We start from the raw sequence: 115,155 nt of genomic DNA on the forward strand, positions 1-115,155 counted from the left end.
GGAAATCTCAAGCCTTCACTGGATGGGTTTCTGATTCTCCTCTTTCCCATGAATTAATGTCGTGTTCAGGCTGTAATATTCCTTGGAAAAACAAGGAAAAACCACTGCTCTCAAATACCCAGCTATTTAAAGCACCTAAAATAGCTCTGCACAATAATTCTGTAAAAAGAACTGATGCAAACCCGCAGACAAGAAACCAAACTGAAACCAACCCCTCTGGGTGACCCTGGAAGCAGCAGGATCTGGGGATTTTTCTGGGTTGCTTTTGTAAATCAGCACTGATTTATTCAGGCACAAAAGATTCAGACTGTTGGGGAAGATGTGATTTACAAATTCAGCGTCCAGTGAGGATCTGAATGTTTCCTTACACATGGATATGCATCCCTGTGAAGGGAGATTTGATAATGCTGCCTAATGGGACTTTATTGCATTTTCAGACGTTTTCCCACCGGGTTATTGAAATTCTTGCTCCTGTAAGAAGAGAGGGCTCACGAGGAAATCTGCAGTTTGCAGAAATTGCTCTTTCCCACCTCCTTAGGACAGGGTGAGGAAGGATATTTATCCAGCTGAAAGCAGAAGGAAAATCAGGAAGGCAGAGCATGGCCTTGCTGACTGGAATGTTGTTTCCTCCACCGATCCCAAAGCACAATTAACAACGGCTGCCTACAAATATGGATTTTTTTTTTCCCTGTGTGAAACTCAGTGGACAGGTTCACCACTCATTTGTATGCAGAACTCTGATGTGCCAGGGACACCTGCCAGTCTCCAGCAACTTTAGGCAAAGATGAAACCATTTTCTAATTAGGCATGGGAGTTAATGGCAGCTGAAATGACCATTTTAAATACAGCAGGCCCTAAACAATGACTTCTCAGGATGCTGCCTGCCTCAGAGCATTTCCTTTGTAATCTTCTCAGCCTCTCCACTCTCCTGGATGATTTATGGTGTCTGGGGGCTCCTTGGCAGTACTTTCTGTGCTGATAAAGAGGAAAACCTTGACTGTATCTGAAATTGTCAACAAATGCTTTCAAATTTCCTCAGAGTTCTTGCATTTGTCCTTCATATTTCCAGAGTTAAAGAAATGCTCCAGCCTGAAACTGCCCTTTCCTACAGAATAATGCCCGTGAGCATCTGATTATTGAGCCCCATGGAGTTTCCCCACAATCAAAGTGTGCTTAATTCCACTGGCCTCACCCCGCAATTCCCAACTGGATTCCCCACCTCGTGGTGACAGCCCAATTAATTCTGCTGCCATCATTAATGAGAGGCTGATTATTTGAGAAACATGCCTTGCAAGAGTGAGTTTCACAGGCTAAAAGGGACATTACAACTTTAACAGAAGGAGACATCAAAAAGCGTTTGCCCACAGCAAGGAATTCAACAATTGTGTTTAAATTTAATATACCATGTGATAAAGAGTTGAGCTGGAGTCAAAGTCTGTCACTGGCTCTCACACAATATTATTTATGGCTCTATATAGGCCCAGCTCCATGACTTTAGCAGGCAGAAACCTTAATACCTTGTGACACAACTGGGCTGAGCCATCTAATATCACCCACAAATCCCTGAAAAACAAATACTCCTTCAAATAATTATGCTGTTCCAACATATTAACTTCCCAGGCAGTGATGAAATGTCCTGTTTTAGGGAAGACCACTGAAAAGTCTTGTCTGTATCGTGGGCTTTAAATCAAAAACCTTTAATATTAGGATCACACTCTGCACTGAATAAATGTCAGAGAAATAAACTTGACGGAACAATATATTTTTCATGCTCTAAAATGAATTTTAAAAAGGACCTAGAACAGGAAACTACAAAGTCTTTAACCTCCAGGGGAAAAAAAAATCAAATACCACCCAGGTCACTAATAATCTAATGTCAACTGTTTCCATAAAAAATGGGCAATGATAAATAATCAAAGCATTTAGTGGGAGCTGTGGGGATCTGGGTTATTCTCAGCTGTTCTGTGTTATTCTCTGTGCATGCTGATTAGAATTTTAAAGAAAAGGTAATGTTTCCCCATGGTTTATAACCCAGAGCATGAAATCTCTCACTTTATTTTCCAGATCCTTCCAGATCCTGATCTCCCTCAGTCTGTCTGCCACATTATCTCCTTGAGAAGGAAAAGGCCTCAGAGCAGGCAATTCAAGGTAAATCTCTGGGCTGGAGGGGTGTAGGACACAAGGCAGGTTGGGCTGATCTAAACTGCACAGAATTCCCTAATTCCATAATTCCAGATTCCTGCCTCCGTGAGCTCCTGGCACTGAGCTGACTCCCACCTCCTGCAGTGGGATAATTGCCTTTCCACTCACACACCCCTCTGATCACTGCTCTCATTTGTATGGGCAGAAAAGGTAAAAGAAATGTTTATTCCATATAAATTATTTTAATTTCTTGCAGCAAACTACAAGAAAAGGGCCAGCCCCGAGCAGCCCACTCATCAAACAACTGAATCTTAAAACTTGAACAATGTGTAGGCAGAGCTGTTTATTCCACTCTGCTTCACACTCCACTGCATCGATGCTTTTATTACTCTCCTGCATCCATCTCATGCTGGCCAATCCTTCTTTATATTAAATGTGGGGATCAGCACAGAGTTCTCTGCTCCAAGAGACACAAGATCAGCTTTGCTGCGCTTCATCAAATGTGAGAGAAGACAAAATCCCTGTCCTTTGGCCAGGCAGTCCAAACTCAGCACGAGGATAGAATCCCAGTGCAGACAACACACTCTGCATCTCAGGACTGAAGAATCAGCTTCTCTTGCCAAAAAAGACTTCACTGAAACAAAAAAATAAAAGTGCTACTAGCTAACCTGAAATAGCAATTTTAAAGCAAGATCCCAGGATACAGAAGGGTTGCTTTTATCGTGATGTAACCTATGGTAATTGTACCTGAAAACATGGGAAGATTTCATGCCCTGGAATACTTTTGGCATCTTATTTCCACGAAAGTGTCACATCCAAGGCCATCTGCATTCATCTTCTTGGATGTAATACACTGCCCTAAAGGTTAAAAAAAAAAAAAAAAAAAAAAAAAAGTAGTTTAAAAATCCCCTGGTGTTTCTCTTGGCCTTTCTGTCCTTACGGCAAAGCAGAGCTGTAGCTGACCCGCAGCACGCGCTGTTTTTAACAGCAGCCGGTTATTTTAGCGGGTCACACCTGCGGCCAGCCCTTTAGCGGTGTTTTTGCGATGTATTGCCCCGATCCCCGTGGGGATTAATCGAAACACGGCTCCCTCGGCTCCCTCACACAGCCTTTCCAGCACTTCGCAGAACGCTGGACCCGCTCCAGCTCCTCAGCGTCCCCTTCAAAGGGAGCGGGCTACACCCGGGACTCGGTGTGGGGCACGACCGGGACTCGGTGTGGGGACACGACCGGGACTCGATGTGGGACACGACCGGGACTCGATGTGGGGCACGACCGGGACTCGGTGTGGGACACGACCGGGACTCGGTGTGGGGCACGACCGGGACTCGGTGTGGGGACACGACCGGGACTCGATGTGGGACACGACCGGGACTCGATGTGGGGCACGACCGGGACTCGGTGTGGGACACGACCGGGACTCGGTGTGGGACACGACCGGGACTCGGTGCGGGGCACGACCGGGACTCGGTGCGGGGCACGACCGGGACTCGGTGCGGGGCACGACCGGGACTCGGTGCGGGGCACGACCGGGACTCGGTGTGGGGCACGACCGGGACTCGGTACGAAGCACGCCACCGATCCCGTATACCCGGGCCCATGTCGGGGCCGGATTTTCCGCCGGAGCCGCGGCCGGCCCGGGCTCCCCGCCCCGCTCCGCCCTCAGCGCCCGGGGCCGCCCCTTCCCTGCCGGGGAAGCCGGGCCGGGGTAAGGAGAGAGTTCCAGAGGCCGGGAGGAGGAAAAAAGCGGCTTTTAGAGCCCGTCCCTGAGGGCCGAGAGGAGGGAGGGAAGGGCAGAGCAGCTCCCGGAGCCCGTGAGGGCGGACACGGGCCTGGCTGCGGATCACCGGGCTCGGAGCTGCTGGAGCGGGGCCGGGGCTGGAGCCCTCAGAGCCCGTTCCAGAGCCCGAAGGGGCTCCAGGAGAGCTGGAGAGGGGCTGGGGACAAGGGATGGAGGGACAGGGCACAGGGAATGGCTTCCCACTGCCACAGGGCAGGGCTGGATGGGAGACTGGGCGGGAATTGTTCCCTGGGAGGGCGGGCAGGCCCTGGCACAGGGTGCCCAGAGCAGCTGTGGCTGCCCCTGGATCCCTGGCAGTGCCCAAGGCCAGGCTGGACACTGGGGCTGGGAGCAGCCTGGGACAGTGGGAGGATTTTTCCCACTCTCTCATCTAACTATACTTTCTTGCCCTTTCAACTCATTCCCCCTTGTTCCATCACTACCTGCTGTTGTAAATACTCTTACCTCATCTTTCCCGTAAGTTCCTTTTAGATGCTAGAAAGGGGAAAATTTGCATTTAATTTGTTAAATGAAGAATTTTATCCAAGCGTCACTGTAATCACTGCAGATTTGAAAGGAATGCTGCTCAGATTTCACAGCTAATGTTCAGTGCTAATTGGTACTGTACATTTATCCCGTGGATCTGAACGTGTGCTGCTCTCATCCGTGCTTTGGCTTGATCACAACTGAGCTGTGATTTTACCCACCTGTTGTGCTGGTTAAATCTGGTGTGATGTGACTGTGACACAATCTATATCCCACACTGCTGTGAGTAAGCCTGTGAAACTGGCCTTGTTTTTGTTTTTATTTGCAGTGCTGCCCCATGGCCACTGCCCCAGCAGAGAGCTCCGGGAGCCATGGCAAGGGGCTGGAGATGAGCCACAGTCACAGCAGCTCTGCTTTGGACTACTCAGGAGACACCTTTGAGTCCTTCAGTGAGGAGGAGGAGGAGGAGAGCGAAGCTCCTGGATCCTGGTGTTCCACAGAGGATTTGGAGGGGGCAGCTGTGTCAGAGGCGTTGGAAATCTCAGCATCACTGGCAGGCCAAAGTCCTGCAGGTATGCTGAGCTCTCCCTGGCTGAGGCCTGTGTTTCACAGCTTCAAAAAGTGCAGGGGGGACTTGAATCAGCAGAAATAAATGTGAAAATTGCATACAGTGTCCTTGCTGTGCAAAGGGCCCACCAGATCCACGCTTCGGACAGCTCCATGGGAAGGACTTGGCCATGGAAGTCATTCCCTAGTGTAATCTTGTGATGCTGAAATTCTGTTGGCACCTTAAAAAACAATTCTCCAAGCTGCTTTTTACTGTGCACGAAAAGTAACTAGGCCATAAAACATTTTTTCCGTGGGCTAGTTCCAGGATTTGAAATAATGGAGAGGGCTGGGTAGGACCTTAAAGCTGCATGAGATGAGGGATGAAGCAGAAGCTGAAATCTGTGGCCTCATCTGTGCATTGCTGTGGCTCAGGGTTCCTCCTCCCTCAGCAGGGAGAGCTGGCACATTCAAGTGGAGGATTATTTGCCTCCCACTTTGCTTTCCTCACAATATGTGTTCAAAGTTGCCTTTTTTCCTTGCAGAGGAGGAGTCTGAAGCAGTGGACCCAGCTGTGGAAAGAGCTGCCATAGGAAAATGGATTGATGCCATGGGAAAATGGATTGATCTGAAAAATAAAGACACGGGGGTTAGGCCAGACAAACCTGTCATCAGAGCTCCTGCTGGTGAGTTGGGTAACTTCAGCAGTGCTTATAATTGTTTCTTTTGGAAGGAGGTGTAAACTTGACTTAAATTTTACACACAGGCTATTAAATTAAGACAGCTAATTAACCTGGCTTAAGCAGCCAAGTAATTTAGTACAAAGTTTCTCTTCTGTGCTTTCTTGGAGAGGAGTTTGTCTCCCATATGACACATGGCTGACATTATCCTGATGTTGCATCACCATGAAAACCTGGAAAAGTACATTAAAAATGTCCCCACATTTGACATTTAATTGTTTAATGTAATTGTTTAATTTAATTCAGGTTTTTTTCTCTCCAGCTGTAGAGGTACTAGGAAATTTGGGCGTTTTTCCTTCCAAAATAAACATGACTTCAGAATTTATTGTGTGAAATGTTTTCCCCCCCTTGCTGATCAACAGAATTGATAATTGAATTGTTTGCCCTGTTTTAGTTCCTTTCCCAAGCTGAGGGAGGCAGTAGGGCACCAATTTTGGCAGGAACAATGGAGCAGCTTTACCCAAATGATGATGGAGTGTAGGGAGGAGGAGGAGAAGGGGAAGGAGGAAGGAAGGATCCATTTCCATGCACTGGTTATGCAAGGAACTGTGAGAGCAGATGGTGGGATGCAAGCCCTGCTCAAGTCTGTCAAAAAGTGGGTCAGAGGTGCTATTTTTAATTAAGAAAAAAGAGCAAGAAAGCTGTAATTGAGCAAAAAATAATGGGAGCAGACGGGGAATCTTCCTCAATCTGCACGCTGATGGGAAGCGAGCAAACTTGGAGTTTTGTGGGTCACTGTGAGACTGATCAACCACGAGATCCTCCTGCCTGGGCACTTCATGGCATGGGATTGGTGTAGCAGCATCCTCAAAGCACCCCTCCATCCTAAAAAAGCAGCAGCTCAGGTCACTTCCAGGCTGTTGGGAATTGCAGAGCTCCTTCCCCACCGCGGTGAGTCAGTGCTGGGGGTTCCTGACTCATCCCCGCATTTCTCTCTTCCTGCAGTCCAGGGAAGGCAGCTTGTGTGGAGCAGCTCATCTGCAGCAGGGAGGCTCCTCCAGGAGAGTCTTCCTAAAATACATCAGAGCCCTGTGACTGGTTCCTGGAGGCACTGAAAGGGACCTGACAGAGTTCAGAGGCACTGAATGAAAGATAAACCACAGCTGAAGGTTGAGGATGTTTTCCATCTCCACAGGGTTTTCCCTTGAGAGTTGCACACAGAGGATTTTATTCATAGAATCACTTGCAGATCCTTGTAGTTGTGCACCAGAGAATGCTCTGCCTTTGGCTGATGGGTGTTGGTGGCAGGGAGAGTCAGAGTGGTCACTGAGGCTGGAGCAGCAAGCTCTGTTCCTCGGCCTTGAGCTGATGGATGCAGAGCTGGTTTGTCTTTGCTTGTCCTGTCACTGGTCCCTGTGGCAGCCTCAGGTTCATTGATGCTTCCAATGGTCCATGTGAAGAGCACAAAATAGGGTTCATGCTTTTCTTTGATGCAAACACAGTACCCAGCCATGAAATCCCCAAATTAATCATAATTAGCCATGCCCTGCATTTTTTATTGCAGAATATTACCATAAAATAAGCACAGCAACTTCTGTCTTCTGATACCTATAAATGCTTCTCTTGGACTTAATCCTTCAGCACTTGGTAGCCCCCAAATCTTGTACTGTTTTAGCAGCCTGGAGATGGTTCTTTTCATGCACCAGATGAGCTCCCCTAGAGGTGGATTGCTGCACAGTGGATTGCTCCTCAGAACACTCAGCTCAGTGAATCGTGTGCACCAAGCACACAGGTACTCTGAGTTAGGGTTTGCTTTATTGCCTCAAGACTTTCCTTCTCATCTTGCAGCATCATTTTTATTTTTCATGGTTTTCTTTGTGGGCTGAAAGGAGAAAAGCACCTCCTGGTCTCAGGAGAAGTGAGAAATTTTCATCAGAGTTGTCTTTGTCCCTCCACCCCACTGTGGTAGCACGAGCTGTTATTAGGCAAAGGCATCACAACACCACTGTAAATTCTCAATTCCACAGGGATTGCTCCACGTTAGTCATCTTTAAAATGTACTCAGGAAACTGCAGTTCTTCAGCTTGGATGGATCTGAAAATTCAGGTGGGGCTCTTTACCCCCCTGGCTGGTGCTGTGCTCACGAGTTGCCTCTCACTTTTGTAACGTGTCTCCATGAAATGCTTTGCCTGTTTATCTCTCTGCGCTGTTACCACTGCACTATTGCTGTAATTGCTCCCTGGCAGGGTGGGCAGGCCCTGGCACAGGTGCCCTAGATCCCTGGCAGTGCCCAAGGCCAGGCTGGATGGGGCTGGGAGCAGCCTGGGACAGTGAGATGTGTCCCAGGGTGGCACTGTGCTTTAAGGTCCTTCCAACCCAGGTGTTTGTGTGACTCTGGGATGATTCACTGTGCTGGAGGAGTTTTACTCATTTTAAATTCCTATTTGTGATGAACAGCCTGACATTTCAGCCTGTTTCTCTCGGTTCTGTGTTACCTGCAGGGGTCTTTCGTATGCTCTTTGCTGGTCAGGCTGTCAGCATGTTCATCTGAACTGTAAAATCAATTTAGGTCATTATGAAGATGTTATCTGGAGCTGCAGAGGTAAAACCTTACTGAAGAGCAGTTATTGATTATTGCCTTTCACAGTTACCTCTTTTTACTTTTTATCTTCTCTAAAATAGAGTATTAGTAGGGAATAATAACAATAAAATGCCAGCCAACTTTCCTATTAAATCAAAGCTAAACATCAAAGGAAAAGGAAACTCATAAAGATTTTCTTCTTTTACTCCCTCCTCGTGGATTTCACATCACACTTAAGGCTGGAGTTGTAGACAGACAGCAAACCCTGCTGAGGTCACTGAGTTCTGACCCCCTCAGCAGGGTTTGGGATGCAGACATGCGGATTAGCTTAGCTGTCCTGGGCTGCTGGAATCACAGCAGCTTCCTGCTGCACTTTGTGGGGCTTCACTTCCCAAACATTCCATGTTTTGTGACCTTCCTGCTGAGTGAGATGGGGCTGGGATTGATGCTGGTGTCACTTGGGCTGCTCTTGTCACCTGCTCTGCCTTACTCCTCTCCAGTGGAGAGAGGGAACGCTGGGTTTGCAGCAACCAAACATCAGGAAAATGTCCTTGTGCAGCAGCCATTGGCACTGGCAGGCATTCCCTGCACTGACCTTAGGAGAAGGAGCATTCCAGCATGTCTGGATCACACATGGAAAAGAGGGAATCTGAGAGAGACACGGAATAAACCCAACCCCCAAAGCAAGTGCTGAGATCCCCTGGGCAGGTGAACCTCCCACACCTGGGGGAAATCTGAATGTCTAAATACTTCAGTCAAAAGACACACTTTTCTCGTCTTTTTTTGGGTTTGTCTCAGTAGAATTCTAGTCCTTGATTCCTCATTTATATTTCTGAAATTCCTGTTAAACAGGAGTTAATGTGAAGAAATAACTCCAGCACTGAGTCGTGCCCTGAGGTTTAAAAATTGCTGTTCCCTTTGCTAGTGTTTCTCCTGAAGTCTGGAGGTGCAGATGAGCAGATGGGTGGGTGTGTGGCAGCACAGGATTTATGCATTATTAGAAGCCAATTCTTAATAAAATTGCACTTGTGGATGTCAGAAGAACCTTAAGTGAGTTACTCAGACTGGTATTAAACTGTCACTAAATGCTCAGTGGACCTTATGTGTTTTACTTCTCCCTCTGAGTACTCAAATGCTTTTGTTCTGGGTTTTTTCCCCACCTCACAATGGTAACTTTTCAGTCTTTTTATTCATTCTGTGTTCAGCATAAATGAACCTGCCAGGAATATTTTATTAGTGTGATTAAACCCAGTAGTGGCACATGATTTCCACTTTTTTACGGGATTCTTGTAAGGAAAACCAGCTAATGACTGAAATGGTGGTTTCCATTCAGATATTTATGATGCTCCCTCAGAATTTTTTGAAATTAAATTTCATTTTAAGGTATTGCTAATTCTTATTTATCTGTCTATTAATTGTCACCATGTCCTTGCTTTTAATCATTTTGATACATCTTCTTAGGAGGATTAAATTGCACAGTGATGCTCAATTCTGAACTGTGGTGATTTGCACTTAAACATATTTTCCATGATGTCCATGGAGCCACAAAATTCCTGCTTTGCTGAGTTTTAATTATGGATTCTCTTATCCATTGGATTTCTGAGGAGATGCTCGATTTCTTTGCAGAATTCCACAGCTCTGTCTTTTGCACTCAGGGGAATTTAGGGCAAGTTTTATATTCCTGTTGTTCAGTATTTCGAGGATTTGTGTTGTGAGACTGGAATGCCAAGTGCCTGTCTGGAAATGAAATTAAATCATTTCCCGATTTAATTTTCCAGAAGAAAACCAGAATGTGGAGGGGTTGTTTAAATGGTCTAATCCAACCAGAATGTGGAGGGGTTGTTTAAATGGTCTAACCCGACCTCCCAGCAGGAATTTGGGGGTGAATCCTTGGAGTTAAACTGGCCACACTTTGGAGTCATCACCTGCCTGACTTTGGGGGAACTCTGGCCATGGAAACCTGGAGAGTTGTGGTGTGTCCACCTCACCCAGCCCCGTCTCGTGCTGATGTCCATGAAATACTGCACTGACTGTGCTCTAAGCCTCTGGAAAATCTCCCCCAAAGCCCTGAGTGAAGTTGTTAATCCATCCTAACCTGCCCAGCTGAAGTCTAATATCTATTTTATTTATTTTCACATGCCACTGGGAAGGATAGGAGAAGCTGAAAGAGGGGATGATATTTTTTAAATAAGATCTTATAAAGAATTTAGGCAATGATTGTTGAAGCTTTAGAGGAAAAGTGTTTTCTAATTGCATTTCCTCCAAAAAAAAAAAAAAAGCCTTTCTGTAGTTTGTGGAATTTATTGGAGTTTCTAGAATTTATTATTCCAGAGTGACTTCAGTGGACACTGCCTCTAATTTTTCTTACAAATTGCTCCTTAGAGTTATTGATGAAGGGCTCTCTTGAAATATTAATTAATTTGGGTTTAGCAAGCTGTAGTTTCAGGTAGTGAGATGCTAAATCTGTATTATTGACAGCCAGTTTATTTAATGTCATAGTGTTTAACTGCTTGCTTTGCTAATCTGTTCATCCTGTGCCATTAACCTTTTGTCTTTTTATTTCCTCCCATCCTTGGAGCCTGTTTTGGAGCCATTTATTGTGCAGGTTCCTACAGCTCCCATCCACATTTGTGTTTAAATTCTGGTTTTGGAGCCTGTTTTAGAGCCATTTATTGTGTAAGTTCCTACAGCTCCCATCCACATTTGTGTTTAAATTCTGCTCTGCTGTTGCTGCAGGCAGGGCCTGACCCTGCGTTTGGGTTTTCCTGGGTGACACGAGGTCACACAGCTAAAGAGCAGCAATTCCCCTTTCCCTGACACAGTCATTGATGCTCTCGTCCTGTTGATTTCTGGCTGGCAGGAATTGCTGAGTTATCCCGTGGAGAACTGGACGCTCTCAGGTCTTTCTGCAGCAGGAGGATCAGTGGGATGCAGCAGGAGCAGGCAGAGAAGTGCAGGAAGCTGCAGTGGGCAGTCCCAGCAAGGCAAACTGAGACAGAAGACTGCTGTGCTGTTCCTGCCCAGCTGATGAACAGGATCCTGCTGGAAAACACCAGGGAGGCTGTGAAACAGGTACTGAGGGAGATTTTTCCTAAATTCTGGGAGAACCACTGGAGAAAAAAGCCAAAATATCAGGATCAAGTTAGGCAGACCTTACTGATGCCAGGCTGGGGCCTCTGGAAGAGGTTTTGGGTTGATATCCCAAGATTTATCTTTCTCATTTCTTAGACATCACTGTAGAACTGTTGCCTGGTGATAAAATCCTGATTTGTGTGATTGAGCAAGGCTGGGATCATAATTCATTTTACAAGAAGGCCTGGATGAGCTGAAGGAAAAAGCCTTTTATTTCTGGTTGTGTTTGCCCCATTTATTTGTCAAATTATTCTGCATTTTATTTGTTGTGAAGTCTGAGTGACTCCGGGATTAGAAGAATTCCAAAGACAAAACCTCCCCATGCCCCCAGCTTTCTTAGGCATTAGGTAATACTGATAAAAGCAGTTCCAATAAAATCCTGCTGACCTCAGTCCCTGCTTAAGAAGCCTCTGTCTCATCTTTACCCAATTCAAATCTCTTTTTTTGTCACCAGCCCACTGTTTTTTTTTTCCCACCACAGGGTGGGTTTTATGCCCCAGCTCCAGCCCTCAGCCCTGCACCTAAATATAACACTTTAAAGTCAGTTCTGGTGTGATAATTATTTCAGGCTTCCTGTCTGTTAAAACGATTTTGACATTTCAGCCATCTGCTTTTTTAATTTCTAATAATGTTAATCCACCTTGCAGATTTTGTGGAATTTTTATTTCCTCTTTATTTCTCTCACATTGTGGGGATACATTCCCTAAGAAAAATAAACTTTATCTGCTCTTCTGCTTGGTTCTGTCTGCAGCTCCAAACAACAACATTTTTATCCAGAGAAGTCAGAGAAAAGGGGACCGAGAGGCCTGGGATGGGGCTTTCTTGGGTTGATTCCCCTGCTTTTGTCACAGTTTAATGTGTTTGTGGAGCCAGATGGAATATGAGTCAATTGAATCAGATAAAACCATTGATATTTCATAAAAGCACAAACCCTGGGATTTGTGTGATGCTGTTAAATAGGCTTAAGATTTCATGGTGGATAAACTAACCTGGGAATCACTGAGCAGCACTGGTTATCTTACAGACACAACTGCAGAGTTTGGGTTGGATTCTGGCTCAGAGCTGCCTGTTTGAACTAACTGCTCCAGAGTTTATTTGCCTCTTAATTTATTTATAAAATGTATAAATATAATGTATAGTCATAACCCCTCTGGTTGGTGTTTAAGGCTTTGCACACAGTCAGCATAGGAGCAGTTATAGATGGTGGAATTGTCACTGAATTATTTTTTCACTGCCTAAAAAGCCAATTTTTGTCTTTAGACAGTACCTCTGTGTATTTTTATTAATTGTTCTCAAAGTTGGCGGGCTCATGGCATCAAAGTTTCCTCTTCCAGGTGACAGAAGCTGAAATCCACGAGGCTTCAACATGTCCTGACTGCCAGCAGAAGAGAGCAGAGCTGGCCCAGGTTGCCTTTCTCAGGCAAAAAAAGACTCTGCTGGAAGGTGCTTTGATCCAAAGGAAATTGGAAGAACAGTTCTACTCCAGAGTAAGCAAATCTTGTTGAAAACCATTTTTGCTACATTTTATAGGTGCTGTAATGGAAGAATCTGTGATTCAGATTCCCCCTGACACATGGCAGTGAGATCAGTGCAAAGCTAAATAGAATTTGGGTCCCTATCATTAATAAAATGCCTGGGACCAAGGTTCTCCTCAAGTCATTTGAGCTGCTTGATTTATGGAAGCTGAAGGTCATTCCCAGGATGTCCTGGAATTGGTTTTGTGTCCCTTTTGATTTTGTCTCCCCAGTTTGTTTTCTGCTGGGCTGTCCAAGCTGAAATGGCAAATTAAATGATGTGATAGGAGGTAACTGCCCATTCTGGGCTTCCTTGCTCACCCTTTGCCTTGGGAATCTTGGAACAGGACACTGCAATGTGTGATGGAGGCTGAGGCCTTGGGACACTGAGATTTCTTCTTGGAATTCCTGTCTCTGTGCCAGTGTCCCCAAGGCTGAAGCTTTGTTGGTAGGAAATGCCTCTGGAGCAGCTGGGTGAGCAAAGAAATGTGCAGAATTCCTTGGGTTCCCTGTGGCTGTTCTTCAGGAGGATCCTCCTGAAGGAAGAGCTCCTCTCTGCCCCCCTGGGAAGTCAGACTGAAGGCAGGAGCCTTCCTGCAGCTCCCAGGTCTCTTCCCATGTTGATGAGCAGGGTGGGTGGGAGTTCCTGCTGCACCACACATTCTTTTCTTCCCTAATAATTCCAGTCTCCAGAGTTCTGACTCTTCCTCACTCCATACCTAAGGTTTAAGAGCTTCAGTCTCAGGTGAGGCCTCACTTTTCCTCACTTTCCCCCCCCCTGCTTTTCCCTGTCCCTCCTTAGGGAAGAATCCTGGTTTTGGGCCATGCTGTTGGACAGAGTTTTTAAACAGAGTCCTTTCAAACCCACCAAAGTGTGTGGATGAGGGCTGCCCACCTGGCTGGGTTTGAGGGACTGGGTGTGTGATCCACGCCAGCAGAAATGGCAGGAATACAATGCTAATAATTCCGTGTTTCCTTTCTGCTTCAGGACATGCTCACACTTCTAGGAGAAGCGCTCAGAAGCTTTCCCAAACCTTCAGAGGATCCCAGGGATCTGTGGCAAAGGCTAAAGGAAATGGAAGGCCTGAGTTAACCATAACTCCAGTGGATGAAGAACTGGGAGAGCCTCCTGTGGGCAGTCACCTCCAGAATTCCAATGATTTTGGATCTGAGCCGCTCTGGCAGTGATGGATTGGGTGCTGCTTTAATATTCCTGCAGGTGGAACCAGATCTGCCTGCCTGGGTGTGAGTCAACCCTTTCTCCTTCCTCAATGCAAATGTTGCAATATACTGTAATCCATCTCCATAGGTTTCTCAAATTCCAGAAGCCATCAGTTTCCATTATTAATCTGGCAAGGCAGAAGTATTGTTTTGCTGTGGGATTGCTGTGGGATTGCAGAGCAGCTCCCAGCTGCTTCCATCCATAAGGAAAATAAATGATTCCGTTTGCCAGGGCAGGGAGGTGTAATTACTGCATTCCAGCTCAGTCTTTGCCCACTGTCTCGTGGTAAATTGAAAGTGAGAGCCTCTGGTGGAGGACAAAAAGCAAAGTTAACTGTAGAAAGCAGTAAAATGAAATGCAGTATTGATAAAAGGGAAATAATGAGGCTGTAACAGAAATTAATCAGCGGGACTGGGGATGCTAATGGGATGAGAAATGATAATAAATTAATCATGAAATCTGTATAGGATAGAGAGAAAAAAAACCAACAGATTAAAGCCAGAATGAGAATTGTAAGAAAATGCTTTGAAATTTGTTGTAATTTTTCAAGATGATGAAGTCACTGTTGTTCAAAGATTGGTTCAGTACACATGCAAATAAAACAGAATTGTGTTGGGAATCCTTGGGTTAGACAGTGAAATCATCCTGTCTGTGGCCTCCAAAGCCTGCTGCTGCTCTGTGGGCACTCTGCAGCCCCTCTGTGATCAGAGCAGGGGCTCAGCCCTTGCTCCAGCCATGGCCTGACTCTCCTCAGCCTCCCATTTCCTGATTTCTCTGCATTCACAGCTCTGTGGAAATCTTGGAGGAATATTCCTATCTATGAACCCACGCTGTATTTTTGTGCCAAAGCAGAGAGGATTAAATGCCCGTTGCATTTTCCACACAAACCTGCTGAAGTGGGCTTTGTATTTCATGTGGTTGTTTCCTTCTCGTGCTCTGTATTGTTTATCAGAGTCCTTGAGGGCTGTTTAGCCTCCTGTTCTCATTTCCCAAAATCCAGTGGAAGACCTGGAGGGAAATGCTGAGATATAAACAGAAGTGTTAACAAAGTTCTGCCTTTTGCTGCTTAAAAATCTGCTCTGAGTGATTGCCCTGGGAGTGGATCCTGAGTAGGTCAAGCCCCAGGTGGGAGCCCAGCCCAGCCCTGAGTTACTCAGTGCTGGTTGTCCTTGCAAACAGCTTTAATAGTCCATCAAAAATATTCCCCTGCAAACATCCCCTTTTGAATTGTCCCTGCAGAGCACCTGGATACTGAATAAACTCTGCTTGTTTCTTCCTGCTGCTCTGAAATCCTTAGAAATGTTTAAATCCCTTCAATCTCCTGCCTTCCAAGCTTTTCATGGATACCCCACCTCTGCTCCTTACTTGTTTTGGTCTGCACTCCCTGGTTCTCTGGGCCTTTGGAATCACAGAATCACCAGGTTGGATGAGACCTTCAAGATCATCAAATCCAACCCAGCCCTAACACCTCAACTAAACCATGGCACTGAGTGCCACATCCAGGCTTTCCTTAAACACACCCAGGGATGGTGACTCCACCACTTCCCCAGGCAGACCATTCCAGTGCTTTATCACTCTTTCTGTAAGGAACTTTATCCTGATATCCAGCCTGTATTTCCCTTGGTGCAGCCTGAGGCTGTGTCCTTTTGTTCTGTCAGTGCTGCCTGCAGAAAGAGACCAACCCCCACCTGAGCACAGCCACCTTTCGGGGAGTTACTGAGTGATAAGGTCACCCCTGAGTCTGCTTTTCTCCAGGCTGAACAACCCCAGCTCCCTCAGCTGTTCCTCACAGGGTTTGTGTTCCCAGCTCCTCACCAGCCTCGTGGCCTCTGGATGTGCTCAAGAGTCCCAATGTCCTTCCTAAACTGAGGGGCCAGAGCTGGACACAGCACTCAGTGTCCATCCTAAACTGAGACACCAGAGCTGGACACAGCACTCAGTGTCCATCCTAAACTGAGGGGCCAGAGCTGGACACAGCACTCAGTGTCCATCCTAAACTGAGACACCAGAGCTGGACACAGCACTCAGTGCCCATCCTAAACCTTGGGGCCAGAGCTGGACACAGCACTCAGTGTCCATCCTAAACTGAGACACCAGAGCTGGACACAGCACTCAGTGTCCATCCTAAACTGAGGGGCCAGAGCTGGACACAGCACTCAGTGTCCTTCCTAAACTGAGACACCAGAGCTGGACACAGCACTCAGTGTCCATCCTAAACTGAGATCCCAGAGCTGGACACAGCACTCAGTGTCCATCCTAAACTGAGACACCAGAGCTGGACACAGCACTCAGTGTCCATCCTAAACTGAGACACCAGAGCTGGACACAGCACTCAGTGTCCATCCTAAACTGAGACACCAGAGCTGGACACAGCACTCAGTGTCCATCCTAAACTGAGACACCAGAGCTGGACACAGCACTCAGTGTCCATCCTAAACTGAGGGGACAGAGCTGGACACAGCACTCAGTGTCCATCCTAAACTGAGGGGTCAGAATTGGACACAGCACTCGAGGTGCTGCCCAACCAGTGCCAAGTCCAGGGGCAGAATGACCTCCCTGCTCCTGCTGGCCACACCATTCCTGATCCAGGAGCCACTGGCCCTCCTGGCCACCAGGGCACCCCCTGGCTCATGACTGCTGACCAGTCCCCCCAGGTCCCTTTCCTCCTGGGCACTGTCCAGCCACACCCTCCCCAGCCTATACGGCTGCAGGGGGTTATTGAAGTCTCTGCAAACCCTGGGAAAGGCACCCAGAATTTCAGGTGGAGCCTTGGAAGGGCTGTCAGGTATACAGGAGGTGATCAGGAACTGAATCCTTTGAAAATGTCTTTTTGTGGCACAGATCTCAGCCCTTGCAGACCCACAAAAAGTGACTTCCACGCTCGTGTTGGTATTTTTGTTTTCAGAACACAGAAGCTTTCTAGAGCTACTGAATTTTCTTTGCAGCCGCTGTCAAGCCTTTCTATAAATCCTGAACTGTGAGTTATTTGGGTTATGTGTCTGACAGTGTTTGTCTGTAGAACAGCATCCTACTCACACACAGTGCCTGCACAGCTCGTTTGTTTGCATAAATGTTACAAACAGAACTCAGGTAACTCCTCAAGAAAATCAAAGCAGATCTTGCTGATGGCTGTTGAATGCATTTTCCTTCTGCTCACTACAGTTGTTTCATTCTTTTATCATGACTCTGAGATCTGAGTGTTTTTCTTTAGCACCTCTTAGAGATATGCAATGGAATGAATGATCCAAGTCCTTAAATAATTTATTTCCTAATCCTGCAGTTTTTGAGGCTGGAGATCCAAAACTCTGCCAGGGAGGATGTGGGAAAGAGGGTGGATGGTGTAGGATCCTTTTTCCTCTTCCAGGAGCTTCTCCATCCAGCAGCAGATTTTTCTTTTGATCCAGAGGAACCTCAAGACTCTGCTCAAGGAATATTGACTCATCTGCTGCCTGGTTTGTGCTTGCTGGGGCATAAAAAGAGCAGGGTGGCTCAAGAGGGATTCCTCGGGAAAAGCAGCTATGGCTGTGAAACAAATCAATCTGCCTCTTCAAAGTGCTCTGCAGCTTTGCCTTTGTGGCTTTTGTGCCGCCCAGAGTTGCATGATTTAATCTTCTGGATGGTTGCTGATGTGGTGGGGTCCATTGCTTTGAACTCTGTGCTAAGAGAGAAGATTTCTCCCATCTCAGTTGTTCCATGCTCTGTGTATGCTGATACTCACTTTTGGGATGTTGGATTTTATAACTGACCCTTTGGAGGAATTTATATCCCTCAAATTATCATTAAAATCAGTTTCCCATGGACTGCAGCACTGTAACTTTCCCTTTCATTTGCTCTAGCTTGATAAAAAAACCACCCTGCATTCCAGGCTCCCTCATTCCACAGTCTCCTTTCCATCCATCTCTTAGGCTCTGGGAATTTGTATCTCTAGGAGGAACTTCCATCTCAATCCCAACAGGCTGCTAGCCCAGCTCTGAGTGGGAATGAAGTTTTAGTGTTATTAACTCCCCTGGATGTGAGCTGCCAACAAAGCTAAACATTCCATATGCCCTGTTCTGGTGGAAGGGGGCCCTGCCTGTGCCCAGGGCATGGCACTGGATGAGCTTTAAGGTCCCTTCCCACCCAAACCATTCCACGGTTCTGGGATATTTGAATCTGGATTTCCAGCTACTGAGGAAATCTCTTGTGCTCCCCTGGTCCAGTGCAGGGTCATAGAAGAGTTTGAGTTGGAAGAGACCTTCCAAAGGCCACCTAACCCACCCTTCCATGGCAGGAGCACCTTCCACTGCTCCAGTGTGACCCAGCTGGCCTTGGACACTTCAGGGATCCGGGGGCAGCCACAGCTTCTCTGGGAATTCTGTTCCAGGACCTCTCCACCCTCAGTGTAGAAACCTGTATCCGATTAAACCAACCCTCCTGCAGGTCAAACCTTGTCCCTTGTCCTGGGGGCACAGGGCCTGCTGAGAGCTGTGCCCCATCTTTCCTGCCGGCCCCCTTCAGGTCCAGGAATGTGTCCCTGCAGCCTTCCCTTCTCCAGATGAACATTCCCAACTCTGTTTGTCCTCACAGGAGAGAGGCTCCAGCCTTCAGGGCATCTCTGTGGCCTCCTTTCATTAATCCTAGACCTTTCTCTGAAGTTACACGAAGATCTGAATTCCAGGCTCCCCTGGGGTGCCTCAGTGCCTCCTCAGAAATTCCCCCCAGGGGGTTGGGGTGTGGTGAGACTCAGGCATTTTTTTAGTTTCAGTTTTTGCCACAGCCAGTTTGATGAGGTTCCAAGAAGAGAAGCTGAACCCATTCATTCACATTGGGAACTTGACAAAAGTTTCAGCTGGTGGCACCAAGGCCAGGGTTTTGCTGATGGAAGGGCTCGTGTTCCCCTGTGGAGCTGGAGCTGCCCCAGCTCTCAGTAAAGCCCTGAGCTGAGTGCAGTCCCCTCAAACCATCCACACATCCTCCAGCAAGAGCTGCAGTGCCCCCAGCTCTGCATTCTTCAAGCCTTTTCCGATCTCCTTGAATTCTTCAATTTTATTACCACTGGATGTGATTTTCAGAGAGTGATTTTTGATTATGCACCGGGTGTGCATATCAGCCCTGCCTGCCCCAGGGCTGCTTTCCTGACTACTCTGGGTTTAAATGATGGCAAAACAGATATCAATCCTAAAAAAACACCACATTTGCATTGTTTTCATGCAACTAATTGTCCCGTTTTTGTTTTTGTTATTGTTTTTTCTCTCCACAACTGATTTTGAAGATCTTTGGCAGCACTGACAACAGCAGGATGTGGATGGGAGATAAGGGGGAGTGGATTCCTTCTGTCAGGGTCCTGCATCTTCCACATTGCCTAAAGAACTGATCAGGGCACTTAAAAAACCAAACCCAAACATTTTCCAGCCTCTGGGCATGGATATTCACTGCTTATTTATTCATTTATTTATTCTGTAATAAAATAGTACTGTTCTCACAGACTAGGCTGTATGATCCATAAATACCCTTGTAAAATAGATTTGTAGCATGTAACAGAACCCTTTAGAATATTCTGTGAAAATTCTTTTTTGTTGTTGTTGTTGATAGCACTTTCAGAACATTTCCATCCTTCATCCTGACATTTTGAAATAGAACATTTTTTGCCTACAGAGGTAAGTTTACAGCATCATCACAGTATTATAGCTTGTTTAAAAATACATACAGCAGTACTGGTAATTGCAAGCAAGCTGTAGACTTGAGCAGGGGGCTGGTGGCAACTTCACATGGTTTCTACTTTATAAAACAATGACATTTATTAATATTACATCCATCACTCGGTTAGAAAAGATGACTTAGATGTGCTACTCACAATAAATCTGTCAGTTCTCTGTGACATCACAGGCTATGGAAATAGAAACACACCATGATAGGGGAGGTTTAAAAAGGATTCGATGCCTAATTTAAAAAAAAAAAAAGGGAGTTAGGCTGTCTCTTCCCTTGGGAATTTGAGTTCCATTAACACTGGATGTCCTTAATCCATTTGTGGGAGTGCCACGAGCACCTCTGAGCACAGCCCTGGTGTGAAGGGAACACTGAAATGTCAGCCCTGGCCCACGGGGAGCTCTTCAGGAGCAGCCTGGGAGCTCCTTCACTCCCCACTCCAGGTGGGTTCCAGCACCTTCAGCCCCTGTTGGGATCCCCTGCTTTGGGATACCCCAAATCTGCCTCTTCACCTTCCACTGGGTTTTCAAAAGAGTGAAAGCAACAGATTGAAAGGTACTTGTTCAGTAAGACACAGAAAATTGTGGTTAGGGTTGGAATGGACCTAAAAACTCATCCCATTCCACCCCTGCCATGGGCAGGGACGCCTTCCATTATCCCAGGGTGATCCAGCCTGGCCTTGGGCACTTCCAGGGATCCAGGGGCAGCCACAGCTTCTCTGGGAACCTGTGCCAGGGCCTGCCCGCCCTCACAGGCACTGCCACAATTTGCCCAGTGAGGATTAAAATGGCAGAAGAGATTAAAAATACATCATTGCATTGGTTTTACTTGGCACAAATGAGACTAAATGTATAAATATATATATATATATATGTATAATAAAGCTGTAGGAAATCTCCAAACTGCTAACAACTCTTAGAAATGAGATAAAACAAAGATGTATTTGCTTGGAAATTTCAAATTTGCAGTTCTCTCATGATTTTCATTTTCAGGTGATTCAAGAGTACTTCATGGTGCATCCTGGTTTTCTCTTTGTTTTATGAAACAAGTCCCGGTGTGCTTTGGCAAGTGCTCTTTTCCTGGTCTCTCTGATACTCCTCTTGTGCCTTCTGCAGTCTTTTCCCTCGGAGCTTCCACTTGTGGAAGCAGTAGGTGATGAGGGATGTCATTACCAGGGAGAAGATGAGGACCAGCACGACGATCAGGGCGATGGTGGATGAGAGGGACCCCTCCAGCTGCTCGCTCTCCGTGTCCCTGGTGGAGTTCATGGAGTTCACCAAAGCAAAGGTCTCATAATCTGCTGAGGCCAAAAGGGCAGCTCCAGGAGCCTCCTTGAACTTGGGCCTCATTGGGGCTGCGGAGCTGCTGTCGGAATTGCTGGAGAAGCAGGACTAGGGCTGCCCTGTCACCGCGGGCAGCCAGCTTTCCCCTCGGCTGCTGCAGGCATAGGGGAGGCTCAGCACCGGCGTTTGGAGCCAGGGGGTGCAGGAACAGCAGCCTGTGGCACAAAGTTCCCAGGACAGGAAAGATTTATCCCAGGTGTTGAGGGCAGGAATGTGTTGCCTTCTTCATCAAGGGGCAGGGAAGGCTCGGCCAGCTGCCACTTTGGGATTCCTTCTTTTCTGCAAGAGATAATTGGAGAAAATCCAATCAGTTTTCCAGTGGTGGCAGAGCTTGTCCTGGGGCTGAAAGCAAAGCAAGTGCTGCAACAAGTGTAACTTTCTATCTGAGGAATTATTTTCAGTGAAAGGTCTTTTTTTCTTCCCCAAAATATTCCCAAGGGAGGGAAATCAAAGGTCTGTTTTGTACATTACCCACATCGACAAAATCAGCTGCAAATGGGAGTTCTCACATTAATGAAGGGGGTTCATTTCCCCTCTTCTGTGTATCTGCTCTTGGACTGGGCTTGGATTTGGGGGTTTAATCCTCTGGAGTTTTAGTTACAGTGGAATAGAGGAAGTTTCCTCACTGATTGCAAATCTGGGATCTGGAGAAAGGTCCTGGATGAAAAACCACCCCGGATTATTGGAGAGGTGAGCTCCCCTGCAGGCACTGAGCTGTAAACTAGCATTTAACCTCCCCACCCTTCCACAGTTCTGATGGACTTTCAAAGACTTTAAAGTCATTTGCCTTTGATATGTGCTGTGTGTGACAAATCCTGAAAAATTCACTTATCTGAGCAGTTCCGAAGTCCAAAGCTGCTCTGCCCTCCCCGTTCCCTCCCTGATCCAAATCCCATTTTGGAGTTAAACGTGAGGAACAAGGTTGCTCTGCTCTTGATTCCTGCTTCCAGCCGGGACAGGAGGATTTGCCCCGGGGTATTTTCCTTTGAGGAGCTGTAAGTATGTTCAGGGCTATTTATTTCAAATAACAGCTTGCTCCAAACCCCCTCCACCCTCCTCCCAAATGCTTGGAGGCCAAAATTAGGTTCCAGAGATCTCGGAGCATCATTGTTTGGAGATGCTCTGTTTGAGAGGATGCAGTTCATCCTCTTTATAGAAATAAAGTTCATCCCACTCAGGCTCACAGAGAACCGAGGGTCTCTTTTCCTAATTAACAGCACATTCTGATTAGTAATAACCACTGTTTATATAGCTGAGCATTCTGTTGGTGCTAAAAGATGTAAATAACAGTTCCTGCCAGTTTGGAACAATATGTTCACAGAGTCGGGGAGAAATGGGGGTTTTCAGGGAAGTTTAGAGCTCAGATTTTGCCGTGGTTGAGGGAGAGCTGATGGGAAGCTCATTTCACGTAAAGGGACCGAGTGCGACGTGGCTCATCTTTGATGAACGTCTACAGGTGGCACTGCCGGCGAGTCGTGCATCAGGAGGGGCTGACAACAGAATAGCTAAGTGCTCCTTGGCCCCGGATTCAACATCTCTCTCAAGTAGCCTGAAGAAAGAAACTGCAATCAAAGCACTTGAGAGGCTGAGAAATGGCCCTCTGATGGATGGAGCAGCCAAGTGTCCACCTCCTGCGGGACTGAGGAGGGGGGATGTCTCGGGCCGGAGGGAAATCTGATCTTGTCATACTTGCCTGAACCTGGATCTCATCTCATCTGTGTCCGCCGCTGTCAGACCCCTGGGGAAGGAGAAAACAAACACAAAGTGACAACGCAGCTGGTTCTGTGCCGTAACTGCCCCATCCGAGCAGGGAAAGGGAATTCCAAAGCCAAACCAGGAACGATTTTCCATCTCCAACCTGCAGAGCTCTGCTTGTGCTTCAGCTGCACTGTGGGGAAGGAAACGGCTTTTCTGGGCAAATCCCCTGCCGGCAACCTCAGGGCTCGGGTGGTGCCTGTGCTGGGGGCTCTGGAGTGACACTGACCAAACCTGTGGGCGACAGCGGTGCCACCGCTGCTCCCGCGGGTGACACAGCAGTGCCACCACTGCTCCTGTGGGTGACAGCGGTGCCACCACTGCCACCGCGGGTGACACAGCAGTGCCACCACTGCTCCCGCGGGTGACAGCAGTGCCACCACTGCCACCGCGGGTGACACAGCAGTGCCACCACTGCTCCCGTGGGTGACACAGCAGTGCCACCACTGCTCCCGCGGGTGACAGCAGTGCCACCACTGCTCCCGCGGGTGACACAGCAGTGCCACCACTGCCCCCGTGGGTGACACACCAGTGCCACCACTGCTCCCGTGGGTGACAGCAGTGCCACCACTGCTCCCGCGGGTGACAGCAGTGCCACCACTGCTCCCGCGGGTGACACAGCAGTGCCACCACTGCTCCTGTGGGTGACACAGCAGTGCCACCACTGCTCCCGCGGGTGACACAGCAGTGCCACCACTGCTCCTGTGGGTGACACAGCAGTGCCACCACTGCTCCCGTGGGTGACAGCAGTGCCACCACTGCTCCCGTGGGTGACACAGCAGTGCCACCACTGCTCCTGTGGGTGACACAGCAGTGCCACCACTGCTCCCGTGGGTGACAGCAGTGCCACCACTGCTCCCGTGGGTGACACAGCAGTGCCACCACTGCCCCCGTGGGTGACAGCGGTGCCACCACTGCTGCCTGAGGGCCAGGACTGCTCTTTGCTGCTGCTCAGGGATGGATTGGGGAAGCAGACTGGAGAGCAAAGGGGGACACACACCCCCGGACCTGCCAGCCACGGCTGGAGGCCTCTCCCGGTGTGTGCCCCGGCAGGAGCAGTGCCAGGGAAGCTGCCAGGGAGAAGCTCTTTCCCGGGAATCCCTGGGTGGGTGTGATGTGAGGGCTGGTGGCACAAGGAGCTGCTCCTGACACAATTCCAGCCTGGAAGGGAGGCAGGCAGGGCCAGCAGTGCTCCAGAGGAGCCGCTCCAGGCTGGGGAAGCCGAGAGGAGCCCGGTGAGATTCAGGCCTCGGAACGATCAGCTCACATCCCATCCGCTGGATCTCACTGGCAGCTCATCCTCAGGAGGACACTTCCCATTAAAATCCCCCCAACCTCTTCCTTTTCCATGCTTTAACTCAGTTCCAGCAGCAGAGAGTAAATGAAGCTGAGATTGTTTGGTGGGGTTTCTGTGAGTCAGAAGCCTTCAGCGGCTTTGGCCTGAGCGTTGCAAACATTGCAATCAGGAGCTCAGGGCTGGGCATGTTTAATTCCCATTAAAATATATTGGAAAGATCCGTGTATTGACAAAAATAATGTGATTTTTCTTTTTAAATCTGGAAATTTGTTAGGATAAACTTCTTGTGCGAGCACATTAGAATATCTGGAGGTCAAATTCATTTTGAAAGCTTTTAATGAAATAAAAGTGTTTTACTCTGGTAGTTACACAAGCTCAGGCTCTTGGTGTAGCACGTCCTTGCCTCGGGGTGGACTTCCCTACCCTAGCTCATGTTCCCTGGTCTTTTTTAGCAAGTTATAAAGTGAAGTACAACTCAGTACAAGATGGGGAGGACAAAATCTGCTCCTTGATTTGTAATATCCTTAGGACAGGCATTGTCTTCCCTTTGTTCTCCAAGTCTGACCTTTGAGGACCTCAGAGAGAAATAGATTTTTGAGGGTTTTTTTACAGTTTTTGAGGGTGGAAAGCGAGAGAGGGCTGGGTGCAATTTATACGAGAGGAACAAAGGAAATGACAGTAAAAAAGCCCAGGGTCTCAAGATGAATTCAGGTTATTGGCATCTGTCAAATACTGAATTACTGAAAAGAGATAAGAATGTTCATCAACAGCTTTTTGATTTCCCTGAGAGCCCTCCCTTTTATGAGGGCCAACCTTGCCTCTGTTTGCCAGGCTTGGTAATAATGATGTTATCAGTGTTACGTTCAAGACAGAAATTATGATTTGCATTGTCTTCCTAAACATAAATAAATTTTAAAAAATCAAAATACTCGGTGGAAGATCAGACTGAAGTTTTATTGGATATGGTTTGGGGCTTTTATATAGTTAGGAGAAGTCTGGTTTTCTTTTCAAAGTGACCGAGTTCAGTGAATGTCTGGAATTTTCAGGTTTGCTGGCAGGATGAAGGGCAGGAATCCCACGTGAGCTGCTGCAGCTGCCTGGCTCCAAAGGGAAGCCGATGGCACATCCCTGACCCTCGGGATGACTCCCACTTCCTGATGGGGCTGATAAAGAACGCCGATAAGGACATCAAAAGAAGCAGTGAGGAAAAGGAACAGCCCTGCTCTTAAAGGAACACAAACGCGGCTTTCCAAAGGAAAGGTGACTGCCCTGAAACCACAAACTGCTCCTCGGGAGCTGATAGAAAAATCTCTTTGATAGCAGGGGAACCTTGGGTCCTGTCTTTGTGTCTCACGTCCTCGTCGCCCCACTCACCGTGCTCTTCCCACTGTTGAATTGCTCCCCGCATTCATGTAGCCCTAAATATATATTGATTTTTTTAAACATAGTTTCAGGCTTGCTTTCCTCCCTTTTGCCTTCAGCTCTCTTGTAAATCTCCCCGCTGCCTTTCAAATTGCCTCTTCCATTTTAATTGCATTAGGGAGGAATGCAGCTCCTCTCTCAGCATTTGCATCTTTTTGATGTGAAAACACTGGGATGAAAGGTGCCCCTCATGCTCCAACCTGATATGGGAACGGCTCTTTCTCCTCCTCCCCCAGAGCTGGGCAGCGAGACACCAACTCCAACACTTGTGCTCAGATAAAAGGCACAGTGGGAGTGGGAGCACTGCAAGGGGGACGAGGAGGAGGAAAGGAGAGGAGGAAGGGATGGGAGAAGGCAGAAAACGCTTGGAAAAACACAGCGAGGTGTTTTAGCCTTGCTGCATCTTCTATAAACTCACAGGAAAAAAAGGCCGGGCTTTAAGAGTACTTAAAACAGCTCCATAAATATATCTGTATTTATTTTTGGATGCTTAAAATACTTTTGGAACTCGGCAGGTTTCAAGTCTCCTAAGTGCTGCAGTTTAATTCCTGGAGGCTCCGTATCCTTTGGGATGTGTGTTGTTCCCATGCACTGTATTTGTGGTGCCACCAGGTTCGTGGGTGTTAAACACCACTGACTTACCTGCAAAGTCCTCACCTTAAACCTCTTCATGCCTCTTTCTTCTGTAGTGTTAATCTCCAAAGAGGAAAATCCAAATCCCACTTTTCCATGTGGCCACCCCCGAAACGTCATTCGCATAAACCCCTTGTGATTGCGCCCAGCGCTAGAACTGGCACCTGAGAGAAAGGCTGGAGCGAGCCAATTCATCTTTTAATTAAGTGTCCAAAACTCTAGCCCTGCTTTTATCCCGGTGAACAAGAAACCTCTGCTCTTCACTGTTGTTCAGCGTGTTCTGTCTTTGTTATTCCTGAAGAGGAGAAAAAGGCTGCGAGTCTGGGGATCACTCATTCCAGCCCTGGCCAGATCCACCAGCCAGGGGAAAGTTGTGTTCCTAAAAAAGGATCAATACCTGGTGGGATCCTGATCCTCCTGGGAGCTGCCCTGGCCTGGGATAACTTTGTGTACAACAAAACCCGGTAATTTTAGAGCAGAACCATTTTCCCTCTGCCTTGAGAGATCCTGAGCAGAACAATCCTGTGCCACTGCTCGGGACGTTTTGGGGGTCAGAGGAGCTGCTGTGGGCTGTGCTCAGCAGGGTCAGAAATGTAAGGTGCTGCTTTCCTGGGCATTTGTTTGACAGAGGACCCACGTGAGGATAATTCTGGTTTTCATTTTAGTGGAGTAATCCCTTGAGGTGTAGATTCATTAAAGCCACAGGTGTGTTTGGCTTTAGGCTCTCTCTGGAGCTGATTTCCATCCTACCGATTTTGTTGGTGACCTCGGATAGTTTAATGTGTTAATTTAGCCAAAGTGTGAATTGATCAACACCAGCAGCTTGTCGGGTGTGATCACAGCCTCCTCGTCACTGCCTGTTTTGGCAGATCTGAGCTTTGGGCTGTGCAAAATCCAAATCCTCGTGGAATGGTTCCTGTTCCCAAGAACAAATTCCACCAAGGTCATGCACAGACTGAACAATCGATGGATTCCCTCCCTAAAGCAGCCACTGGAAGGTGCCTGGGGTAGATATTTTAACCTTCTCGTCCAGGAAAGGTGAGGAAAGTTTATTATCCTGACTATAGGAATCCTTGGATGAGTGGTGAGAGGGAAGTTCACTGTCCTGACCATTGGAATGCTTGGATGCCATTTTTAGGGTGGTTTTGAATCTGTGGGAAATGCTCCCCAGAGGTGTGAGGACTGAGCTGGCACAAACATGTGAGGAGGAGACATTGGGGTTTATTCTTTTCACAGGAATAATAATAATAATAATTATTATTATTATTATTTAAAGCTAGGAAAGGGTCTGGATTTTTTCCCTTTTTTCCAGGCGTTCTCTGAGCATGTTCCTTCCACGTGTTCCCTTCCAAAGAGGCTTCACTGCCTTCTAAAAGCTCTGTTGAGGTTGTTTTTCTCCAAGCAGCACCACTATTGCTGTTTTTGGAGGGTGGATTTTCCTGAGCAGCCATTCCTGCCACAGGAGCAGCTTCCCTCATCAGCTCAAGAGTACACCCTGCAAAATGAGGATTCTTTGTCTCTTTGCAATTAGTTTGTGGTTCACTCATTGCTGATTTCGTTCAGACTCATTTTTTATGCTGCTCTTCCCCTCCAAAATCAGGGGCAGTTCCATCCTGTGATTCCAGAGGCAGCCTGGGAATTTCCCCTTGGTCCATATTTTAGATGTTATTCTGTGCAAACACAAACCCTGGAGCGAGCAGTCCCCAAACCTACACTGAGCTTAAATTGCTCAGTGATTTTTTTTCCCCCATTTGCTGTTTTTAGGCTCAATGTGCCCCAAAGTTACAGGATTTTTGGAGCCAGGACAAGCAGTGCATGTACAGGTGGGTGATTAATTGTTGAATTAGAAGGGAAACGAAAACTGAATTCAAATAAAAACCCCAAACCTAAGAATGCTCATAAAATGTAACCCTGAGCCCATCAATGGCCTTTTTGTTCAATTCTCATTCTGTGCACAGCTGAAGGAGGGTTTTAATTCTGGCCTAATTGTGAAGGGATGAACAAATTTGGTCTGGTTTTGTGTCCCCCTCCCTATTTAATCTCTCCTATTTTCTCCTGCCCTACCGTGAGCGAGGAAAGCCAAAGCTGGGATGCTGCAGCCTTTATCTCAGATCTAAAATCTGACTGAAACTCCTGGGATAGATTTGTTAAAAAAGAAAAAAAAAAAGTTGCAAAGAGCAAAAGACCCTTTGAACATTCCAGTTTTCATCCATCTCCTTTCAAAAGAAAACTCCGCTGCTCTTGATGAGCAGGCCCAGTCTAGGACTGCGCTGAATTCACTACTCAGGGAATTTCACCTTTAAATTGTGCTGGGAAATAAGAAGTTAAAGGGTGGGAGGGAGCAGGGGCTGGGAGGGGGAGTGATGAGTGTCAGTTTAGAGGCAGCTGCTTTGTCTGTACATTTCTGGAATAAAATCACATTTCTTTTCCCGCAGCACAGGCTAGGAATAGTTCCTGTGGGATTTGGGAGTTGCAGGTGAGCAGGAGCAGCCTCCCCTCCTCTCCCCACGGGCAGCGCGGGGAGCTGAACTGCTGTGCACGGAACTGCTCCCGCCACCGAGGCTGAAGGAGGGGATGAAGGCTTGGAGCACTCAGTGCTTACAGCCCTGCCCTTCCTTTGAGCTTCCAGTCCCATTCCCGACGGGAGAAGCGATGCGGGCTCAGGGAACGTGTTGGAGATGGCCACGGCAGCGCTGCCGGCGCCGGGAGGGGACGGGGACAGCCCCGCGGGGCTGAGCTGCAGGAGGGATGGGAAGGCTCAGGGATCCCTGGAGCCCGGGGATGGAGCGGAGGATGGCAGAGGAGCGGCAGCGCGGCCGGGGTGCCCGGGACAGCTTCGGGAGCAGCTCCTGGGGCAGGGCGGGGTGTGGGGAGCTGTGTCACACCTGCCACACCTGGGAGCAGGGCAGGACCCCGGTGGGGACGGCGAGTGGCCTCGGGCCGGGCTGGGGACAGCGGGGCGGGCAGGGCAGCCCTGGAGCCTGGCAGGGACCGTGTCGGTGCCACCCGCGGGTACCGTGCCGTGCCAGCCTGGCCCGGGCTGTCCCGGTGCCGTGCCAGCCCGCACACCAGTGCCGTGCCGTGCCAGCCCGCACACCAGTGCCGTGCCGTGCCAGTCCGCACACCGGTCCCACGCTGCCCGGCGCGGTGCCAGCCTTGCACGCAGGAATCTCAGCGCCGTGCCAGGCAGGTACCGCGCTGCCCGGCGCCGTGCCGTGCCGTGCCAGCAGCCTGCACACCAGTGCCGTGCCGTGCCAGCCTGCACACCAGTGCCGTGCTATGCCAGCCTGCACACCAGTGCCGTGCCGCCCGCACGCTGGTACCACGCTGCCCGGTGCCGTGCCAGCCCTGCCCACGGGGATCACGGTGCCGTGCCAGCCCGAACGCCGGTGCCGTGCCGTGCCGTGCCAGCCGTGCCCGCAGCAGCGCCGCGTCCCCCGCGGGGGCTGCGGGGCCGGGATGCAGCGGAGCATCCCCGGGCTCTGCCGCAGGCGCTGCCATCGCCGCCGCTCGCCGGGAATCGGCCCCGGAGGCGCAGCCCTCCGGGAAGGGGCACAGCCGGACGGGCACAGGGCCGGGGCCATTTCGGAATCGCCCCCGCCGTCCCCTCGCTCCCGCCCGCACCTCGGCACAAAGCAGCCGCCGCAGCCGCTCACTCACCTGCTCCGGCCGCGTCCTCCCGGCTCGCCGGGACTGCGTGGGGCCGGCAGCCCGGGCAGGGGGCCCCGAGCCCGGCCGGTGGCCCTTGGTGGCCCCGAGCCCGGCCGGTGGCCCTTGGTGGCCCCGAGCCCGGCCGGTGGCCCGCGGCGGTGGCCCCGAGCCCTGGCCCGCTTTGCCCCGAGCCGGCGGTGCCGCAGCTGCAGCGAGGGTGGGACCGCTCCACACCCCCTCGGCAGCACCATCTGAGCCCGGCCGAATTTGTCAACTTTATTTAGGGGAAGAATGGATCACATGGGGAGCCTCGCCGAGCTGGGAGGAGCGTGGCGGTGCAGAATCAGGTCAGCGGCAGAAACGCGAGTTAGTCACGGCCAGCGGCAGCGATGGGAGAGGCAGAGAACAGCCTGAGACAAAGGCAGGGGACGCTGGTGGGAATTCAGCGCTGTCTCCCCTTCTCTGGCCATTAGGCAGGGTAATTTGGCGCTCCCTTTATCGGGTGAATTTTCCTAATCGAGTACGAAATAGAGTGGAATGTGAAGGAAATGTTTTCAGCTTCCGAGTGCTCGTGAGCGCATTCGTCCTGCCGAGCATTCCCACAGCTTTTTCTTTTCCCATCTCTGTCCTGCTGTGTGTACTGATCCAGCCCCAGAGAAATGGGTGCTACAGACCCATCCCAGAGCAGCGCATCCCACAGCCCCGGTGGAATACTTGCCTCTGTCTCAAATCTTTGATTTGCGTCTCCTGCTCGGACAGAGGCTGGAGGCTGCTGCCTGATCCCTCTTGTCCCACTGGCTGAGGAACCCTTGTGGAACTGGGTTTCTACAGCGCCTTTTCCTGCTCTTTCTCATTCAATAATGGCCAGCAAAGCTCCCAAGCACAGCTAACACAAAATTTGTCCCCTGCTTGCTGCCAGGACCGCGGCAGGATCCGTGTGACTTTTAATATCATTGTTTATTTCCTCACCACACATTCCCCAAAAGCTGTGCTGGGTTTAGGTTATTCAGAGGCCAGAATTCGAGCGTGGATTCTGAAGTGTGGATCCCTAAATACACACATATCTTGTGAAGGAGTGGGCCTGACTTTTATAGGTGCTAAGCAACTGTTCTTGTGCATTTCCATCTGCCTCGAAGTCACATCCCACCCTCTCCACCTTCCTCATGTCCACACTTCGAGACAGAAATGAGCTTTGGAAAGTAGGCTGGCTCCTTCCTCTGCTGCCAGGAGCTTTGTGCCCAAAGGAAACTCCATCCTGCCCCACAGGAAATCCACCCCAAAGCAGGACACCTGATGGAAGGGAGCTGGGGACCAGAGGGGAATTGCCACCGATGTGTCCAGGGGGGACAAACACCCAGGGGAGGGAGGGAGGGAGGGAGGGTGTCAGCTGCAGCCAAAACCGGCTCAAGCAGCCATGGAACAAGTGGCAACTGCCTACAGAGGGACTTTCCTCCCTTCAGCTTGCAGAAAAATCATCCAGCCTTGGCACTTAAAGGCTGCAACAGTCAAAATGTTGATTCTTGGCAACTTCTTAATGAAGCCTCTGGATTAGAGAGGGTGTAAATGAGGATGTCACACCAGGAAAACAGCCCTCCCTTCAGAGAGCACCCAAAGGCAAAGCTGAGTCCCTCGGTGAGCAGTGCAGTCCTGTGTGGAGCAGAACTTCCCATTCCTTCTTTCCTCTCCCCAGAAAAGGGGGAAGCTGTCCCAGGCTGGTGGTTCCCAGAGGATCCAGGAGCGCAGCTGCTCCTGCTGGAGGCAGAACTCAGCCCCGGCTGGTTCTCTGTAGGGCAAAGTGCAGGGAAAGCTCTGGGCAGCTTTGCTCCAGCGCAGCCCTGCCTGTGCCTGGCACAGGGGAAGGGGAGATTTCCCCAGGAAAGCCTGGGGCTCGTGACCTGGGCACTGAGCTTGGTGTGGAGCTTGCACTTGGCCTGGATTTGAGCACAGGAAGGATCCGTCGCTCTGCACAGCAGCTCCGGCTGTTTGGGGGGATTTCGTGACGATCTCTCTGCATTGCCAGGTAGGAACGGACCTGCCAAAGGCTTCCACAGCCCGGCTCACCCCTCAGGTAGATTTCGTCCCCAAGTTCTTTCTTCCTCACTGACTGAACTTTTCTGTCTCCTGCATTTCATGAAACTTTCCTTTTATATTTTTATACACTGCTTCTTGCTGAAGTGTCTGATGTCAAGGGGAAAAAAAAAATCTATATATAATGTGTGTCTAAATGCATATTTATATAAATTCACCCATATACATATGCAAAGACCTGGGAATGCAAATTCCTCCCTGTTTGCATTGGTGCAAGGGGAGTTTTTCCTCTGCTTTTATTCCATTTCGCTCTCCCCAACACTTTGCCAATGAGCTAAGCCCATAAGGAACGTCTGAAAAGATCCTAATATATTTTTATGCTACATTTAAGCTTTTCTTCAAATGCTTGCTCTTAATCCACCATGACTAATCCACTCACATTCCTCACACTATCAGATTCGCCACTTCCTGACTCTCCTCTCTATTTTGAGGCTTTCAACAGGTCAGGAATTGTATCAACAATTTAAAGATTGTGGACCAGGGACGGTGTTGATATTGCACAGCTCTGCGTCCTCCAGGAAAACTTACAATCCCCAGAAAATCAGGAAACACTCGAGGTCAGTAAGACTTTAGGAAGGAATTCTGGGTTGTGAGGGTGGGGAGGCCCTGGAATAGAATTCCCAGAGAAGCTGTGGCTGCCCTGGATCCCTGGAAGTGTCCAAGGCCAGGCTGGAGCAGCCTGGGATAGTGGAAGGTGTCGCTGGGTGCAGGTGGGTGATCCAAGGAGAGCATTCCCAGGGAAATGTTTTTCCATGTCCACACTGGTGTCAAGGTGCTCTTCTCAGGCAGAGATCGGAGCAGGTTCCTCCCCTTTAATGAGTCCCCATCTCCTGTTGGAGCAGAGAATCAGGAATGTGGCTTTTCCTAAACCCAGCTGAGCAGGGAGGCACTAAAACCGGAATTATTCAAAAGCAAAATTTCCCATCGACTCCAGGCCATCAAATTCCTCCTGACTGGATAAAGTTATACATATTAACTGCAGGAAGAGCAAAATTTGGAGGCAAACAGAGTGAAATGAAAGCTCATCATGCAGAAAGTTTGTGGGGGGCTGTTCCCTTCCATCCTCAGTGGAAGGTTTGGCTTTATTAGGAGAGATAAAATTGAGTTAATAAAAAAAATCAGTTAAGAGCTCATAATGTAAAACTGGCTTAGCCAGCCCTGCTGATCTATCGGTCTCACTCATTTTAATTGCATCCAGGCTGATCGTGAAATGTGGAATGAGGTCTGAGATTTCCCAGGCTTTGCTGGAATTCTCAGGCTGCTCCCCTATCTCTGAAATGGCTCCTGAGGAAAACTGACAGCTCCTGAATTCTTTATTCCAGGAGGGAGGCAGGCAAGGGGGGTGTGCTAGGAGCACAGAAAACACATAAACCTGAGGGAGGAAGTCAGAAATTCCTAATTAATCTGTCATTTGGGGAGAGTGAGGAGAAATCCAGGGGAATTGAAAGACATGACAGATGGCATTCATGGACAGAAATGCTGCTGCACAGGGCACAGAATTCCCCCGTGGAATTCCTTGCTGCAGGTGTGCTCGGAGGTTGAAAGCCTTGAAGGATTCCTGGGAAGGAGCTTTGTTGTGTCCTGGGGGGGAGGAGAGCACCCAGAACTATCAGCAGTGGCTTTGGTTGTGGCCTGGGGCTGGAACTCAGCACCTGCAAAGAGGAAATTCCCTTTTGGGGCAGATTTCCCGGATTCCTTTTGCTCTGTGTGTGTAAGTGCGGGTTTGAAGCAGCTGGGGGTGACCAGTGCCAGGAGCTGGGGCTGCACAAACAACCCGGGATCCTGTGCAGACACTTCTGTGTCCTCTCCATGAAACACTTCTGGTGTGTGAGGGAGAAATCCGGCACCACAGAGAGAGAAATCTGGATTTTCTCCCGAGGTCGACTCCTTTTGTGCACATCCACGTAAATCCCCAGTCCTGGCGACTGGAGAGCTGACGAGTTTCCTTTTCCTTTTTGGATCAAAAACCTCCTGGAAAAGCTCAGGTGATAGGATGAACACTCTGGAGATGTGGGGGAGTGCAGGCAGGACAGCCAGGCCGGGTTTTGCAGTGCTGGCTTGCAAAGCTCAGGGCTGCTGAGGAGGCTCCTGAGTTCTTGGAGATGACCCTGAGGAATCCCAGGAGGATCCCTGCCAGCACCACTCCCGGCATTCCTGCGATTTTCTTTTACTCCCTCTCATCCCATGGCCGGGGAGAGCTGGATGGGATTTAAGGTCCCTTCCCACCCAGCCCGACCTGGGATTCTGTGACAGATTTTTCCACTTCCCTGTGCATCCACCTCTGCTCTCATCCCTCCTCCCTCAGCTCTCATTCCCAGGGTCCCTTATCCTATCCTGCTGTCCCCATTCCTGCCCAGGCCAAACTGGACATCCCAAATTAATCAACATTTTCACAGCACAACAACTTCCTAATATTTTTTCCACCAGGCAGTCAAAGCTGGGACAACAAGTTAATCAAGAACGCATTTGCCACGTGAACCTTGGGAGAACCAGGAACACATTAACAGCGTGTGCTCAGAGCAGAACCCGAGTTTGGCGAAGAAAAGTGGGTTAAACAAAGCAGAGAGGAAATAAGATGTTGTTGAGCAATAAAACATTCAATCGGGGAGGTGTCCAGCTGTGTCTGAGTAACCCCCGAGGAGGGAAGGCACCAGGAGCGGGCTCACAACAGGACAAAGCAGAGCTGGAACTGCTGCTCATTCACTTCGAATCGTGCACCGAGGCAGGCCAGCGCCCTGCAGGAGAAGCTGCAGGTGTCGGTGTGAGAGGAGGTGTCCCCGGAGATCCCAGCTGCGACTGCACCTCCATCCCGGCATTTCTGACCTCCGCGAATTCGCCTCAGCATCCTCCGTGGGGTTTTGGGTTGTTTTTTTTGGTGGTGTTTTTTTTTTTTTTTTTTTAGTGTTTTTTTTTTGTTTGTTTTTGTTTTTTTTTTTTTTTTTTGTTGTTCTTTGTTTTTTGTTTTTTCAGCTGCCGTGTTGTGTGTGAGGCACAGAAATATTGTTTTGGAGCGGAGCTGGGTGGGTTTTCACACTCCGGCTGTCAGGGCTCCGAGGGAGAGGCAGCTGGTGCGCTAAAACAAGGGCTGGGCTTGGGGAGGCGGCGGGGTCGGGAACTGCGGGGCTGGAGGCAGGGATTGACACAAATGTCAGCTTTCCTGGCAGGGACTGACACAAATGCCAGCTTTCCTGGCTGCTCCACTCCTCCCACCGCTCCCCCCACTCTGTTTTCTGGAGCAAAGTGTAAACATTTTGCTGGGAGGTGTTTGCTGGCTCTGCTGGCAGTGGCTCCGTGTCTGATGTTCTTCCGAAATACAAATTCGGGGTCTTCATTTGCCGGCTCAGCGTGGGGCTGAGGCTCAGACTGGGAGAAGTGGGGTGGAGGCACTGGGTGAACTGGGCTCTGCCCCCGTGTTCGGGCCAGGACAGAGCCCAGCTCCCACCCTGAGAGCCCTGTGGGGCTGGATAAAGGCCAAACACCAATATTTGGGTTCATCAGCAACATGGGCAGGGCTGCAGGGAGCGGGGCTGGTAAATGGGAACTTGTGGGGTCTCATTTGGAACCAAATGAGGTTTTAATCCATCTCTTAAGGAAATCGTTATCTTGGAGTCCTTCTGTTCTGTTTGTTCAGAGTGTAAGTGAAAAGTGATTCTCTCCTCTAAATCTCCTAATCTTGACACAAAAGCAAGAACAATAGGTTGAACCCCCTGAGGAAGACCTGGAGCTGCAGCAAGGCTTGGAAATCAATGATGAATGCTTTTGGGGTTTTAATTAATCTCCCATTTAATAATGGGGGATCAGTGGTCAACGAGCTGCTCCAGGGCCGCTCCTGGCAGTGAATACAAGTTGACCAGGAGTGGGAAAAGCCAAGCAGGAATGTTTTGCCCAGAACCCAGCAGTGGTTATCTGGCTAAACCTGTGGGGTTGAAGGTTTGCCTTCCTCATCATCTCTGATGAAACCTCCCAGGGCCTAAAGGGCTCCAGGAAAGCTGGAGAGGGGCTGGGGACAAGGGATGGAGGGACAGGACATAGGGAATGGCTTCCCACTGCCAGAGGGCAGGGCTGGATGGGAGATTGGGCAGGAATTGTTCCCTGGGAGGGCGGGCAGGCCCTGGCACAGGGTGCCCAGAGCAGCTGTGGCTGCCCCTGGATCCCTGGCAGTGCCCAAGGCCAGGCTGGACACTGGGGCTGGGAGCAGCCTGGGACAGCGGGAGGCATCCCTGCCCACGGCAGTAGATGGGGACAGTCCCTTCCCACCCATAATTCCATGATAAGTTATCCTGGAAGCATCCCCAGCTTTCGCCCCTCACATCCATGGTGGTGACAGCTCACCCTGCAATGGGCTGAGGGAGCACTGCTCCCTTTCCTGGAACAAACACCCCAGACATTCCCCCGAGGGTGTTCCTGGAGCAATGGGGATGGTTTTTCCTCTCCCAATTCCTTTGGAGCAGGGGCCCAGGCAGTCCATCCCCGTCTGCTGCAGCAGCCTTGGGGCTGCCTCGTGCCCTGAGACAGCAACTGCCGCTGGAGGCAACTGGAATATGGAAGGATGAGGTTTGGAGAGTCCCTGACTGCCTGTGCCACCTCAGGATGATCTGGGGGCACAAATATCCCAAAAATAAAGCTGTTCGTGGGAGGGGCTGGCACCCTGAGCCGCGTCCTTCTGGGGAGAGGGGTCCACAAAGAGCTCCCATGTGGATTTGGAAGTGATCAGGAACAGCTCTGATGGAGCAGCATGGGTCAGGCTCTGCCAGCAGCATTCCAGTATGAGTCTTTCCCAATATTTCCCCTGTTTTGCCTCATTTCCAGGCACAAAGTGGAATTAGTGTGGAGTTTCCCCCTGGAGAAGAGGCAGTGGCCGGGAGCTGCTGGTGGATGTTGGGAACAGATGGAGTTTAACTCCCCGGGGAAGTTAAACCTCATTTTAGGAACACTTTGGGATCCCAGTGCCGCTCCAGGCTGTGCTGGCAGGGCTGGAGCTGTGCCCAGGGTCCCTCAGCCACCCCCCAGTGCCACCCCACGCTCCTGGGAAAGGGCTTTTCAGGGCCTGGGGGACATTTTCATCCCCCTCTCCTGTGAGTCACCAGGCGCTGAGGTTGGGAATGAGCCAGCTGATCCCGTTCTTAGTCACTCCTGGCTTAAGGAGACTCTTCCTGTTCCTTTGTTCCATCCCCTCTGTTCTTCCCAAAACACAATTTCCTCTGAGCTTTTCTGAAATTGGATTTCAATTGACCAGGGGCTCCAGGAGTTACAGAGTCGTGGGATGAGTTCTTTGGAATGGACCTTAAAGCTCTTCCAGCTCCACCTCTAGAAGGACAATTTCAGGGTTATAAAATTCACGGAAGGGTTTGGGCTGGGAGAGACCTCAAAGCCCCTCCAGTGCCACCCCTGCCACGGGCAGGGACACCTTCCGCTGCCCCAGGCTGCTCCGAGCCCCGTCCAGCCCAGCCTGGGGCACTGCCAGGGATCCGGGGGCAAATCCCTCATCTCTGGGCAGCCCTGAGGAAACAGAGCTGAAAACACAAAATGGGTCGAGCTGGGTGCTCCTGAGGGAGTGGTGGGAGCACACCCAGCCCGGCATTCCTGATCCCCGCTGGGAATCCCCACGTCCCTGGTGCAGTGAGATCCAGGAGCTGCAGCCGGCTTTCTGCGCTTTGTGCCACGCTGCCGCTTTTCCCTGCGCCGCAGCGCCCGTCACCCTCGGAACCACAGCGAGCACGACGCGGTTGTGCTCCCTCCCTGCTTTGTTTCTGTTCTGTTTCTCTCGACAGCCGTTTGATAACTTTTGTGTTGCTGTTTGGATATCAAGCTTTAGTGCTGAGGGTTTGGGGTTTTTTGTTTTTTATTCCCAAGCACTTGCTGGGAATAAAAATACACTTTCTATCTGCTGTGTGTGCACGTGGCTCGGGCTGTGGATTCACAGTTCTGGGGGGGGGAAATGTCTCTCCACAGCTGGTGTAGCCTGTGAGGGGTTTGTTGGCTCCTTGTGGCTCTCTCAGTTGTCCCCTGTCCCAGGCCCAGCCCAGGTGGCCTTGGCTTTGCTGGCACACCCAGCTTGTGTCCGGTGCTGTCCCTAGCACGCCCAGGGCCTTTCCCAGTTTTCCAGCCCCTCTCCCTGGAGCATTCCTTGGGCTTGTTGTGTCCCAGGGGCAGGACTTGGCCCCAATTCACTCCAAGGATTTTAAATTCTTTTCGTTTTGTCACTGCAAACCTTAATGCAGCTGCACCCGGGCTGGAAAAATCCCTTTTTTACTGGTGTAGCTACTCAGCAGATGTCTGATAACTCTGTTACCCAGGAACAGGCCGAGCCCCTGTGTCAGCAAATCCCAGGTTTTGTGGCGTTTGCTTTCCCCCAGCACAGTTTGATTGGATTTGTCCAAACCAGCTTTCCTTCCCTGGGAGCTCTGTGCCAGCAAGGGAGGCTGAAATCCTGCCTCAGCAAATGGTGCAGGGCTGACCTCAGGAACGTTCCCTCCTGAAAAAAAAAAATGGAAAATGAGTTTAGACTTGAGAGTTTTGCTGACTTTAATATCACTGAGCTGCACAGTTCTGCCAAAAGTGGGATTAGTGCCAGGAAAAGAGCCCTCGGACAGCTGGGAATTGGGCGCCAAAGGACTGGTGTCACCTCTGTGGAGTAGTGTGGGCTACTCCCGATAGCTGCTAACATGGACCTATTCCATCATCATTGACTTCTACCGATAGTAATAATTAAAATATATATTAATACGATAAGACTGGGATAAATCCTTTCCAAAGGCTTTCTCAGGACGTACCCAGAGAAGACAAATCTCCTTTTCCAGAGTATTTTTGGAAGGAGAAGCGACACTGAGGGATTTCACCCAAACGTGCTGGGAGCTGGGATGCGGATCCAGCACTTCGCAGGGAAAGCTCCTGCAAACAAAAGTTAATGATTCAAAAAAAAAAAAAAAAAAAAAACAAAAACAAATCCCTGTCAAAATGCCACTTCCCAGGAGGCTGTGCCAACCTTCTGGTGGAGTGGTTTGAGATTCATTAGGAGCTAAGGAGAGGTTTAGGATTCATTAGGAGCTAAGGAAGGCTCCATCCTGGCAGAGCAGCACACGCACACTTCACGGCCAGCATCTGCTGGGCACCTGGAATAAATCATCTCCAAATTCACCTCCCGCGCCCCAGACCGGCCCTGCTGAGCAGCTCGGGTGCTGCTCGGACTTCCCAATGCCTTGGAGCAGTTCAAAGCCCTGCCTCCTCCTGCCCCTCTCCAAATGAACTGCCTGGACACTAATTGGCATCTCCTCGGTGCCTGGAGCTGCTTCCAAGGAGCTGCAAACAAATGAACTCTTAACCAAGTCAGGGAGAGCCGGCTCCTGGAAACACGGGAGGAGAGCACAGAGCTGGGAAAAACCGAGGTGCAAACAACTCCTGATGCCTCTGAAAGAGAGAATTGAACTGTGCAGAGAGCAGCCCCGCCCTATCCTGGTTATTTAAAGAGAGGCAGGTGCAGCTGTTTGGGTTTCACAGAGGAAAACTGTGGGAAAGCCTGGAATTGGCTTGGGAGGTTTGAGGAAGTTCCAGCCCGAAGCTGAGACAGAACCAGGCGGGTCTGTCCCTCCTGGGGCTGAGTTGGCTCTGCCTGGCTCACCAAGGGGCAGCAAAACCCATTCCTGCTTTTCCTGTCCTGCAGGGAGCTGGGATTTGGCCTGTCCAGAGGAGCTGCTCACCTGGCTGGGCTGAGGTGTGCCCGGCTCACCTGTGCCAAAGGAAATTCCAGCTGGTGCCTCCTTGGTGGAACCCTGGGCACTGAGAATTCCAGACGTCCTGTGCTGACAGGCCCTGACTCCCCCAAGCAAACATTGCATTTGACCTGAGGCCGTGGAAAAGGCTCCCAAAATTGAGAGACAGCGCCGGGATTGTGGGTGTGGAGTTTGGATAGAAGTGTGTGACATCACAGGGTGCAAAACTCAGAGTTTAAGGGTTTAGAATACAGTAATACAGATATGAAGCAAGATGGAGGTTTTAGGGCAGAGGTTGAGTCCTTCTTTTTCACCTTCTTCTTCCTGGGTCTGGGTGGGATTGTAATTGGATAGAAAAATCCTCATTGCAGACCACGGGTGGTTGGTTATTGGGTTAAAAGTAAAAATAATTGAGGTGTCATTTCTTAATTGGACAGTTGATCCTTAAAAGGCCTTGGAGAGAGAGACAGGGGGCTCAGTTTCTACTTGGTTACCGTAGCAGTGTGGTAGAAGTCACAGTTTGTGAGACTGCAATAGAGATAAGAATTAAAAAACACCTGACTCCAAACACAAAAACTAATTTCAAGCATTTAATGCCGACTCTGGCAGAAAAGAAGAGAAAACTCAACACCTCCTGTCCTGCACATCCCTGTCGGACACATCCCTTTGTTGCTGTGCTCCCCAAATTTGAGGGCTCCCTTCCCTTGCCCTGGAAGCCATCTCAGGAGCTGGAGTGGTTTCTGCTTTCCTGCCTTCCCTCCTGGCCCTGCTCCCTCTAGTGTTCCCAGGCAGCCGCTGGCTCTCCTGAGCTGCTGCCGAATTTTGGATTTCTTTTCCCTGCATTTCACAGCTGGGAATGCCACCAGCTCTCCTGTCCCCCTCCGGAGAGGAGCCGGAGCAGAGCCTGCAGCCTCCCCTTCCCCTCCCCGTGCCAGCACCTGAGGCCAACTCCGGATCCATTTGACTTCCACTTTTGATGATTTCCAAGGCATTAACTCGTTCTCAGTTCACGGTTTGGGGGTTTCTTTTCCAACCGTCAAAGTTCCTTTCCAATCCAGGCAGCTGGAAGTTTACTGGGATGTGACACCCGGGGTTGGAGCCAGCAGATTTTGGTGCCATTCCCACAGCATCCATTGCACCTGAACATTGTGCTCGAGTTCACTTTAGACTCAGTCTAAGTTTGGTTAAGTCGTCAAAAGCTTCTGGAGCCGTGAGATGTTGCCTGGAAGTCAGAAAATGCAAAAGGGGCCCGGAGATCCACGTTGGAATCACAGGATGGCTGCTGCAGAGGGAATGTGGAACTAAAATGAGATTGCTTCCAGAGTTTTGACTGAAACGTAACTGTTTAACGAGCTCTAACCTGTGTGTTGTTTAATATAAATATCCCATTTCCATGAGAACGTCCGGAAAAGAGCTTTGGGATCAGCAAGCCCAAAGCTCAGCCAGCACCACCAGCCCCTGTCCTCCGGCGCCACATCCAGGGTTTTTGAACCCTTCCAGGGATGAGGACTCCAGCCCTGCCCTGGGCTTGGTCACGCAGGGACAAGGATTCCTCCGCCTTTGCAGGAGGAGGGAAGTGGCAGAGTTTCCCTCGCACAGGGATGTGTTCCACCGGCTCCGGGAGTGGGTGAGTGACAGCTGAAGGCTGAGCCATGGCGAGCAGCACAGTTAATTACCACCTAATCTAATTAGCACCTCCCTCAGCTCACCCCTCCACCCAGCCGCTTCCTGAAGTCTGTTTTTTGGGATTTTTGTCACCCAGCCTTCGGGCTGCAGCACAGCTTTGTCCTCCACGTGCTCATCCTGCCTGGAGCTGGAGGCAGCGGGATGGAAAAGGAGGTGGCTCCAGTGGGATTTGGGTCTCCAGCACATCCCCCCGCCCTGCCCTCAGCCTGGTGTCCCCAAGCACAGGGGAATGGAGCAGGCGGTGTCATCCCCCAGCTAATCCTAACGATTCCTCTCCGAGAATACTGGGATTGTTGCTGCCAGCTCAGCTCCTCGCTGGCAGACACTTCCTCACGAGCAGGGAAAGGTGGAAACCCGAAGCTTTTCCCGAAATCCCCGAATCCCCCCCATGCGGCAGCCGGGAGCTGAGGACACGGGCACCCTCCCCTCTCTCTGGGTGCCTGGGGTAGCTCCGAGGTTGCTCAGGGATTTTTGGTGCTGGAGTTCCTGCAGGGCCAGGAAAGGGTTCTGTGCCCCGTTATCCATGCAGGGGAAAGCAGAAATTCCATGAACTCCTTGGAGCCTGCACTGCAGGAACGTCCTGGGAGGGAAGTGGGGATGGGGATCCAGAGGGGGATTGGTTTCCAATTAATTCTGTGAGAAACACTCCAGCCACCCCAAACCACGTCCCAGGAACCCACCCCAACCCTTCCACAAACAAACCTGGAGACATCCAAGGCCTCCCTGTGCCCTGGGCGTGTCACTCCCTGGGAACGTCCCTCTCCGCTTTCCCTTCTTGGGGCCAGAATTGCTTCCAGAATGACAAACCTGGAGGGAAATGCTTCCACCTGGCCAAGTGAGGCTGTCCCAACATCATCCTTCTATTTACTCCATGAGGAATTTCAGCATTTTGGTTTTCTGCTCCAGTCAGGGCCAGAGGAAAGTTTGGGCAGGAAAAAAAAATAATCTGAACTTGAATCAGATCTTAAGCCTGGATTTCAAATGCATCACATTAAAAGAAAAAAAAAATCTAGAAAAGAATAAAAAAATTCTTAATTCTGCTTCTGGTCTCCCTCTGCTGCACCCCTGTCCTCCCATCCCCTCTTCCCATCACCTTCCCTTGCTCTGCCCCAATTCTGGATCCCTCCAGGCAGGGACCTGCCAGTGTTTCTGTCAGGGAAGTGCCAAGCCCATCCTCGATGCTTTACAAATAATCACAGGGAACACATATTTTGTAAAATATTGAAGCTCATCCTGTTAAAAAAAAAAAAAAAAAAGAAATCTCTTCTGCCATATCAGACACGATGAAATGTCAGTGTGCCATCCTTCCTAAATTAACATCCTTCCCTCCGTCACTCCTGCTTTGGCACACGGGAGCCCAGGATCCATCTCCTCCTTCCCACAGGGAACAATGTGGTTTTGAGTCTGAGACACAGCCTTGTACAAAATTGAATGCCTGAGGTGGGTGAGGATAAGGGAAAATCATCTCAAATCTTCTTCACCTGCCTTTGTTTGCTGCCCTTTAACTCCTCATTCCCCGAAATCACTCAGAACTCCTGGAGGATGAGGCACCATGTTAAAGGCTGCAGAATTCCCCATTTTCCATCGACCTTTCCAGGACCTGAGCACATCAGGAGCCTTGCAGCCCATTCCAATTCCTGACAGCCCTTTCCATGAAGGAATTGTTCCCAATATCCATCCTGAGCCTCCCCTGGCACAGCCTGAGGACCAGAGAAATGCACTGAAGGGAAGGGTCTCGTGGAATTGGGAACTCGGAGGGGTTTCACTGCCCAGGAAGGTTCTGCCCCCTGAGATGGGGTGGGATTGGCAATACCTGGGGGCTCAGGTGCTCCAGCTTTAAGGTCTCACTCCAAGAGCGCTCAGAGTGTATTTCCAGGCTGGAAATTGTGCCTGGAATTTGTGTGGCCAGCGTGGATCTCGAGGATTTGAGGTGACAGCTGGGAAAGAAATCTGCTGCTAAAGTTGCATCGGGGGTTATTTCCCTCTTTCTGTCACCTCTCTCACTTAATTAAGAGCCCAGCCTGCCCCTGGGCTGGAATTGAATTATTTGCTTTCACCTCCAATCTGCCTGAGGTGGAGTGAACCCCGCTGGAGCTGACAGACACAAACAAATCCCATCTCCACAGGGTTAAGGAGTAGAATTTTGTTTCTCTCAACCCCTTTTGACCAGAAAGTTGGGACTTTCCCCCTCTGCCCGATCCCTCTTGCTCCATTCCCGAATCTTGAATTGTTTTTGGGGAGCAGAAGGTTCAGGGCTGTGCCCCCAGAGCAGCTCAGGCTGTGTGAACACAGCAACTTTCTGCGAGTGAAATCTGCTTCTATTTCTGTATTTGAAAAGGAGCTGAAATGCCAGTGGTGATGTAATGTTCATTTACATTTAGAGTCTGTTTCTATTTATTTTTTGCTCCTATTAACTGCATCTTCATTCCAACAGTTTGGGGTTGGTTTTGTTGGGTTTTTTTTAATCCACTGAGGCTCTCTTTGCCAAGAACAGCTCATTTTTTACCTAAAGCCTGCTAGATTTCGTGCCTCATTCAGGCCATAAATGAAGAAGAATGACAGGTAGAAGGGGAAATGGATGCTTCCTCCCTAAGGGAAGGCTCCTAAATTTGATAGGAGGTGTTTCTCTAGGAACTGCTGCCTCTGATTGCCACTGGAATGGCTCTGGAAGGAGCTTGGAGGGGATCATTCACCTCAGGTCTGTCCTGGATGTGCAGAGCCGGGGAGATGCTCCGAGGCTGAGAGATTTCCTGTGCCATCTTCCATAAACATGAAGAGAGATGGATTAAAAATCCCTGCAGAGCTCTGAGGTGCAGCCTGTGGCTCCAGGCTCCCAGGGGGTTTCTCAGCCCCAGAGCAGGAGAAAAAGGCAGAAAATCCTGGAATCACAGGGTTGTTAATGCTGGAAAAGACCTTTCAGATCATCAAGTCCAAACGTCAGCCACCACCATGGTAACATTAATCCATGCCCTCAAGTGCCATGTATTTATCCCCTGGATTGAGAGCTGGAGTGCTGCAGGTTTATTTTCCTCCCTGCTTTTATCTCCTTCGGTTTCTGGGCTCACTTGTGTTGATTCAACCTTCTGGGGTGCCTTTGATTTATGCTGTTCAAAGGTTTTGGGGACCACTGCCTTTCCTTAGTGTTTGTTTTCTAAAGGGATAAATATTCCAGTGTGGCTTTTTGAAAGTGGGCAGAGTTGGAGCTGTCACTGGCAGCGAGAATTAAACCACGAGAGTTCAGCTCTGCCTTCAGAGTGAGCGGGGACTGAAGGATATTGAAGGATTTCATTGTTTCTATGGCTATAAAATCCTTGGAAGATATAACCCAGCAGCTCCCCCAGTGCTCTTGCTCAGCAGAAGTGCAAAGAAACGCTCTCAAACCCTTTATTTATGGGATGCTTGAACAAGGAGAATGCAAAATTAAGGAGAGGCTCAGAATCCATCCTGGAGCTGCTTTGCCCCCAGTAAATCCTGTATTTCACAGCTTACCAGCCTAAAAGTGCCCCAATAAACCAAACCAGGGGAGAGCTCTGATTCACTGTCCCCTCAGGTGGAAGTTTAAGGTTGTCCAGGTAAGCCCAGCTCATCTGAAGCTGAGGAAATGTGCAGAGAAACGTCCTGAAATCAGTTCTGTCCATAAGGCTGGGCTTAGCTCTCCTGTCAGGTGTAACTGGGCTTGGTTTCTGCTGAAGGACAGAGCTCAGCTCCTTGGTTGAAGATCAGGAGATAGGCCAGGCTTAAATCTGTGTGGGCAGGCAGAGCTGGAGCTGCCAGGTGCTCCTGGCAGGGGTGTTCAGTTCCAGCTGTACTTGGAGTGACAAACGAGTGGGAAATGCAGATTAGCACAGGCAGGGATGGGAGGAGAAGCTGATTTATCTCCCCCTGGTTTAGAACTGATTTATTTCCCTCTATTTCAGAACTGATTTTATCCCCCGCTGTGGTTTCAGTGGATCAGCTCAGCTGGGGACAAAGTCCAGGTGAGAAAAGGGCAGTGAGAGAGCAGGAATATTCCTGAGCGCATCCCAGCTGTGCTGGGCCAGGTCCTCTGTGGGTTGTGCAGATCCAGGGAACCTCTGGCTCCATTTCCCACAGGGCTGGGGGTTGTTTTCGCCCCACTCTGCACAGTCATTCATTTGTTCCCTATTTCATAAATTTAGAATCTCTCTTTATCCCCACAATAGGAGGGAACAGAAGGAATTCAGTCCTGGAACCATCTCAGAATATCTTCACCACGTCTTTTGTCAAATCATTATTTTTTTTCCTACTTTCTCATTTCATAGGTTTGAAACTGAAGCTATTTAGAGCTTTCCCTTTTCCTTGCTTCTCTCAAAATATATTTTAGGGCTGCTTGAAGGGTTAAGGAAACACACAGACATCCCCTTATGGGGAAAATGGGGAAACACATCCCAGCCTCGCTCCCTTTCCTCACAGCCACACACATTTTGATTTTGTCATTATTGTCTGGTCATTGTGGGGAAACAGAATGGAAAACAGGCAGAATACAGCAAATCAATATGCTCCAAAGCCATTTTTAAAAAAATTAATTTATTTAATATGGCCATAGGAGCTGGCTGTTGTAGGAGAGGAAGGTTTTCATATTATAAATGTTTAAAAAAACCTGGGAATCTGCTTCCCTTCACACTTCCAGCAGTTCCTTTGGACAGTTAAACCTGCAGTTGTAGCTTTTACATCCCTCATTTCCTCATTTGTGTCTCATCCAGGGATTCATCAACAATTGGGGTTTGCTTTCCTGGCCAACACAGCTAAGGGAGTCTAAATAGAAATAGAAATAATGGAAATAATTGCTCACAGTCTGTGGGTGTTACACAAGGGAATCTCCACTCTGGGATGCACAAGAACCGCTGGATTTGGGATTTCTGCGGGAGTTCCAGCAGGGTCACTCCAGGTGAGTGAACTCCAGGGATCGGGGCAGGCTGTTCCCACCTCAGTGTTCCCCTCATCCCAGAGCCATGGAAATGGCAGAATTAAAAGAATCTCTGCTGGATGTTGATTCCCACTGAGCCTTGAGATCTCCCCTGTGGGTAAAAAAATGACAGAACCACAGAATGCCAGCCTGGATGGGGTTGGAAGGAGCTTAAAGCTCAGCCTGTCCCTTCCCTGCCCTGGGCAGGGACACTTGCACATTCCCAGGCTGCTCCAAACCCCCGGAGTTCCAGGAGAATACAGAAGTTTGGTGAATCCATCTGGGAGCAGAGTGAGGAAGCAGAATCAGCTTCCAGGGCCTAAAGGGGCCCCAGGAGAGCTGGAGAGGGGCTGGGGACAAGGGATGGAGGGACAGGACACAGGGAATGGCTTCCCACTGCCAGAGTACAGGGCTGGATGGGAGATTGGGCAGGAATTGTTCCCTGGGAGGGCGGGCAGGCCCTGGCACAGGGTGCCCAGAGCAGCTGTGGCTGCCCCTGGATCCCTGGCAGTGCCCAAGGCCAGGATGGAGCAGCCTGGGACAGGGGAAGGTGTCCCTGGAAGGGTCTGAAAAGGACACAGGTGGTTTCTTTTGTTGTGGGCTCGAGGCATTTTGTGAAGGGTTGGACAAATCCCATGGAGCTCAGAATTAACAATAAGAGAATTCTGTAAACGGGAGATCTCCGGCCGAGGCCAGCAGCCAGGCCCTGCTGTAGAGCACAGGGGTTTCGATGCTGTCACTCCTGATTTACACTCAGGTGCCACAAGTCGGCCCAAAGAGCCTGGCAGGAGCTGCTGGATCACTTTTACTGAGTGGAATGGAGCTGTCAGGCTCTGCTCAGGGGGTGCTGCAATCAGCCCCATGGAACATTCCATGTGCTCTGTGACTAACTCCTCCAGCAAGACTGATTTAATTGCAGAGCAATCCTCCGGCTAAGAAAGAGCTAAATTGCTTGGCAGGATAATGGGGGGAAGAAAGAACCTGGCAGGAGGGTGGAGCCTGGCAGGTTCCTTTGACCAGAAGAGTCCCAAATATAACAAGTCAACCAAAATTCCCTCAAGAACCATAAATAAGGAACTGAATCCCTCGCTCCAGACTCATCTGCTCAAGCCCTGCCGCTGGTGTGTGTTTGAAAATTAAGCTCCATCCCAACATCAAAATAGTTTTAGAGCCCCGAGCCACGAGCTGGTGAAGAACGCAGATAAAATGTTGTTTTTGGAGTTGTGCTCATTCCATCTCATGCAATTACCCTGCTAAATCTGGGGGGGGAAGGATTGTTAAAGGATGGGGGCTGTTCTTTAGGGGGAGAGCGTTTGTGTGGGTTTATTGTCGCTGGGGTTTTAAACATTAGGGATGATGTTGGTAAACTCATAATAAGTGGGAAGTGGTTTTACTTCTGGCTTTACTTCTTCCCCTGCAGCTTTTGCAATTATTAAAATCCAGAGGTTACGATGTAATTTGTTAAAATCTCTTCTGAGCAATGCAGAAGGAATTATTCCAAGTGATTCAGGCCTGCTGAGACTGGAGGAGCTTTTCAGAAAGGTTTGGGAGTGTTTGAGCGAATCTGGGAGGGCACTGCTTAAATAATGAGCCGCTAATCCCAAATTTAGGGATTGGGACCAGGAATTTTGTCCATTTGCTGGAAACTGCCTCCCCTTCCTTAATTCCTGTCTCCCACGGGAGGTGGTTTATCCAGAGGATGGATCAACAAACCCTTGGCTGTTGGTTACTCTGATTTCAGGTTCCCCATTTTGCCAAACCAAAAGGTGTTGCTGGGGTGAGGAGGGGAAAACCCAAAGGTGTGGAAAGGTTAAAGATCAGTGGGAACGAGCTCTGGGATTTGGGAATAACAGAAGTCCTTGAGCATTGTCACACATTTCTTGGAAACCCAGCCCTCCCTCTGCACCCCTAAAAACAAACCAGAAACAGAAACATTCCTTGAGCTGGTTTGGGAGAGGGTTTCAGGGCAGTGAGGGAAAATCACGGGATTTCTCTGTTTAATTCGTGCTCCCTGCAGGCTCTGGACACGTGTGAGCACGAGGGACCTCAAAATCCCCGTGAGCTTCTCTCTGGGCAGCTCCCACGGCCCCTTTGGGCTGGGAAAGGACGTGCAGGGATCAGGAGGGGGCCAGGGGCCTCCCCACAGCCCCTGGCCCTGCAGAATCCAGCTCCTGCACAATCCTTCCCCTCCAGGGAATTCGGGAGACGCCCAGAGTGAACCCCCTGAATTCATGATTCCATCTCACCCAGGCTGGTTAAGACACAGATGCCCTAAATGTGATTTCAGTCCTGATTTAGGCAACTCATCCCATCCAGATTTGGGGGTTTGGGGTGTTTTTGATGGGAGGGGAAGCACCAAGAGGGCGTTTTACCTTGGCCAAAGCTGTTCTCACACCCTGGGAAGATGATGCTGGACCTTCCCAGGGCACGTGTGCTGACCTAACTCACTGTCAGGGGATATTTCCCAGGATTTGCTCCCTGTTTCTGGCAGATTTTCCCATGGGACAGCTCCAGCACTTTGATGAGTGAGAAGCTGCATTTTCCTGTAAAATTTTAGGGATTGGTCCGAGAGTTTTGCTCCTCAGCAAAGAGGATGGAACTTCAACCCTGGATCATCAATCTGTGGTTTTTAGAGATGAATGTGAATCACATGAAGAGATTTGACCTAAAGGGCATCGGGGAATTCCCTATCCAATAATCAAAGCTGAAACGTGGAATTTACTGCTTAAAAAAAAGTTTCAGTTGTACATTAAACAGCAAATAGTGGGCTAAAAGATTTTCTAGAGGAAAAAGGAAAATAATTTTAAAAGGAAAAAGAAAATGGGGAAAGAGAAAGGGAAAGAAAAGGGGAAAAGAGAAAGGGAAAGAAAAGGGGAAAAGAGAAAGGGAAAGAAAAGGGGGAAAGAGAAAGGGAAAGAAAAGGGGAAAAGAGAAAGGGAAAGAAAAGGGGAAAAGAGAAAGGGAAAGAAAAGGGGAAAAGAGAAAGGGAAAGAAAAGGGGAAAAGAGAAAGGGAAAGAAAAGGGGAAAAGAGAAAGGGAAAGAAAAGGGGGAAAGAGAAAGGGAAAGAAAAGAGGGAAAGAGAAAGGGAAAGAAAAGGGGGAAAGAGAAAGGGAAAGAAAAGGGGGGAAGAGGGATGGATGATGGAGGGATGGAGGGAGGGATGGATGGATGATGGATGGAGGGATCCAAGCACTGATCCCTGTGCTGACAGTCACACCGGTGAGGTGCAGCCTGCTCCAGCAGAGCATTTGGACTCACGAGGGATTTGCCTGAGCCTTCCTACCTCTCCCAATTATTCTGTTTTACATGTGCAGGGAGTTAATTTTCTCTCTGTGACTAATTTTCTATTCTAATTTTTCTATTTCTAGAAACACACATTCTCTGGGCTGGAATTACACATTTCAGCTGGGTTGTTTCTTCTCAGCATCCTGTGTAGCTTTTCCCAATGCTTTTCCTTTTTTCAGGCTCTTCTTTGGGATGGAATTTTGCTTTTGTGCCTTATTTCAGCTCTCCCAGGGTGCTGCTGTTCTGGAAAAGCTGCAGCCTATGGACAGGGTCACTTGGGCAGGGCTGAAAAGTGGCTGATGGCCAGCCCAGGGAATGGTGGGAATGGTGGGAATGGTGTCATATCCAGTTGGGACCAGCCTGGTGTCCCCCAGGGATCAGCACTGAGCCCAGTCCCGTTCAGTATCTTTATTGATGATCTGGGTTAGGGGATAATCATCAGTAAATTCACAGATGGCACCGAACTGGGTGGGATGTGGCTCTGCAGGAGGGCAGGGAGGTCCTGCAGAGGGATCAGGACAGGCTGGAGCCATGGGTGACACCAGAACTGTGAGGGTCAACAAGGCCAAGTGCCTGGTCCTGCCCTTGGGTCTCCATGGAACGCTCCAGGCTGGGGGAAGAGGGGCTGGAAAACTGGGCAAGGCTCCAGGGGTGCTGGGGACAGAGGCTGGACACAAGCCCAGGTGTGCCCAGGTGTGCCCAGGTGTGCCCAGGTGTGCCCAGGTGTGCCCGGGTGGCCGAAGCCGAGGGCACCTTGTGCCAGCCCTGGGGCACAGCAGGAGCAGGGCAGTGCCCATCCCTGTGCTGGGGACAGCTCTGGGACACTCACGGCAGGACCCCGAGGGGCTGGAGCATGTCCAGGGCAGGGAATGGAGCTGGGGAAGGGGCTGGAGCCCCAGGAGGGGCTGAGAGAGCTGGGCAAGGGGCTGAGCCTGGAGAAAAGGAGGCTCAGGGGGGACTGGTGGCTCTGCACAGCTCCCTGACAGGAGGGGACAGCCGGGGGGGTCGGGCTCTGCTCCAGGGAACAGGAGGAGAGGGAACGGCCTCAGGCTGGGCCAGGGGAGGTCAGGGTGGACAGCAGCAGGAATTTCCCCACGGAAAGGGCGCTCAGGCCTTGGAGCTGCCCCGTGGGGTTTGGAGCGCCCATCCCTGGAGGGGCCCAAGGAACGCCTGGAGGTGGCACCCAGCGCTCTGGGCTGGGGCCGGGGTGGGGATGGGTCACATTTGATAATGCCGGAGCGCTTTTCCAGCCCCGGGATCCCTCAGCGATCCCTCAGCGCTCCCCCAGCGATCCCTCAGCGATCCCTCAGCGATCCCCCATCGCCCGGAGGCGCCGCGCGCTCCGTGGGCCGCGCCCGCCCTGCGCCTCAGGCACCGCCCGCGGCCGCCAGGCGGCGCCAGCAGCAGCGCGCCTCACGCACGCGCAGTCGTGTCCCCCGCGCCGCCTCAGACACCGCGCGGGCGGCGGAGGGGCTGCACTGCCCCACCGGGAACACCGCGGGCGCCGGAGACACCGGGAGCGGCGGGAACACCGCGGGCGCCGGAGACACCGGGAGCGGCGGGAACACCGCGGGCGCCGGGAACACCTGAGGCATAGCGGGCGCCGGGAGCGGCGGTGCCGGCCCCAAGCAACCCGGAAGCGGCGCCGCTTCAGCCGCGGCAGTGCGCAGGCGCGGGGACAGAAACGACCAATGGCAGCCGGCGGCGCGGTGGTGACGTCACAGGGGCTGTGAGGGGGATCCGCGCCGGGAAGAGGCGCCGATGGAGGCGCGAGGGGTTTGGGATCCGGGAGCGGCTTTGGGATCCGGGAGGGGTTTGGGATCCGGGAGCGGCTTTGGGGTCCGGGAGGGGTTTGGGGTCAGAGAGCGATTTGGGGTCCGCGAGGGGGTTTGGGGTCCAGGAGCGGCTTTGGCGTCCGGGACTTGGACCGGGGATACCGGCGTCACACGGTAGCTTTGGTGGCCTTGAGGAGGGTCAGAGGAAAGAGTCTCCGGCCGTGGGTGAGCAGTCTCTGCTGAGGGTCGTGCCGTGGAAGAGGCTGGCGCTGTGCCGGGGTGAGTTTTCCAGGCTGGCTCTGGCTGAGGGACGTGGAGCAGGCGGCCGCGGTCCTGTCCGTGTCCTGGAGCTGCAGGCAGCAGCCGCAGAGCAGAAACCCGGTCGCAGATCCTCTCCACAGGAAGAGTTGGAGGTGGTCGAGAGAAGGAGCTGCTCCAGGCTGTGATTTATCCATGGATGAAGTCCCCCAAACCGTGTTCTGCCGCTGGCTGACAGCTGCTGTCACACTCCCCGCGCTGCCCAGCATGGAGAGGAGCAATGTCCAGCCCTGCCCCCGAGCTGGGGGGAATGTTGTGCTGACTGACAGCCGAATGCACGCTCAGGGTTAAAGCAGACACTCTGCTTGGCATCCCGATCACGACAAGCTCATTAGCGGCTCTGTGCGAGCTCCACCTGCCCCGTGTAATCCTGACAGCTTTTGGGAAGGATTCTGCAGCCTTCAAAGCAGGAGATAAAACAGGGATGTTGCGGGAAACAAGGAAGATTAAGGCTGGGGACACAGCAGAGGCACGCCTGGCTTTCCAGGCAGAGCTGGGAATGGAAGGGAGTCTCTGTGTGCTGCCGGAGGCTCCCTCCTGTGCACACACCTCTGATCACTCCCTGATCCCCTTCTCTTCCCCTGCACACGCTGCTTGATCATTTGGAGTCACTGCAAGACAAGACAGGAGGCAACTGAAAAGGGGATTACAGAGCCTGTGCAGCAGCAGAGGCGTTCCTGTCAGCCTGAGCTCTCTGCACAGCTCTGTGACAGCCACATGTCCTTAGGGAATGCCACCCTGGGGCAGGGGAAGGTGTCCCTGCCTGTGGCAGGGGCAGAACTGGAGGAGCTTTAAGGTCAAACCGGTCTGGGATTCAGTAATTAATGGTTTTGTGCTAATTACCCACAGCAGCACTGGCACAAAGACATCACCCCCTCAGCCCACCTCACCTTCAGAGGATTTTGCCGATTTGGGGGGCATTGGAAAGACTCAGTGCTGCACACAGGGCACGGCTGCGCTGGATTTAAATGACATTTATTGATCCCCTGTAGTCAGGGTGGGGCCAAGGAGACAAAGGGTGGCCTGGCTGGTGACTTCTCCTGGTTTAAAACTTCCCAGAGCTCTGAAGGTGCCTCATTTCCCTTGGCAGGGATAGGTGGGAGCACCGACAGCCCTTTGTGCCTGTGTGAAACACCTTCCAGCTCATTTTGTGGCTCTTTGTTCCACAAAACAGGTCCAAACGTTCCGTGGGTGAAGAAATCCCTGCAGTGAAGGCAGGGAGAGCCTTGGAACGAGGAGTCTTGGCATTTGCTGAGCCTTGAGTACAACTTTTATCAGAGAGCAGCGAACCCCAGGCTGCTTTTTGTACACATTTTACACAAAATGTTTACACAAAACAAAATGTTTTGGTCTCTTGAGTTTTGGCAGCTCAGTTTGGGGTTTTCCTCCTTGACAGTAATGATTCTGTGGGGGTCACTGATTCATTTCAGAGCAGCACGGAAGCCAATTAAACAATACCTGGTGATGAAGCTATTTTTGTCTTGTGGGCTGAATTAAAAGATCGGGATATTTTTGGGAGTGAGCACAACTTCCTGCCTTGCTTTCCTGTGCTGCTGCTGCAGATGATGGGCGTGCTGGTGCCTTTATCTTTTTATCTCCGTGCTAACAGCCCTAGATCCCAAATCCAGGGCGCTCTGTCAAGGAAGGAGTGGAGCTCCACCTCTTTGTGGTCTGCCACAGCCATAAAAACAGGAGTTGGAAGTGCTCAGTGCTTGTTCAGGGCTTGCATTTGGGTCCTGGAGTGTGGGGTTATCTCTGCCCAGCCCCTGAGCTGCACTTTTTACAGCTTTTGGGTTGTTAAAGTGAAAATTTGGCCAATAAAGCTTCAAAACTTAACAACTTGAGTGTGGAGGATCTGTGAGCAGAAGGCTCTTGCTGAACAAGGACAGCTCAGAGCAGCTGCTGGCAGCAAGTGAATGTTGTCATTGTGCGGCTCGGTTAGAAACTGAGTTCCAGAATTGAAGACAAGTTGTTCTCCTCCAAGAACATCAGGGAATTAGACAGATTTGTCAGAATATTCTGATTTTGGACCATTTACTTCAAAAATTTGCTTTAAAACTAGAGGAGAGGTCCAGAAGGAAGGGGGATAGGAGAGGGGGGAAAAAAAAAGTATTCTCTTCCCCCTTCACAGCTGATCAGACTTGGAATTTTTTTCTGTTTAATTGGGATATCTGAGAGTTCAGCGAGAGGAACAAAGAGGTGAAATGGCTCCAGACTCTTGTGGGCCTTGGCACAGTTTGAGGGGACACAAAGTCATTGTCACAGCTGCTCCCGGGATTTGTTTTGCATGGATATGAAATGAACACGCGCAGAGTCAGACAGAACTCCGCAGTTCGGGGTACGGGGTCTGATGAGGATATTTGAAATGTAAACAGGAAGTATTTGTTAAAATCAGATACAAAAAAAAAGGGGGGGTGGGTGTTTTCTTAACATCGTGCCCGGTTTTTAAAGGAGAAATTTAAGCCCATTTTTATGTCCGTGTTAGCTCTAAAACCTTCAAGGAACGGGGGGAATAAAGCGTCAAAAAGCTTCAAAACCTGCAATGCTGCGGGACCAGCACCGCCTTTCTCAGCCATGGAATAGTCAAAGGTTTGCCAGGCTGGAATTCCTGTGGAGCTGGAACTGCCGGGTGCCAGGGAGGGAGGGGGTGACAAGGGCCTGAGGGGGGGACACTGAGGGGTTGATGGCTCTGGGAAGGATGGCAAGGCTCCGAGGGGACACACAGGGTGACAAAGCTCAGGGGACACACATGGGGACGGCTCCGAGGGGACACACAAGGTGACGAGGCTCAGGGGGGACACCCGGGGTGACTGATGGCTCTGGGAGGGGACACACAAGGTGACAAGGCTCAGGGGGGACACCCGGGGTGGTTGATGGCTCTGGGAGGGGACACACAAGGTGACAAGGCTCAGGGGGGACACCCGGGGTGACTGATGGCTCTGGGAGGGGACACACAAGGTGACGAGGCTCAGGGGGGACACCCGGGGTGACTGATGGCTCTGGGAGGGGACACACAAGGTGACAAGGCTCAGGGGGGACACCCGGGGTGGTTGATGGCTCTGGGAGGGGACACACAAGGTGACGAGGCTCAGGGGGGACACCCGGGGTGGTTGATGGCTCTCGGAGGGATGATGAGGCTCAGAGGGGACACCTAAGGTGACAGGCCTCACAGGGACACATGAGACAGTGGCTCTCAGGGGACACAAGAGGAGATTGATGGCTCTGGGAGGGGACACCCAGGGTGATGGCCCCGGCGCTGTGGCAGCAGCCGCCCGGATCTCTGGAACCCAGGAAACCGCAGCAGATCTCTCCAGGTTTCCGAGTCCTGCAGATGTGGGGGAGCTCCCAGGAATCCCTTCAGCAATAAATGAGCCCCCACATGTATAAATCTATAGATCATATATGGATTTCTCTATATATCTTCAGCACGATCCTATTTGCCTTGAGCAAGTCGGGGCGATTTAAAATACACCATGGGACACAAGCAGGAATTTTTTTGCTCGCGTTATAGAAGAAGCGAATTAACAGCATGTTAATTGGCTGGGGGCTCTGTGCTCCAAAGCACTTGAACGTTTGAACAGGTGCGAGGCTGCGTTTGCAGTGGCAAAGCGTTCCCACGGCTTTAGGCGCCTCCTAGCCCCGAGGAATTTTGCCGCAGAGGTGCAAAAAAAAACGCCGGAAGGAATTTTGAGGGAAAATGTGTGGAAAAATAGGAGAAGGCAGTGGGGAGTTTCGCTATCCGGCAGGAAAATGTGAACTTCCCATACCGGGAGTCGAACCCGGGCCGCCTGGGTGAAAACCAGGAATCCTAACCGCTAGACCATATGGGAGGCGCTGAAAGAGGTTGAACCCGCGCACCTCAAAACGCTATCGCCGCACCGCTGATCGCCGAGGCCGCTGCTCTGGACTCCGCTCCGCCGTTCCACGAGAGTCACCGAGAAACCCCGGGAGCCACCGGGAATAGCCGCGACTCACCGGGACCCCCGCAATAAACGGCTCCGGCTTTGCCAGAAAGGCGCCGCCCTCACCCAACATGGCTGCCGGGGCTTCGGCCGCCCAGCGCCCGCGTCACGTGACGCCGGGGGCGCGCGCGCGCGCGGGGCGGGCGGGGCGCGCGCTCACGTGACCGGCGGCGGCGGCCGAGCGCTGGGTCCCGTGAGCGCGGGGGGCGGGACGGGGGCACCGCCACAGGCCCGGGACAGGCCCGGCCACCGCCCCCGGCCCCGCCAGGCCGGGCACCGCCGCCGCCCCCGCCCCGGGCATCGCCCCCGACCGCCCCGAGCCGCCCCGCCGGAGGAGCCGCGGCTCCCGCCGGCGGCGCCCCCCGAGCCGGCTCCGAGCCGCCCATCGCCGCCGCAGGTACCGGGTGCGGCCGGGGGCGGCCGCGGGGAATCCCGGGGCCGGCCTGGAAAACGGGCCGCGGGGATTCCCGGGGGAGTCCTGGGGAAGGCACTGCGGGAAATCCCGGGGGGATGGGAGGACACCCCGGGGAAGGGGCTGCGGAGGGACTCCCGGCCGGGCCGCGGCGATCCCGCCCGGGCCGGGTGATTTCGGGAACACGGGCGGTTTCCCGGTGGCAGCGGGAGTTCCCCATGGCCCGGAGCAGGGGGGGGGGAGCTGGGGCTGTGTCAGCGCTTCCCCGGTACCGGGGGCGGCATTGGTGTTGGGATTGGCATTGGGGTTGGTGTTGGCATTGGCGTTGGGTTTGGCATTGGCGTTGGGGTTGGCATTGGGATTGGCGTTGGGATTGGCATTGGGGTTGGGATTGGCATTGGGATTGGCGTTGGGGTTGGGATTGGCACTGGGATTGGCGTTGGGATTGGCGTTGGGATTGGCATTGGGATTGGCGTTGGGATTGGCATTGGTGTTGGGATTGGCATTGGCGAGCGCAGCCTGTGCGTGTGGAAAGCAGCGATCCAAGGTGGGCTTCTCTTGGCAGGTGTGTGATGCCAAGCACAGCCATGAAGAAAAAGGTGAGGACACGGAGGAGGATCCCGTGTTTTCCTTTTCCACCCCATCCATGAACGCCGTTTGTTGTATCCATCCCTCAGGCTGGGGCTCCGGTGCCTCGGAAGCCTCTGGGAGTCAGCGCCGCATCCTCTGCTGGAAGTGCCAGGCGTTAAAAGCGGGTTGAGTCCTGGCCTGGGCGTGGGCTGGGTTCATGCAGAGCCTTCCCCTGCAGTCGCTGTTCCCCGGGCGCTGCCGGGGCTGTTGCAAAACCCTCTGCCGAGCTCTGTGCACAGCCCCTGCTCGGGGAGGAGGATCTGCTCCAGGCCCTTCCCTGTCCCTGGGACGCCCTCCCAAGGTGTCCCCGGAGCCCCAGATTCGCTCAGGGCTCGCAGGAGGATGAAATTTAACACGTGGGGAAGGAGCAGCGGCTCTGGGAATTGCAGGGGTGGGTGTATTTCGGCAGGAGCACATCCAGAGCTCTTAAAGGAATATCTGGCTGCTTTTCCGTGGTGAGGTGGGATTGGGTTCCCTGCCTGGCTCTCCGTGCTGCTGCCTGACCCCTTTGCACGGCCTCTGCAGCCCGAACTTTGGGAATTGGGGCTGCTTTGAGCCGTGCCTCAGGGTAGGATTGAGTTTCTGCTCGGGATTTTGTGCTGGTGCTGCGAAATAAGAGCTTGGCTGTGCTCTGGGCTCAGCTCAGGGGACGGGACAGGGCAGCATCCTGGGGTGGCCTGCCCAGCCCTCCTGGATGTGGCACAGCCAGGAACACTCCTCGTTGCCAAACCCTGGAGCCTGTGGGCAGCTTCCCTCTGGCCAGGCTGCTCCCAGACCGGAGCTGCGGCAGGAATGGGCTGAGGATGCAGGAATGGGCAGTTCTGCCTGGGTTTGTCCCGAGGCTGTGGCAGCTCCTGCCCTGCTCTTCCAGGGTCAGGGCGGGAGGCTGTTCTCCTGAAATCCCTCCCGGATGGGAGGCTTGCAGGGCCGCTGCCAAAAGCTGGGTTTGGCTTTGTAACTGGAACTTGTTTAGCAGCTGGGTTTTGTGAGCAAGGCTGTGTTGGCTGCCACGGATGGGTTTGTTTTGTTTAATTTTTATTTTTAGATCGCAATGTAAAGCCTTGCCTGGTGTGACTGTCTCTGGTGTGACTGTTTCTGGTGTGACTGTCTCCCCTCATCCCCACCCCCAGCATTCCCTACTTTTTGGCTGCCTCTTCTTTCCTGTGAGGTCTGCAGGGATGGGACAGCATGGGTCCAAGAGTCTCCTCTGGACAGGCATCACTGGAGCCAGAAAGAGTCTCCCTTGCTCTGGGGACCCTGACCTGGGCTGTCTCAGCTGATTTTCATTTTATTTTTTTTGGTCTTCTGGCACCTGAAACTGGGAATGCCCCTGGTTTTTGGGGAAAAGAAAACCAGTCATGTTATGGGAAGAGCAGTATTGGAGGATCTTTGAGGTCCCTCCCAACCCTGTCTGGTTGGGACAGAGTGGTTGGGGTGGAAAACCAGGGGGCGAGGGGTTTGTTTCTGGTCTGGAGGGGTTGACACAAAGCTGTTGCTCATTTTTGAAGTCCTTTGGTGCCACCAAGGCCATCGGGTGGGAGGGGCTGGGAATGGGGAGGCAGCTCCTGCTTTTCCCGAGTCTTGTCCGTGTTTTCTGAGAAAAGTGACCATGGCCAGCAGGGAGGTGGGATGACCATGGCCCGGTGGCCAAGGACAGCAGGGGCTGGGGTGACCAAGGACAGGAGGGGCTGGGGTGGCCAAGGACAGCAGGGGTTGGGGTGACCAAGGACAGCAGGGGCTGGGGTGGCCAAGGACAGCAGGGGTTGGGGTGGCCAAGGACAGCAGGGGTTGGGGTGGCCAAGGACAGGAGGGGTTGGGGTGGCCAAGGACAGGAGGGGTTGGGGTGGCCAAGGACAGGAGGGGTTGGGGTGGCCAAGGACAGGAGGGGTTGGGGTGGCCAAGGGCAGCAGGGGTTGGGGTGGCCAAGGACAGCAGGGGCTGGGGTGGCCAAGGACAGCAGGGGTTGGGGTGACCAAGGACAGGAGGGGTTGGGGTGTCTGTCCTCCTTCCCACGTGCTCCTCTCTCCTGGTGCATTCCCAGCTGGAATGTGCCTGTCCTGTGTTCAGTGGCTTTGGCAGTCAGATGTCAACCCGAGGGAGCTGGGGAGGACTCAGTGATCTGGGGGAGCTCATTTTTCCTTCTCTCCCTCTCTGCAGGTGCTGCTGATGGGTAAAAGTGGGTCTGGGAAGACCAGCATGAGATCCATTATCTTTGCCAACTACATCGCCCGGGACACGCGGCGCCTGGGGGCCACGAGTACGGAATTCCCAGCCCCCTTCCCCGATCCCAGCGCTCCAACCCCCTCATTAGAGGGGCAGGGCCCTTCCCTGCAGCGATCCCTGGGTCGGGTGTGTCCCTGCAGGTCCTCCCAGCTGCCACACCCCGCTGGGAGCCCGGGGATCAGCCCGGGACAGGCAGGAAGTGGAGGGAAGGGTTCCTTGGGAAAGGCAGCACTGCTGCTGCTTTATTGTTCAACTCTTATCCTTAACTCCCTTTTTCTGGGATCAGGGAGCAGCCTTTGCTGCTTTATCGTTCAGTTTTTATCCTTAACTCTATTTTTCGGGGGATTAGGGAGCAGCCTTTGGTGCAGTTCCACCTGTCAGAGCCTCCTCTGTGTTGGTGGAGCATTCCCGCTGTATCCAGGGATCTCCAGCACGGGGATCTTGCAGTGCCCCCATGGTTTTGGCAGGATGATTCTCTGGATGTAATGAATGCCTTTCCTTTTTCCCTTTCCAAAGCCTTTGTTGGGAGAGAGCAAGAAGCGATTCCTCTGGAAGAGGGGGATCAGTTGTTGGGATGTGGTGCTTCTCACTGGGAAGGGCCCGTGAGCATTTAATGTCAGGGGTTGGTGTAAATTTCCTGTTTGTCATGAGTTTGGCCTCTTCCTGAAGTTTACATTCCCTTTGTTCCTGGTTTATTTTGTTAAGGATGGCTTAGAGCCCTGCAGAGTCATTCCTACAATATCCCAGGGATCAGGGAATGTGTGATGGAAGGGGAGCATTTGCTGCATTTCTCAGGAGAGTAATGGGCAGGGCAGCCTGAATTCCTCTGGGAAATGGAGTTTTGGTGGGATTTTACAAGCTGGGGCTGCTTTGGGAGGAATGCCCATCCCTGGAAGTGTCCAAGGCCAGGCTGGGTGGGGCTTGGAGCAACCTGGGAAGGTGGCAGGGGCTGGAACGAGGGCTTTAATCCCTTCCAGCCCACACCATGCCATGATTTTATGCTGATCTCCAGGATTTTTGGCTGCCCAAGCTGTGCCCTGGGTGTGGGGTGCAGCCAGTGAACTCCTGCTGTCTCTTTGCAGTTGATGTGGAGCATTCCCACGTTAGATTCCTGGGAAACCTGGTGTTGAACCTGTGGGACTGTGGAGGGTAGGTACTGATTATTCCTGCCCCTTTTCCAGCCTCTGGGGGAGGCTGTGGGGAATCAGGGCTGGAACAGAATGGACTCTCCTACCCTGGGGTGAGGTGGTGCTGAGGGAATTCCCCTTCTGCTGTCCTGACATGCTGGAATTGCTCAGCTCCAGCTCGATCCAGGTGGGATTTGTGCAGAGAAGCCGTGCTGGAGGTTGATCCTGTGGCTCCTGGAGCAGCTTTTTTCAAGGAATGCTGTCCCTTCCTCAGCTCCATGGCCTCTGGATCATCTCAGCCGTGTTCAGCCAGAGTTAAAGGAGATTTCAGTCTGGGATTTAAGGCTGAACTGATGCTTTGGGTCACGTTTCACCCGTTCCTGCTGCTGTGGGATTTCACTAACAGCTCCTTAAAGCCAGCCTGGGGCCAGGAGCAGCAGGACATGAGGGAAGCTTCAGCTTCCTGTGGGAACTGTGGGGCTGATGCTCTCCTGGAGCATCCAGCTTTCCTAGGGAATGCTCAGGGCACGCAGCTCCAGCCTGGCCTCCGGAGTGGGAGCTGCAATTCCAAATCCCAGCCTTGCCCCCCTGGCAGGAGGCCTTTCCCACAAACCCAGCAGGAGTGTCAGGCAGGAGCAGCTCGGAAGGGAATGTCCTGAGCTCTCCTGCTCTGCTCCCTCAGCCAGGACACCTTCATGGAGAACTACTTCACCAGCCAGAGGGACAACATCTTCCGCAACGTGGAGGTGCTGATCTACGTGTTCGACGTGGAGAGCCGGGAGCTGGAGAAGGACATGCACTACTACCAGTCCTGCCTGGAGGCCATTCTCCAGAACTCCCCCGACGCCAAGATCTTCTGCCTGGTGCACAAGATGGACTTGGTGCAGGAGGACCAGCGGGATCTGGTGAGGAGCTGGCAGTTGCCATGGAAGTGCGTCCCTCGTGCCGTGTGGGTCGCTGCTCAAAGGCAGCCCCTCGGGGCTGTTCCTCGAAGGCTTTCTCAGATGTTCTCAGAGCTTTTCCTGCCTTTTTTTTTTTTCCAAGTGTGTCATCCTAGAATCCAGTGGAGAGCAGCAGTGGTGATTTTTAGGGACAAAAAAAAGCCTTTCCTGCCTGGTTCCAGAGCTCCCAGCACACCTTGGCTCCTTCCAACCCAAACGATTCTGGGATTCTGCAGCAAGGCATCCCTGGCCCTGCGGCTCCCTGGGGGGGTTCCTGGCCAGTCCCCGGCTGTATCCCAGAGATCCATGTGAAACTCATCCCATAAATCCATCCAGCAGCCACAGCACGGGCAGGAACATGGACACTCAATCCCTAAACTCTCTTTGTTTCCCAGATTTTTAAGGAGCGCGAGGAAGACTTGAAGCGCCTTTCCCGGCCCTTGGAATGTGTTTGTTTCAGAACTTCCATCTGGGATGAGACACTCTACAAGGTTGGTGCAGCTTCCTCTGCACATCTGCCTTCCCACTTGGAGCAAGAGCAGGAGGAGGAGCCGTGTAGCTGCTGCTGGTGTGTTCAGCTCTGCAGCAGCTGCTTCTGCTGGGTGTCAGTTAAACCCAAATTAATCCTGGGTTTAATGAATTAATTTTAAAAAGTCAGGAGCGTGTGGTGAATATCAGGAACTTGGCAGACAGGCTTCCCAAATGTCCCCCTGGCTCTTGGGAAGGGTGAGCTCGGGCACTGCCCCACACCTGGGTCACAGCTGGGCAGGGAGGGGAGGCTGAGCTTGGAAAATGCGAGTGTGGATGAGCGCAGATGTTGATCCCAGCACCCCCGCTCCCTCCTGGGCTCCTTCCTGGCCTGTGGGATAAGGTGGAACTCTGTTTGGATCAGGGATGAGCTGCCAAGTGTCCATCTGCGTGCTGACCACGTTCAGGATTAGAAATCTCTGGAAACTCAAGTGGGAGAAGGAGACAGAAGCATTCCCGAGTTAAACCAGGGATGATTTAATTCTGTCCAGCAGCACTGTAGTTTCTCTGCCTGCTGGAGAAGCACTGGAGCCAGGGAAGGCTCTCCTCAGGTCTGGGCTCCCTCTGGGACGTGGGCACGGAGCAGGGAGAAACTTCTCAGCCTTGCCCAGGCTGTCAGCACCCAGAAGTGCCAAAAATCCCCCTGGGAGCACATTTCTCACGAGAGGCTGAGGAGGAGAGGAGCTGATGGGACCTTTCTGTGTCTCCGTGTCCAGGCCTGGTCCAGCATTGTCTATCAGCTGATCCCCAACGTGCAGCAGCTGGAGATGAACCTGAGGAACTTTGCTCAGATCATCGAGGCAGACGAGGTGCTGCTGTTTGAGAGAGCCACGTTCCTGGTGAGTTCCTGGGGTGGATTCCCTGGATGGAGCCTCCCTTTCCCTTCCCTCTGCTCTGGAGCCAGGCTGGAGAGCTGGGGGTGCTCACCTGGAGAGGAGAAGGATCCAGGGAGAGCTCAGAGCCCCTGGCAGGGCCTGAAGGGGCTCCAGGAGAGCTGGAGAGGGGCTGGGGACAAGGGATGGAGGGACAGGACATAGGGAATGGCTTCCCACTGCCACAGGGCAGGGCTGGATGGGAGATTGGGGAGGAATTCCTGGCTGTGAGGGTGGGGAGGGACTGGTATGGAATTCCCAGAGCAGCTGTGGCTGCCCCTGGATCCCTGGCAGTGCCCAAGGCCAGGCTGGATGGGGCTGGGAGCAGCCTGGGACAGTGGAAGGTGTCAGGTGGGAACTGGATGAGCTTTGAGGTCCTTCCAAGCCAACCCGTTGTGGGATTCCATGGAAGCTGGGAGGTGCCAGCCGCGGTGCAGAATGCCCTGATCCAGGCCTTGGGTTCTGAAAGCAGCCACTGGAGCCCTGTGGGCCACAGGACCATCCCAAAACTGCCTCCTGCAGCAGCTGAGCTGAGCTTTGGTTGGGGTTTCCTCTTGAGAGTGTTTCATGTCCCCGTTGTGGTGGGGCTGCTGGAGAATCCCTCTCTGCACGGGGCAGGAGCCTTTTGTAGCTTCAAAACCAAACCTTTTCACTTCCTCCTGCTGGGGCTTTGGAGCCGGCCCTGATTTCTTTTGATTTTTGATGTTGTGCAAATGCAGAGCATGGGTGGAGGATCAGCCATGGGATTGTGATGCTTTTCCGGGTCCTGGTGCTCCCAATCCCTCTGCAAAGGTGCTGGATGAAAGCACCCTTGGTGCTTGTCCACATTCCTGATTGCTGGGCTGGGCTCTTCACACTTTGCACCAAACTCTTGCTGAACTGAAGGAAATATTTGAATTTTTTGGAGTGTTTTCCTTGCTGGTAGTTTGGAAATGATGGAGGGAATTTGGGAAAGGAGCCATGACTTTTCTTCCTCCTTAAACTATCAGAAACAAACACTTGCCATGCCTGGCAAGTTCTGCTTTTTTGACCTTTTGGAGATAATATATAGTCCCATCTTGGGGTGTGTGACAGTATGATTGTTACAAGGACATTTTTAACTGAAAGAAATGATCTTTGGCACAAAAGTTCTGTGCTTAATTTAAGCGCAGTGGTGACTTCTTAAAAAACTCCTCTCCTTTCTTTTCCCACATATTTAAACATTCCCAGGACTCTTCTCTTGAAGGGAAATCGTCCTGTGAAAATCTCCTTGGGAAATCTTACTCTGAAACGTTGTTCTGAAATTTTGTTTCAATTGGAGTGAAAAAACCTCATCTGGGAAGTTTAGGAAGGAACTTGAACGCTGGGAATTGCAAGTCTTGAATGTGGCTAAAGCTGTGCTTGTGGGAATTATTGAGCAGGTTTAAAAAGTGTCGAGCTTAAGGTAGTTAAGGGAAAAAAGAGGAAAAAAAACCTAAAAAACCTGTTAAATGTGAGTCCCTGAATAGAGCAGTTTCACATCCCTGTGCGAGGACTCCTGGCACATCCAGTGAGAGCTGATTTTGGAATTGTGAAGAGTTCAAAGCAGCTGGCCTGAGGTTTTGAAGAGATCCCTGTCAGGTTTGCTGTGGGGGTGCAGCTGTTGGGGCAGGAAATGCAGCTCTCACTCCCTGTGGCTGAGGAATAAAGGGCTGTGGCCACCAGCTCGGTGGGAATGTTTATGGAGATGTTTCCAAGGATTCCTAAAGCCCCTCAGATGCTCTGGGTGTTGGTGTCCAGGCACTCAGGGCTGCTCCTGGATCTCTGGGGGGGAGAAGGGGAGAACTGCTCTGAGCTCCCTCTGCTCCCACTGGAGTGATGGAGAAGGAATTCCCAAGGAACCAGCTGCCTTTGAGCTGCTTTGCTGGGGGAGGAACAGCTTGATGTGGCCTTGGGATCACTGCCGGAGCAGGCTGGGAATATCCCAGCAGCACCTGAGGAGGGAACATCTGCCGCAGCACTCGGCTCATTCCTGAGGTGATGGACACATTCTTTCCCTCTGTTTCCACCTATTTTTGGATCAAGATTTAAATTGCTGCTGAGGTGATGCCTTCAGCCCTCAGGGGACAGTGGTGTCACCTGGCAGATCTGTGCCAGCCTTTGTGTGCTGATCCCTTCGCCGAGTTTCTCCAGGAAAGCCCCACAGGAGCTGCTGTAAACACTTCCCAAGATCCAGCCAGCCAGAGGCAAAGGGAATCCCTGGCCTGCTCCCCAGCCATTCCCAGAACTGCTGTGGGAGAGCTGTGCTGGGATCCCTGACTGCCTGTGCCCCTTCCCCAGGTGATTTCCCACTATCAGTGCAAGGAGCAGCGGGACGTGCACAGGTTTGAGAAGATCAGCAACATCATCAAACAGTTCAAGCTGAGCTGCAGGTGAGCTGCTCCCATCAGCACTGGGGAGATCAGGGCTGTTCCAGAGAATCCCAGGTTGACTCCTTGGCAGCTGGAATATCGCTGGAACACAAATCACTAAACGTTCATTTCATTCCTCCTTTGCTCGTGGTGGGAGAGGTTTGGTGCTGTTCCATTCCAGGCCTCCTTCCGGATCAAGGCAGAGGAATTCCAGGGCTGAACTGATCAAAAGTCTTTCTCTTGGAAACTGGGAATGGCAGCTGGAGAGCTCTGCTCCAGGCCCTCAGGGCTGGCTGGGGAGGACGTGGCTTGGAGACACTGTTTATCCCTGTTTTCAGTGGAAAAGTGGGAAGCTTGGCTTTGCACAGCACCCCAGGCTCCACAGTCAGGCCAATCCTGAGGGTGTGTGGAGCTGGATAGGATGGAGCTTTCTGGGGAGTTTACAGATGTTCGATGTATTCTCCAGGTATTCCCATTTTATGCTTATTTCTGCTGCTCATCCAGAGTGTCCAGCTGGGAATGGCTGAGCCCTGGCATCCATGGGGACCAGGCCTGGTCAGGAGGGCTGTGTCTGGCTTTTCCTTCATTCAGTGCACAATCAGCTGATCTTGTTCTCGTTTGGCCCAAACCTGAGGAATTTTGCCTTTCAAACCAAGCCCAGCCAAAGCCCTGCTGTAACCACACCTTGCCAAGTGGGAATTCCAGCTCCTCCTTGTTCCTAGCAGCTCAGGTCAGGGATTTTGGCCACGTGGCCACAAAGGCTCTTCATTCACTCTTTTTATTTCCTTGTTTTTCAGTAAGCTGGCAGCGTCTTTCCAGAGCATGGAGGTCAGGAACTCCAACTTTGCTGCTTTCATTGACATTTTCACATCCAACACCTACGTGATGGTGGTCATGTCAGACCCCTCCATACGTAAGTCAGAGCCAAGAGAAACCTGCTTGGGACAAAAAAAAAAAAAAAAACAAACAAACCAGAAAAACCTCAGAAAAGGTGAAATTAGTCCAGTTTAAACCGTGTTTCTTTTGGAAAGTGAGTTTTTAATTACAGAACTAATTGTAATGAAGAGAGAGGGATTGAGGGTGAGCAAGACTCTGCGGAGGTGGTGGCACAGCTGAGCTGCTGCTGCTGTCACAAGGAGCCACAAAACCAGACCTGCCTGAGCAGGTTGTGCCTAAAACCTATTTTGGGCAGTTGGGAGCTGGCAGCCCCGGTGATTTTTGGGGAGGAAGCAGAGCTGGCTCATGTCTGGGTGTTGCTCTGGCTGCCTGTCTCGGGTGGACAGGCTAATTTTAGCATCATCTATTTATCCCAAGGAGGAGCGGCAGCAGTGCCAGCCTGCAGCCCCTGGGAGCAGATCCCTGTTTACACAGCTCTTGGAATTCCTGCTGGGAGCTCAGGGGCTCCAGGGACACTGCCCAGGGCTCCTTGGGGCTGCTGCTGTGGTCTCCCTGCCCTCCTCACTCGGGGAGTTAGGGACAGCGTGGGATCCCTGGGATTTGGTTGGGCATTGCTGGGCTGGGGAGCAGCTCTGGGATGAGCAGATCTCCCTGGGAGAGGCTTTTCCTCATGTTCTTCTGGGGACAGCCAACAGCCCTGACCATCCCACATTAAATTTGCCCAGACCATCCCACATTAAATTTTGCTCAGACCATTCCATGCTGAATTTTGCTCAGACCTTCCCGTGCTTGATTTTTACCCACCCCACATGAAATTTTGCCCAGATCTTCCCCTGTTGAATTCTACCCAGACCATCCCACCTTAAATCTTGCCCAGACCATCTCACGTGAACTTTTGCCCAGCCCATCCCACTGTGGATTTTGCCCGGCTTGGGAGCAGCAGGGTGCACCCAGACCCTGCAGATGGAGCTGTTGAAGGCAGGCAGCCCTGAGGACCTGGTGACTCTCACCCTTCTTAACTTCTTTTTATCTCCCCCGTCCCTTTTCCTTCGCAGCTTCCGCAGCCACGCTGATCAACATCCGGAATGCCAGGAAACACTTCGAGAAGCTGGAGAGGGTGGATGGACCAAAGCACAGCCTGCTCATGCGCTGATCCCAGGCACTGGGGCTTTGGGGGGAGAAAAAACGGCTCGGGACTGCTTCTTTTTAGGAGAATCTAACACTGTCCATGTCTTTGTTGGGCTTCGAAATGAATGTGCTGCTTGTTTTTTCTCCTTTTCACGTTGGACACTAGAGCTGGAGGCTGGCTGGATCCGCTGCGGACCTTCCCGGAATTCCCTGGCACGGGAGGGTCGGGAAGGAGGCAGGACAGGTGATGTGCCCACAGGGGGTGTGGCAGAGCCCTCGTGGCTGTGTGGCCGCCGGGTGATGGGATGTTTACTGTTTCCTTGGGTGGTTGCTAGAATAAGTTTATAAAATTCTCCTCATCTTTGGTCATGGAAATAAATTTTTGCTACCAGGGATTTCAGATCCGAGAGCTTTGCAAAGTGGGTTTGCTTTCTCCCAAATCCCGGGGTAGCTTTGGGAAGCAGAGCTGTAGGAGCTGCACGTCTCCGTTCACGTTTTGGGCGGTTTGGCTGAAAGCCATTCCAGAGTTTCGCTGGGAATCGCTTGGCAGCATCTCCCTCCCTTTTTTCTCTCTTGCTGCATCAAATTACCGTGTAAAAAAGGGTGTGGTGCCTCCGTGCCTGGCTCTTCCCTGTATCCCTGCCCACACACCCGCTGGGAGGGGAGAAATCCACCGGGGCGAGGTCTGGGAAGGAGGAGCTGAAAGGGCCGGGGAACCCGGCGGCTCTGGAAAAGCTCCCAGCCCTGCTCCATCCTCTGGAATTCAACACCCGTGTCTCGCACTGCCCACCCAGCAGCTGCCGTGCCTGGGGCTGGGGGAGTTCCCATGGGAATCATCCCCGTGGGAGAGGAGCTGTTCCCAAGGGAGCCTCTGGAGAGCCGTGAATGGGCTGGGCACGTGGCAGAGGTCGTGTCTGGGGGATGTGGTGTGGAATGCCTGGAGCGGGAAATCGTGGAAGGAGCCCCGACACAAGGGCAGTTCCCCCACGGCTGGGATCAGCCCCTGCTGGGAATGGCACAGCTTCCCACACTTCAACCCTGCCCTCGGAGCAAGAGGATGATCCTGGCGCTGAAGCCTCTGGAATATCCCGTCCTGCTGGGAAGGGCTTCAGGAGAGCAGGAGAGGGTCCCAGGAGATTTGGGCACCTGCCGGGAGCCGTTCTGGAGCCCCGCGGGAAGGAGGGACAGTGGGAATGCTGCCTCAGCGCCATGGTGACAGGAGCCGCCACTGGATCTCCTCGGGGATTAAAGCACGGCACACGGGAGTGGGATGGTGTCAAAGGGGGAATGCGCAGTGGGGGCAGGTGACAAGGGGCTGTGAGGGACAAGTGGCCGGAGCTGTCAGGAGCCAAATCCTGGCCGGGCTGGAGCCTCCTGGGGCAGTGACCCAGCGGGGATTGGGGTCAAGTTCTGTGAGTCTCCCACTTCAAACCCCTTTTCCTGAAGTGCGTGGAGCTGGGGGCTCTTTGGGAGTCAGCCTGGTCCTTCTGCTGTGGCCAAGGTGCTCATTGAGTGACAGCGTGTGACAAACATGGGTGGCTGTGTCAGAGCATCTGCCCTGCCTGCTCTGATGGCACTGAGCTGTGTCCTTTGTCCCTTCCCAAAGCACATCCCAGGCCTTTTTGGGAGGGACGTGGGTGGCTGGATGTGGATTTGAATGGCTCCTTCCATTCCAAGCAGGGAGGTTTGGGAGATCAGGCTCAGCACCCTCATCCCACCTTCTGGAAAACTCTTCCCACTTTCTCTGGCACCTCCTGCTCTCAGAAAAAAAATAAGAAAAGCCTGCTCCAGATGTTTCTCACACAAACATCACCCCAAACCTGGGTGAGGGGGCTGTGATCCAGCCTTTTCCTTCAGCGCCTGACCTTGGGATGAGGAGAAACTTGATGCCATGTGTCACTGAGATCCTGAATAAATCCGCCCTTGGCCCAGTTCCTTTCCCCTTGGAGCTGCTGTGGGGCCCGGGATGCGTCCCTGGGGCAGCCTGTGCTCCCTGTGGTTGTCTTGGAGCTACTTCCCAGGTTTTTTGACCATTTCTTTCTCGCCTTGGAGCAAGGATGGCTCCAGTGGGGTCAGCCCCAGGCTGTTTCCCCCAGAATGAGCTTTGTAGGGTTAACAATTCCTGAGGGTCTCCCTGGGGATGCTTCCACTTGTTTTTCTTCCTTGGTGTCCCCTGGAGCTGCTGGGGGGGATGCACGTGTGGCTGTGGTGGAACCAGCTCCTCCAACACATCCAGGGGGCCATGGATTCTCCAAAGCCACCCGGAATTGTCACTGCTGAATTGTGGCTTGCGGGCACCTCATGAGGAGCATCCGCACCATTCCCTGCCCAGGCTCCAACCCCTCCTGCCCAAATCCATCCTTGGGGACGGGCAGCGGCCAGGGAGAGCAGAAGAGGGGTCCTTGGGGGAACCCTGCTCTGCTTCCCCCCTTTCTTCTGTGTTTTTTAGGTCACCTGTGCCTGCTGTTGGTCCTTCAGCTCGGTGGCATTGGGGTGGGGGTGCCTTTGGGTGCGGGGCCCACTCGTCCCCCAAAAGCTCCCCAAAATCTCCTACCTGAGCCTATCCTGGTGCCTCCCTGGGTGTTTCCTGGGGAGGGGAAGGGGATTTTTGCCAAAACGAGGTCGCTTTGGTCCCGGTTGAGGTGTGGTGGCTTGGCGAAGTTGGGGGTCACAGGGGGTCCCCTCCTCACGCCTGGATGAGCTCTGTTTGTGCCAAGGTCACCACCTTGGTGGCCCTGAGCTGCTCCTCGAGTCACCCCTGGCAGGGACATCGTGAGTAGGGGACACCTGGCTGAGTCCCCATCCCTGGGGAGGAGCTGGGTCAGGGCTGGGGGTGCTGCACGTGGGGGATTATGGGGTGTTGCCCTGGCAAACAAAGGGCAGGGTGGGAGTCTGGGGACACCTCAAGGTTGTGGACAGCCCGAGGCTGGGGACGCAGCACCGGGAGCAGCCAGGTCCCCCTGGGAAGAGAGGCTGGAAAACCAGCGGGGTCCAGGAAACGTGGGATGAGTGGGGGGTGGATTCCCACTGGCCTCTCTCCACCCCAGGCCAGGGGCTCCCCGAGAGCCCCCCAGGAAGGGGCCAGAGGACCCCCAGACCCCGCCGTGGCTGCAGCCCCCTGGAGAGGCTCCCCAACCCTGCCAGGACCCTGCCAGGACCCTGCCAGGACCCTGCCACCCTGGGGCACCCCACTGCGGGTGCTGAGGGGGGACCCCACGTGTTTGGGGGGCTTACATGTGTGGTGGGGGGGCTCGGGAGGCAGAGACTGGGGGGCGTGCAGGCGGTGCCCCCCCAGGGCACCCGTGGGCGCTCGGATTTGGGGGTGCTCCGAGCCCCGTGGATGGGGGTGCAGGGGGACCACAGCGCCCCGAAGGGGGGGTCTCTGCCCCCACATCACTACCGCAAGTTCCGCAGGCCCGAGCCCTCCAGCAGCACTCCTCCCCCCCCGGTTTTGGGGTGCCCTCCGTGTGAGGGGGGTGGGAGCAAGTTGGGGTCCACCAAATCCTGCGCGTTCCCATGGCAACGCCGGATGCGAGGGGAGCCGCCCATTGGCTGCCGATGATGTCACCTCAAGGGCGGGGCGCCCCCACCCCAAAAAAAAGAGGGTGGGGGAGGGGAGCTCCGCCCCACGCGGCCCCTCCCCGCCCGTGGGGGCCCCACCCCGCCCCACCCGGCACCGCCCCGGGGGCAGCGGCGGCGGCGGCGGCGGCCGGGGATGCGCTCGGAGGAGGCGCGGGGGACGGTGCGTGGGGCTGGGGGCGCGGGGGGGGCCGCGTGGGGGGGTCTGAGGGGGCTGGGGGGGGGGCGGGAGCGCGGGGTCCGGCGGGGGGAGAGGGGAGAGCGGGGAGGGAGGGGAGGGATGGAGGGGGAGGGTCCGCCCACCCCGCGCCCCTCGGGCCTCCCCTCCCCCCTCGCCCCCTCACGCGGGGGTCGCGCGTGGGGTGCTCCCCCCCCCATGCGCCGCGCGCGCTTCCGGGGAGGGCGCCCCCCCGCGGCCGGGAGGTCACACCGGGCGGCGGCCCCGCCCTTCCCTCCCCCTCCCACGCCCTTTGCTCTTAAAGGGACAGACCCCGTTTGGGCTACAACACCCCCCGCGTCCACCCCCCCCCCCCCCCGGGAAACCCCCCTGTGTGTTCGCTCCGTGCCCCCCCCGCCGGATCCCGAGCGGCCGCTGGCGGAGGGCGGAGAGCGGAGGAAATTCCACGGGGGGGTGTGGCGGCGGCGGCGGGGTGTGACCCCCCACGCCCACGGGTGGGGGACACGCAGCGGGGGAAGGGGGTGGGGACACGCCGGGGACAAAGCGGGGAGGGGGGGCTGTGGAAGACGTTTGCCCACTCCCCCCCCCCCCCCCCCCCCCCCCCAGCTCCCCTTCCCCGCCCAAGGTCACCCGAAATCCCTCCTTAAGCTGTTTAGGGCTGAAAACGGGGGGCACTGATCATTACCGGGGTTTTAGGGACACGAAGTGTTGGGAGGGGTGCACAGCACCCCCAGATATGTGGGTTTGAGGAGGGGTCCCCCGAGCCCCCACTCCGCACGCCTGGCTGGGTTTGGGGTGCACAGGCTGAGGACGGAGGAATTCAGTTCACCCATGAACGGGGGAAGGGTCAGCAATGGTCGAGTTTGGGGGCAACGAGCCCCCTCCCCCCCCCGCTCACTCAGCTGCCCCATCCCCCCTACCCCCGCGGGGCTTTGGGGTGCAAGGGACCCTCAGATTTGGGTAGGGGAGGATGGCACATCCCTTCGGCACCCTCTTCCCCCGAAATGAGCCTGTTTGTGGGGACCCCCGGGTGTGAGGGGCCGGTCCCGTGGGGCTCTGGGGGGGCATTGAGGTCCCGAGGTGCGGCGGGCAGTGGGGTGTCTGTCTGGGGGTGTCCCCTGGTGTGGTTTTTGGGGGGTCTGGCTGGAGGGGCTGCTTTGAGGACCTGGAGATGTTTTGGGGGTCCCTGACTGAGCGCGGGATGTTGGAGGGGTGTCTCTCCTTTTGGAGGTCCCTGGATTTTGGGGCGGGGGAGGAGGGGGGAAGGAGCGGCGCTGTGGGCTACACCTGATAGTGGAGGTGTTTTGAGGGTGCTGGTAGTTGTGAGTGTGTGAAGGGAGTGTTTTGGGGGTCCTAGGCTGATTATGGGGGTGTTTGGTGGGGGTCCTTGGCTGAGTGTGTGTGTTGGGGGGGGTCCCCTCAATTTGTGGGTTCTGGGGGGTCTCTGGCTCTGTCTGGGGGTGTAGTATGTGTTTCGACGGGGTTCTGTGTGTTGGGGGGTCCCCAGGTGAATAGGTGAGTTCTGGGGGGGGGGGGGGGATGTCTCTGGCTCTTTTTGGGGTGTGTTTAGGGGGGCTCCCGGCTGTATCTGGGGGGAGCCCATGGTGATCGGTGGGGGGCTGTGTTTGGGGGTTCCGTGGCTCTGTGCGTGTGTTGGGGCGTCCCTGGCTGTGTGCGGGGGGTTCGCAGGGGATCCCTGCCGTGGGCGTGTTTTGGGGTGCTCTGGAGGGGCTCCGGCTTTATGGGGACGGTGAATTCGCGGCTCCGCGTGTGAGCGGGGGGTCCCGTGCCGGTGCCTTGGGCTCCGTGCCGGTGCCGGGGCGGTTCGGTGCCAGGGACTCCGTGCCGGTATCGGGAGGGTTCTGTGCCGGTGCCGAGCACCTTGTGACGGTGCCGGGGGGGTTCGGTGCCGGTGCCTTGGGCCCGGCGCCGGTGCCGGGGGTGCGCTGTAGCCGCCGCCCCCCCCGGGCGGGGCCGGGCCGTGTGCGCGGGGCGCGGCGCTGGGTGTGGCGGGGCGGGGCCGCCGCGCGAGGCCGGTGCGTGGGGGCTCCGCGGGCGGGGACGGTCCCTGCGTGGGCAGGTACGTGCGGGGGGCGCGGGGCAGCGCCGGGGGGGCGCGGGGCAGCCCCGAGGGTGACGGGGAGCTCGCTTGGGCAGGGGTCTCCCGTGCCGGGTGCCCCCACGCGTGCCCCGGGACCCAGCGCGGGGGGCGGTGGGGTTGGGGGTCCCGCTTGCCTCTCGGTTGTGTCGCGGTCCCGCGGGGGCGCAGCGCCGGCCGTGCCGCGGGTGGGGCCGTGCCCGGTGCCTCCCGCGGGGGCCGGGCCGGGCCCTTTAAGAAGCTCCACCCGCGGCCGAGCCCAGGTGGAGCCGCGGGGCCCTTCGCACCTCGGCCGGCGCGGGCCGGGAGATGGTGCTGCGGGCGGCGGGGGGGAGCTGCGGGCACGGCGGACACGCGTGGGAGCCCCGCGGGTCAGTGCGTGAGTGACCCCGGGCGGGGGGGCGCGGGCCGGGGGGGGGGGCGCGGCCCCTTTAAGGCGCGGGGGGAGGGAGCGGGGCGGGGCCGCCACCGCCCCGCGCGCGGGACACGCCCTCGCCCCGCCCCGGCCGCGGGGGGCGGGGCCGGGCCGGCACAAAGGCGCGCGCGGGGGGGCGGGGCGTGCGGTTCCCGCCCTCGGCCGGCGCCGCGGCCGCCGGGAGGTGCCGGGCGGGTCCGTGAGGGACGGGCGGGCCCGGCCCCGCCTCAGGGCGCGGGCGGGCCCCGCCATGCCCGGCCCGGCGACCCCCGGGCGGCCCCACGTCCCGCCGGAGCCGCCCCGAGGCGCCGCCCCGGTCGGTTGGTTGGTGAGAGCTCGTTAAAAAAACCCCTTCGCCCCCGCCCCGTGCCTCAGTTTCCCTGGCTCCTCACGGACTGCGGGTCTCTTGCAGGGCCAGGGGAAGGCGACGCCCGCCATGAGCTCGTCGGCGCTGCTGGCTGAGGGCCCCCTCGACCCCCCGGTGCTGCTGTCCGACATCAAGACGGAGCCCCCCGAGGAGCTGCTGGCCAGCGACTGCAGCCAGCCCCAGGCCGAGCCCGTCGATCTCTCCCTCAATAAATCCAAGGTGGCTCCGGCCTCGGCCCCGCAGCCACCACCCCCCACCTCGGTCCAGTCTTCCCCCATGCTGGTGGCTCCCCCGCTTCCCGCTCCCAGCACCGTGTCCATCCCACCCTCCGGTCTCAGCTCCACCTCGGCCATCCCGGCTGTCCTCTCACCCGGCTCCATCCTGGCCTCCACGCAGGGCAGCGGCGGGCAGCAGATCCTCCACGTCATCCACACCATCCCCTCCGTCAATCTGCCCAGCAAGATGGGTAACCTGCAGACCATCCCCGTGGTGGTGCAGTCCCTCCCCGTCGTCTACACCACGGTGCCCACGGACGGCGTCACCGCCATTACCGTGCCCCTCATCGGGGGGGACGGCAAGAACGCCGGGTCTGGTAAGGGCAGCCTGAGGGGATCTGGGGGGTGGAGGGTGTCTGTCCTGCCTCGTGGAGGGGCACCCTTGAAGGAGATCTCATTTTTCACTGTGGAGTGTCCCTACCACCACCATGTGCCGCTTTCATACCAAGCCCCACAGCCCCCAGGCTGTGCCCCCCAGGGGACATGGGGAGGGCAGGGACACACAGGGCATGGCACTGCCTGTCCTCCACCCATCCTGCTGCTGGCAGCCTGCCCTGCCCTTCCCACTGGCTGCTTGCTGCCAGCAGCTCTGGTTTCAGCTCAGCTGCTCCCTTTGCCCCCCACAATCCCCTTTCCCAGGACGTGCCCAGCTTCCCACCTTATCCGGGATGGGGGGCCTGGGTCTGCCCTGCTCTGGGCAGGAGCAGGCAGCCGAAAGTGGTGCTCCCCAGGTTGTTTCCTCCCTTTGGGGGCTCTCCATGTGCCCAGTTGGATTTGATTCTCTGGAGGGACAGGCAGTGCTTGGAGCACTGCAGGAGCAGGAGGAAGGCTGAACCCCTGATGTGTTTTGGGGGATGCGTCTGTTCTGTGCTCACCCCGTGCCTCTTGGTGCCCTAAAGCTTTCCTTTCCCGGACCCCTCCAGTGAAAATGGACCCTGGCTCCGTGTACCCCATGGACATGAACAGCGACAGCGAGGACAGCGCCTCCGAGAGCGGCCCGGCGCCTTTTCAGGACCTCCAGAGAGAGTGAGTCTCCTCCTGCTTGTGCCTCCCCCCCCTTTATCCCCCTGAAAGCCCCGTGGGCTCCAGGGGCTGCGGGGCCGTGGCTCCAGCTCTCCGTGCTCCCGGCAGGCCGGCGGCGCGGGGGCCCAGGGCCGATTCCCCGGACCTGAAGAAGCGGCGCATCCACCAGTGCGACTTCGAGGGCTGCAATAAGGTCTACACCAAAAGCTCCCACCTCAAAGCCCACCGGAGGATACACACAGGTAGGGCTGGCATTGCTGTCCCTGGATTCCTCAGGGACGAGGGAGTGATGGTGCCCAGTCCCTGGGCAGAGGGGTGGCCCTTTGGGAGTGCTGGGTGGGGGTGCCCAGGGATTCCCCGTTTGGAATTTCTGGGGGGAGGGTTTGGGGGCTCACTGTTGCAGCGCTGACCCCTCTGTGCTCCCCTGGCACAGGCGAGAAGCCCTACAAATGCACGTGGGAAGGCTGCACCTGGAAGTTCGCCCGCTCGGACGAGCTCACCCGGCACTTCCGCAAGCACACGGGCATCAAACCCTTCCGCTGCTCGGACTGTGACCGCAGCTTCTCCCGCTCCGACCACCTGGCCCTGCACCGCCGGCGGCACGTGATGATGTGAGCGCTGCCCGCCGCGCTGGGAGCCGGCAGCGCCTCCCTGCCTCCATCCATCCACTCCCCGCGGCGCCGGCGGGGCGGGGACTGCGGGAGCGCCGGGGCCGAGCCCGCTGCCGGAGCCCCGCCGGCCCGGGACGGCAAACAATGGATTCTGGACTGCTGCCCCTTCTCTCTTGTCCTCAGTTGTTCTTGTTCCTGGGTTTGACCTCGCCTGGAGGCTCCTTGACTCCTCATCTGGAATTCACCCGTTAGCTGCCTCAGGCTCTTCAGCCTCCTGCTCCTTGTTGCCCCGTGTGCTCCCTGTCCCCTGCCCCTTCCAGTGGCCGGGGGCAAAATCTGGGAGCTGTGGCAAGGACAGGGGTGATGGCCCCTGTGGAGCAGCTGTTGGCCATTCCCTCTCCATCCCCAGACTGTCCCAGCAGGAGAGGGGACATCACCTCTCTGTGTGTCCCTCGGCACATGCTGGGCTTCATGGGAAGTGCTGGGGCCACACAGAGCCTGGAGGAAAAGAGGAATCAGCAAGGGGGGGAAACACAACCCAGCAGTGACCCACAAACGAGACCATCACACCACACAAAGGGGAACTTTGTGGAACATGGAACTTTTATTTTATGGAATTCTACAGGGGGGTGGGACAGGGTGGTGGGGGGGGTGAGGGCCAGCAGCCCTCGGGTTTTTTGGAAGACTCTGGGCCACTTGAAGTGTTTCTAAGTTAAACCAGCGGCCGTGGCCACACGCTTTGCTTTTTAATAATAGCTTTTGTGGAGTGTTTCTTCGGTCCCCCCAGCCGACCCCCTGGCTGCTGGGAGGGGGTCAGGATTGCAGCTGTTGGCTGGTGGGAAGGGCCATGGGGCCATGACACCCCCGTGCTCAGGGCAGGCCCTGCAGGGGCTGGCTGGGAGGAGGAGCTGCCAGACTCCCTGAGCTGCTGCTTTGCCCTGGCTCCCTGGGGATGGGGGCACTGCTGTGAGGAGGGGCTGGGGGGGCACTTGTGGCCCCTGCAAACAACTCACAGCTGCTTGGGAAAGTGCCTTTCCTCCGCTTCCCATCCAGCAGCCAGGGTGTGCCATGGGCAGGGCTTTTCCCTGGCCTGAGGTGGTCCCTGACCTGGGGGAGAGTCTGGTTGGGCGCACGTGAAGTGCTGGGTCCTGTTCCTGGCCACAGCCGCCCCAGGCGAGCTGCAGGCCTGCGGCAGAGTGCCTGGAGAGCTGCCAGGGGGGGAATGTTTGTTCATCTATTAATGGCAGGAGGCACTGTAGAAATGCCCTGGATTGGCCTGGTCAGGGTGAGGATGTCACCTCCCAAAGGGGACAGGCACAAGGCAGAGCTGTTCGAGGCATTCAGTGTCCAGAGGACGGACCAAAGGGGTCCCAGTGCCCTGAACTGGACGAGCAGGATTGCAAGAATGATCAGCTCCCTGAACTTGTGCAGGATCTGCTGCTCCAGCAGGATCCATCCAAATCCCCGTGGGACCTGGGAAGCTCCAAAGCCCTATGGGACCTGGTGGGATTCACCGGAGAATCCTCCAAGAGTTGCTGATGCCATCACAAAGCCTCTCTTGATGATTTTGAATGGTCTTGGGAATCCAGGGGGTCCTGGGGACTCTTGGGGACAGTTGTCCTGGTTTTCCAGAAGGGCAAGAAGGACCCTGGAACCCACAGGCCTGGTCAGTCTCACTTCAGTGCCCAGTAAAATCGTGGAAAAGGTTATTCTGGGAAGTATTGGGAAACACCTGGAGGACAACACAGTGGTTGGTCACAGCTCCATGAGGGGAAAGTCCTGCTTGTCCAACCTGATTTCCTTCTACAACAGGGTATCCCACCTGGTTGATCAAGGAAAGGCAGGAGGTGGAATCTTTTTGGACTTCAGCAAAGCTTTTGATCATGTCTCTCCCAGGGTCCTTCTGGACAAAATGTCCAGGCCACAGCTGGATAAACACATCATGGGGTGGGGGAGCAACTGGCTCATGGGTTGGGCACAGAGCGTGACAGAGTGGAGTGGCACCAGCCTGATCCTAGTTGTCTTCATCATCCCGATGAACAACCCGGATGCAGGACTCCAAGAAATACTAAGGAAAAAGAAAATCTTTTAAATTCTTCAACTGCAGCTTTTTGGGGATTTTGCATGAAAGATGTCCTATTCCAGAGAGAAAAATGACAAAGAAAAGATATAAATACTCCTTACAGAAATGAAAGAATCATCCTTTTGGAGGATGTGAGAATTCTCACACCTTTTGGAGGGCCCCGTGCCTCCACCTGGGCTCGGCCGAGGGTGGAGCTTCTTCAAGAGCCCGGCCCCACCCGCGTCACGGCCAGCGGGACCGAGGGACAGCCGAGGGACAACCGGGACCCCCAACCCCACCGCGCCCCGCGCCGGGTCCCAGGGCACGTGTAGTGTACCCAGTATGAATCTGCCACGGGGATCCCGAGCCCAAACCAGCTCTGTCACCCCCGGCACCGACCCTCGGGGCTCCCTCGGGCCCCCCGGAGCTCTCCTGCACGTACCTGCGGGCACCCTCAGGGGGGTCACTGGGGTTGGTGGCACCCCCAGCCGGAGCCTGGGGGTCCCTTGTGGGGCTCAGGGTGCCGGCAGTGTGTGTCAGGGCTGGGGGGTTTCCTCTGGGGGCACGGGGGAGCTCTTGGGTGGTGCCCTTTGGGGGACAGACGCTCTTTGGGGGTGCTGTCACCCTGTGTTAAGGTTCAGGGTGGTGCTTGGTGGGCTCTGTGCTCACCCTTTCGGGTAGGCAAAGCCATGCTCGGGAGGTCCCTGCTGTCCTTCATTCCCCGGTCCGGTTATAGGGTGGCCCTGTCCCCGCTCCTGCCCGCCCGCAGCGCCCCGGGGTCGGTGTGCGGGGCAGCCGGGGCGGTCCCCGCGGCCGCTGCTGGCGCCCCAAACCCGGCCGGGCCGCGCCGGTGACCCGCTGGCAGCGCTCGGGCACCCGGTGGCGCCAGCGGCCCGCGCTGGCCGAGGGCTGCAGGAGGGGCCGAGGGATTCCCGTGCTTTGGGAATTGCGGCGGCAGCGCTGATCCCTCGGTGCTCCCCTGGCACGGGTGAGGAGCCCCAAAATACCGCTGGGAAGGCTGCGCCTGCAAGTTCCGCGGGCACACGGGCATCAAACCCTTCCGCTGCTCGGACCGCGGCCGCGGCTTCTCCCGCTCCGACCACCCTGGGCCGGGGCTGTTGGCACAGGCTGGGTTGGGCCGTGGGAACGGGGGGACAGCGCCCGGTTCTCGGGAGGAGCTGCAGAGGTTTGGGGGTCACACGGGGTCCTGTGCCAAATGCCCGTGACAAAGGGACAGCGGTGTGTGGGCGTCGCCCTGCGGCTGGAGAAGATGCCGAGGTCCTGCCGCACAGGCAGCAGGCGCCGAACCCTCCCCAGGGGCTGGAATCGTCATCCCAGGGGCTGGGAATCGTCATCCCAGGGGCTGGAGTCGTCATCCCAGGGGGTTCAGGCTGTGCTTTCTCCCAGCCCGCTCTCCTGGGTTTTTAATTGCTCTGAGGGCTTTTAATTAAAAGCCCTGAGGGCTTTTAATTGCTCTGAGCAGTCCCACTTGAGACACACACACCCCCCCGCCCCATCCCTGGGCTCATTTGAGCTCAGCCTGGGGCCTCCAGCTCCTCCCTGGGCTGTGCTGGAGCTCTCTCAGCCCTTTCCACAGCCACGGACTCCCGGCTCTCACCTCGGACCTGCCCGGAACCTGGGACTGTCCTGCAACCTGTGCCAAGGGCAAGGTGAGCCCCAGGGAGGGCTGTGCCACCCCCATTCTGGGGACAGGTGGTCCCTGAGCTTCAGCAGAGCCCCTCAGTGGCTGCCAGATCCCGTGGCACGAGGGGCACATCCAGCTCCTCGTCCCCTGGGAATTCTCCAGTGCCTGCGGTTGTGCTTGGCGGGAGCACAGAAAACCCTCCTGGATGTTTTCCAAGCTTGGCAAAGGTCCAAGGCTGGGTGTTTTTGAGGGAAAAAAAAAGTGCCGATAGATTCCATCCCCTTCCTCCCACCCTGCATTTGACCCTCAGCCTCAGGTCCTTCTGCTTCCTCAGCCCCCTCCTCCTCCTCGCCCAGGGATGCCTGGAGGAGCTGCTCCATCTCCCTGCCGGGGGCTGCGGTGCTCCCAGTGCTCCCCCACCGCCCCGCTGGGGATCCTGGGGGCGTCCCCAGCTCCTCGGGGCTCTTTCCCCATCACCTGCCTGCGCTTTTCCGTGGCTGGGAGCAGAATTTAGCAATCCCAAAACTGCTTCCCTGCTGAAGGAGCAGCGACTGGGAGGGGTGCTGCAGTCTGCTGGGGGTCCTGCTGCCTGGGGACACCCCCGCGTCCCCGGGACGGGCAGTGGGGTGGCGGTGCCCTGGCTCTGGGCTCAGCCGCGGTCCCTGCGGACACTTCCTTGTCCCTGTCCCTGTCGGGGTTGCCGGGGCCTCTCCCGCCCGGCACTGCTCAGACTGGTTTAGCAAGTGGATGGGATGGGGCGGCCGCTTTCCCTTTGAAGGGCTCCCGGGAAGCATTTGATGGCTGGAAAGCTCCAGAGGAGGAGAAAGGAAAAGACAAAAATCGGTGGTTTTGGGTTTCGGTGGGGGAGCGGGGGAGGCGCGGGGCTGCTCCGGCGGCTTTGCAGACCTTTGTGTGCCGGGACAGAGGAGCGGGGTGTCCCCGTGCCCAGAGGGATCCCGAGGAGCACCCGGCACAAGCAGGAGCTCCCGGCCCGAACCCGGGTGGCCTCGGCCCAGGGAGGCAGAGCCGGAGCGGACGGGGGATGTCCACCACGGTGCCGAGAGAGGTGGGTGCTCCTCCAGCATCGCTCCGGGGCGGCTGCGCGGCTTTGGGGCGGCTGCAGGGAGGGGAACGGCTGCTGCAGGAGGAAAGCAGGGCCAGGGACCCCCGGGCAGGGCCAGGGACCCCCGGGCAGGGCCTGGCCCCTTCCTCAGCCCCTGGGTGGGACCCCGAGTGGGGGGCTCCAGTGGGGGCAGCCCAGTGCTGAGGTGTGAGGGTGGCTGGGGCAGGCTGCGGGTGCCTCTGGCTGGACTGGGGTGATCTGAGGAGTGGGAACTGAGGTTTGCTTCCCAACCCGATCCAGGTTTCCTCAAAATTCGGTGCCTTTCTTGCCTTTTTAGCTCAAGTCTCTGTAATTCGGGGCTTCACCTGCCTCCTGCTCCCTCGTGAGAGGAGGACCTGGCTGTCCTTCCTCACCATTCCCATGGACCCGGAGTGCTGGGATGCGGGATCAGGGGCTGGTTCCCCCGTTCTCCCCCTTGGCTGGGACCCCCTTTCAGCTCCCTGGGGTCCCTCCATCCCTCCCTGCACAGGATCTCACTTCCCAAACCCTCTTCAGCCTCTCTGTGCCGGCTTTTCAGAAGGGAATTCTGCGTGGAATGAGGGAGGAAAACGTGAGGGGGGGGGGGGGAGCGTGCTGGCGGCCGTGTCACGGGGAGCCGCCGTTATCTCGGTGCCATCGTGGGTGGCACCGGCGGGGCCCCGGGGCAAAGTGCCGGTGGCAGAGGTGGGCTCAAGGCCGTTCTCCCGGGGCAGATAAGGGCACTGCCGGCGTTTGGCCCATCCCTGCAAGGAGAGGCAGCTCCGCCTTGGGAAGTCTCGGATCGATCCCTGCGGGGCAGGAGCAGCCTGGGGTGAGCCCTGCTCCGGGAATGGGATTCACCCAGCTGCGGACAGCGTGGAGAGAAAGGGAGCTCCTGGGTTTTATAATTTATCTGGAATCACGGAATGGTTTGGGTTGAAAGGAACTTGAAGCCCATCCAGTCCCACCCTCTGCCATGGCAGGGACACCTCCTGTTGTCCCAGGCTGTTCCAAGCCCCGTCCAACCTGGCCTTGGGCACTTCCAGGGATCCAGGGGCAGCCACAGCTGCTCTGGGCAACCTCACCACCCTCATTATAGACTTCCTTCTTTCCACCTGTGGTCCTGCAGGCTTGGTGACACATCCCCTGTCCCTGCATCACCGGGGGGGGGCTGGTGAGTGCTCCAGCAGCAGCACAGCTGCCCTGGGACACAAAACCCTGCAAGGCCCGAGCTGTTCCCAGGTTTGCTTTCCCAGGGGCTCAACAAGCTCCACTCTCCGGGATGCTCAGCCCCCCAGCTGATGGTTTTGGTCCCTGGTGTGGGGTGGCAGCTGTGACACCAAACGTGTGCTGTGGCTCCTGCTTTGAGCAGGAAGGCCCTGGAGTGGCAGGAATCCCATGGGAACAGGCATTCCCTTTCCCTGGCAGCACCCGGGCTGCTTTCCCTTTGGCCAGGGGGGTAGAGCAGCCTCGGCCTCACCACTTCCTTCCCCTACTCCTGTGGTCCCCTGGAGCTGCTGGGATGTCCCCAAGGTGGTGACAGCAGCATCCCTGCCTGTGTGGGGTCCTGCCTGGGACACACAGGGGAAGCGGGGGATTGGGCTGATTTGGGATGGTGAACACAGAGAAGGGGAAGATCAGATCCAGGCTCTCCCGTTGGGAGGGGCTGGGGACAGTCAGGGCTGGATTATCTGGAGCAGATTTTTTTTTGTTTTGTAGTTCTTTGCCAGAAAGGCGATTTTTATTCCCTTGTATCTCTCGATCTTACACTCCTTCCTTTCCAAAAGTGAAACCCAAACACAGTTGCCTGGTGTCTCCATATGAACCCTGTGCTCTCCTACCTGTCTGTGCTTTTCCAACTGCTGCTTTTCTTTTCCTTCAGGATTTGTGCCTTTTATCTTTGATCCTTCACTTTTATCTTTGATCCTTCACTTTTTATCCCTGGGAATGAGAATTGTGAGTAAGCAAGACTCTCCTCTCAAAATTAGTTTTGGTGCAAAACTGATCCATGAATGGCAAAAAATGGCATTTTCTCATTGAAAAGTACCCATACCTGTAAAAAAACTGGAATATCCTCCTTGATCTCCCGTGTTCCAGTGCAGGGGACTCAGTTTGGGGACAGTGGCCTGGCTGGGGGGTGTTCCAGGCCTCAGGGTTGGGGACTGATCCCTTCCCTCCATCCTGGTGGTGCTGGAGCTGCCTGGGCACCGTGGTGATGAGGGGTTGGGGTTGGGGTTGAATCCTGGGGTGCTGGAACTTCCTGGGCTCCATGTGGGAGCACAGCTGGTGACGGATCTTGGGGCTGGGATTGGGGTTAAATCCTGGGGTGTGGGATTGTCCTGAGCTCCGTGTGGGAGCACGGCTGGTGATGGAGCTCCTGGCCGCCTGCTCAGGGCTGGGATTGGGGTTAAATCGAGGTTTCCTGAGCACTCTGTTGGAGCACGGCTGGGTGATGGAGCTTGAGTTTGGGCTTGGGGATCAAATCCTGGGGTGCCGGAGCTTTCAAGCACATTGTGGGATCACAGCTGGTGACAGAGCTCCCGGCCACCTGCTTGGGGTTGAGATCGGGATCGAATCCCGGGGTGTGGGATCTTCCCGAGCTCCCTGTCCGAGCACACCTGGGGAGGGAGCTCCCGGCTTGGGACTAAACCCGGGGGTGCTGCAGCTCCCCGAGCTGCCTGCGGAGCTCCCGGGCTCCCTTTTATGCGCGGGTGTCCCGGCGGGGCCGGCGCCGGGAGCCTGATTGGCTCCACACCCTGCGCCGCTTCCAGGTCCGGGCGTTTCCCCCTCCCCGGCCAGGTAAACCTTTCCGCGGCCAGGTAAAGCCTTCCCGACCCGCCGCCGGCCTCCCGCCAGCGCACCTCGCTCCGGCTCTCCTCAGGGGATTTCTTTTTTCCTTCCCCTCCCTTGTTTCCCCCCTTTTTTCCCCCTTTTCCCTGTTTTCGGGGCCAGGCCCGTCCCCGCGCGGGGGGATGAGCAGCGGGCTGGTGGACGCCGCGGTGTTGGCGCCGCTCAAACCCGTCAGCATGTCCGGGGACCCCCACGAGGACCACCCGGTCTTCGAGGACATCAAAGGCCCCTCCCGGCCCCTGGAGAACCCTCCCGACCTGGCGCAGGTAAGCCTTGGGAACGGGCCGCTTCCGCCCGCTCAGGTGTGCGGAGCCTCCCGAAAACCTCGGGGTTTGGGCTCGCTTCTGCTTTGTTTCCCCCGTCGTTGCTGCGACACCTCCCGTGGCTTTGTCGGCTCCCGCTTCCCCCTCCGCTGGGTTTTCTCCCGGGCGTGTTGGGTTTCGTTTGGGAATTTGGGTTTGGGGGGGTTTTTTTGCCTCCTGTCTGCCTTCCGAACTCGCCGTCCTCCGTGCGGGCTTTGCTCCCGCTCCAGGGTTCAATCCGTCCCCCTGGGACTGGCAGGCCGGGGGCTGGCCCACTGGGAAGGATTTTGGGGTTTGGATTGCTGTGCCTGCACGTGCCGGACGGCCGACGGGACCTTCTTTTCCATTTTATTTTATTCTCTGTATTTTTCCACTGCCGCGGCGGGGAAGGAATGCTCCTTGAGATTCCCCGGCAGCGCTGCCTCTCCAGAAAAGCGCGGAGAAGCGGCTTTGGGATGTTCCCTCAGGCCTACCCCAGCCGGGGGCACGAGGCTCCGTGTGCCACCACCAGAGCCTCCAGCCGCCCTTCCTGCCGGGCAGCAGGGTGAGGCCGGCCCGGCCCCACACCGGCGCCGCGGTTTCCCCCTTTTCCCGCTCCGTGGGGCGCGGGGTGCCCGGGGTAATGATTAACCCCGAGCCCCACGGCCCCAGCGCCATTTTAACGCGGGCAGGAACGCTCCGGGCCCGGCTCCGGGGACCGCCGGGGACCCCCGGGAGCTGCTGCTCCTCCAGAGACCCCCGGGAGGGATCCCAGCACGGGGGCAACGGGCTGGGGCTGGCTGTGCCCACTGCCCCTTCCCTTGTCCCCGTGGCGCCGATGTTCCCAGGGCCATCTTGGGGCTCTGGCCCTCAGAGGGAAGTGAAGGCCGTGTCCGCGTTTCCTGGAGCTCCGGGATCCCCGGGGGCTGTCGGCAGTGCTTGTGGGTGTGGGGTCAAACAGGGGGGCCCTTTCTCCCTCCCCTGTGGTGTTCCAGCTCCTCCGTGCGGGGTCTGGGGATCGCCTGGATCCGAGCTGGGTGGTGGCTCTTGGAGAGCTGGGGATTATCTCCAGGGCCCGTTCCTGAGTCCGGGAAAAGTGGCAACTCCCTCCAAACCTCCCCCAGAACGGGCTGGGGCGCGGTGAGCTCGGCTTGTTCCCTTTTTCCACCCAGGTGGGATGAGGCAGTGTGGCCGTGGCCAGTGGGGGAGCGTGGCCATGAGCCCTGAGCCACCTCCTGTCCCCCCATGGGGACACCCCTGGTGGGGGACACCCATGGCCGGGGCCACCTTCACCCCCAGCCCACCCTGGCTGTGCTCCCGAGGGAAAGGCGATTTCTCTTCCCAGCCTGGTGTCCCTTTGCTCCGGGGTGGTGGCAGCTGAGGGGCAGCCTTGGAGGTGTCACCCCTTTGCCACTGACCCTCCCGTGTCCCTCTCTGGGCAGTGGGGATCCTGGGGAGCTGGGCAGATCCCATGGATCGCCAAACCCACCCAGGGACACCCCGAGAGCCCTGGGCTGGAGCCCACAGCCCCCAGGCAGGGTTTTCCATGCCCTGGCTCCTTTCTCCTGGCGGGTTCCAGAGGCTGTGGCGCTGTGGGAGCTGTGGCCGGAGGGTGGAAGAACTGGAAGGCTGCAGGGCTGGGAAGCCTTTGCTCCAGAGGGTTTTTATCAGTTTGACAAGGCTGGTGCCAAAGGCTGTGACCTGTCAGGCTCCAGCTCGGGGCAATTCCCGCTGCTCTGGCTGCCCGAGCTTGGGAAGAGGCAGGAGCAAATGATGCCCGTGGTTTCCAAGTCCCATTGCCATATATCCCCCTAAAATTGCTTTGCTCGTGGGAGCTGTTTGCTGTTGAAAATTTTATTGTATCTGACCCAGGTGGAAACAGATCCTTTGTGGAATTTCCAATCAGTTTTTCCCTTCCCTTGGCTTTCCCAAAAAAAACCAAAACCAAGCAAACAAAAAAAAACAACCAAAAAATGAACAAACAAACAAAACAAACAAAAAACAAAAAACCACCAAACTGAGAAAAGAGGAGGGAAAAGGGCTTGTGAAAGGAAAGGACTTTTCCTTCCCGATTTGAGTCAGATCAGCCGGAAAAAGCATTTTCCTCTTTAAATCTCCAGCAGCTGATGCTGCAGGGAATAATAATAATAATAATAATAATAAAAGTAAGGCACGTCCAGGGAACATTTCAGGCGAGGAGGAGCTGATCCCTTTGTGTGGCTGTTGGGGATGAGTGAGGGGCCTGGGGGTTTTCTCCTTGCTCCCACCTGGCTGCCACAGCATTCCCGGGCTCCTGGGGCTGGAGAAACATCCCGGGATCACCCAGAGCCTGGAAGGACAGGGCAGGAATCGGCTCTTCCAGGCTCCCCTGCAGCTGTGGGGAGGAGGCTCCGCCACCCCCTGTCCTTGAGGGTTTGGGAAGGCAATCCCTGTCTCCGTGGCTGGGAGTTCTGCTGCTGGAGGCTCCGGGGCTCTTGGGAGAGGGCAGGAGCTACAGGGAACAGAGGGAAGGACAAACCCCCAGCCCGGCCCTCGGTTTAACCCCTTCCTGCCTGTGCCAGGCCCCGCGGCAGTTGTGGTGGGGCTGTGAGCTCCCGCTGGGGCTGAGGCTGTGGTGGGAAACAAGGAAGGTCCTGTTGAGTGTGGAAAGGGATTTTCCTTGGCTGCAGGCTGAGGAACAGCAGCAAAGGGCTCCCTTTGTGTCCCCTGATCCCAATTCCTGCCCCACAGGTGATTCCCCACCCCGTCCTTGGCTCCCTCTGGGCTGGGGGGGGCTCAGGAGGGATAAAACATCTCCAGCATCTGTGAGGTGCTTGGACACATCAGATGGGATCAGGAAAGTGTTCCCAGAGCTTTTCCTGGCACTTCCCAGACCCTTCCAGCAGTGGGGAAGAGCTGTGGAACAGGGTGGAAGTGCTGTGGTGCTCCTCTGACTTTATCTTGGCAGGGATTTTGCTTCTGGATCACGGGAGAAGCTGGATCCAGCATTTTTAGGAGCGCTCCAGCTTTCAGGAGCTGTTTCAACCCTGCCCTGTCCCTGTGCCACATCCTGCAGCTCCTTTGCCACATCCTTGTCATGAGTGTGACTTGTGATGGCTTGAAGGTGGCTGCCTCTGGAGCAGGGATGGCTTTTCCTGCTCCTTGGTGCTCCAGTGGAGCACAGCCCATCTGGAACCAGGGTCAGGGCCAGGAGAGTCCTGCCTTCCATAAATAAAGCTGCTTTTTTTTTTAGGAGAGATGTTGGAGTGCCCAGCACAGCTCCCAGGGGATGATTTATTTCCTTGGGATCTCAGGAGCTGCAGGAAGGGAATAAATTTGGCTTTTCTGCAGGGAAGGGGGAGATGGCCGCTTTGGAATTTTGCTCTGGACCTGGAATGAGACGCTTGGGGAGAATCTCCTCCCTGGCTTTGGAGAAGGGTTCAGAAATTCCATGGAAGTGAGCAAAATCCATTTCCAAAGGGTGCTGGCAGCCCGGGCAGGCTCCAGGGTGTGCAGGAATGGGGTGGGAGAGATGGGAAGTTAAATCTTGACACGGAAGGATCAGACACCGGATCCCTCTGGCGTGAGGATGGGTTTGGGAGCTGGTGGAGCCTTACACGAGGGATCTCCAGAGGGAGGGATCAGTTTTGCCTTGGGATCAGCTGATCCCAATGTTTTCGGGACCAGCCCGTGGATTTGCAAGTCTGATGGGCTTTGTGCCTTCAGGCAGCTGTCTGCAGGGCCACAGGGAATCGGGACAGATTCCCAGAAAGGATCCATTTATCCCTCGAATGTTGCAGGAAGACCCTTAGGAGAATCCCCACCCCACTTGTGTGTGCCAAGGGTTGGTCCCGTGGCAGAGCAGCTCCAGGAAGCTCGGGAGAAAACCAGTGAGCCCAAACCCGGCAGACTCGGGGGGTTCACACCCAACATTCGTTATTTTATTTTTCTGGATGCCCAGAACCCCGCCGAGTTCCCAGGGCTAGGAGCAGGACGGAAGGAGGAGCAGGATGGAAGAGCTCCGTGGAATTGCCCGGCCGAACTTTGAGCCACGCGGCTTTGTCCCGGTGGGGACAAAGGCTGATTGTTCTGCCGGGGGAGCGAGGGAAGGGGACAAGGACTCCAAGTGTGCCGTGCTCGTCCTCCTCCCCGCGAGCTGCCCTCCGCAGGATTCGCTGGAAAAGCGCCGGGTGGGTGGGTGTGTGGGTGTGTTTTCCTTTTCGGAAACCTGGAAAAGGAGGGAATGAGGGAAGGCAGCGGATCTCCCTCTGCCGCCGCTCCTGGGCGCTGCGTGGGGAGCGAACCGCGTCACCTGAGCTCGCTCCCCGGGCTTTGGGGAATGCATTTCTGCCCCGCGCATCACCGCCCGGGAGTTTCCCCCCCTCTCAAACCTGTTCGGTCACCTCCCGGCGCTGTTTTGTTCTCCTTCCCTGCTCCACTGAGTTCTTTTATCCAACCCATCCACTGCAAATAATCGCACTTACGAGCGTCTTGTGAGCTTGATTACAGTGTTTGCTTTCCTCGTGCTCCATTGGCGAATTCCCGCAGTCACAGGGTCCCGCCGGGCTCCGGGGATTGGAGAGCTCGTGTTTACAATTCAGATGTTCTCAGAACTTGAGCTAGCATGAAAACCCTCCAAAAAAACCCCCGTGGGCTGTTTACCACATCAAAGAGCTTCAGCCCCGTTCGAGCTCGGCTTGAAACTCAAACAAAGAATCTTTCATTGAGTTCAGAAACGCTGCGAGGATTCTTGGAAAATTGTTGTTTTCTCAGCGCGATGGGGAGGGACCTTCAGGTTCCCACCCAGAGCAGGAGTTGCTCTGGGTTGCGTTTCAGGACCTAACGCTTTGTAGAATTTTCAGTGCAAGCAGGAGAAAGGAAGGGCAAGGAATTAATCCCAGTGTAGCTGCTCTGAAAACAGGTTCATCCCAAACCCCAGGATACGATCCATCCCTCATCAGATCCCACACACCTGAGGTAATTTATCTCATGGATCTGAACCCATCCTGGAGAGGCCAGAGGATGTGGATGCTCTCCAGCCCATCCAACCATGGGGTTTTTTTTTGTTGTGTATTTATTTACCCCAAATGTTTTAGTGTTGTCTCTATAAAATCATCATTTTTTCTGCTCCTCAGGGATATTTCAGAGAGCTAAACCCAGGAATGGCTGCCTATGTTAAAATTCCTCACAATGAGCAGGTTTAATTTTCTCTAAACTGTGGGAAAGCCCCAAATTTCTTGGGGAAAATCAGGGCATCTCCCCAGCTGCTCATCCAAAACATTTCTGAGTGTTTCGTTCTGGCCAGCTTCCAATATTTGGGGGTTTTGTGGTTCTGTGGCCTGGGAGGAACTCAAATCCATTAATTTGGGGTTTGCCATCCCAGTCCTTGTGTTTCCCAGGGCTGGCAACGCCCAGGCTCCCAAATGCTCCTGGGAGCTGTTACTGACCTGTGCCTTCATTAAGCCTCCCTTAATTAACAGCAACTGGGGATCCCTTTCTCCACAGGGAAAACGTGGAAAGGGAGGGTTTGGGTGGAAGGCCCTGGATCTGGAGGAAATTCCAGATTTCTGCTCCCAGGAGCACGGAGGCCCCTGCTCATGGCAGGAGGTGGAATGAGGTGGTTGTTAAGGTCCCTCCCAACCCAAACCATTCCATGACTCTATGAAATACTCAGCCCAGGACTCAGGGCAGGAGGGGGCTCCAGTGTCCCCCTCTGTCCGTGGTTTGGCAGGACTTTCCTGGCCTGGGGATGTTCAGGTTTGGAAGAAGAGTTGGCCCAGCCCAACTTTCCCAGCTGCCTCGGGGTTTGTTTTGTTTTCCCCACTCCTCTGGGAGAAAGCTGGGGCAGCAGGGATGGGGGATTTGCTGTCTGCATGTGAAACCTGACCTGGCCCAGGGTCTGCCCCGCTGGTTTTCCTGGGAAGAACAGGATTTGTGGGCTCTTTGCTGGGATCTGGGCGCCAGGAGGGCTCCACAAGCCCCAGCAAGCAGCCAGTGACTCATTCCATTGTCAGCCCTGGGAATGTGCCTTGGAGAGGAGTGTGAGCTGCCACATGGATCGAGGGAGGCAGAGTGGATCCCAGCAGCTGGGGAGGATCCCTGGGAGCTCCAAAGCCTCTCCCACAGCATGTTCAGGACCTGGGGCAGGGATGTCTAACTGGGGGAACTGGGAGGCTCAAAGGCAATCCCGGTGTCCTGGGGCCAGGAACAGATGGGTAAATTTGTCAGGTAATCTTGGCGATTGTGACATCCAAGAGTCAGGGAGAGGCAGTTCTGGGACGGAGCTGAGTCCAGAAGGAGCAGTGGAGCTGCAGGGGGCCCCTGCTCCTGGCTAATGCCAAACCCAGCACCGATTTGTGCCCCTGTAACCCAGGGTTCCTTGACTTCTGCCACGTTTTGGCTGAGGCTGGAGCAGCTCCAAGCCTCTCGATCTTCCAGGAGTTGAGATGACATTAAATAATTCCATTTTTCCCAAAAAGCCATCCAAGGGGCTGGAGCAGCTCACACCAGGAATCAGCTCAGATCGACCTCCATTGGCCTTGATGGAAAACCTCCATTGGCCTTGATGGAAAACCTCCGTTGCCTTTGATGGAAAACCTCCATTGCCTTTGATGGAAAACCTCCGTTGCTTTCAGGGGCTTCTCCCCAGCCTTTGCTGAGCAGGAGCAGCTCAGAAATCATGGAATGGGAATATTCTGAAAGCTGTGAAAGTCCCACTCCCCTAAATTCTCATGTCCTCCCTTTCCACGCTTTGAGAGTTGTCCTCACATCGAGTGGAACGATGGGAGAGGGGGGAGGCCATCCCTGATTCCCACCTTCCTTCCAGCTCCATCCAGGGCTTGCAGGAGCGGAATCTACCCCCAAAATGTGGATCAACCCCAAAGTCCACACGGGACCCCCCCACCCTGACATCTGGATGTGCTCCTGTGTCATTCCCTTCCCGCTCTGGGCTCCGTGTCCCCAAGGTTTTGTTCTTTTTCAATCCATTTATGGCTTTGTTTTCGGAAAGGTTTCTGCTTGCTGCTGGAGCCTGGCTGTTCCCAGCTGCTCCTCTTCCAGCCCCTTGACCTTGGGGTTGGATGAGGGTGTTTTCCCTGGCTCCCTTGGCCTTTGGGATTGTGGCATGATCCCGGTGATAAATACCTGAGCTGGATTGCCTTTGAGGGAGCCTTTATCAGCTGCTGGAGGGAAGGAATTGCAAACACAGCCAGCAAGTCTGGGAGTGGGGCTGCCTGGATGGAGATTCCCAGCTTCCCTGGTTCCTGGGAAGTCGTTAACGGCTCGGGGAGTTCCAACACAAGGGCAGGAAAGAGCACTGGATAACCCTCCCCATCTCCTAGGCCATCCATGGGCACAAACCCAGGGAATGAATGAAATTCCATGAATGATCTGGGGGCAGCACCTCATCCTGGAGCTGCTCTGATCCCCCAGGTTTGGGCAGGATGGGCTCTCACATCCACTGTCTGGCAGGGAACTGAGGCAGGAAAAGGGGATATGTCTGGAGTGGATGACGTAAACCTTGGAGTTGATCACCTTAGAGGTGTTTTCCAACCCAGATAATCCACGGGTGCCTCGAGGGCAGCCCCTCACCCTGGAGTTGCTCCTGTGGGGCTGAGCGGGCAGGGGAGCCCATCCTGGGCCCAGCACATTCCCACGGGAGCTGGGGTTCTGTCTGGGACACGGCTTCGCTGTTTACAGCAGCCAAACACGTTGGCCACTTGAAAGGAAGAGTCCTGGGGCTTTCTTTGCTAATCCCGTTTCACAGAGAGTTCCAGGAGACTTGAGGAACAAACAGAAAATAACGTCGATCCAGGTCGGTATCAAACCCAAATGATCAGAGGAACAAATATTTACCCAGGTCAATATTTAACCAGGAGACAATAAATGCTGATATTGAACCAAATCTGGATATAAATACAGGCTATTTATAAAGTGAGCCTGCACAGGGGCACTGCCGGGGCCGTGCCAGGGGGGTTGATTGATGATTATCCTGCCCATTGTTTGCTGATTCCCTTGGAGGCTGGAGTTTCGTGCAGGTGCACGGAGGAGAAAGAGCCCAGGCTGGGTTGTGGCACGACCGTTGTGCCACACCTGTGCTCCCTCGTGCCCAGGACGGGCTCCCCGTCCCCTTGGAGCCGTGTCCTGCTGTTCCATCATTCCCTGAACCCCCACATCAGAGAATCATCGAGTCAGGGAGTGGTTTGTGCTGGGGGAACATTAGAGATCACCCAACTCCGACATCTCCCACTGTCCCAGACTGCTCCCAGCCCCAGTGTCCAGCCTGGCCTTGGGCACTGCCAGGGATCCAGGGGCAGCCACAGCTGCTCTGGGCACCCTGTGCCAGGGCCTGCCCGCCCTCCCAGGGAACAATTCCTGCCCAACATCCCATCCAGCCCTGCCCTGTGGCAGTGGGAAGCCATTCCCTGTGCCCTGTCCCTCCATCCCTTGTCCCCAGCCCCTCTTCAGCTCTCCTGGAGCCCCTTTAGGCCCTGCCAGGGGCTCTGAGCTCTCCCTGGATCCTTCTCCTCTCCAGGTGAGCACCCCCAGCTCTCCAGTCTGGCTCCAGCCCTGGAGCAGCTCTGTGGCCTCCTCTGGATTTATTCCAGCAGTTCCACATCCCTCTGATGCTGGGCCCCAGGGCTGGATGCTCTTGGCTGCCCGGCATGGACACAGGTGACATCTTTCTTGCCCCTTGTCCCCAAAACTCTTTGCAGCAGTGACAGCACCAGGCTGGGGGCTGGGTGTGGGATCCAGCTGAGAAGGAATCTCCACTCTGGGCGATGGAATGGGAGCTCTGGCCAGGCAGGAGTGAGCACAGGGCTGGTGAAATAGCCCTGCTGCCCCCCCAGCCCCTCCCCGTGCCACCTTCGGAGCTGTTGCCTGTTTAGCAAACACTGATTTCCCTGCCGGTCCCCTGGCTCTGCCCGGGTGGTGACAACACCTGATGTTCCTGGGGCCGTTTGTCATTTATCACCTGCAGATTAGGAGGTGTTTAATCAGGGGACAGCCACGTCCCAGCCCCGCCAGCCCCAGCCCGGCTCTCCGTGCTCGTGGTTAATCCGGGTTGATCTGCGGCCTGCCAAGAGATGTTTGTGTTGGACTCTGCTTGAATCGATCTCGGTGCTGATAACGGCTCCCCCAGCCTGGGACATCTGATCCAGGGATAAACCCCAGGCTCCTGCAGGATTTATGGGAACTGGCAGGAGTGGAGGGGCTCATGTCCACCCCTATGAACCACTGGAAATCCTGGAAAATCCTCTGGAAAATCCACTCTGGAGAGGTGGGATGGCATTGCTCTGTTCATCGAGCCACTGGTTTTACTGGGGCCGTTTCTGAGGTTGTCCCATCCTCAGGGAATTTTGGTCACCAAGTTTGGGTGTGCTGAGTGTAACACTGCTGGTCCAGTGACACAAACTGGTGTCCAGTGGCCTCACTGGAGCGGACAAAGTGCTGGTTTGTGCCTTCTCCTCGTTTTAATTTTGGTTTCCTCTCTCTTGGCTGGTTTTCTTTCTCTTTTTCTTTCTCTTTCTTTTGGTTGGTTTGGTTTCTGCCAACTTGAGGAGATGCTTCTCCAGGGTCAAACTTGGGTGACTTTGGGGGGAAAATCCCTCTGGAATTCAGTGCTTTGGCTGTGTGAGAGGAGTTTTTGGTTGGCTTTCGCTTCCTGGACATGTAAAAATGGCTGCAAATCAAAGAGAGTGGGTTTAGGTGGGATATTGGGCAGGAATTCCTGGCTGGCAGGGCGGGCAGGCCCTGGCACAGGGTGCCCAGAGCAGCTGTGGCTGCCCCTGGATCCCTGGCAGTGCCCAAGGCCAGGTTGGACACTGGGGCTGGGAGCAGCCTGGGACAGTGGAATGGGATGAGCTTTGTGGTCCCTTCCAACAGAAGCGGTTGTGGGATTCTGTGAACAATCCCAGTCCCTCTGGACTCCCAGAAGGTTTGTTGGTGTTTCCCCTTTTCCCTGAGCTGCTGATCCGGGACTCTGCGGCGGTGCTGGAGCCTGTGACCGTGCAGTCGGTGTTGTCTGGTGCCTCCTGCCCTCATCCTGCTCTCCAGTGATGGCAGGGATGGCCTGGCCAGTGGCTGTGAGGGAATCTGGGCCTGTGATCCCTTCAAAAACCTGGTGACTCTTCACCTGCAAGGCTTGGAGGCCTTTCCCCATCAGCTCGTGCACTGTTGGGATGAGCTGAGCACCCTGTTTGGGGGATAAGTTCAATCCTTCCCCAAGAGAGCCAGGAAATGGTTCATTCCCTGCCTGTGGCTGGCAGGGAGGGAGGGAGGGATGGGCTGGTCATTGCAGGTCATTGCTGTCCCATGGGTGGGGGACAGGCAGAGGATGGGGGGTCTCCAGCTTTGGGATCTGACATTCTCCTGGAAGTGAGGAGAAGGATGTGGAATGAGAGTGAGCTGGGAAATACTGGTTTGGGGTTTGGAGGAATCCCAGGTCTCTTCCCCTCTTCTCGGTGCGGGAGGACCGTGGCCTGTTTGGAACACTGACCTTGGAGAAAGGATCTGGGTCTGAGGGATCTGGGAAGAGCCCAGGGAATCTGGGAGAGGCGGAGGCAGGAAAAGGGAGAGGCGCAGGACATGTGTGAGCACACTGTCCTCCGTGTGGGGATGATAAAGGGATTCAAGGTGCTGTGCCTCGGTCCCCTTGGGAGAGCTCTGTGCTCCCCATTTGTCTCTTCTTTCCAAAGAGCCTTCCCTTGTTCCTCCTTGGGCAGGCTCCAACCGTGGTGGGCAACCATCAACCCATGGTGGGCAACCATCAACCCATGGTGGGCAACCACCAGCTGCTTCCATGCCATGGGGTGGGAGGAGACACCGTTGCAGGGGGGACACCCGGGGGGCTCTGGGAGGCTCTGGGGGGTGCTGCCCTCCTTGGGCAGGGGAATCTGGGGGGATCTTTGGGGTGACCAAGCTGGGGAGGACATCCCACTAACCCAGCCCTGCCTCCCACAGCTGCACCCCATGAGGATGGACCAGCGGATGCCGCCGCTCATCCTGGAGGTGAGTGGTGAACGAGGCTTCCCTCGTCCCTTCCCCTGCACCCTCCTGCTCCTGTTGGGAAGAGGAAACACAGAAGGCCCCAAGAGACAGAGCTGGGACATTCCCCCCTCCCCATTCCCCACTCCTATCCCCTCCCTCCTTCCATCCCTCTTCCAGCTGGGACACGTCTCTCCATCTCTGCCAGTCCCCTGTGTCAGTGTGTCACTGTCACCTCCGTGGCCTGTGTGTCCCCATGGGCTGGATCCCAGCAGCTGTGACAGGAGCCAGGAGTGACAGCCAGGGGCACCTGAGTGCTTGAGTGGCACTCGGTCACCTCAGCTGTGCTGACCCTGAGCTGACTTTGTAGGATCACAGAATTGTTTAATTTGGAAAAGCCCTCTAAGACCATCAAGTCTAACCATTCCCCCAGCACTGCCAAGGCCACCACTGACCCATGTCCCCAAGTGCCACATCCACATGGCTGTAAAATCCCTCCAGGGATGGGGACTCCAGCCAGGGCTGGGTAAACCTTTGGGGGGAAGATTTTCCCACTATCCACCCTGACCTCCCCTGGCCCAGCCTGAGGCCGTTCCCTCTCCCCCTGTCCCTGTTCCCTGGGGCAGAGCCCGACCCCCCCAGCTGTCCCCTCCTGTCAGGGAGCTGTGCAGAGCCACAAGGTCCCCCCTGAGCCTCCTTTTCTACAGGCTCAGCCCCTTCCCCAGCTCCCTCAGCCGCTGGATTTGGGCACTGCTTGGGAAGCGCTTTAGGGTCAGAGGTGCCAGCACCAGGCCAGGCAGTGTTCTCCAGGCGTTTCTGGGCCACAAACAAAACATTCCCATTTCTTTCTGTGGGGAGGACGCTGGTGCTTGGGATTCCTGCGGAACTGTGGCGTAGCGGAGCATTCCATGGGGTGGCATTGTGGTTGTCCAGGTTCTGCACACACACACACACACACAGAGCAATGGGGCAGGGCTGTTGTCCTTCTGTCTGGTGACAGCCACTGCTGTCCCTTACTACCCCTTCCTCCAGGAGCCTGAAGGGAAATTACTGTGGTTGTTTAATGGAAAGACCAGGAAAAGACTGTGCTCTGCAGGGAGGGGTGGTTCTGGAGGAAGTGAGGTTGGGTGACACCAAACAAGGGCCCTCCACAGAATCCTTTAGTGTGGAAAGGCCCTCTGAGCTCCACACCCTTCTCCATTTATATTCCTGCCTGGTCCCCTGCGGCAGGAGGACCTTCCCTTGGGAACTGGAGGTGAAAAAGTGAAATGCCAGAGATAAGGGAAGTGTGGAAGGAAAAGGTGCCCAGCACCTTGCCCTGCCCCTGCTGCTGCCAAGTGGGGCCGTTCACTGCTCAGGAATGTGCGGCATCCCGGGCTGCCCGGGGCGCGCTGATTCCCAAGGGAACTTGGCCTGTGCCAGCCCGGGTGCCAGCAGTACCCGGGGCTGGGCTCCAAGGCTTTGCCCTGGTTCTCCCGAGGGAGGGAACCCGCGCTGGGGCGCTGGGCACGGCAGGAGCAGGGAGGGACCCGGGGTTGGAGCTCCCCGTGAGGCTGGAATGGAGGTGTGGCTCTCTGAGCCCCTTCCCTGCCTCTGCTGATGCCTTGGGGTACAGAGGGAGGGCAGGCACCAGGGACAGGACCCAGGGAACGGCTGGAGCTGTGCCAGGGCAGGGTCAGGGTGGATTCCAGGGAAAGGTTCCTCATCCAAAGGGTGCTGGCACTGCCCAGGCTCCCCAGGAAATGGGCACGGCCCCGAGGCTGCTGGAGCTCCAGGAGCCTTTGGTCAGTCAGGGTGGGGTTGTTGGGGTGTCAGTGCAGGGCCAGGGGCTGGACTGGATGATCCTTTTCAAGTTGGGATATTCCATGACTCCACAAGTAGCTCACGGCTCTGCCTGAGCGAGGGTTCCTTCTCCAGAGGGGCTCTTAGAGCTCCCTTCATCCAGGACAGGAACTTCCAGCACCTCCACGTTTGACGAGGACAGACAAGTCATGGTTGGACTCGATGACCTTCGAGGTCTTTCCCACACACAACAATTCCCTGACTCTGTGGGATTCCCAGCACGCTGTGTGCACACTCCAGTCCCAGCGTGGCCCTTCCCAGCCTGGCCTCCCTGAGCTCCTTCCCGAGCGGCAGAGGGTGGATTTGTGGCTGTCCCCATGCCTGGGTGACAGCCAGCTCAGCCATGTGTTGCCAGCAGGGCTCCCAGAGGTGCAAAGGCTCTTTGAATGAGCTGGAAGCTCCGTGATCCTTTCCCTGGAAAGGGCGAGGAAATCTCTTGGCTTCCGCCCAGCTTTGTTAAGAGCCCTGAGGTGGCATCAGGGGTGACTTTGGCCCATGGAACTGTGGTGACACAGTTCAGGGCTGGAAACCTCGGCTCAGGGCGTGGGCTGAGCTCAGCTCCTGCTCCTGGAGTGCACTCCAGGCTCTGCCAGGGAAACCTGGTGGTTTTCCAGCTGCTCTCCATAGGAACGAGGGCTTTGACACTTGGAGAACCACGTAATTATGGGCTGGAGCTCTGCACAAGAGCTTTAGTGCTAGGATCTGCAACCACAACGAGCAGAACCTGAGTCATCCGGCACCAGAAGATGAATTTCCTCGGGGATGGCTCCCTCAGGGTGCTGGATTGCTGGGCCTGGATCCAGTGGGATGCCCCAGCAGGCAGGGACCAGGAGGGGAAGGAACCAGAGCCAGAGGTTCTGGGAGCTTGGAGGAGCCAGGCTTGTAAAAACAGCTCTGTAAAACCAGGACTAACCCAAAGGTTAGCTAAGGGCTGAGTCACTGCCCAGGCGAGGCAGGAAGGCAGGAACTGTTCCCATTTTAGGCTCAGAAGACACTGAATTTGTGGCAATATCACTTAGATTTCTAGGCCCAAATTATTCCAAAATAATTAAAGATACTGTCCTAGAATTCCTCAGTTCATTGAAGAGACTTTCCCAGAATAAAACACTCCTCGATCTGCTGAGTTTAAAGCAGAGCAGAGCCAGCGTGTCCAGGGTGGGCCGCAGATCCAGCGTGTGATCCTGGCTGCGTTCATCCCATTCCTGTGCTTGATCCTGCTATTTGTGTGGCCAAAGCTTTGCACCCAAAGCTTGCGTCCCTTTATCAGGTTTCATTTCTGTCCTACCTGCATCCTACCCCGGCTGCCCAGTGTTATCAGGGAGATAGGGAGGGGGGAAGTAGGGCAGAGGATGCTGATTCAGCCCTGGGCAGTCTGACTGAGTCAGACCCGGAGCTAAATCACCTCAGTTCAGGTTCCCGGCCTGTTCCTGCTGCTCCCTCCATTTCCTGCTTGCTCAAACCCCCTTCGCACGTTGTCCTGCCCGGGCTGGGTGCCAAGGCCACCTTTCCCAGCCCCCGTGTCCGTGTTTGTGCCGCAGGCGCGCTCGGAGATGGACAAGTACCTGTCCAGCGAGGTGCCGCCGGTGCCGATGCTGCCGGACAAGAAGTACCGCCGGGAGAGCGCCTCGGTGGTGGACGAGTTCTTCTCCACGGAGAAGCCCAGCTCCACTCCCTACAGCGTGAACATCAACGTCATCCTGCCCGACACCACCCACCTGCGCACGGGGCTCTACCGGCCCCCCAAGCCCGTGGCCCCCTTCCCGCAGATCAAAACCGAGCCCGGCACCGGCTTCTCGCAGCCCTGCTCGTCCTCCTCCGGCCCCACGCAGACCCTGCCCGACTTCACCAGCGTGTTCAGCATGCCCCAGTCCGTGGCTGTCAACAACATCTTCATCAAGCAGGAGATGCCTGCGGACATCCCGCTCTCCGCGCACCCGCAGCAGTCCCAGCTCTTCCAGCTGCCCCTGGGCGCTGCCGGCGCCGACATTCCCACCCTGGCCTCCTCCTCCGGCAGCACCACGGCCATCAGCTGCCTCAGCGGGGTCACCATGTCCACGGGCTCCGTGGCCGGCGTGGCACACAGACCTGTGCAGCCGGCAGGGCCCCTCAAGCAGTACCCACACGTGGCCCAGGGACAGGGAAGCTTCGGGAACATCCCTGGGCAGTTCTACCCCGCCCCGGGGGTGACTCTGCCCCCCTCACCCCCCAACTCGCAGCCCGGCAGCCCCGAGAACCAACCCGAGCTCATCAACACCATCTCCCCCCCGCCGTCCTACGAGGCCACTTTTGGACTGAAGCTGGTCCAGTCGTCCCAGATCCCCCCGGTCCCCAACGGCGTCGGGGGCCTCTCCCAGGGGCACATTGTGATGCAGCCGCCCAAGTACAACCGGCGCAACAACCCCGAGCTGGAGAAGAGGAGGATCCACCACTGTGACTACCCAGGTGTGCTCATCGTTGGGGGTCTCCTGGCACCCCGAGGATAGGGGGGAGCCCCCAGGGAGGATAATCTGAGATCCTTTTGGGATGAAGCTGTGGATAGGGCGCCAGGGAAGTGGGAGGGAGTAGAAGAGGTTGGTCCCACCAGCACGGTGCGGTTCCTGTTTTGTCCCCTTCCCTCTCCCTTTACACTCTGGCAAAAGTGACTCAGTAATATAGAGAGCTTCTGCGAAACCAGGGATGCTCCTGGGAACCTGCTCCTGGGAAGTTGCTCCTGGGAATCTGCTCCTGGGAACCTGCTCATGAGCTGTTCCTTTGCTCTGGTCTTTCCCAACCCCGAGCAGCCACATGGAGCCACTCTGCCATTCCCACTGACCCTTCCTTTTCCTCTCTCTCACAGTGGGTGGAAATTCCCACCAAGGGCACTGCTGGACTCTCTCAGAGAGTTCTGAGCTTCCAAAGAGGCAATGAGCTGAATATCCCTGTGCCATCCTTCCATGGCTCCATGCGCTGCAGCAGGAAGGGCAATCATGGAGTGGTTTTTGTTGGAAGGGACAATTAAAGGCCTTGTCACCCCACCTGCTGCCATGGGCAGGGCCACCTTCCACTCTCCCTGTTGGCTCCAATCCTCAAGCTGGGGGTCAGCCCAGAGAGGCTGTGGCTGCACCTGGATCCCTGGAAGTGTCTAAGGCCAGGCTGGACAGGGCTTGGAGCAGCCTGGGACAGTGGAAGGGGGTGCAATGGGATGGGCATTCCTTCCAACCCAAACCAGTCTGGGATTCCATGACACACACCAGGGAAGCAAATCCCACTGAGAGATCCCAGTGAGAGCCAACCGAGGGCTGGAAATGGCCACTCCCGGAGCCAGGACACACCTCCCACTTCCTGGGCTGATCCCTGCTGACCAGTTGTTGTGGATTAGCAAACAGTTTTCCCGTGGGGGTGTGTGAATGAGGAAAGTCACTTCCTAACTGCCTCCTGTGAGATTTATGGACTGTTTCCATGGCATGGGAGTGGCTGGAGGTCAGCCCAGAGGCCCTGTCTGCCCCAGATCCTGTCTCCAGCCATGGTGCCAGGAACTGCATAAGAACAGGACAAGCTGAGAGAGACCTTTCTGTGCTTACACCTTCCCATCCTCTGCCATCCTGTGGATCAGGGGCTTTCTGAGCCAGAAGCTGCCAGTGGTTGATGGCCTGTGCTGAATTTTTTACCTTCTGCTGGTCATGCTGAGGACATGAAAGGTGGAGTTAGATCTGAGACAGATTCCTCGTGTCTGACTGCTCAGAGGCTCATCCTGCAGGATTTGCACCAAAGGAAAGCTGGTTTTAGCAGGATTTGGGTCTGTGGTGCCAAAAAAATCCCCCGGTCTGTGCTGAATAAATCCCGGGTCTGTACATGCAGAGATGGAGCAGGGATCCATCTGATCCCTCCCTCGAAGGCTCAGCTGGAGGTGACTCCAGTCAGGAATAATGGTAAGGAATTCTCACCAACCTGGTCTGTGTTAGGAAGTGAAGGGGGCTTGGAGACTTCACACCTGGAACCAGATGGACACGGAGACCTGTTTGTAGAGCCCCCATCCAGAACCTCTCAGGGCCTAAAGGGGCCCCAGGAGAGCTGGAGAGGGACTGGGGACAAGGGATGGAGGGACAGGACACAGGGAATGGCTTCCCACTGCCAGAGGGCAGGGGTGGATGGGAGACTGGGCAGGAATTCCTGGCTGTGATGGGGGGAGGGAGTGGTATGGAATTCCCAGAGCAGCTGTGGCTGACCCTGGATCCCTGGCAGTGCCCAAGGCCAGGCTGGACACTGGGGCTTGGAGCAGCCTGGGACGGTGGGAGTTGTCCCTGCCCACGGCAGGGGTGGAATGGGAAGAATTTTGAGGTCCCTTCCAAACCATTCCATGATTCCGTGAGCTCTCTCCCAAATGTGAGGGGTTGTCAAAGCCTCAGAGCACCAGAAGCAAAACTGAATGGGGCCACCACCCCTTGTCCCTCCTGCCAAGGAGGGGAAAAGCAGCTCCAGCCCCATCTGAGCAGCACAGGACCGAGGGCTGATCCTGGGCAAGAGGCTCCTTTGGGCTGGGTGGAAACACTGGGATGAAAAACGTCCCCGTGCTGCTCATACACGTGTAGGTCATAAAAATGCAAATTCATATTTGAATGTCCTCATCAAAACACAAAACAGCAGGGCCAGAAAGGGCAGCAGAGGCTTCCTTAAGCTTTATCCAGCTGAAAGTTTGGAGGACTTAAACCTGACTCATCTTGAGACACCTGCTGTTGGAACTTTTCCCCAGTCACGGTGTCTCTGTTCAACCCTGTCTTTGATGAAACCTGTTCGTGCTGATCTTGTGAAAACACTTCCCCCTGGCTCTGTTCTGGGACCTGGAAGCCAAGCTGTGACTGTCCCTGGCTGTTTCCTGCTTCCTGGAACGTTTGTACCCCATCTGCTGGGCCAGGGCTGTTACAAAACCCGGCCCTGCAAAGCGATATCAGCTGTGACTGGAACCCAGAGAGACAAAGGGCAGCACAGGGCCACAAATGTGGGGGAATTGAGTCTTTGCATCCTAGTGGTGGAAGGGAGGGTTTGAACCTCTGTGCTTGACTCTCCCCACCCTAATTCCCAGCACAATTCCCATGGGTGGCAGAAGAAGGTGTTCAAGCCTGTCTGCCTACTAGCAAATGTTCTTGAGTTAATGCTGAGCCCAAGCCAGGCTTATTTGCATGTCCCAGCCCTGTCCCCCCCCTCAAATATCAGAGTTTGTTTGAGCAAAGGCCCCTTTCTCACAGGGAAATTGTGCTTGTTTCTGTCCCTGCAGGTTGCTCAAAGGTTTATACCAAGAGCTCCCACCTGAAGGCACATCAGAGGACTCACACAGGTAAGAGCAGCTCCAGGAAATGCTGCCAGCCTCAGGTACCAAACTCCCCCAGAAAGGGCAAGGTTAGATGGGAGATTGGGCAGGAATTGTTCCCTGGGAGGGCGGGCAGGCCCTGGCACAGGGTGCCCAGAGCAGCTGTGGCTGCCCCTGGATCCCTGGCAGTGCCCAAGGCCAGGCTGGACACTGGGGCTTGGAGCAGCCTGGGACAGTGGAATTTACCCTGGTGCAAGATGAGCTTTCAGGTCCCTCCCAACCTGATCTGTTCTTTGATTCTTTGATTTTTTGTCACTCTGAGCTCTGCCCTTGAGATGTCCCAAATCCCACCTGGGGCTGATCCTGCTGATCCTACAGGAAAGGTTGTGTAAGGCCTGTGTTGCACGTTTAGGATCTCTGAGGAGACCACGGCATCTCCTTTGTGTCAAACCCCCCCGTGGCTCCCAAGGAGAGGGAGGAACCCCTCATGTCTCACGGGGTCCCGCTCCCTCTGAACCCACACAGGGAAGGGCTCCCAGTCCCTCATTCCCGAAGGAGCCACAGTGCAAACAGGGAGCCCAGCTGGGAGCAGCTCCCAGCACAGCTCCCCTGGGCTGATCCCAGCTCCGTGACACTCTGCATTCAAGCCCCGGCGCCCTCATTAAGGCATTTATTATACCTGAAATGTTATCAGATCCCCAGGTAGTCCAGGAACCATCAGTGCCCTCATAAATCTCTTTTATAGGAGGGCTGATCTTTACTGAGAGCAATTAAGCCGGGCCCAGAGTTCACTTCTCTTTTTTATGAACAACGACCAACCCCATTCTGCGGCTGGGAATTGGTTCTTGCTCCTGGCTCTGTTCCTCCCTCTCCTTATCAGCCCTTCAAACAAAGAATTTCACTTTGTGCGTGAGCCACGATATTTCTTTGGCAGGGGCTGGGGAGGAGGGGGCTGGGAAACATCACGGAAGGGGTGGAAAAAAAAAAGGAACAGGAAGGATGTTGTCCCAGAGCTGGATGCTGATAGGGATTTATCACAGTCTGGAATCAGGGCTTTAAAATTAAATTAAATTAAATGAGATTAAGTATCTCTTGTTCCTTCTGTTGGGAACTCTGTGCCCAGGACAGGGTCCATGAGTTGGGCACCTCCTTACCTATCACACATAAAGATGTGATACCAGGAAAACTTGGGTGGGCTTGAAATCTAGACAAACTCAATGGTTTTTCCAGGTTTCCCAGTAATCAGGAAGGAAATCCAAAGGAGGCTTTGCCTCTTTCCCTTCCCCAGCTGTTAGAGGGAAGGGTGGAGAGGTGAGGGAGGCTGTGAGCTGAGGAGTCAGGAGTGAGCAAAAAAAGCAGGGAATCCAATCCAGAACCAGGATCCCTGCATCCAATGTTTTTTAAGCCTCGTGTTTTGCTTTGGAGGCCTCAGCCTTGCTGAGGTCGTCACCAGAGCTGCCAGAGCAAGGGCTCACCCCAAATCCTGCCTCAGCTCCATCCACTGAAGGGTTAAAAATGTCCCTTCTCCCATTCCCTTCTCCCATTCCCTGCCTGAGAAGTCCATGATCTGAGAGCTCTTTCCTTGTGGTTTCCCGTTGCCATGGGCCCGGTGTTTTCCTCTCCTGGAGCCACCATTCATTTCCTGGGTGCCATTGTGAGGTTAAACATAAACCCCCGGGGCCGGGAATGCCACCTCGGATCCTTTGTTTGAGCCCGCCCTGCCGTGCTGTCCTGGGAGAGGCAGCCAGCTCCTGGGACAATGGCAAACGTGGGACAATGGCAAACCTTTCGTTTCTGTCCTGGAGATCAACCTGGCATTGTTTGAAAGCGAAGGGCTTCAGCGGGGTTCACGAAGCCAGGTGACCCGGAGGGGACAACGTCTGGGCTGCAAGGGGCAAATCCTGCCTTTGGGAAATCCTGTTTTGGGGCAAATCTCTGCCTTTGGGAAAATCCTGCCTTTGTCTTGGCATGTCCCAAGTCCTATAAAACCCCCACCAACTCCTTGTAAATCCTCTGCAAGTGCTGTGTTTACCTGAGCCATAAAAATCCCCTTCCCTTTCCCATGGAGCAGCATCCAGGGGGTTTTGGAGGAGCAGCATGTGCTCATGCTGCTCTTACTCCTCCAGGTTCATGTATCCATGGTTTTGTGTTTTATCCACCGGACACCTTGCTGTGGCTGATTCCACCTCCCTGGCCACACGTGGCATTCCCAGCCCTGCAGTTGTTCAAGGCCAGGTTGGAGAGGACTTGGATCTAGTGGAAGGTGGAACGCAGTCTAGTGGAGCCTGGGCTGAGGAAGATGGGCTTTAAGGTCCCTTCCAAGCCAAGGCATTCCAGGATTCCCTGGTTCCATGGAGTAGCCTGTGTGAGGAAGGGCTCCCTGGGAAGCGTGGAGAGGAAGGAATCCCTAGAAGTTGTTGCAGGAATCCCTGGAAGTTGGTGGAACTTGGTCTGGGCAGGGTGGAACATGAAGAGCTTTAAGGTTCTTTCCAAGCCAAGCTGTTCCAGGATTCCCTGATTCCGTGGAGTAGCCTGTGGCAGGAAGGGCTCCCTGGAAGGCTGGGGAGGAAGGAATCCCTGGAAGCACGGCAGGGCAGGGCACACATGCCTGTGCACGCGTGTGGTGCGGACGTGCGCTCCCGCTGCGCCCGTCAATTGGCCCCGGAAAGGGTAAATATTTGAGGTCGGGAATGTCAGCACATTCCCTGAACTCTGCCTGCTTGTTCAGGCTGTTAAGAGCAGCACTAATATTTGAGAGCACCACGCCCTGCGTGGGGACAGGGCTGCAGCCAGGGTTCAGCCCCGTGGCCCGGCTGGAAGCGGCCGCCAGCTTTTCCAGCCCAGTTCCCAGCTGGCTGGGAAGGTGCCTGCTTGAATGGATTTCGGTTGGGAATGGGTGTGTTTGGGAGGGAGGGGGAGAGGGCACGGGGATGACATCACCTGAATGCTCCGAGGGAAACACAATACCTTGTGTGCAGAGCTGCTGGTGGGGGAACTTGGAGGTGTGGAGTGTTAGGTCATGGAATCCTGGAATGGTTTGGCTTTGGGAGGGATCTTTAAAGGCTGTCTGATCCCCTAAGGCTGCTTTCCACTAGAGCAGGTTGTTCCAAACCCCATCCAACCTGGCCTTGAGCACTTCCAGGGATGGGGAAGAGCTACCAACATTGGATGGCGGTTTAAAAAAATTTAGATTTTTGAGATTGAAATTTAGATTTAGAGCCCTGTCTTCCTCCTGGTGCCTCCCACCACTTTCCCACACCTTCCTTAGGAATTTTTGGCTTTTTATTTTAAAAGAACCAACCTAATTCACAAGTTGTTTTTAGCCTTTACCATTTAGAAATGCTCCAAAATCCAACTTGAAGAGCACTAGAAGGCAAAGGGGAAGGGGGTGAGGAGGGACAGGACCTGGCTGGTGCTGCTCAGTCCCTCGGTGGCTCTGGGCTGTGTGCTCTGGGCAGCCCTGGCAGTGCCAAGGGAGTTGGGTGTCTCCCGGAGGCCTGGGGGTGTTTTTGGGAGGCTGGGTAGGGGGCGAAGAGGGACAAGACCTGTGTGCTGCGGCTCAGTCCATGGTCCCTCCGTGGCTCCGGGTTGTGCACACTGGGGAGCCCTGGCAGTGCCACGGAAGGTGGGCATCTCCAGAGGCCGGGGGGTGTTTTGGGGAGGCTGGGCACCCTGGAGGTGTGACCTGTGGCTGTCCCCTGGGCAGGTGAGAAGCCCTACAAGTGCACGTGGGAAGGCTGCGACTGGCGCTTCGCCCGCTCGGACGAGCTGACGCGGCACTACCGCAAGCACACGGGGGCCAAGCCCTTCAAGTGCCTGGCGTGCGGCCGCTGCTTCTCCCGCTCCGACCACCTGGCCCTGCACATGAAGAGGCACCAGAATTAGGAGCCGCCTCCCTTCTCACCCGTCTGAGAGCAGCTCAAACCCTTCCCTTGTCCCAGGGAGGAACATGTACATAGGAACGACCCCGCGCCGCGATCAACCGAGGCGGCAGGAGAGCCCCTGCCAGCCTGGCCCCGACTCTGCCTGGTTTTACAAGAGACTCAAACCCACCCAGCTCGTTTCAAACGAGCCCTGGTTGCAGACTGATCTCCTGACAAGGCTCCTGGTGGCACCGGGGCCATGGAGCTTGGATTCCCAAGGGCTTTCTTCCGGCAATCCTGCTATTTATTTGTCACTCAGGAGCGACTTTGTGTCTCAAGGCCTTTTGGGATGGCTTATGCCTCTTTGGTGAGGCCCAGGAGGATGTGACAGCTTGGCTGTGACAGGTCTCACTTGGACACTTTTGGACAGTCCCATGGCAGAGCCATGGATGTGACACTGTGTGACCACGGACGTGGCACCTTGTCCCATGGTGTGACCATGGATATGACACTGTCCCTCATGGTGTGACCTTGGATGTGACACTTTGTCCCATGGTGTGACCATGGATGTGGCTCCATTGCCATGGTGTGACCTTGGATATGACACTGTCCCCCTGGTGTGACCATGGATGTGGGACCAGTGCCGTGCCAGAACAGGAGCCATGCCCAGGGCTGCTGGGAGTGACAATCCCAGTCTCTGTGGGGGCACAGAAGAACAGACCTGTGACAAGCTCACCCTTCAAACGAGGGGCAGCACAAAGGCAGGTGACAAAAGCGTCACTGAGCCCATTCCTGGCAGCCAGCTCGGGACTGTGAACACCTGCCCTGCCTGGCCAGGTTTTTATGGTTGTGTCCTTAGCATTTCTGCTTCCAAGAGGAATTTGGACTTCAGGTGTCTCTGGGAGGACCAGGGTGGGCTTGAAGCCACCTGGGGGACAGCAAAAGAGCCACTGCTGAAGGTCTGGTGTCTGGTGTCCCAGATTCCACCAGTGGTGCCCTTCTCCAAAATCTTCCCCCAAGGACTGCTGGTCCCACTGGGCCTGTGCTGTTGCCATTCCATCAGATGGAGGAAACAAAAAAAAAAAGGGAAAAAAGCATCTTGGAAACAAATTCCAATAAATCCTGCTGTTCAGAGTGGAATCACATGACTACCTCACAGTTCACCACCTCTGGCTCCTTTAAACTCCTTCCCCCCCATCCTGTGGGATGCACATCCCCATTCTCCAAAGCCTTCCAGGGGTTAAATTTGGCCACAACAAGAGCCAGTTCCGAGACCAGCTGTGAGAGTTGTAAATAAATCAGGAGCAAATAACGGGCCTGCTGTGTCCAGCAGAATATTGATTTGTTCCACACCCTTCTCCTCCTCTCTTGTTTTCCCTTGGATAAATGCGGGTGACGCACGGATTGATGTGCGGGATGAAAGGCCGCGCTGGCCCATGGCACGCTCAGGTGGGAATTTGGAGCCCACTCCTCTCTGCTGCTGCCAGAGCTACTGCTGGGCTCCTGCTTGGCCTTTTCCTTGGATAAATAGAACCAATCCCGTCGGTCTGTTTGACAGGAGAGCAGGGCAGGAAGGATTTGGGCTCCTTGGTATGCCGTAGGCTTTGGGATGGACGATGGTCCAGCTCTGCGGTGACTCCTCCCTGTGGCTCTTTGGCCAGGAGCCACCAGGGAGGGTGGGAATGGAGGAGGGAAAGGCCATGGAATTGCTGGATGGGTTTTCCAACAGTGGGAACAGTTTCCCAGCCCTCAGCACTGATCTCCACACTCCAAGACGGTTTTTTGGGGCATCTCTTGTGGCTGAACCTCCCCAGTTCTGCAGGAGCCGGAGCACAAGGCACGGGGTCCCCGAGTGTGTCACCCGTGGCCCTCTCAGAGGGGTCTCTTCACCCCCCTCTGCCTTTGGAGAAGGAAACCTCCTCTTCCCATCCCTAATTCCCCGCTTCCCCCACCCTGTGATGCTGATGGAGCCCAAAACCAGTTTGCTAAAAACTAGTACAAAGCCAAACCTACCAACAGGCAGCTTGAAATCCCAGGGGAACTGGACATAATTCTCCTGCTAATCTTGGGAATCTTTTTCCCTACAGCCTCTGCTTGCCCTCCCCAGGACTCTTTGTGTGTAAATATATAAATATATATTTTTTTTTATTGTTTGATAAGGGGCAGAAGCGTTTTAACACCCACCCACTGCTCTGTATGCAAACTCCTCACATGCAAATTCTTCTCTATGCAACAATTTTTTTGTTCTTAAAAATGAAAATCATGGCAAATCCTTGGCTTTTATTCCTTTATTTTTCTACGGACAGAGTGGACAGCTCTGGGGTTGTATTGGTGGCCAAGGGCAGCTGTTTTGGGGGAGAAATCCAGGGAAAGGGGCGTGGTGCTGATGGAGCCAGGTGACACTCGTGACAAATGAAGGTCCCTCCATCCCCGGCCCCCTGGGACATTTTGGAAAAGCTTTGCAAGGAGTGGATCAAACGCTGGAATGTGGGTGCCTCACCTCTCTTTGATAACGGGGAGAAAATCGCTGTAAATAGGCCAAAAGTGCTGTGTGACTTCGTGGGTTCTTCCAGGTGATCCTTTATTATCCAAGATGAACAGAATGGGGAGGAAATTGGGACCTGGAAAACGTGTGTGGGGAGGGAAGATTTCTTTTCCTGGGATGCTGTGTTTGTTACAGAACCCCTCTCCCCCACCAAACTCCCCCAGGAATGTTGATCCATCTTCTATTTTGTAATAAATTTTTATCACCTGCAGACCTGGTCTGGCTTGTGGTCCTTCCCGCTCCAAGAGCTTTTTTTGCCTTCACCCCCTGCTTTTCCAGGCTTAAGGAAAAGGGGAAATTAAGTTTTTTTTTTACTTGGGCAATGAGTGCCCAGGCAGGGAAGGATCCATGAACAGTGTGGACCTGGAGTGGGCCCTGTCCCAGTGCCATGGGGAGGGAGAGGAGGGACATAACCCTTGCTTTTGATCCCCTCACCTTTATGTGCTCCCGTTCTTTATCCTGAGGGGGGAAATGGGACATCCACACATCCAGGAGGGAGCTGGAGCAGAGCCAGGAGGGGGAGAGGGACAGGACAGGGATGAGACACCTGAACATTCCGTGACCCCCTCCTGTCCTTGGGGACACCGCTGTCATCAGGGGAGATGTCAGACCTGGCAGAGCTCTCCTTGGGCCAGCCCCTCCCTGGAACATCCTCTTTGAGCAGTGGCAGATCTGGGACAGGGCTCAGAGCAGAGATGGAAGTTCAGAGTCACCCCTCAGCGGGGTCTCAGCAGAGCAGGATCCCAAAAAGTCCTTCTCCCTTTCCCACCCCACGGCTCTCACTCCCTGCAGTGACCTCCAGCACTGTCACTGTCCCTGTCCTGGCCTTGTTTGTGCCGATGGTGGGGCAGTGGCTGTAAAAGCTGGGTCCATGCATGGACTGCTCCTGCCGGGCTGTTAAAGCTCCAGGAATGCCAAGATCCAGCTGGTCAAGGACAGGGAGGGAAGCAGGAGGCAGAGGGAGGGATAAAATCCCGGGGAAAGCCTGGAGGAGGCCACATGGTCTCACAGGGACCACCAGGAGGTGACGGCACCAACGGGAGGCTCCTCTCGTTGTTTTTTTTTTTTTTTTTTGAATTCAGAAGGAAGCGATGCTGATGCCACCACACCATATCCAGGAGCTGGAAAACACACGGAAGGAGGGTGGGCATGGGAAACTCCCTGGGGGAGGCTCCGCGAGGCTCTGTCCTTCCTCTGCTCCCTGGGTGATTCCAGAGGGAGGAGCTGGAAGGTCCCACAGGAGAGCAAGGTCCTGCCCCGTGCCACCCTGTGCCCAAGGCCTGGTGGGATGGGGGGAGAAAGCCCAGCCCAGCTCCCCTGGGGATCTGGAGGGCCCCTGGAGATGTCCCCCCAGCCTGGCAGTGACTTTGAGCTTTAACTTTGAACTTTGCCGTCCCGACATCTCCCCCGGCAGATCGGGGCTGTTGTGTTTGATGTGCTCACGGCCCGGGCTGTAAAGTTATCCATTGACTCGGGAAAACACAACTGCAGGGGGAAGGAGCCGCCGGGCGGGTTCTGCGCGAGTCTTCGGAGCTCAGGATTGTGCCATCGGGACACACGGGCGGCTGCTGGTGGCCGTGGCAAAGCCACCCCCGGGCTGCGACCTGCGGGGACAAACCCTGGCTCCCAGCAGCCGGAAAACGCAAGGGAGAGTTCCAGCGGGGTGAATTTCGGGAAGGTGGCACAGAATGTTCCCAGCGCCGTGGGAAGGGGCCGTGCTGGCCGTGACAGCGGCCACGAGCGCTGCCCTTCAAACCCTGCCCTTATCTCCTGCATCCCGGGACTATCAGCCCCTCCAGTCCCCGCTGCCGCCCGAGCCATTAAAGTTAACCATTACCCAAAGTGAGTGTTTATTTGGGATAATCCAGCCCCGGGGGAAAGTGAGGCACGGGGGGAGGAAGGCTCTCGGTTCTTCTCTGCAGACAGGGCCCGTCCTGCGGCGCTGAAGTGGTGCTTGAACAAGATGAATGCTCAAATAACACACGGCAAACAGCGCGGCCGGGAGCTGGGATGGGAGAGCTCCGGCCACCGGGACACTCGGTGTTCCCACTCCACAGGGACACACTCAGCATTCCCATTCCGTGGGGACACACTCAGCATTCCCATTCCTGGGGGACACTTGATGTTCCCATTCCATGGGGACACTCGGCATTTCCATTCCATGGGGACACACTCAGCATTCCCATTCCTTGCGGATATTCAGCATTCCCATTCCTGGGGGACACTTGATGTTTCCATTCCGTGGGGACACACTCAGCATTCCCATTCCATGGGGACACACTCAGCATTCCCATTCCATGGGGACACTCAGCATTCCCATTCCTTGGGGACACACTCAGCATTCCCATTCCACGGGGACACTTGGCATTCCCATTCCTTGGGGACACACTCAGCATTCCCATTCCACGGGGACACACTCGGCATTCCCATTCCATGGGGACACTGGGCATTCCCATTCCATAGGAACACTCGGCATTTCCATTCCTGGCGGACACTTGATGTTCCCATTCCATGGGGACACACTCGGTGTTCCCATTCCTTGGGGACACAGCATTCCCATTCCTTGGGGACACTCAGCATTCCCATTCCAAGGGCAGACTCCCCCTCTCATGGGGATCTTCCTTTGGTGCCCCTCAGCCCACGGGGGGCTTTGTTTCCTGGCAGTGCTCCGTTCAAGCTTTTTTGTCATCTTTGGGGGAGAAATCCTCCTTTTCCCGATGATTTTCCCACTCTGTATCTCCAGCCCTGTCCTGTGCCCTGCTCCATCAGCCGTGTAGAGGCAGCAGTGGGAGCCAGGACAGGGAATATCCACATCCAGCCCCTTCCTTGGGTCCTAGGGGGGCCTCACCCACCTGCAGCGCCAAACCTGAACAGCCCCAAAGCAAAAGGATCCCAAATCCCAACCCTCCTCTAGACAAGTCGCCATCCCAGAGGAAAACTCCTTTTTTCCCCACTCCCAGAATTCGTCCTGTCCCTGGAGGTGGGGAAGGGCAGAGACATCCCCAAAGCTTTTCAGCACCAGGATCTGAGCCCCACATGTGGCCCCAGCACCGGACAGTGGCACAAACCCTTCCGCCCCCCGTGGTGCCTCCTGGGCTCGGAGCCTTCCCAGAGCGGGCCAGGAGGGATCCGCTCCCAGAGCCGCTCCCGGATCGCGTGCGGAGGGCTCACCTGAGCGCTCTAATCCCCTAATCCGTCACCAAGGAGACCCAGCGTTACCTGGCATGTGCGGACAGAGGGGCCCCGCGGAGGGAGAGCTGGCTCTCACCCGTGCCAAGTTCCTTTTCGGCTCATCCCGCTGCTCCAGGGCTGGGGGATGGAGCAGGGAACACCCCTTGCCAGCCGTTCCCACACCAGTCCCGCAGCAGTCGCGGGACTCCTGGGATTTATCCATCCCTGCTTTCCTGAGCGCCCCTGTCCGGCACCACGAGAGTGGGAGGTGTCCCCTGGGCACGTTTGGAGAACACGGGGACCCCAAACTGCTGCTGGCGGACCCTGGGGCTGTGTCTGCTCTGCCCCAACCCCACCGCGGCCGGCTTGGAGAGACGTGGGGATGGCCACAACCAAACTGGGTAAAATTTCCATGAAAAATTCCCTTTCTGGCAGCAGGGAGAGCGTGAGGGCTCCAAGGTGGAGAATTGTCCCCGTGAGGCTCCGATCTGTCCCAGGCACCGCAAAGACGGGGACAAATCCCCACCTGGAAAAGATCAGAAGGCGCAGGACACGGGGGTGGGGAGTGTTGGCTTTCCTACAACCACCTGGAGGGGCATGTGGAGACCTGGATCATCGCCGAGGGTCCCCGTGGGGCCGGCAGGGGACAATCCAACCGCTCGCGTCACTCTGGTCACCTTCGGAACACACTACGAGCGGGCAGGGTGAGGAGGGCCGAGAGTTTCTGTGACAAAGGGTGAATTCCAGCCGGGAACATCCTTCCTGCTCCCAGCGTCTCCTGGAGGAGAGTTCAGGGCTGTGGGGCACTTCAGCCCCTGCCTGGGCAGCCTCAGCTCCCGGGGGATTCCAGTTCTGCTGAGACCCCGCAGCTCATGGCACGGGTGAACGGAATTTTCCCAGCGGCGCCACCAATCCGTGCCGGTGCCGCTCCCTCCCGCTGGCCCGGGCCCCGCATCCACCTGGACCGCGTCCTGCCCGCCCGGAGCGCGGGCTGCGGCTGCGGGACACCGGGAATGCGGGGACACCCCGCTCCGGGGACATCCCAGATCCAGGGACATCCTGCTCCGGGGACATCCCGCTCCAGGTACATCCTGCTCCGGGGACATCCCGCTCCAGGTACATCCTGCTCCAGGGACATCCCGCTCCGGGGACATCCTGCTCCGGGGACATCCCGCTCCAGGTACATCCTGCTCCGGGGACATCCCGCTCCAGGTACATCCTGCTCCGGGGATATCCTTGCTCCAGGTCCGTGACTTCTGGGATCACAGCTGGCTCCCAGGGATGTCGCCTCCTTCACCCAGGACAGAGGCTAAACCTGGTTTAGCGGGAGGTGTCCTTGCCCGTGGCCCTTGGAGGTCACTTCCAACCCCCAAAAATCTGGGATTCTACAAACTTTTCTCCTATGAACGATTCCGTGACTCTGTGACTGCTCAGGAGGAGCCAAAGCATCCACCAAGGTGTGAGGAAGAGGAGGGGGACTCTTCCTCCTTCCCACACCTCCACCCAGAGCAGGGGATAAGCCAGACCTGCAACTCCGGATCCTTCGCTTCCCAAAACTCCTCTGGCTCCTTCCCGCATGTCTTGAGCTCCATCCCGGCTCTCCCAGCTCCGGCTGCTGGCGCCGTTCGTCCGCGCAGCGCTTGGGGCAGCAGAGCCCCGCGCTTGGCCGGAGCCTCGTCCTGCCAGGCTGAGCTTTACCGGGCCAGGCTGAGCTTTACCGGGCCAGGCTGAACTTTACCTGGCCAGGCTGAGTTTACCCGGCCTGGCTGAGCTTTACCCGGCCAGGCTGAGCTTTACCTGGCCAGGCTGAGCTTTACCGGGCCGGGCTGAGCTTTACTGGGCCGGGCTGAGCTTTACTGGGCCAGGCTGAGCTTTACTGGGCCAGGCTGAGCTTTGCTGAGCCAGGCTGAGCTTTACCGGGCCGGGCTGAGGTTTACTGGGCCGGGCTGAGCTTTACTGGGCCAGGCTGAGCTTTACTGGGCCAGGCTGAGCTTTACTGGGCCAGGCTGAGCTTTGCTGAGCCAGGCTGAGCTTTACCCAGCCAGGCTGAGCTTTACTGGGCCGGGCTGAGCTTTACTGGGCCAGGCTGAGCTTTACTGGGCCGGGCTGAGCTTTGCTGAGCCAGGCTGAGCTTTACCCAGCCAGGCTGAGCTGAATTTGTGGCCTCTCCACCCCGTTATCAGGTGTTTCTCTGCCCCGGAGCGTCAGGAAATGTCCCGTTTCCCGCACAGTGCCGAACATCCCAGAGTTGTCGTGTTGGGAATGAGCCCCGTGTGGCCACGGCGGATCTTCCCGGCGCTCGGGGCTCCAGGGGTTTTGGGCAAGGAGGGTTTGTACCCTCGCTCAGTGCCGGGAGGAGCCTTCCCCTGGGCCGGAGCTGCTGTGATTACCCCAATCCGCCAGGAGCAGGGACAGGATTCCTCGGGAAGCGCCATCTCAGGCCCCGTCCTTGGCTCCAGGGCGTTATTCAGCCGCTGAGGCTGTGGATAATCCTTTCCGAGCCGATGGATCTCTCAGATCTCTACGTTTGCTGGGAGAGGAGCGGAGCCCAGTTTTCCATGGAGAAGAGCTCCTGGCGGTGTGCCAGCACCGCCATCCCAAAATCCCAGATTCCCAAATTCAGAGCAGGGGTGTGGAACGGGGCAATCCTTCATCCATCCCAAACCAATCTCTGTCCTTCCCAGTCTTTACGGAGGGGGGATATTTTGGGGACAGGGTCGCAGGAGCCGCTTGGGGACACAAAGCCCGCTCCCACCCACGGGATCAGGCCGTGCTTTAGGTGGATGAAAAACCCCAATCCCTGGAGTGCAGGGCATGAGCTCCAACAAATTCCCAGTGGCAGGAACTGTCCCCTGCTGGTTTTCACTAACACTGAAATATTAAAGCAATCTGGTTTTTATTTGGGAATTTTTATTGGATTTGCCAGGCTCGGGAAGCCACGGTGACAAACAAACCTGACAGAATCCTATTAGCCCCATTAATCAGTATTAAGTGCTAATATCTGTGTTCTCCCTCCACAGTGATATTAATTAGCGCGACCAGAGGGGGGCAGAGCTCCAGCCCCGACCTTGGAGGAGCTCTCAGCATTCCTGGGAAGGGGCTGGGACTGCTCCAAGCTCCTCCTCTGACTGCCAGAAAATCTTCCACCAGCACCAACCTAAAATATCCTCCACTCTGGAGATCTATCCCCAAATTCCAGAGGCAACAGCCACGCTGGTGCCTCTCCTCTCCTGCCCCAGCAGCTGGAATGGAGGCTGTGTATTCCCAGGATTTGCTCTGCCTCCTGCAGCAAGGATGGAGCATCCCACAGGGAGAACCCTCTGGAGCCCCCCAAGGTGCTCTGGGGTCGGGGTTTTTTGGGGTGTAGAACTGGAATTCCCAGCCCCCCCAGCCCAGGCAGCTTTTCTCACAGCATAGGGACAGAGGTGTCCTGTTCCCAGGAACGGCAGGATCCTGGGAGCTGAATCAGTGTGGATGTGGCACTTGGGGACATGGTGGCCTTGGCAGTGCTGGAGGAGAGGCTGGACTTGATGATCCCAGAGGCCTTTTCCAGTTGAAATAATTCCATGGTTTTATAAGGTCCCTCAGAAGCCCTGAGCAGCTCCAGCCTTTCCCTGGAGAGGTTCCCATTGGGGAGAGGAGACACTGGAGGCTGCAGCCTGCAGGGTTAGCGATCAAAGCCTTCCCAATCCTTCATCCCAGTGGGAAGGAGAGCAGGGAGGGCACACGGAGCAGCAGCAGCAGGGGGGGTGACCTTTGCATCCCGGGCAGTGAAATGCCAGCCCCAGTGGGAGGGATGGATCCCAACCTTCCCTGAGCCAGCCCCACAGCAGGGACTGCATCCCAACCTTCCCTGTGCCCACCCCATAGGAGGGACTGCATCCCAACCTTCCCTGTGCCCACCCCACAGCAGGGACTGCATCCCAACCTTCCCTGAGCCCACCCCACAGCAGGGACTGCATCCCAACCTTCCCTGAGCCCACCCCACAGCAGGGACTGCATCCCAACCTTCCCTGAGCCCACCCCACAGCAGGGACTGCATCCCAACCTTCCCTGAGCCCACCCCACTGCAGGGACTGCATCCCAACCTTCCCTGAGCCCACCCCACTGCAGGGACTGCATCCCAACCTTCCCTGAGCCCACCCCACAGCAGGGACTGCATCCCAACCTTCCCTGAGCCCACCCCACAGCAGGGACTGCATCCCAACCTTCCCTGAGCCACCCCACAGCAGGGACTGCATCCCAACCTTCCCTGAGCCAGCCCCACAGGAGGGTT

At 55.0% G+C, this 115,155-nt stretch overlaps 4 protein-coding genes, 1 long non-coding RNA gene and 1 other non-coding gene across 11 annotated transcripts; 4 read left to right on the forward strand and 2 right to left on the reverse strand.

Moving 5' to 3' along the window:
- The first annotated feature begins 3,807 nt into the window (after positions 1-3,807).
- On the forward strand, positions 3,808-15,320 carry CUNH8orf48 (chromosome unknown C8orf48 homolog). The gene is made up of 6 exons (XM_066202378.1): positions 3,808-3,850; positions 4,737-4,980; positions 5,500-5,640; positions 11,076-11,287; positions 12,682-12,834; positions 13,850-15,320. The coding sequence occupies exons 2-6, from the start codon at positions 4,746-4,748 to the stop codon at positions 13,952-13,954; spliced, it is 846 nt and encodes a 281-aa protein (XP_066058475.1). The 5' UTR covers positions 3,808-3,850; positions 4,737-4,745; the 3' UTR covers positions 13,955-15,320.
- A 4,164-nt stretch (positions 15,321-19,484) lies between these two features.
- On the reverse strand, positions 19,485-30,100 carry LOC136300330 (uncharacterized). The gene is made up of 3 exons (XR_010723667.1): positions 29,879-30,100; positions 22,805-22,849; positions 19,485-21,390 (listed from the first exon to the last, which is right to left on the reverse strand). It is a non-coding gene; the product is annotated as an uncharacterized lncRNA (long non-coding RNA).
- A 25,313-nt stretch (positions 30,101-55,413) lies between these two features.
- TRNAE-UUC (transfer RNA glutamic acid (anticodon UUC)) lies at positions 55,414-55,485 on the reverse strand. The gene has a single exon. It is a non-coding gene; the product is annotated as a tRNA-Glu (tRNA).
- Positions 55,486-55,828: 343 nt separating this feature from the next.
- Positions 55,829-67,151, forward strand: LOC136300204 (ras-related GTP-binding protein A). The gene is made up of 10 exons (XM_066202423.1): positions 55,829-56,014; positions 56,595-56,628; positions 58,817-58,916; positions 59,965-60,031; positions 60,692-60,914; positions 61,346-61,441; positions 62,195-62,317; positions 64,649-64,740; positions 65,517-65,632; positions 66,672-67,151. Exons 2-10 carry the CDS (start codon positions 56,602-56,604, stop codon positions 66,767-66,769), a joined length of 942 nt encoding a protein of 313 aa, XP_066058520.1. The 5' UTR covers positions 55,829-56,014; positions 56,595-56,601; the 3' UTR covers positions 66,770-67,151.
- Positions 67,152-70,422: 3,271 nt separating this feature from the next.
- On the forward strand, positions 70,423-76,199 carry KLF8 (KLF transcription factor 8). Of its 6 annotated transcripts, XM_066202454.1 has the most exons (6): positions 70,423-70,486; positions 73,427-73,600; positions 73,778-73,973; positions 74,556-74,682; positions 74,788-74,921; positions 75,113-76,197. In XM_066202454.1, exons 1-6 carry the CDS (start codon positions 70,460-70,462, stop codon positions 75,292-75,294), a joined length of 840 nt encoding a protein of 279 aa, XP_066058551.1. In that variant the 5' UTR covers positions 70,423-70,459; the 3' UTR covers positions 75,295-76,197. The 6 variants fall into 6 exon arrangements, with proteins under 6 accessions (XP_066058551.1, XP_066058549.1, XP_066058548.1 ...); XM_066202452.1 differs by having other exon boundaries at positions 73,427-73,973; positions 74,580-74,682; positions 75,113-76,199; XM_066202451.1 differs by having other exon boundaries at positions 73,427-73,973; positions 75,113-76,198.
- Positions 76,200-82,905: 6,706 nt separating this feature from the next.
- Positions 82,906-107,921, forward strand: LOC136300215 (Krueppel-like factor 5). Its single transcript, XM_066202449.1, has 5 exons — positions 82,906-83,194; positions 94,151-94,198; positions 97,555-98,458; positions 101,268-101,327; positions 105,007-107,921. The coding sequence occupies exons 1-5, from the start codon at positions 83,051-83,053 to the stop codon at positions 105,183-105,185; spliced, it is 1,335 nt and encodes a 444-aa protein (XP_066058546.1). The 5' UTR covers positions 82,906-83,050; the 3' UTR covers positions 105,186-107,921.
- The last annotated feature ends 7,234 nt before the right edge of the window (positions 107,922-115,155 follow it).

This window comes from Chamaea fasciata, unplaced genomic scaffold, assembly GCF_029207755.1.
Source record: "Chamaea fasciata isolate MVZ Bird 193981 ecotype frontalis unplaced genomic scaffold, bChaFas1.0.hap1 SCAF_22, whole genome shotgun sequence".
Lineage (NCBI taxonomy): Eukaryota > Metazoa > Chordata > Aves > Passeriformes > Sylviidae > Chamaea > Chamaea fasciata.

What these genes read in the sequence shown, in the direction of transcription:
- CUNH8orf48 (XM_066202378.1), top strand. Translation starts at nt 4,746, where the DNA reads ATGGCCACTGCCCCAGCAGAGAGCTCCGGGAGCCATGGCAAGGGGCTG. An exon ending in GGCAGGCCAAAGTCCTGCAG is followed by an intron (nt 4,981 to 5,499) that starts GTATGCTGAGCT and finishes TTTTCCTTGCAG; the next exon opens with AGGAGGAGTCTGAAGCAGTG. An exon ending in AAGAACAGTTCTACTCCAGA is followed by an intron (nt 12,835 to 13,849) that starts GTAAGCAAATCT and finishes TTTCTGCTTCAG; the next exon opens with GACATGCTCACACTTCTAGG.
- LOC136300215 (XM_066202449.1), top strand. Translation starts at nt 83,051, where the DNA reads ATGAGCAGCGGGCTGGTGGACGCCGCGGTGTTGGCGCCGCTCAAACCC. An exon ending in TGCCGCCGCTCATCCTGGAG is followed by an intron (nt 94,199 to 97,554) that starts GTGAGTGGTGAA and finishes TTTGTGCCGCAG; the next exon opens with GCGCGCTCGGAGATGGACAA. An exon ending in ACATCAGAGGACTCACACAG is followed by an intron (nt 101,328 to 105,006) that starts GTAAGAGCAGCT and finishes TCCCCTGGGCAG; the next exon opens with GTGAGAAGCCCTACAAGTGC.
- KLF8 (XM_066202450.1), top strand. Translation starts at nt 73,265, where the DNA reads ATGCCCGGCCCGGCGACCCCCGGGCGGCCCCACGTCCCGCCGGAGCCG. An exon ending in CCGCCCCGGTCGGTTGGTTG is followed by an intron (nt 73,343 to 73,426) that starts GTGAGAGCTCGT and finishes GGTCTCTTGCAG; the next exon opens with GGCCAGGGGAAGGCGACGCC. An exon ending in CCACCGGAGGATACACACAG is followed by an intron (nt 74,922 to 75,112) that starts GTAGGGCTGGCA and finishes CCCCTGGCACAG; the next exon opens with GCGAGAAGCCCTACAAATGC.
- LOC136300204 (XM_066202423.1), top strand. Translation starts at nt 56,602, where the DNA reads ATGCCAAGCACAGCCATGAAGAAAAAG. An exon ending in AGGAGGACCAGCGGGATCTG is followed by an intron (nt 60,915 to 61,345) that starts GTGAGGAGCTGG and finishes TTTGTTTCCCAG; the next exon opens with ATTTTTAAGGAGCGCGAGGA. An exon ending in CATGTCAGACCCCTCCATAC is followed by an intron (nt 65,633 to 66,671) that starts GTAAGTCAGAGC and finishes TTTCCTTCGCAG; the next exon opens with CTTCCGCAGCCACGCTGATC.